Here is a 122,578-nt window from a genome sequence, read left to right on the forward strand (position 1 = left end):
ACTTGGAATACATAAAAATGCCCAAAGAACTGTATCTGTACGACCCATAGTTTTTGAGAAAATTGTGAAACAAAAGCATGCCATCATATCCAGGGTGAAAGGGGGGAAAAACTTTCCACAGTGAGCTCATGCATGTCTTCCTATGTAAACATATGCAAATACCGATGTTTATGTTTCCAATAAAGTTTTTTTTTCTTGCACCGAATATGACATACTTTTCTTTCGCATTTTTCTTGAAAACTATGGGTCGTACAGGTACAATTCTTTGCACGTTTTTTATGTATTCCAAGTGAGGAATCCGGCTGTGCAGAATTTGGATGGTCTTGATGGGACACCCTGTATACACAAACACAAATAATTTATTAATACTTTTAAAGGCATGTCTTCATGCGTACGTTACGCACTGTCCTTCAGTGGTTTGCTGGAATTTCCGACCAAGTATATGGCTGACCAGAAATATTTTGAGCCAAGAAACATGCACTAAACGTAGGTCAGTCTTCAGAAGATCGGCTGATGAGGAATTCAGCAAAGGAGCTTGTGTTGCATCTCTGATTTTGTATGGTCTAGGTTGTGCAGGGGAGGGGGGGGGGGATAAAAAAGAAGGAAAGCAAAGGCATACAGCAAACAGGGGTCAGGGTGAGTAAGCCTATGTAGACATGCCTTAATACTATTTGGGGGGTAAATTTCAATTTTTTTTTTATTTTGAAACCAATGAGTGAGAAGAAGAGATAGATCATTCATTTTATTTGGCTTAAAATGACAAGTTTAAATTTTAAAGTGAGTTTTTTTTTTTTGTAATTTAAGTGTGGCAAAACCTGCCTAAAAAATCCAAAATGGTAGACGTTCCTAACCACATTTAAAAAGTATAGGCTACATTTTTGGGGGTCCTGACGAAACATAACAAGCTATTACTTTTTTTTATTTAAGAGATTCTAGGAATTTGTATTTTTTCTAAAATTTGATGTTTTTAAAATTAGCTGCCAAATAAAAAAAAGAGTTCTGATCTCTTTTATAGTTTTAAACTGTTCTGAATTTTTTTTTCCATTTTAGAAATTAACAAAAAAAATTAATTTCCAAATACAACAAAAGCATTTCCATTAATAAATCCAAAGTTGTAGAGTAAACGATAAAAAAATGTATAAAAATTAAAACTACAAATTGCTTTTAAAAAAGTTTTAAGAGGGAAACCCATTTCAAATCCTAATAGAAAATAATTTTGGTGATATAGACAAATAAAACACAAGTTTGTTATTATAAAATAAATTAGGCGATATTAAAACAAGCAGGTCATAATAACGGGGGGGGGGGGGGGGGGAGACAAAGAATAAACAACAATATCCACTGTTTTACAGTGGTAATGACTGGTCCCGTAACGTCATTTGGCTCATCTGGATTAAGCTCAACTCCTTTCATTCATTATAATTGCCGAAGTCTAAAAGAAAATGTTTCATGCGAAGGATAACTTTTTTTCTCTAAGGTTCATGAGAATGGCTGCGTTTTTACCAGAAATTGTAAGAGTTGCAGTAAAACTAACTAAATTGTGCAAGCCAAACCTGAACAGCACAAATTTAACATTAAAATCTAGATTGTTAATGTCCTTCTATGATCTTCCAAACTTTGATGCTCAGCTGCTGCTGCAGCTTCTATACGCAATCGCCTGAGATTTTCCTGAACCTCTCGTTCTTCTTCCTCATCAGCATCCCTAAGCCATTTCTATTAGTAAAAAAAATATATTATTTTTTTATACAGACAAGTGATTAATTTTTTCATACTATTTGAATATTACAATAACTGTCTTGACTGAAACAAACAATATAGCATTTTTAGTCATATTTTCACCCACAAACCATGAGCATTGTTTCATGCCGTATACACTGGATAGCCAGAAGAAAAGCTGTGGTATATTGTCCCTAAACTGGTACAGTGGAGAACTATGCAAGCCTCAAAATTTAGAGATTCTACAAATGGTTGGAATGTTACTTATGGTACCATAACAATAGAACCATTACTAGTTTGAATAGCCAAAACCTTGCAGCTGGTATTGACAATTTTTACAAAGTTTCTTTAATTAAGAATATTCTATAACAAGGCAAGTTTATTGAAATAAATTATGTCTCAATTATCACTGGTGAATCATTTTCAGTGCACAGTGGGACCTCCCTTAACAGACATCATTGTTAGCGGACATTTTTCTGATGCCTAGTTCCAGTGGAATAGGGCTTTAACCACTTTAAGATCAAGGATGCAATATTGCGTCCAAATGCCAGTAGAATAAATTCAAGCAAGAGTTCTCTGTTTCTTTTCCCCTCTTGTCAACATGGAGTAGCTTTGTTGTAACCTTATGAAACAAAGTTGTTCTTTTTATCTCCGTTTATTTCCATATTCCTATCAGTGATTTTTCCCTCAACATATGATGTATATCCTACTATGTACACGAAATAGAACAAATATGGTGAGGGTGAAAAGAGAACTCTATACTTTTGTACTTACTCTCTTATCCACTTATTAATCATACTGTTTTCCTTTCATTTTTTTCCCTCCTTTTTTTCTTTCTCCTTGTTTTCCTTTTTCTAATGTATGATGAGGTTTGGATAAGGTTACCATATTCATTGCCACTTTGTCAAATAGAGATAATCTGAATTTCTTGCCAATAGCTCGTAAGCGAAGGGGTTAATGTATCACTTCCTGTAAGGGGGCACTCTCGATAGCGGACAGTAAAATTAGGCAAACTCTTAATAATTTTTTCCCAAACTTTAATTTATTGGTTTTTGGTCATAAACCGAGAATTTATCATATTCAATTAAGATTATGGTTAATCCCAAGCTTGTGTTTATAAATATGATAAATCGTCAAGTATTAACTTAATTAACTGAACATAAACTGTGGTCCCAGATGCTGAATTTGAATGGTAATGTGTGTGTAATAACGTGATCATCACATATTCCCAAGAGATATTACGATCTGTCCAGGGAATTGGTTAGTGTTAGTAGACATCCATGCCCGAACTGGGATTCGAACCAGACCTGCACAGTAAAAAGCTAGCTACATAACCACTGGACTGCCGCTTGGCAGGTCCATGTTGGCCTTGTTGATAAATGTGGAGAAAGCCAACATTATAAGACTGATAATGTTATGAATGGTTATTTCTCTTCTTCACGTTTTTTTAAATATTTTATTTTAATTTAATTTTCATTGCAAAATATGTTTAGTGCATGCATCATGTACGGGTAAAAATAATTAATTGGTTTAATGAAGCTATCGAAAGGTTAGGAATTTTTCCATATTTATCAGACTTTCCAACTTTATTTACGAATTAAGGCATAATGGTTAGTAAAAGAAATATAGTGAAATTTAATTAAACTTTCTTTATCGACACAATTGGTAATTATGCACAACCACTGGTGAATCACTTTCACATGGTAACAAACCAATTGCGACCAAAGTCAAATGTCATCATATAAATGTGAAAGTCGGATAAACAAAGCTCCACTTTATATCATACCTCCCCATCAGCAAACAAAATTTATGGTCTCATGGGTGTCCGTTATTGAGAGGTACTACTGTACCTGCATATGCATTTATGCAAAATAACTTTTTATAAATCATTTGACAACTAATGGTAACTCTCAAAGCAAAAGAAGCAGAGATTTTCAATTTAATCTGCATTTATCAGAAGTGAAGCATAGTTTTCTTCATATATTCAGCACAATAGCATTTGTGACATGACTTTTTCTCAGCCCAATATATCAAAGAAATATACCTTTTCTCGATATATATTAAAAGTAGAAACTATAATAAAAGTTGACAAGTCAAAACAAAACTAAAACATAACTTTAAAATGTGGAAACTACATAAAAGAGCTGTTATACTTTGACAGTAGTCATTGAGTGAAAAAAGGCTTTCACGGAAGATGAGAAATAAAAGCAGGCTGTGGATTGGCAAAAAAAGAGCAGAGAAACAAGAAGCGATCAATTCAATGATTAATTAAAAGAAATTAAAAATCCTTATAGATAAATGCGCTCATAACAAAAAAAAAAAACTACTTCTGGAGCTTCTTTTCTCAGCTACTATATTCTTTTGCAGATTTTTTTATCTATGAGAAAGTTCATATACAAAAGAGATACACACACACACAAATGCAGCTCAGATGGAACTTGAACCGCAAAACTCTCTTAATATTAGAGATGGAGGATGATTTTTTGCTAGGCTAAGATATATGAAATTAACAGGCTTTCTGGACATTATGCCAAGATGCACAGGAAAACACAGCAAAAATTACGCTGTGTGTGTTTTAAGGGAAATAGGATTGTCTCTGATAGAATGGTAAGTGCACTTGCCCAGTATGCAAGAGGTACTGAGTTTGATTCCCGGTAGAGAGAACCAACACTTTTTTTCTGTGCATAATATCCGGAAAGCCTATTGACGCTTTATATCACTGCACACATGTAATTACAAACTGTGTGCATTTGGCACTGCCATCTAATGTTCAATATGCACTCTAGTTTTATGAAACAGTGAAGTATAAAGATATCCTGTGTACTTTTAATTAAAGCCCCCAATTGCATATTCGTTTCAGACTCGTTATCTGATTCACTCTCGATTACGAAAAAAATGTAACAGAAGGATAGTCAAAAAACACAATAAGCACAATGTGCACAAAAAGCACAAGCAAACTTGATATAATTTCAAAGCACTTACTTTCACTTCCTCTGCGTACATTTTCAAAGAAAATGAAAACTTGGTCCTAGTGCGAGTCCCTCTGAACATAAAGACTTCTTCTTCCTGTGGATCTTCATTAACAATGTGGGAGATACTGACATTTGATACACCTTGGCAAAAGCTCATTTCATTATTGCTCAGACCAACATCAACTTTTACAAGCATGTCCTCTACAAAGATGCAGCAAGAAAACAATTATTAAAACACGTACATAATACAATAATTTTATCCAATGAATTTTCAAAATTGAAGAAATTAATTTACACTTTTATAAAGGAAGAACACTTACTGTCCATGTCACCCATGACTCGTTTATACTGAATTCTAAATAGAAACGCTTCCAAGACAAATGCAACCACAATGTTTATAACCACCTGGAAAGGGAAAATCAATACTGAACATAATAGTTTTACCATTGTTAACTACTTTATAACGTAAATTGTACATTCAAACCACATTATAATGAGCTTCACGAAACAAAAATTTTGTGGTTTGCTGTATCCAAACTAATAAAACAACATAATATGGACTGGGACCAAAAGTTTCATTCATTATATCCAGGGTTAAACTAATGGTAAAACCTTGATTATCTGATGTAATTAAATAAAATCAGATTTTTGGAAAATAAAATATGCATACATTCATAAGACTGGTACTACTGTACTACAAATATATGGAAGGATATCAAATATCTCTAGTCTACATTCAACTGAGTGTATATGTTACAGTAAAAGCCTGAAGACAGGCAAAATCTAGGTCTTACCAGTAAAACTCCAAGGCGAAATAGTAAGACCTAGGTTTTACCAAGGCGAATTGGTAAAACCCTGAAATACGCTTGTAAAAAAAGTTTTCATTTCAAACTTTTACCAAGTCAAAGCATGTTTTTAATGAATAAATCAATCATCACGAACTCACTAGTTCCTTATTAATTAGCTAGCTGTAATACCTGGCACTACCTGGGTTTTCTTCAATTTCCGGGAGGATTGAAAAAGTGAAAAACCATTATAAAAAGGAATAAACTATTATATATAACACTGGCAGCATTAAAGAAGTGACAACCATTGTAAAGGCATATGCATGTTTGAAATTCATTGCTACGGAACCATGGTAAGCAAAGTAAACATTCCAAAAGTGATTGTTGAGGCCCATAAACCATTTTTGCCCGTTTTGGGCATTTGCCCTGCTCTGACAAACTTTTAAAGTAGCCTACTGTTCAATCCAGGCCCTATTTGGTATATATGCAAAATTTGGCGATGATGGATTTTAAATTGTACATTTGTATAGAGAACATACACACAGAGAAAATCAATTTTATATATATAGATAATTATTTAATAACTGATTAATGATAAACTAAATAAGTTAATCAACTGCCATGAACTTATTCGTTTTTGACACTAATTAAACAATTATTAGTTATTACTAATTATATAATTAATCTACTCTGACCATCAATGGCCAATTAGTTCATTGAAAACGGGTTTTAACTGTTCAAATTAATTAATTTTTTCTGAACAGTATATGAATTTTAAATTAATCACTAAATTAATGATAATTGGTCATTATTTTGTTAGCGTCAGGAAATATTGAGTTCTAGGTAGTTGATTAATTCAATAGTTGATTAAGTTATTATTAAATTATTATAATTGTTACGTAATTATAATTATTAATTAATTTATGAGAGTCAGGAACCAATAAGTTCATAATAGTTAATTTATCCATTAAAACATACTTTGACTTGGTAAAAGTTCAAAATGAAAATGTTTACAAACATATTTTGGGCTTATAATTATTAATTAATTTATGAGAGTCAGGAACCAATAAGTTCATAATAGTTAATTTATCCATTAAAAACATACTTTGACTTGGTAAAAGTTCAAAATGAAAATGTTTACAAACATATTTTGGGCTTTTACCAACTCGCCAACGGTAAAACCTCTGGCTTTTGCCATAACACACAGGCTGATAGTTGATAAGGTTTTCGCAGCCATCATTTGATGAATATTGTTTGTTTGGGTTCGAAGACCATCTAGAGAACTAACTCAAACGGACAACGGTCTTCGAACCTGAACAAACAATTTTCATACACAGGCTGTTTCACCATAATTGACCAAAAAAGAATATAAATTCTATGGTTCATTTTAAATTTCAATAAAAATATGAAAAATGATCAGCAGAGAAAACTGAATTCATCTATAGTTGAACCCCCCAAAAATCATTATTGGAGGAAATACAAAAATTAAAATTTGTATGTGGCTCCCAATCTAAAAAATATCAATTAGTAAATTTTGCACATTTCTCTATGAAACTCAAAGAATTTTATCCTGAAAATTTGGACCAAAATTTGCCAAGATATTAGTTTTTCCCATCTAAGGGACTAAGAAGAAAAGGAAAAAGGGAAACACAAAAAGAAATAAAATAAAACATCACTGAAAGAAAAAACTGAATTTTTCTGAATGAAAAGGATAAATTATGAATAATTATTTTAATGATTATTTCTTTACTGTCGACAATCATAAGATAGATCTTTCTAAAGGATTTTTTATGTGAAATACTAGTCCAGCATTTTTGCAAACATCAATTTATTGTTGTTCCCCCATTTCGCTTCTCAAAGGCTAAATTGATTTAGAAAATTTTTTCTTGAAAAGCGCCAAAAATTACGAGTTTTGATATCAATATATCAGCAAATTTTTATCCAAATTTTATGGGGTTAATTTATTTGAGTTTCATAGAGAAAGGCACAAAATTCACCAAGGCAAGTTAGGGGCAATATACAAATTTTACTTTTTGTATTTCCCCCAATAATGATTTTTTTGGGGGAGGGGTTCAACTATCACAGATAAATTCCGTGCTCTTTGCTGATCATTTTTCATATGTTTGTTGAGTTTTAAAATAAGCCATAGAATTTGTGTTATTTTTGGTCAATTCTGGTGAAACAGCCTGTAGACAATTTGGCTACCCTTTGCTAGGCAGATGTACTATAAAGTTGTTTAGCAATATTTTTTATGAATCTCAATATTCTTGCTACTCCAACCAAATAATGAATTTTTAAGTCGCTGCAAACTTCACTAATTATTGTCTTCCTGATAGTGTTAAGCTGAAACCAACATCTTGCATCATTTCGATCCATTCCTCCCTCATTAGTGCTCTAAAGGGTTTGTTGATACACGTGCCCAGAGGTTGAAGTTGGCTTGTAAGGCCATCAGGAATAACTGCCAGTTGGGTTTTTTTTTCCCAACTTCTTTGTTACATTTGTTAAGTGTGCCCTGAACTGACTAGCACCAGCACAGTGCTGCAAGTTATGAAGATTTGTGTAGAGGCATTGAGCAATTTGTTAATACAGTGGAACTTCGGTTAACGAGCAAAAATTTTGGATCGGTTAACGAGCAATGATTCACACTATGAGCAAAGATTTTGTGCTTCGTTTATTTATTTTCATGTTATTACAACTAAGCTGATGGATTCTATCTTTCGTCCACACATGTAATATTCTCTGGTCAGCGTGCCTCACTCGAAAAATTAACATACGCGTGAATGTGACTGTTTACGATACGAAACTAGATGTAGTATTGCAACCATATGTGTGAGTAGCTCATGAACAGGAGCAGCATTTGTCAAAGAGATTGTGTTCTTGGTGAAGACCATGGGGCTGGAGGTCCATGAGGATGCCATTCAAGAGCTAGTGGTAGAACATAGCCAGGAGATGATCACAGATGGAACTTCTTTGGAAGCAAGAGTTTATGGAGGGTATGTCGTCTGAGAAAGAGAGAAGTAAGAAGAGGTCCCTCATTTTTCAAATGAGATTAGGGAGATGTGTATAATATGGGAATCTGAGCAAAATTTGGTAGAAAAGCACTAATCAAATAAAACTAGCAAAGCGAGCAATAAATCTCTCCAATGACAATCCAATTTCTCACTTCCAAGAAATCCTAAGGAGGCAAAAGCAATTGTCATTGGATAAGTTTTTTTTCAAAGACAGGAAAAGAATAAGTTTGTGAACAACAGAGAGTCCATAAATTGTTCTAAACGATAGTCCTCTCTTGACTCCTCTAGAGAGAGTTTATTTGTATTCATTATTGTACTGTATGTTTATTTATGGTGTTATTATATTACATATATTTTATTGTAATATTATGTTATTATTGTGTTGGATTATTGATTTAATGCCGTTTTTATTATTAATTTTTATGTGAATGAATAATTGTGGAACAACTTATCAGAGTTTCCATTATTTCCTATGGGGAAGTTTGATTCGATAAATACAAGTAATTCAGATAACGAGCACATTCGTGGAACAAATTAAGCTTGTTAACCAAAGTTCCACTGAACTTATACTATCCATGCTTAAGAGCTACCTCCCCCTATTTTTGGGGCCAGATTTTCATCAAAAGAGGTTCCTTGTGTATATTAAAATATGATATATATATAAAAGAACAATTACCATAGTTGCAACATAGAATGACATAAAGTAGATTCTACTCCATTCTGAAACTGTATGCGCATAGCCATCCATAATTATGAACCAGTTATTGACGACCATCAGTTCAAACAATGTTACTATAAAAATTAGTAAGAAATTAATTTGATATGCAAAAAATAAAATAATAAAAATCATGGCAATTTAATACTTATAAAGAATTATTTATGCATTCAATAAGTGAAAACATCAAAAAAACGTTTTCATGTGATGGAAGTCCTAATATCAGATTTACAATGTAGAATGTTATTCCTAAAACTTGTATCCAATTTAATCACATTTAACATAGAAAAATTCTATAGCAGCTCATAAAATAACAATAAACACATACTATGAAATTTAACACTGCACATTCTTATTCCGCTTGAAAAATTAACTCTGTAAATATGAGTTCAAATTTAATTATTTGGGTTCTAAGAACATTCACATTCAGCTTGATAAAACTTGATATAACTTGATCAACTTGATTAAAGTAGAAAAATACACAAACCTTGGCTTGTAATGAAGTTTTCAAAATTATTCAAATAGTAATAGCCTTGTTCAGAATGGTAAAAATCTTCTACCGTGGTATTTCTGTGAAAAGAAAAAAAAAATATACATAAAATCTAACTCATCAAAACTAGAAAAACTGTGTACCAACAATAATTCTTATTACGGTAAATACATTCAAACGTCCAATTTAACATGACCATATTTTTCATAGAACTCGATGAACAATGAGTTGCACATCATATCGAATCACTGATGAAACCATTGAAATCCCTACACATGGAAGATTTCCTCACGTAAAGTAAATAAGCTGGGTCGGTGATAACAGGTCTCAACAAAAATACTGACAACCTATTTCAGGAAAGTGATACTTATTTTTAAGCTCATCTAATAAATATTCATAAGTTTCACTTAAAAATGAGAGCAAAAAGAAATCTATTGAATTTTTTTTTTAATCTTTAAAGTTATTTAATTGTAATTTTCATGGATATCATTAATGACATTCATGATATATAAAATCATGTTATGACTTGTAGTGAAAGCACATGCATGAATGAACGCCAGGGGATCTGCCACCAGACTTATCACGTTGCAGAGATCTCTTCCAGCCCAGCTTCGTGGCAGAGGCTGGAACAAAGAGAGTGCACCTAACAGTCTGAGTGTGTAGCTAGTGTTGTGTTTGATATTTCAGTGCTGCCATCTATAAAAATCTTCAAATTGTGAGTGAAGTGTAATGATTGAATATTTGTAACATTGTAGGCCTGTTGTTCTCTGTGGCGAGACTTTTTAACGGGGAGATCGGCTCGCATTCGCGCCTTGAAGTTGGAAACCACAGAAAACAAACTTCAGCCGACCACCACTGTGGTGCCGGTGGGGTTCGAACCAAAGCCTCCTAGAAATACAAGCCATAATGTATCACTCCGCTGAGGCTGTGTCGTCACAGTCCGGGTCCTCAGTGTGGCTATTTTGGATGTTTTTAACGAAGCATGCCATGTGCAGTTATCGTCATATTTTATTTGAATTCTTCAAGTTTTTTAGGTTTATTTTACTGTTTACTTATTGTTATACTGCTTTTTTATTTGTTGAAAACATTGGCGGGAGAAATTTTGTTTTAATAGTTGTAAAAAGGAGCCGAGAACTTCGATAATCATTTGACGACGGGCAAAAAAAAAGGTATGTAGTTATTTGTACACAATTCAGTCAATACATTTGAAATATTTATTTTTTCTGACTTTATTTTGCGTAATTAATTTGAAAGTAGATATGTTCGCTGCTATTTCATGTCGAAATTTTATTTCCTCCTGCATTGAGAGCAGTTTTTATCCACTTGTTTAATCATTGGAGCACATTTTTCAGATCTAATATATATAACCTTTTTTTTTAAATATTGAGTAAATCACATTTCTCAGGTCTGTAATTAAAAATACAAATATTAATGTGCTGAGTGATGTGAAATTCAATGAAGGGATAGGCTACTTCTTAAATAAATAATAAAATAGTTTGCAAATTCAACTTGCATTTTAAACCATTAAATTAAATGCGAGTCATCTCCCTGTGTAAGCATTTTTGCACTATTCAGGATATTTTATAATTCAATAATTTTTTTGCCTATATGCTGTATATTATAAATACTACACCTATAACATTTTACATTTTCTTGTAGGTGTCTCGGTGCTCCTTTGTTTGCAGTGGTAGGTCAAACTGCAAGGGGAAGCGAAAGACCAAATGGAACCCTTGTCGTACTGAGGAAGGCAAGGCAAAGTTACCAATTAAACGAAAGTCGCCAGAGGAAAGAAATAGTGAAATCAGTCTTGTGTGTCACTGTCTCACTCAATAATCATCTTGTAACCGAGTCTTATGAATGGTTCCTAGGAAAAAACTCAGTGTACTTCATGGTAAAATAAGTGAATTTATCATTTGTGTGCATGAATAGTTGGAACTGAGTTTTATCAAAGCTGCTCACTAATCTCCGGAAATGATATTATGGACATCAGTATTTTATTTCACCTATCCAGCTTCATATCGCTTTGTGAGGAATTCAAATAAACTGATACTACCCCATGCATATTACTTCAAGTATTGCTGCAAAAAGTAGGTGTCCTAGCGTAGCATACAGAATTCAAACGTGAAACATCTAACAGGAAAAGTGTTGAAGTTGTGAACTTCTTGAAATTGAGAAGTTAGTTGGTTTGATAATGGCCAAAATTTATGTAATTATTATTTTAAGCTTGGAACATTTTATAAGAAAGCTTCAATTAAAAGTTTGACATTAATACATTCACAAAGGTAAAATATTCAAGGTAAGTCTCTGTCATGACTATCAAAATAATATCTAACGTATTCCTGAATAATTACATAGAAACTAAAAATGATAACTTTAACGCCAAATACTCAATTAAGGAATATCGTACCTTTCAACATGGTGAAAACTATGCTCTAATAGAAATATTATTTAAAATACTATTTAACCATCGATTTATTCCAAACGTTTTTACACATGTTCTTGATTGTATGTGCTATCCTATGCAAAAAAATAAAATTTTACATTTCTTAGATGATTTTTTGTAAATTTTCAAAAAAAAATTACATTAAAACAGCTTGCATGCATGATAAATTACCATGACATCAATGTAATTGAATAGAAATTGATTAAAAATTTCTTTAAAAATAAAGGAAACTGTTCAGTTCATGAAATGAAGCAAAAGGTTGAGATTTCATCAACTTAATCTTATTTAAAATTAAATTTTAAATTCCAAAAATTTTTACAGTTAAAATTTAATTTTAAATAAGATTGCATCAATGAAATCTCAACCTTTTGCTTCATTTCATGAATTGAACAGTTTCCTTTATTTATATTCAATTACATTGACGTCATGCTATTTTATCATGCACGCAGGCTGTTTTAATGCATTTTTTTTTCTGAAAATTCACAAAACATTAAGTATCTAAGATATATAAAACTTTATACCAGCATAGGATAGCACATACAATCAAGAACATGTGTAAAAAAATTAAAATAAATTGATGGTTAAATAGTATTTTTAATGATATTTCTATTAGAGTGTAGTTCTCTCTCGCCATGTTAAAAGAACTCTTCATTTAAAAGAAACTTGTTTTATAGAAGCAATCTTAATTGCATTGAATAGTTTATTTTTTAAATTCGGAGTATTTTCAAAAAAGTAATAAAAGTGTGTGTGTGTGTGTGCATTCTGATTAGACGCATGAAAAATGTTTGCATTTTTCAGGAGGTGTCTTTTTAATTTTGAAACTTGATATTTAAAAAAATAATTGATCCCATATTAACATTTTATTTTCAGAATTTTAATTGAAAATATTTATTTCTAAGTGTTCATAATTGACCATTTAAAATTCAAAACTAAAATTTATTTTATAAATGAAATGAGTGCAACAAGAGTAAGACTTTTCATAATGTGAAATCCAATCAGAATTTTGAAATGTTGCGTTTTCGAAGTCCCTCTCATAGATTAATAAATTTGAACATTTACAAAAATTTTATGTTTAGAGCAACTAATTTCCCCTTGAATAAGAATAGTAGTAGAATGTAGTTCAGTGAATAAAAAATATTTTGATGACATTGTTGTAATTTTTATTTTTGTACATTGCGTGTATCCTTTTATTTTTGATACAAATTCTAGTAAGTCATATATAAATAAAAAAATGAAAAGTTGCTGAATGTCGAATATATTGCCTGATTTTTCAAAAATATTTGCTTGGGAACAAAAAACATCTAGAAATACGTGTTGGCAGAGAATCTGTGAAACCTATTTTTTTTATAATTATTAAATTACCTCTTTTTTATTATTCATTAATTTAACATTGTGTTCTCCGTATACCATACTAGGTAATAATTGTAATAACAAAAATTTAAATTCGTCCATTTTTCCTTTCAGTTGTCAAAAAATACATGTTGGTTGCGAGTTTCAAATGTGAAGCGTGTACGCGGTAGGACCCGGGTTGTGACGCCACGAAAACATGTTTCAGGCTTGTAGTATCTAGGAGGCTTTGTTCGAACCTGGATCCTCGCGATGCAAGTCCGTCACTATGACCACTCAACCACCACAGCAGCTTGAAAGCACATGCAAAGGTTGAGCAAATAAACACTATAAACAGCAAAACAGAATATCCCTTTTTAATATATGAACAGTCATAATATTATTTTACCAGTTGAAACAATAGAAATCTTATCCTTTTTATTTTCAATAGGGAAAAATAATTTTTCTAGATTGATGACCAATAATGATTAGTAACTACCAGGTTCATCTATTAGATAAGCATTTTTTAAATAAAAGTACTCTCCTTTATTAGTTTACTATTAATGCAATGCAGTACTGGGTTTTTTACTGTATGAAACTTAAGAATGACAGTCAGACTTCAGTACAATTAGATTCATTATTCTCATAGTAGTCTCAATATTTTCCCACCATTATGTGTGCAGAAAGATCATTTATCAATCTCCCCACAGCTGAAGGAAGCTGTTTCTTTTTTTTTATAATGATCAAGCAGGTGGTAGAATAATAATATCTACATATATACACACACCCCAAACTTCATGACACATACTTTACTTAATTGCATGTACTAACTTGCAGCAGTCTTTCAAACTATATGCAGAAAACAACTCCATTCCGATGATACCAAAGAAATAGTACAGAATCAACAGTACAAGGGCAACACTAATGAACCTGGGAAGTATAATAAACAGAGTACCCAGAACATCTCGATATCGCTTCTTCATTTTGAACAGCCTAAATAGAAAAAATAAAACCATAAATTAGAAAAATTAAAATGCTCTTCCAATGAAATTCTCTAATAGAAGTGTTGAAAGTAACAAAAATATTTTTAATTATGGCCGAAGAAATTTGCCCAGCATACGTGTGTGTGTGTGTGTGTGTGTGTGGAACTCCTTCATAGAAGTTGGTCAAAGAGAATTAAAAAAGAAGAGGACAAATCCATTTATTCAAAGCAATGTCGTCTTGCTTTTCTCGTCTCGATATTTTAGTTTTCGTATATTACCTATCTGAAAATAAAATGTCAAGAATCACTCTCTTTTGAACTACAATAGAACCTCTCTTATCCAGCCTAATTGGAACCTAAGATTGAAGGGAAGTCAGTTCAACGAAAACCCAATTAAATGAAGAAGATTGAAACCAGTGTGAAATTAACTAAGCCTACATAGGTATTGTATATTGAACTATCAGCAGGCTTGTCATTTGGGGGGGGGGGGGACACGCTTGCCCTCGTCTTTAAAAAATACACTAGGAATGGTATATATATATATATCAAAGGTATATGCATACATTGAGTATATGTTCTTTGCCCCTCCCCCCAGAAAAAGTTGAAATGATGGCCCTGACTGTCAGGTACAAAATAGCGATTGTATTACGCAAATACTATATAAAAATCTGGCAACCAAATTGCAATAAAAATATGGGGAGATTGTGTTCTGTATCGGCAATAAGGACATGGGGAGGAGGGAGAACATGTCTAATATTGTACCCCTTGGTTTTCAAGCGAAGTAAATGCTGGAACTTTGGGGGCCATTGTTTCAACTTGTCTTCATGAATTTTAGAGTGCTTTTACTGTACTATTTTCTGATTTTCTACAATATATATATATTTTTTTATTTTTAAAAAGTAATTACTAAAAAAATTTGAAAAAAAGTTTAATTATTAATCTCATATCCATTTCTTATTAGCTAGCTATTCATAGTGTCAATATGAGATATTTTTCAAAATATTTAAGGAAAGAAGATAAATTAAAAATAGCATCGTCAACATTTTTTACCTTAATAGCCTCAAAGGTCTGAGCACAATTATATAAGAAAATGGGAAATGAAACTGCTCTGCAATAAGTCCAGCCACGGCAACCAAAGTGATAAGGAAGTCGAATCTGTAAAACATATTCTTTTAAATGAACCTCCAAATGGAAAAACAAATATAAACACAATAAATTATAAAAAATGTTATGCAAATATATTATTTTTTAATCAGATTTGCATTCGGGACCAGGAACTGCTTTGCTTGTGACCTGGAATACATATCTCATACAAGATCAACTGGAAATATTTTTAACTATCACAATTTTTATACTTTTGAATGTTATAACTTACGTGTTCCAGTTTGAAGAAAAGTACTCTTGATATCCAAGCCCAAGAACTTTTACAAGTATTTCAATTATATAGACTATAGGAAAAAGTCAAAAATGAAATTACTTTCATATAAAAAAACTATCCTATGAGCTTTATATTTTTCTGTACATTATTTTTGTTCATGCACTCAACGGAAATATAGAATGGGGAGTACTTTGAATGAGACAAAAGTGATAAAATGCTTATGAGGATAAAATACAAAAAATGAAAAGATAGCTTCGCGAAAATAGAATATGAACATGAAGATAAAATTTACATACACATAAGAAACCCAGCTGATACCCATTCATACACTTGTACTTCTGGATGACCCGTATGAGCTGTGAAAAAAAAGTCATGAATCACAAAAATAAATTTCTTAAAATGAAAGTTTCATAAAATTACATCAATTTTTCATGGCTCATACATGCGCATTGTGTTAGAAGTTTTTTGATAATTTAATTCCTTTTCTTACAATAAACATTCCTCTTAATATTTTATATGTTTAAAACCTGTTTCTTCCGTATGCGATATGTTGTACACACCAATGGTGTATTCAGTGATTTTGTGAGTATGGAAGTATTTCACCGTGTGTGGCCATGCATACATACACACAGTCATTTACAATTCATTTTTGGCTCAATTGATGTCACAATTCACCATGTATAACATTTTTACTATTACTAAACTGAAAATCAATCAATACATACATTCAAATAATAACTTGATTATATTGTTTATTAACTTATATTGTTTCTCCCAAGAAAGTCTTGTGGGTTTATTACAATATAATAGTCTGAAAATATCAGGATTTAATTAAATTTTTGTTTTCACAGCTGAGGAGCTTATTTTCAAAAGAGAACATTTTTTTATATATAGAATTTTTGAATTCATATTTTAGTGATTTTTGAATCTTTGGGATAGTGATAGTGATAGGAACCGAGAGACACCCAGGCTCTGTCACACTCAGTGATATAAGCACATTGTCCCTGGGGACTCGGGTGCCTCCGGGGAAACCTAACCATTTATTGATCTTGAGAAAGATATATTACATACATGGGCAGGTGCCATTACGCTACTCGCCAGTAAACAAGTATAAAATTTGTAATCGAAAAATGGTGATTCTGTAAATAAATCACAATTGTAAATCACAGGTTATAAATCTCATAATAATCGTCATAATCGGGAATAGTTCTTGATAAAATTTGATCTGCTTCTCTTCAGGGATTTTCATTGGATCAGTAACTATCACATCAATGAAAGCTGTCAATCTACTGCTGGGTTGATCTAATCGCTGCACCGTGTAGTTTGATTTAGTCCAAAGACATTCGTCAGTAATTGCTGCCTGTATCCAGCTTTTCGATAAGCCAGCGTGGATCAAACTATTCTCGACTACTCAGGCTCCTCTTCTTCTTCCTCTTCTCTAAACAGATGTACGAGATCGCTGTCTGGGTGTAGTTGACGTCGTAGTCTAGTGGATCTCCTAACTGGCATAGGTGGCTCTCTATCTGGTTCTGGCTCCGGTACTGTAGTTCTGATATCCTCAGGGTGCTGCTCTAGAAAGCGGACCAGTTTACGTATTTTACTTTTCGAATCTTCCCGCTTCAGGATGCACTCAAGCCAAGGTATTCGCAGATGTTCAGCTGGCTCTCTGAAGTGGAAAGCCGTTGTCTTGGGGCATAGAGTTGCGTAGTGAAGAGGCGTGCCTATGGCCAAACATGAGCATTTATCACTGGGGATTGATTTGAACCTATGAAGGTTAGCCGGAAATGGACCATGGCCCGTTACGAACATAATCATCTCACGTGACCATTTATGGTTCCGAGGCATTACATGTCGCAGGATCCTATGAGTTGATCGACCAGGCTCTGCGTTGTCATCCCACCTCTGTTGCCATTTATTCATTAGATCCTTCCATAGGATTGCTTTGGCGTGTGATGCGGGAAGCAGCAGATCACCTGTAATGATTTCGCATTCGGTAGCTTCCTTCGCCGTGGTATCCGCCAATTCATTACCCCATTGGCCTATATGTGCTTTTACCCAAGAGAGGCTTATTCTGGTGTGATTGCAGAGAAGCTGTCTTATTGTCCTAGCCATTTCATGACTAGACTGAGGATTAGAGACCGCCAGTATGCTAGAGCGACTGTCAGATCTAATTAGGGCAGCTTTTCGATGTAAAGAAGCATCTAAGACTGCGTTGTAGATGGCGAAAAGCTCAGCCTGAAACACTGAGTTATCATCCTTTAGCTTGACCGACCATCGGGCTATTACTTGTTTACCTTTAGTCTTAACGTATGCTGCTCCAGTCCCTTTTTCCGACTTTGATCCATCCGTGTAGTATATAAGTGTGGATGACTGAAGCAGCTCACCTTCGTTTTCTGGTTCGTCAAAACGTATTTGGCTGTTCCGCAGCCCGACTGACGGGTGGGATGACCAACCCTTTATTTTTCGTTCATATGCCTGAGGATCCAATGTATTTTCCGTCGTTGAGACTGTCTTGCGGAGCTGGAGTAGGCGAGCCGACTTAGCTAGAAACTCCATTTTCAGGCTCAACGGAGGGAGGCCCAAGATAGTCTGGAGAGCATTTGTCGGGGTTGTACTATAAGCTCCTGAGTGTGTACAACAGGTATCCTCTCTGAATTGAGTTCAGTCTGTTTGAAAGCTGTACCTGAGGCGATGCACACCAGATTGACGCACCGTAAGCCATAGTTCGCTCTGCCACCGTCAAATAGAGGATTCTGCGCATTTCTTGATTAATGCCCCACTTTGCTCCGGCCATAAGTCGCATCTTCTGCAGGGTAGCAGCAACTTTATCCTTCATTTTCTGGATATGGGACTCCCATTTGAGATCTTGGCTAATGGAAACTCCTAGATACTGCAATACCGTAGTTCTTTTTATTGTCTTTCCCATCATCCAAATCGATGGGGGGCGCTTCTTTGAGATCCAGAGAAATCTCGTTTTGCTCGCCGACAGGCAAAGGCTATGGGATAATAACCAATTTGTGATGGATTGGAGCGCCTTTTCCGCTAGCTCTGCAGTTCCTTTGATCGTCTGGTGAGACGCAATAACAAGTATATCATCGGCAAAGGCCTGGACACGGATATTGGCTGGCCACTCCATTTTCAACAGCTCGTCGAGAACTAGATTCCATAAAAGAGGACCCGAGCACGACCCTTGTGGTGCTCCCTTTTGCAGATATTTAGTAGTCGATCCCGCGTCAGTCACAATCGCAGCTTGTCGATCGTGAAGAATGTCACACAAAATTGCCTTCAGCTGTGGAGGGACAGGCATTTCCACGATTCGGCGAAGGATAGATTCGTACCTTATGTTATCAAAGGCACTTTCAATGTCTAAAGATATGACGGCTACATCGTTTCCTTTGTCTCGCTGAGACTTAATTTCTACCATCATATCTTCCAAAGCCATCTCAGCTGATTTGCCTTGTCGGAACCCATACTGATGAATGTGCCACCAGTCAACCCTTTCCGTGTAATACATGATGCGCTGAACTATAATTCGCTCCAATATTTTACCAACAGAGGAGAGTAAAGATATTGGCCTATATGACCTCAAGTCATTGGGGTTACGGCCTCTTTTAAGAAATAAGAGGAGCTTTCCGATTTTAAAATGACTTGGGAAACATTCGATCGAGTAGCACTTGTTGAATAAGGTGTGTAGTAGATCTGGAAAGGATCTGTTGATTGCCTTGGTCATTCGATTATTCACTCTATCCAATCCAGGCGCCTTGTTATTGTCTAAATTGTCTATAATCCTTCTTATCTCTGATTTGGAAATTGGTCTATCACGATATCTAGGAGAGTCAGGATGTGCTGCTACCTTATGAGAATCTTGTGTGGATTGGGTTGAAGAGACTGGGACATCTGGATATATTGTTTGAAGTTGTCGGGTGGCCGCTTCTAGGATTGTCTCGTTACCTGTCTTCCCCATCATGACTTGGGGAAAAGATTTACTTTTCATTGTTGCTCGATAGTTGGTGCCGTAAACCACCGTTGCATCTTCACATGACTTTCTCCAAGACGCAGTCTTAGTTTTACGTACCATTTTTGTATACATCGCCCGGTGTTTACAAAACATCGCCCGCAACCTGGGTTTGTCCTCTTCCGATGCCTTCTGGAAACGCCTCTTCAAGGCTCTTGAATGTTTCCTTTCGATTTCTAACTCTCTGTTCCACCACTTCGACTGATTCTTTTTGTCATTGACTCTGTCATTGGTCTCGGCTGCAAGAAGTGTCCGGTCACTCGCCGTCGTCAGTACTTGGAACAAGGATTTCGTCGCTTTCTCCAGGTCTTGTGAAGTATAACACCTCTTAATATTAGCTATTTGGTCTGGGATGCAATTTTTAAGATATCCTGTAAAGTTTTGGAGCCTTCTTTGTGTGGTGCGATAGCTTCTTCTTGTCGTAGTCATGGTAGTCGTTTTTATAGACATATGGATATAAGAATGACTACTCTGTGTCGTCTCCTCCCCTACGTACCACTCTATATTTTGTGCCAGCACTGGAGAGTTGGTCAGGGTTAAGTCGGGCCATCCATAGCTTCCTGTGTGGCCATATGTGGGTGTCTTATTATCGGCGTTCAACAAAATTAAATCTTTCGCCAGAATGAGATCTAGTATCATTTGACCTCTTTCATTATCATCATCATAACCCCATAGACTATTATGGCCGTTCCAATCAGAAGATATAATGATTCTATGTTTTGAGTTCTTCGTGATCATTTCCTCCATTTCTTGTATGACCTCGTATAAGTTCTTGTAAGGGGACGAGTAAGAACTTATTAGGACAAGTTCTTCTCCATCCACATGTAATTGAATTGCCACTGAATTTTCCTTGGTTTCCAAAGGTATTTACAGGTATTCCTAATGACAATTGCAGCCTTACCGTTTTGCGATAACCACCGCGGCCAGCTTGTCGGAAGACCCTTTAGCTCATAGCCATGCTCCGTGCGCCAAACCCATGGTTCTTGTATCATCATAATATCGATATTTTGACCATTTGCTGTTACTTCGAGTAAGTAGCTGGCCGCCTTGGCTCGATCAAGATTTATTTGAATGATATTGATGTCCATTAGAAGCATCAAAAGTGTTTCACTTGGTATTACAAGTCTTGTGAGAGACACTGTTTTTCACATTTAGCAACTCCGACTCCCGGCCACTAGGCCACGCCGGCCACACACTAACAGGTGTGAGGAGCATTTTAGGCCCATTACCTTATGATTGATGTCCATTGCCGTCTGATGTGCCATGTTCATCATCCAACAGTTGATACACCGCCGTGCCTTGCATCCCGTCTGCCCATATTCAGTGGAAATATATGGGTTGGAATGACGCCACTGGTTTTCTTGGCACCGCCAGTGCGCCTCTCTCTGAATGTGGCTGAATCCAGTCTGCACCGACCTACGATCCGGCATTACATTGGTAGACCCACAAAAATTATAATAACGGTATCGATGATTCTTTGATGGCTTTGTTTTTGCCATAGTCCTATTAGCATGGTGACTCTCACTTCGAAGTTTGGTGGATAATGACCTTCTACTACTGGTGAGAGTATCATTCAACCTAGTGAATGATTTGTCGTTGTACACTACTTTGTCGTTAAATGATACTTGTTTGCGGCGCCATTCTTCTACGATAGAATATTCATCACCATGACTAGGGAACCAAGTTTTACTTTGTTCACTGCAAGGACTTGGGTTCTGTTGTTCCTCCTCGCTATACATTACTTTGTCACTAGGTGTTGCTTGCTTGCGGCGCCATTCGTCCACGATAATGTATTGATCATGCAGTCCAGGGAACCAGAAGTTTGTTTGTTTATTGCTTGAACTTGAGTCCCACTGTTCCCGTTCGTGAGCCGTAGTTTCCAGAGGTTCGTGTGATTGGGGAAGAACAGTTTCTGCTCGCTGCTTTGGAGAGGTGCTCTGAGAATAATCATCGATGCCCATACCAGTGACCTCAGCAGTTGTACAAGCTGTTCTCACATTTCCGTCTCTCTGTAGGGAGCAATGAAAATATGTGTTATTTTTTGATGTCCCAGGTAGTACTGGCCATGGCTCAGCTGTTACATTGTCATTCCGCACTGGCGGATCCTCGTCGCATTTCTCAGTACTGCTGTCCCGTATTTTCTTTGCATGACTGTCGTCTTTCCTCAGGACGACAGGTGTTTCTTTTCGCGGCCTGGAGTCATCTGTTATATACGGTACATCATTCGTCTTTCGGGAGGAAGAGTGATCATCTTGACATATGGTATTCAAGTCTAATATCACTCTCTTACCCAAGAGCACTATTGGATTCAGTGCTATTTGCTTATTACGAGTCGTCGGTGTAAGATGCTTTGGTGTTTCTGTCTGTGCGGTTAATGACGAAGCTTTATTCTCACAATTAACCGTAGTGGTAGCTGAAAAGTCGCTGGCACCGTCACTCACTTGCACTATCTCTGCTGTGACGTCCTCATTGGTTTTCTGCGGAATGCTGGTATAGCTCCTTGTTTTGTAATCATCTTTGGCGATTTCGCTCACAAGAGCAGACAAAAGTTTCTGTAACTTCTTCTGCACACCCAATGGCACACGGTTACGAATCTTGCCATTACCATTCTCTACCGACTTAACGATCGTGGACCAGAGATCTCCAGTGGCATCTATGAAAGAAACTAATTGGTCTTGCAGGGTTTTTTGTTCATTCTGCGGTATTCGTGGTCGATCTTTTCCATTCCTGTCCGTACGGAGGTCAGTAAGTGTCGTCCATATTTCCTTGGCAGCATCAAAGGCATAATTACCGTGTTGCGGTTCTTCCACAGAATGTGTAGCGGAATCATTTTTTTCTTCGATAGTGACTATCGCCTTCTTTTCTTGAAGGTTTGCTGCCATTTTCCTGATGTTTTCGCCCGTTGTGCTATTAATAGCTTTTTTCAGCAAACGAAATTTCATCCTGTTCCCATTTATCTTCAGATGCGGAGAGTTCGAGTTCGTTAAGTGCGGAAAATTTAGGCTTAAGTAGTAGCCTTGAAAACAAGGCAATTCCGAGTATAAAAAGTATAATAATTCATTAAAATCTACGATTGAACATAAGTAAATAAATTTTTCCCATCATTTTTTTTCCGCAGCGACCAATTGCGAATCAGTCTAGGTATCAACCAGGCTTGACTTTCAATTTAGGCTCTCGCCTCTCCGCGAAACACGTTGAAAGAAACATGGCGGCGTAAGAACTCATCATCATCACACAACGCATCGTTCACCAGCTAGCACCATAATAGTTTTCTTTGTACCCACTGGGGTTAGCTGGCCAAAATTGATGTCGTTCGAATCAGGGATTGAAGATCTACATCGATATTACATAATCTTAAATAAACAACACGACAGATATTTAAAATTCCATTTCTTTCAGGAGCTTGAAGAATTCACATCCGATGTCCTTGGCATCAGCTTGTTATATTGAATCTTTGGGATGACCTCTATCGGATTATGCAATGGGGTTTATTCTAATGGAAATATTAAATTATATAATTAGTTGTTTCTACTAGAAAGAAAACATCCACCTCGTCCCAGCTCCAATTTTAATCAAAACATGACATTTCCACTATAATTTTCTTTCAAAACAGAACATTTCCAAAATTCCAATGTAGATAACTCTCTTGAACGTTGATGAAGAAACATAGTATTTAAATATTCTTCTACCATTCCTATATGCTACCTGTAAGGCTATTTTCTACTTTTGTAAAGTAGTTGCTACAGTGCAAATTTAGCAAACATAGAAATTTCTCCTTTTAAAAATAAACTCGGTTAATGTGAAGGAATTTAAAAATATTTATAAAGATAGAAATATAATGCACAATTGCCACTGAAAATGTTATTCAATTTTCTATTGAGTGCATATGCATGTAACACATCAATAAATTTTTCTAAATAAGTCTATAATTAACATAAAGAAAATAAGGTGGAATACTGAAAGCAGCAAAACTACTAGTTCACGAAAACTTACGTTCAAAGGCATTGGCCTGTCCATATACACCTGTAAAAAATTAAAAGTATTCAAAAACTTGAGATTTTGTTCAAAAAATATTTTTTAAAAATAACATTGATAGAAAATTCCAATTAGCAAAGAACAACATAATTTCATAATTGTTATTTGTTATTTTCATACAATAACCTCTATATCAATACCTATACTATACCTCAATATCACCTATGACGGGAGATAAAAAAAAAAAAATCATATAATCAACGAGTTTGTCTAGTGACTTATTTTGGTGCTATTGTAGGTTGAATTTACAGTAGACTCAATAGTATGGCTTGTCTAGTAATCCAGCGTTTTTTGTTTGAGTATAGAAAACATGTCACTGCATATTCATGCTTAGAAGTTTATATTATTTGAATGGGCTTTTTAACTACCTTTCAGTTAACTGGCGATTTCGGCAATCTGGTATAGCCTAGTCTGATATGTACCAGATTAGCGAGAGTCCACTGTACATAATTATTATACTATATTCCTATGTATAAAATAAAAATTTTAATTTCAATTTAATAACTTCAAATTGAATAAAAAAAGTGAAAAGGCAAAAACATTCACAAACATACAATATTTTATTACTCTGGACCATAACCAGAAACTTAGTTTGGAGAAGGATGACCAAAGTGATAGAACATTGATAGATTAACAATATTATTCCACAAAAATCAGTCATTTTCTAAAATTTTGAGGTTGGGGGAGGGAACCCAAAAATGTCTTCTCTTATTGCGGAATGAAATTTTAATTTTTCATAAACTGAACTTACCAAACACTTCAGCTGCTTCTAATAATTGCCACACACCATTTGCACTGACTATTATATCTATAAAACAAGAAAAATTGAATTTATACTTTGTCAAAAAAAGTAGTAAATTTATGATAAAAAAATCATACGCAGGGTTTTTTTTTTAATTTTTTAATAGCGAAGTTCCGGATAAGATAAATATTTTTGTGTTTATGACTAAAGAATTTATAACCCTCATTCAAGTACAGGTAGGTATGCAAGGTGCATAGGTAACAGTGTGTATGACATTTTACTGGTGATCCATTGATTCTCTAGGATAATACTTCATATACATATATACATCATACTTTTAATTAGAAATAATCCCATACTTTTAATTAGAAAGTTTTTAGTATCCAAATAACATGTAATACTCAGATATGCCATTCATGTTGCAAGTGGTTGTATAGTTACTGAAATACAAAAAAATAACTTTTTATACAGTCCCCCTGTGTGCCCAAAAACCCAATAAGAAAGTTGTTGCCATGTCTCTCCGATGGCAACTAAAAACATCGTTTCTATGTGCAATATTCACTCACATATTCGAATTCAAAAAATGAAGGAAAGTTGGAAAAAAGCAGCTGTAAATGTGGAAAAAATGTTTAACCAGCATTTAACACTGTTTTTTCCCAAATTTCCTCCGTTTTTTAAATTCGAATATCTCAGTGAATACTGCACTTAGAAACATGGATCTGTTTGGTTGGCATCAGGAGAGACAGGGCAACAACTTTCCAATTGGACTTTTGAGCACGTGGGGGACTACATAAAAAGTTAATTTTTTTATTTTGATAACTGTACAACCCCTTGCAACAAGAATGGCATACCTGAGTTCTACACGTTATTTGGATACTTTTTCTAATTGAAGAGGTATGCCTCTAGGATCAACTGATTGCCAGTAAAATGCCATATGCCCTGTTACCTATGCATCCTGTATATAAAAGTGAAACTTTTCTCCAAAAAAATTAGAGTAGCATATTTTCATATCTAGTGTGAAACATTTTGGACTAGGTTGAATTTGTTTGATGCAAGATCACAATATATGAGCATTTTTAAAACCACATCTGGTTTGATTATTTAATTACAATACAAATTTCACACTTTTTACCAGCACTGAAATAAGAGGTTTGGTTAATATAAGCGCAAATTTTAGATTGTGTGAGTTTTCTTTCTAAAATTTAAAATGTCAAAGGAAGTATCAAAAACCAGTGATTTTTTTAAAGCATTCTTTGCAAATACATTGTTGCACAAATTTCTTTTGTCATTCAAAGAGAACTAATTACTTACTTATAATAAGTTCAGTGGAATTCCATGTGGCAATAGAATGAAAAACTGTAACAGTAAAATTTATAAACAGGAAATGAGCAATCAAAATAAATTGACACAGAGTTAGACAGTTTTATACAAATTGAAAATATAATTCTAACTTATACCTCCAAATATCTTCCTCGGAATTCCAGTCATGTTGGAAAACCAGATATCATCTAATCTTTTGGGCTACAGTTTGTAAGATACTAAGTTACATTAATAACTATTATTGTAATCATAACTCATAATAACTAATCAGTGCAACAAATTCGAATTTTAAAAATTAACTGCGTACACAAAGAAAAGCTGTCCATATAAGAGAATGCAAAATGATTTTCAAAAGCTATTTTTGCGAGATAATTAAAGAAATGATAAGAATACAGGGTTTTTTTTTCATTTGTGATATCTACATAGTTTTGAAAATTTTACTTTGATTTCAAAGAAAGTTGGTGCATAATGCAATATGAATTGTTTATAATTGGTGGAAAATCACTCATTCTCTCATTCTAGATGGCCAGTGATTAGATTTTCAAACGTTCTTATTCTGATCTTTTTGAAAAAATAGATTTAATTCTTGTCAGAAAGCAAACTGACTTTGAAAATGTAATTTTTTCTCAACTTGGTGACTATTGCAGACAAAATAGAAAGCAAATATATAGTAATGATATGACTTAGAATGAACATTGAAATTGTAGATTTTATGTTGAATCTTTTGTGTGTGTGCATATTTAAGATATTCAACATTGGAAAAAAAAAATCAATAGCCAGCATTCTTTTAATACAACTACATGGGAAAATGCCATTTTGCGATGGAGATAACAGTGTGTTATTTAAAAGTAAATCAAGTTGAAGAATGAATATACCACAAAGTATTTGAATCAACTACCTTCCACTTCAAACTACTGACTTCATAAACATTCAAAAAATCAGCAATTTTCAAATGGTTTTTTTTGCAGTTATTCAAAGTTTTATACATGAGGTAATTATCCAGTCTTCCTGAAAATAAGTAAAAAACACAGAAATGATTACACAAAAAAAAATATCACCATTCAAAGTTTTAAAAAAATATTAACATGATAAAAACTTATGCAAGGAAAAAATAAAACTTTTTTTCTTTCTGAAGTTCCAAATTATAATATTTTCCTCCGTATAATCTGTGGATTATCTGTTAAAAAAGTGGTTAAACATTAAAAAATGTGGATTATCTACCACTCTCGACAATCTGCAGAAAATGATGTTATCAGCCTGATGAGTCTGAATTTGAAGGTTTTTGATTGAACTGAAAATTTTGTTTCATGTGTAAATAATGCTATTGTTTTGTAAATGAATTTCATTAATTAACGTACCAATGGATTGATTATTTAAACACAAGGTAAGTTTTATTTATTTTTTAAATCCTGCGGATAATATGCTGCTGCAGATTTAACATTTTTTTTCTTTCTTTGAATTTGCATGCAGATTATGCACCACCATGGATTATATGCAGGAAAATATGGTAGGTTCTCATATGAGCAAATTTTTTTTCAAATTCAGTCAAATGTAAAATAAAATAATGGAAATATATTTTATTTCCACTATCTATTAGAACTCCAACCATAAGTTTTTATATTCAAAATATATAAAAAGATTTTTGTACTCCATAAAGTTACATGATGAATAAAATGGTCAATGGTTGTTTTTTATGTCTAAGTTGCTATTAAAATTATGAAATATCATAACGTGCCCCCTCATGTTAAAAACAGGAATGTGGAAATTTTCATTTTTTTCTTTATCAGCTGGTTGGATACATTATTTTGCAAAGTTTTGCCTGAATTAGCCTATCCTTACTGAAACATCTGCTGCAAAACATTTTAGGAAAATAACTCCCATACATAACATGGGTAAAGAGAATGAGCATTCAAACGTCATTTTCCAGAATATTTTTTTTTCCACAAGGACATTGTACATTCATACTTCAAGCAAGAGAGGGATGATATATCATTGAAATTACCATTATTGGGCTTGAAATACTTCATTAATCCTTCAAAGTGCTTGAAACTAATTTCAAGTGGTGTAGTCCTTGTAACCAACAAGCGGAAAGCCATCTGACAAGCTTTTCGTCTATGCAATAACAGTTTTCTAAATTTGTCTTTTTCTATGTTCGTAAATGTTTCATACACAACAGCTAACATCTGTAAAGCAATTTGAAAGTAAATGAATAAAAATACAATATCCTTATAAAATTAATAAATAATGCCCTAGCTTGTATAAAATACACAAAATCAAAATCATATGAAACGAAGTTTATGTGTTTATATATGCATCAATAAATTCTAATTTAACATCAATTCAAACAAGTTATTATTCATCTATTGAAGATTATAGCAAAATCAAATGATTAATATCAAATATTATTTTACTCACCAACTGGTGATGTAAACTTATTTAACAAAGTAGTGTGTGTAAAATATTTTAGAATAAAAATTTTACATTTAAAGAAAATATTTTGACGATTTTTTTTTCCAACTAGCTTACCAAATTCATGAGAAAATACAAATGTATGATGAGGAAAGAAATGAAAAATATGGCCGCCCATTTAGATTTGGCATATGCTGGCATCATGACATCAGGAAAGCTTAAAGGGAAAGAAATGGTATACTAATGTAATTGCAACAAAAGTATGGTATTAACTATCTGTAAGATAACTATTTCTAGGAAAAAAATATATTGCATACCTTCAGCCCCCCCATAAGTAAAAACCAAAAATTTTACACAAAATAACCCAATGTATGGGCAGAAAACTTATTTTTAAATTAGGAAATATGCTATAGACTTCATTGGGAATAGGTGAATTCACTAAAAGCAAAGGGACTATAATAAGATTTTCTTGGTTAATTTTTGTGATTGCTAGAAATTTATTTTATATTATAGAGTTGGTGCATTTTAGAACTCATATCTAAAGTTTAAAATTTTTGCGATGTGACCAGCAACTGGTCAGTGATTTTGCAAAGTGGAGAGTGACTGAAGTTTCAGCAATGCATGAAGTGGCTGACTACTTCGCAAAGCTGCTAGAATTCAGATAATAACATATGTGTAAAATAACAATGAGACAGGTGATATGAAGCAAACTCACTTTGCAGTAGTAAGAAGAACAAACAAGCTAACAAAACTGCCTTCTAAAGTCGAAAAATACTAGAAACAAAAATTCATCAGGATCAGTTATAATGTTACAAGAACCAATATCATTAAGTTTTATCAAATACAAAAAACATTCATAAGTATCAATACATACGGGATCCTCCTCTAGACTGCTGAATAGGTAAAACCCTACAAATAAAGAAGTAATAAAACAAAACCTGAATAATTCCAAATTATTATTTTGCTAACAATGAAAAAACTAGCGCAGCTATAAAAGTTAAAAATTAACAAGATACTATTTGAATGAGTCTGAATTCTCCTCTTATAACCTAAATTTTGGCATAATCTTTTTTAAAATAAACTTACCATATTAAAGAAAATATTACTTTCTTTAATATGGTAAGTTTATTTCAAAAAAATATTATGCCAAAATTAGGTTATAGTAATGTTTAAGTCTCTTGAGGAAGTTTATGCTTATAAATAATTGTTTCAGATTACAAATACAGATACAAAAGCCACAACAGATAAAATGTCCAATCAGGTGGCTGAAAAAGATGCCCATAAAAAGTATGGCTGCCACATATATATCTCTAAACTATATCAAAAATACAGCAACTCAATAAGAGCAATAAAAAACTAATAATTATGATAAAATACTGCCCATAAAAAAATTATGGTTGTCCCATCTAAGTATGAATAGCTTCTTCTTGATTTATCCCAATATGTTTATCGTATTTCTTTTTAAACATGTCAATTGCCTTAGAATTCACAACCCCCAGATCGATTCTCAAATACTTGCCAGACAACTACAGAGATTTAAAAAAAAAGCTAGATCTCATTCTCAGTGACTTATTTTTTCATGTTTTGATTAGATCTGAGCCGACATTCAGGATGCAGTTCTGCATTCTGAAGGCTTCCCCTATAAAGAAAAATTTAACTAATGCACAGGGCCAGTTCTGGATATGTTTAAGTGCAAGCGAATAATATTTTGGTAATTAAAAAATCACCCCCTTCTGGCACTTTCTGAGGTCACATAGTTCGCAGGATTATAGATCCGGCTCTGCTAATGCAATAAAGAAAATGATTATATAATTTTTATGTGACGTGAGAGGGAAGACCTACTGAGAAAATATTAAAATTGCAATACTCTACTTCAGATGACAAGTTTTTCCAGAGAAAATCTTGATATTAAATAAGAGCAACATTCAAATAAACTAAGGCTGCAAATGAAATGAACCACATCTTCAATTCAGCTCATTGATATTTCAAGCTACACGGAATCAACAGGCTTGTTAAGAGATAAGTCTAGAGTGTGATATTATTGTAAATGTATTTTTTTGAATAAATTTAAAAACCTGTGAGTATGTTTTGACATTCAAACATAATTATATAAAATCCTTTCGATGTTGTAAAGACAAATTTCAATACTTCACTCATTTCTTAGGAAAAAAACTAATTCTTACATATTTTCCTAAGAGAATAAGCTGTACATGAATTGAATAAATCACATATATTTACGATAAAAATATATTATTTTGTACACACCTAACACTGAAAAGATCAACATGAAAAATAGTAAAAGACACAGCATGTCCAAAATTGGTGGAAGAGACTGTATGATCTGCCTTATCACTCTGAGCAACATACGGGATAAAAAAAAATATGTATTATAACAACGAAATAATAATCAATATGATGAAATCAAATAATTTATCATTTCTATTATTTTTTGAATTTTAATAAATACAGTCATGGAAACATGGTTCTTACCTTCTTATTACTTTACAATAATGATTGTCAATCAAGAAAACTGGTCGTAAAGCTCTGGTAACTCTGATGTGACTAGTCTGCCTTGAAAGTACCACTATTGATTCGATAACCATAACCCCAAGAACCACTAGCTGCAACAGGAAAATGGAAAGATTATTGTAAAAACACTTGAAATGAAAACTTCAACAACGTACACATCATAAAAGTAATATTCAAACATTATATAGAATTTAAAAATATAAAAATCAATGTTTAGAATCATATTAGCTAGTTTTCAGTAAATTCTCAGTAAAATCTCGTACAGATATTTTTGATTTGAAAAAAATCAAAATAAAGGTCTTTGTTAAGATTGATTCAACACTTAAAGAATGCGAGATCAAATCCATGACACGTCCATCACTTTTATTCAAACTTTTTATGAGCCTTAAATGTTGATTTTGATACTATCGTACAAATATTATGGGCTATGTTAAATTGTAATTTTGTAGTTTTGCTACTTCTGAGCAAGATGATTAACTTACATATTAATTACATGATAACTTAATACATTTTTCTCGTCTGATAATTGATTAGTTTTGCTGAGCTCAAACTTTCAGTAAGTTCTTGAAACAAATTCTGAAAAAGGATTATCACGTAGAATTTTATTAAACATGAATGACATATGAGTACTACACATTATTTGGATATTTTTTCTAACTGGAAGTATGCCTCTAGGATCAACGGTTCGCCAGTAAAATGCCATATGCTCTGTTACCTATGCCCCAGTAGAATTACATATATATATATCATAATAGCAACAATTCTTGGTACTGCCCGGGTTTTATTCAATTTGTGGGAGGATTGAAAAAGGGACACCATTATAAAGGCATATATAACCTATGAGACATATACTGACAGGATTAAAGTGACAAACGATTGTAAATGCATATACACGTCTGAAACGCATTGCTAGGGAAACCATGGTAACCAAAGTAAACATTCCGAAAACAATTGTTGGGGCTCAGAAACCATTGTTGCCAAACAGTTTTCTGCCCATTACAGGCATTTGCCCAGGTCTGACAAACTTTTAAAGTATCCCATCGTTCAAGTCGGGTCCGGTTTGGTATGTATGCAAAATTTGACGACAATTTATCTAAAATTGTAGATTTGTATAGAGAACATTCACACACACAGATAGAAACTCAATTTTATATATATAGATATTTTAGAATCCATGTCATGTACAGCATGCATGCATCCTTTTTTTTAAATATTATTTTACAGATAGAATTGATGGACCATGTCAAGTTCATTTTATTGCATAACAGCGATATCAGCTATAATCTCAATGCTGGTAGATAAATTAATAACTTGTGCATTAATTTTTTTATTTTACAATGAAAATGGTGCAAAATAAAACATACAGACAAGTGTTATAAATTTCAAAATTCACCTTCATCAAAGTACGTTTGTGGCAAAGAAATGGTTTGTATCCCATCCACTTGACTTTCATAGCTAATTCTCCTCCAACTACTGCTAAACACAACAGTTCCACAGATGCATGTCCCTAGGGGAGAATATAAAATAGGATTAATTATAAAAAAAATAGAAAAAGAGACGCATGTCAATTTTCTGAAAAACTTTTATATTGCAATTGCCTCTTCATCGTTATAATTTTTGGTAGCTAATGCATTCAAGTCACTATCTTTATTTTACAACAGCAGATAGTGCCACTTATACTGACCACAGAATAAAAGATCTTTTTATCTCATTTTTAATGTTTATTGGCTCACATTGATTGGCTCCTGAGCCCTCAATATGATAACCAATTATATACATAAGCCTGCAAAGTGTTCGTTTCATCAAGACTTTACACAGATTATTTTCTATACCATACATAATTTTTATTTTGTAAAATCACAAATCTGTAATACAATATTAGTTACATAAAAACATCATTAAATATTTTCTCTTAAATGAATTGCTAAACTGAATTCTTACCCATACAGACAAAGCAAAGCCAGGAACAGCTGGACTCTCTGATAATGCTAGACTAAGCAATAAAATAGCGGCACCAAGGTCAATTATATAAAACCATGTATTGTGTACCAGGTTGTAAACTGGAAGTGCTTCTTTGCTTCTCGGATGAAAATCAAACTTTTCGTTATTCTCCCCTTCCTGTAAGGAAACACAATCTCGTGTAAATAAACTAACATTTGTTATTATAAAACCCATCAAAAAACATTTTTCAACACATGTTATACAGAGGGTCCTTCAAGTCTCAATTCAGCTTCCATCGACTGTTCATCGTAGAGGTATGGTCCCAATTTAAAAATTGCTCAAAGTGCGTTTAGAAATCACCCTGTACCAGTAGTAAAAATAAAATGCTATAAATGCTGTAAAAATAAAAAAATAAAGAGCAAAACGTGCTTTCTAATTGGAAGTTAGAAGACAGGGGAGGGGGGACAGCATAAAAATTTAGATTTTTTTCATTTTGTGACATACTGTATTTTCAGTCTCAAAACTGGTAGGGGGGGATTTCTGAAATAATTTTCAGCATCTTTAATTTAGAGCTATACCTCTACAAGGAATGGTTGATGAGATAAAAGTCTAAATTAGGACTTACAGGACACCCTATATGTATAGTAGAAAATGGGGGGGGGGGTGAAGCCTTTATAATTATAAAAAAAAAATTATTTTCCCCCTCCCTCCCCCAGAAAAACCTGAATACATCTATAACAGTACAATCAAATTCACATCTTTACAACCTTATTTTAGATTGAAATATTATGAATGACATGCGATAAAAAAATGCTTACTTCAAGATAAATGGAAGCTTCGTGATAATTCAGTTCCCAGACATGTGACAAGTCTTCACTGGAACTCAAGTCTGTGGTTGATTGGAGCTCAGCATACCCGAATGGAGTTTCTTCCTCTAGGGAATTTGTAATGGTGAATGGAATATCCATCACGTCTGAAAATTTTCCAAAATGTTTCTTAAAATTTTTATTCAAATCCCAAATGATCACAATTTTACTTCAGTGAAACTATAACATTTTATGAGAATCTTGCCATTATGAGTGATTTTCAGTGCACTGTCAACAAGTTATTAAAGATCATTTTTGTTGTACCACTGTCATTTTATGTAGTTGTATTCAACAATTATACTGCTAAAGAAGAAATCTTTCTTGAGTCCATTTATAATATAGACACACAAAACTACCAAAAATGATTGTAACACTCCTCAGTGTGAAACAGAAAACTAAATTTATCATGGTAATTAACCAAAATAGAAAAAAAAATACAGTCAACTATTAAGTTAACTTATTTAGTATTGCTGAATTTTGAGGACACGATTCCAAGGAAGACAAATGCATTGTGTGTGTTACACACCATTAATAATCCTACACTCCGGAATGGTTTTAAGAGAGAAATTTTGAAGAGAAGTATCAAGACTCTATTATTTTAAATAATGTGATCTTCATGTATTCCCAAAAGATCAGTATGATCTTTCTAGGGAATTGGTTAGTGTTAGTAGCCATCCATGCCCAAGGTGGGAGTCAAACCTAGACCTGCACAGTCAGAGGCTAGCTCCCTACTTTAACTTATTAAAAGGAAAATACCTTACTTGACCATTAGCAGCAGTTGAGTAGGGTATTTTCCCTTTAATAAGTCCATGTTTAATGTCCCTTCTTATAAGTTTTGAGCTCAATTAAGCAGAATTTCTGGAGTATAATCAGCAGATTTATGCTGAATACATCTCAGTTTTTTAATGTGGATTATAGACTACTACTACACAATAAGTGCAAGTCATAAACATTCTTCTGTGGAATTTCTTAACTGATTGGGTAAACGCCTGAAAGTTTTGTGTGATGTGTATTATGTGTGGTTTAAACGTATGTGATGTCAAAGAGATTATAAGACTGCTGCATATAATTGTAGTAATGCATTTTTTCCCTAATATTTTGGAATAAAAATATAAACAGTGACAGTCCAGTTTAATGATAATCGCCTGAAAACAGGGTATACTGCATTTATATTCTCTTGTCCCAACACACTTCTCATAGTACAAGATATGCAAACTAGCTGTTATGTAGAGATGGTGATTTTTGGAAAGAAAATTCACATTTGCCTCTACTCTGGGATTCAAACCACAGCCCTCTTGTAGTCCGGACGAGTGTCCTACCACAAGGCTATAGAAGGAATGATAAATTTCTTTCTTGGAGCTCATATATGCGGAATGGTAGGCTACCGTGCAATGGGTGATGACAAGCAATCAGTTAATGGCTCATAAAAAATATCAAAGAGCCTGTACCTGCTTATGTTTGAGAGTGTAATAGGAGTAATCCAAGGAGTGACCAAGAGAGCGAGGGATTAAGTCAGTCAACGACCAAAAGATAGATGATTGAAAAGTAACCAAGAAGGTAAGTATGTGAGTGATGAAAAGAGTGACTTTGACATAGTGATATGACACAGACATATTTACAGTGGGGGAGCAGAGTATAGCCAGGGGCAGTAAACTCGAGGAATGAGTGGTCAGATAATTAGACTTGAATTAGAAGGGTAAAGAAATTTATATAGCCCACATGCATCAATGCCTCCTCTGATTAGCAATTAAAACCAAAGGAGTTATTATTTGCAAAAAACCTAATAAAAATCATATTGTTTTTGTTGATAATTAGCATTCTATTTGAATGTTCAGTAATGTACGAATTATATATCAAATTCTCACACATATATACATGGATATTTGAGAGAGATTTCAACCAATGAAATTTGCTTACAAATTGATATATCTCAATGAATTTATTTAATCACTGCCCAAAGGTGTACTTACAGGAAGGGTCGTGTTTATCCAGCTAAAAGCCCAGACCGACAAGTTTGGAGGGGCGGCAAATTTAAGGAATGAGTGGTCAAGAAAATTAGTAAAATGAGAGAAAGGTGGGAAATTTTGTACAGCCCACATGCAGTAAAACCATAAATATACCTCTACTTAAAAGTGAGTTAAACAACCAAAAGGGTGACCTACAGAGCAAGGGGCCGGGTTGGTGAGTGACCTAGAGAGTGAGAGACCAGGGCAGTGAATGAGCAAATGGGTGATCTAGAGAGCAAGGGACCAGGTCAGTGAGGAATAAAAAAGTGTGACCTAGCAAGTGTGTGAGCATGGGGCAGAGTCACAACTAGACACTTGGTCAGCCGGGGCAAGCACTTATTTTGGTGCCCTCTTGTAATGTTAAAGGAGAGGCTAAAGTGAAATTTGCGTCCAGGGCATTGGACCCACCTGCTCCCCTTCTAGTTGTGGCCCTGAGCATGGGAATTATCAAAAGAGTTACTTGGAGAGTGCTAGCATGGAGGTGCCCAGAAGAGTGATCAACCAAGAAAGTGTGCAAGGATGTAAGTGCCCAAAAGAGTGACAGACGTTTTTACAGGGGCTTGATGGAATTAGCAGCAAATGCGAGTGAGTGGTAGAAGAAAATTAGATTAGTATTTCAAAAGGCAGCGAAAATCCGTCTCTGTCAGTGCCTCCCCCTACCATATGAATTTATAAGGGAGAAAAAAATTATCAAACTCACATTGAGATAAAATGATTATTTATTTAATTTTCATCCTAAATATTCAAGGGATATTCACATTGATCATTTATTAAGCGTAGGGGGGGGGGGATATTATAAATGTGTCAAAAACTTTACCTTGGGTAGGTCCATTCATGATGCTGTATTTACGCTAAACGCCCACATACACAAATGCTCGGAGTTGTACGAAAATCCTCCCCCTCCACGCGGATTTGAAGGTATTGCCCGTAAATGTCACACTTACTCATCAAACCCGCACGTTAAATCCTAGGATTATCCGCTTGAATAAAAACAACTGCAGATAAAAAAAACTAAACATGGCTCTGCGTGTTATGTGGGGAGGATTAATCCTCAGCCTGTGGCACTGTTTTGTTTACCTAATTTCCAGATGGCCGCGTTCCGTGAGACGACTAGCGGAGGAGCGTCAAAACAAACTTTACGAGAAACGAATAATAATAAAAAAAACTCCACCCATTACTCTACTCTTAAACATTTCGACCAATCACGAGCGATTTATTATGACTTGTAATGATCTGATCTGTTTTATTGGTCGGTATTCGAAGATTCACTATACGTAAGAGATTTTTTTCCCCCCGACATCAAATTTAAACAAAAATGCGATATTTTTGACAGCGACGTTAATTAATCGATATGAGTAATCAGATAATTTGAGTTCCTTAATTAATATTTTGAAATGAAGTGCGCATTATTAATTTAATATCTGAATGTTCAGAACTTAGAAGTGGTCAGCACCGTCCCCTTTTTGCTTATTTAAAAAACGAAACTAATTCTCAGGGTGATATCTTCCTTTCTTTCAAACCTTTACACAATTTCGATCTATCGTCGTGGCCAATTTACTACGAAATACGTTGTGCCAGAGGTGCGCATGTTTTCCTACTGCAGCTTCAACCCACGCAAAAGCCAGTTTTGAGATGTGGCTAGCATAGCGCGGGCCATTTTGATGGTCGATATTGCGTAGCAGCTTCCCCGTCTCATTAAACCAATTTTCCGCAACTCGGAATCCGTAGCGTGGACAAACCAACACCTCCTAAGGAAGAGACCCTACCTTTTCTTAGGAAAAGAAAAGAATTCTTTTGAAGATGTTGGCTCAACAGTTTGAGTGTTTGAATTTTTAGTGCTGCCATCTACTTTTCAAATTATAAGTGAAGTGTAATGATCGAATATTTGCACCGTTGTAAGCATAAGCGTACGCAGAATTTTCTCAAGGGGAGTTTTCAATTTTTTTTCTTCTCAGTGGGGGGGGGGGGGGGGGGGGGGGGGGGTACGTTTTTTCCTGCAAAATAACACTATAATCTCGGCTTGAGGAGGGGGGGTTAGAACCCCCTCAAGAGATAGGTCTAACTAAGGTGACCATATTTCCTCGAGAGAAATACGGGAAATTGGGATTCCAAATACGGGAAAATACGGGACATCGCCAATTGTTGCCAAAAATGACGCCAAAACCGAACAAAGTTGCCAAATATTGTTGAAATAACGAAAAAAATCACAATGGCGGGAAATATAGCATTACTTCTAATTATTAAAATGAATTCCACGAATAAAAACGTTCACTAAGACAAATGTGGCAGATTAACATTCTCATTAATAGTTGTAATTATCATAATATAATTTATGAGTTGAAAAATAATTTTAATCTTTGACTTCAATAAGGAATAAAAATTCGAGTAAGCTTTTCTGCAAAATACGGGAAAAACCGGGACACTTTTGCCAAAAAGTCGGGACAGCCAAAAAAACAGAAAATACCGGGACTGTCCCGAGAAATACGGGACGTATGGTCACCCTAGGTCTAACACAAGTTGTTTTTTTTTCATAGTTTTAGTCATTTTGGAGCCCTACCACCTCCTTTTGAATGGTGAAGATTGTATTAGCACCTCCTGTACGCGCCACAATTATTTTACGAAAAATCACTGATTCAGGTGTAACTCTGGTTGCTGCGCATCGGTTGTGTGGTCATAATGACAGACTCTAATCACAAGGATCCAGATTCGAACCCCACCGATGGCACAGTGGTGGTAGGCTGAAGTTACAACTTCAAGGAGTGCATGCAAGCCGATCCTCTTGCGTAAGACTTTCACCAGACTTTAATCAGACTTTCAACCATTGCCGTACGCTTCCCCCACTTTGACATCGGTGGGGTTCGAACCGGGATGCTGGACAGCATCTGAAAAATGTGAATGAATATATGCTAGTGGAGAAAAGGACATTTTTTTGAAATGAGATGCGACAGATATCTCGCAACTGTTATTATATATTACTCTCGCATGACTGATATGTGCGAATACAACTTAAAAACAAAGTCCAGACAAAACGGTTTTAAATAGTTATATGATTGGTCCATGGCTTTTAGACAGGACTCGACAAATTGAGAGTAATATACTTGAACTAAATTTCTTAGGAGATATGCATACATTTTTTATCAAGAAAAGGTGGTTCAAGATAATTCCCTGTTCCCAGACTTGAAATGACCCCTTTCCCCATTGGAAGTCACGCTGCCATGAAATCAGAAAATTTCATGTCATGTTAGACTTGAATTTAACAGTCACATAGAGAAAGTTTAAGATCGGTTCTTAACCTATGTGTGGTGTAGTAGTAGTGGGTAGGGCCTCCAAAAAATGGCTCGGGATCCATGATGTTCTTAAGTCAGCCACCTCGTTGGGCAATTTGCCTGTTGTGGCGTTGTATTTGTATAATTTCCGAAAACCTTGTACTGTTTTCACACACACTCCAATTACATAAAATTATTTAAATGCTGATGCCACTTTTTCAGTTATCATTGTAACTTGGCACCTAAAAATAAATTATGTTAGAAAAGATGTTAATAACAAATCCATAATGTGCTATATGTTTTTTAATTCAGCTGAAATTGATTTTATACACTCTTATAAACAATCAGACTAGGTTATAGTTTTGAGTTCATTTCTCATAACTGGATATATATATATCAATGTCCTATGTATATGGACCCCCCTTTTGTGAATGGGGTACAGAGGCATAATCTGAAGTTGATGGGCTTATGTCCGTTCTTGACTTATAATGGGTATTTCTGTAGGACGGCTGGATGATTTCCATGTAGGGCATAGACGCTGAGACTTTCCAGATGCATCTACTTTCAGGAAGGTTTGAAATCACTCAAGTTATAGGAATCTGGGTTCGTCTGTCTCCAGATACAGTAAAACGTCTTATGAAGAGAATGCAGAACGTAACCTCTGCAACTAAACCACTTATGCACATTGTCCATTTTACTCTGTGGGACTTCTACATTGTACATGTTAGAATAAGCATGCGGTGAACTTAGCATGAAGTTTGTTGCTCATTTCTGTGTAATGCTTGTTATATTGCTGCTATCTATTTTTCAAACTATGAGTGAAGTGAGTCACTGTGACCACCACAGTGACAATGTCAACAAATGTGACAGTGAACAAATGCCACATTTTGAACTAGGATTTCTGAACAGCAGCCACTTTTAGAAATCCAAAAAGAAAAATCGTGCATATCCCAAAATATTTTTTTCTCTAGGAATTTAAATCCCCCCCCCCCCCACCCTGTTGCAAAAATGAGCATATAAGCATGGTTTCCTTCCATGAGGTCAGTGGTCGTATCAACTTGCTTTGTCTATTTATTCTTATGAGTTTAAGGCAAAAATTTAGATTTCGAAGATAAAATTATTGAAAACAGGAACATTTGCCGAAACCTACTGATGTGGATGTATATGTTATGGTATATGTGATAAATCTGATTATTATGCATAATCAATGAGCATTTTTTAAATTTTGATAAATTTCTCTAAATTAATCTCTTTTACCCACAATTATGCATAGTACCCAAGTGGCATTGGTAAATTTAATAAGTACTAAAAAATTATCACTTTTTTACTGGTGATTATACATAATACCCAAGCAATCATTGGTGTTCACCCATCACAATTGGTGTTGGTGAACATGATAAATTTTATTATACGATAGACTGTACAAGATAATTCATACATGTATTACATCATTATAGGGCATCATCAGGGTATGATCATAAAATTTATTATCATTATATCAGGGCTATATTTATATTCATCACATACTAGACTCATTTGGAATTTTTTTCATATTTATTAAATTCACCAATTACACTATAGAGTATTATGCATAATCACAGATAAAGGCAATGAATTTCAAGTATTTATCAAATTTACCAATGATGCTTGTGTAGTATTCATAATTTCTGGTAGAAGTAATAAGTATGCAACAAACACATGTACGGAACTTGACAGCTTGTTGTTAAAATAAAAACTAGGTCCACCCAGTCTTTTGAAAAAAAAGTTCACAATTGAAAAAAAAGATTCCTAATCACAAATCTCTTCGGCACAAAATAAATTACATAAACCCAGTTTGTTACAAAACAGCTACTTTTAATCATATTATAACTTTATAGGCAATCAATTTGTTTTCTTCAAGAACAAAACTGCTCAACAGCCGTAACCTCTCAATAACACCTTTATTTTCACAGTACAATGGCCATTATTCATAGGTTTCACTGTTATAGTGTATATGTTTGTACATCTATTCATAGGTTCTCACATTCAGGATGGTGCACACTGAAATGTGTCCGCAGCCTACTACTGTCACGGAAACCTTTGTCGCATATGAAACAAGTGTATGGATAATCACGCGTGTGGATGTACGAATGGGTTTTAAGTAGAGTTTTCTGTGAAAAACCTTTGCCGCATTCTTCGCACTTGAAAGGTCTTTCTCCAGTATGAACCCTATAATGTTGTTTCAACTTGAAAGGCTTAGAAAATATTTTGTCGCACACGTCACATTGTAGTGTTTTGTCATTTCTGTGTTGCTCATCATGCACAGACTCTTTACTTGGGTCAGAGTGGATTTCATAATGGATCAGCAGTTTCACCCGTTTCCGAAAACCAGCATTACATATGTCACACACATATGGGAAGCCACCGGTATGAACATAATAATGATTCCGAAAATTTGCTTTGGTGTTGAATCTCTTATCGCAAAGTTCACATTTGTACGGTAAATCGCCAGTGTGTAGACGAAGGTGTTGGTTGAGACTGAATTTCTTGACGAACGCTTTGTTACAATAACTGCATTTGTGAGGTTTATCGCCACTATGAATCCTATAATGCTGTCTCAGCGTCGATCTATGCGCAAATACCTGATTGCACAAGTTGCACACATTTACCTTCTCTTTTCGCTTCACCTCAGTACAATTACCTTTATTACCGGGATTTATGGGCAATTCACTACTGTCGACATTCGGTGTAACGTGGGCCAGTTCATCGATGAAAGCGGGTCTAGCACCATTTATAATGACATCGATCTCGTTGCTATTCAAGTCTTGGAAATCACAGCTTGACCCGAATTCGTGAAAAGATTTAAAGTTGCTACCGACGCATTCACTGATGTCTATGCGGCTACCAGTTAGCATCAGGGAATCCGAAAGAGAAAACTCCGAGAAAGGCTGCGGCTGTTTCTCTTGAAATGACACGACGTTGGCGATGCTCTGATCACATGTTACAGCATCGTAGGCATTTGTCGCTGGACGTGCGACGTCCAGTTTGATGAAAATCGGGCTTTTTCGACTCATAACTGATTAATGAAAAAAGTAAACAAAACAACTCAAATAAGGACGGCTGTGACTGAAATTTCGCTATTACTTGACTGGACGTGACTTCAAACGTTTCCAGATAAAAACCCACAGAGTTACTGCCATCTGTCATTGATGAAAATAAATAAAAAAATAAACTCTTAGTTACACTTATAAATGGATTAGAGAAATATTAATGTTGCTTTAATGACAGCTATTTTATTCAAGATTTGTTATCAATGCGGCATGATGCTTCTAAAAAAAGGCCCCATTCAAAATGTATCAGGTCTAGTTTGCGAGCACGATGATAGATGGCAGCATAGAGATTTCACATAATTTTCCCTACTGTGACTCGTTGCTAAAATAATTAAAATTTTCGAGAGGATTTGTGTTGAGATTGAAGCGAGTTTACTTATTCAACAAATTCTAATTACTTCCTGTGTACTGCGAGGCTTGCCACCCCCCCCTCCAATACACAATTGGAGCAGCAGCAACAAGGGGGTGGGGCAGGCGGGACTCATGCCCCGGGCGTCTAGACCCGAGGGGGCGCAAATTTCATTCTGAAACCTCTCCTTCAACATTACAAGAGGGGCGCAAAATGCGCGCTCGCCCCGGGTGACCTAACATTTAGTTGCGGCCCTGTGGAGCAGAGCCACCTTTAGGGGGTTGTGCGACTGATGCGGTCAGTGGCATATATTGACAGAGGAGCTTTAGCGAGCTATGGCCCAGGCTATGACCCCCACATCATGGAGCAGGGCCCTAGGCTGGGATCTTTGGCGGGCCCCATGCTGGTCTTTTCGCACCCCCCCCCCCCATAGTTGATTTATAGCGTGAAAAAACAAAAAATAATGACAACCGCTCCGGACCATATCAGCCCCACCCTTATGGGAGCCCAGGCGGCAAGTTCAAAGGGGCGGAAAATTTGAGGATTGAGTGGCTAAGAAAATTAATAGAATGGAAAAAGGGTGGAAAAATTTGTATAACTCTAAATAAATCCGCCTTCGCCCAGACATTAAGGGACTACGTCAGTGAATGACCAAAAGAGTGATCTAGAGAATTTGCAAGCACGCAAAAGAGGGACTTGGAGTACGAGCAAGCATTTGAATGATCAAAAGAGTAACCTAGAGAGTACGAAAGTATTTGAATGATCAAAAGTGTGATCTAGAAAAGTGACCTATAAATCAAGGAACCATGTGAGTGAGATACAAAAACGAATGACCTGTAGTGTGTGCAAGCATGTGAGTGACCAAAACATTGTGCAAGCATGTGAGTGACCAAAACATTGTGCAAGCATGTGAGTGACCAAAACATTGTGCAAGCATGTGAGTGACCAAAACATTGTGCAAGCATGTGAGTGACCAAAACATTGTGCAAGCATGTGAATGACTAAAAGAGTGGCTTAGAGACACAGGTGTACTTGCAGGAGTGGGGGAGGGGGTAAGCAGGTAAAAGCACAAGGTTTAGAATTCGGGGAAAGAGTAATCAAGACAAAATTAGACTAGAATGGGAGAAGGGCGATAAACCATAAATCCGCCTCTGGCCACATCGGCCCCGCACTAGCGGAATATGAATAGGAATGAAAAAAAATATTTTTTGGAAAACAAAACGAAGCGCTGGTGACTCTTCAACACATGACAATGATCACAAAAATTATTGCAGGCTTACATGAGGCTTCCACATTAAGAAGCCTCATGCAAGCCTGCTATATGAGACTGAAAATTTTCTCTGCAAAGAGCGTCCGTTAATAGTAGACTACAGCTTCACAAATCTCCGGTACCATGTCGTCATTGTGTGTGAATACAAAATCTTATACCTAAAACAAAATCTTAAAATATCTGAAATTATGAAATTACTTTCTGTGGTTCGCAACTTCGAGGCGTGATTGCGAGCCCATCTCCCGGTTAAAAAGTATTGCCACAGAAAGCAACAGATCTACAACGGTTCCAATGTTCAGCCATTATTCTTCGGTCACAGTTTAGAAAATAGACGGCAGCACTAAAAATTCACGCACAACACTAGAAATACACTCAGACTGTTGAGTACGTATGACACTTCCGGCACACCTCATTCGGTAGGAAATTTGCCTATGGAGATAGACTGGAGTAGTGCTCGGTTTGAAAGAAAGATTGAAAAAAGCAAATAATATAAGCCGAAAGCACAAAAAACAACGTTGTTCCCAGATAACCTCCGAGATGAACACCTCTAGGCCCCTGTATCAACAAAAACTATAGAACGGAACTACATAATTAGAACGTTCATATAAGAGCGGCTATTTGAAAAATATTAACAGGGCTGGACAAATCGCAAAAAAATCTAGGCGCCTGAAAAAACTTTTAGTCGCCAAATTTTTTTTTACTTCGTGGCGTCCGGGTAAGCTTGTGCGCTCACAAGCTTACCCGGACGCCACGAAGTAAAAAAATAAAGCAATATCACATCCGGGTAAGCTTGTGCAAGCTTACCCGGAGAAAAATATCTAAAACAATGCTTCTTTTGACTTTTTCAGGGCATAGTGACCCTCTTTTATGTTGGCGGATATGCTGCTACAAACAGTTTGCGCTGCTCTCAGCCTGCACAATTCAATAACTACACAAAGAAAATTTTAGACACCGATACCGACTTTTATTAGTCACCATGGTGACGTAGCACCTGGGAGATTTGTCTAATCCTGCTATCAGTGATACGCACCGCAAAACGCTTTGAAGAAACGACAGTGGTACCGAGAGCCCAAAACCTGGACACAACAGCAGTAGTAGCGAGAAACGCGCCAATCGGTCACGCGCACAAATCTTCCTTTTTGATATCTCTAAAAAAATCGCACGTGTTTAGTCGGAAGTACGTCAGCAGAATAATATAATGCGAATCGCCTGGGTAGTACCGTTGAATGCGATGGTGTAGGAGACTCGTATATCCTACGGACACTTCGGACCCAGCGCGTCTCAACGCCGGGCACCTCATGAAAATGAGATCTGGATAAAATTTTCTAGTGTGAGCATGCAAATTGGAAGGTGCAAATTATAGGCAGGTTAGGGTAAGGGATTCAGAAAAATCATTTTGCCGGGGACCCCCATGATGCTCTTAAGACGGCCCTGTTCGGACATCTTGTAGTCTTGGAGCAATATCACAGCATTCCAAGAGCTAGGCTTACACGTCCAACAATCTAAACTAGAAATAGCTCTGCTCTAGGAATCATGTGCGGAGATAGATTTGAAAGGCTCGGGGGGGGGGGGGAGGCACGTTGATGTCAATTCATATACATGTATATATATATACTAGGGGGGCTCTGCCCCCATGCCGCCTTTGGCGGCCAACCCCCCCCCCCCCCACTTCTCTCCCGGACATATCTTGTTTATTTCTTCCCACTTCATCAGCGTGCTATGGAAAAGGGGAAAGGGACGTGTGAAAGCACCAGCCTACTGAAGAAGCGAATTTTTAATGAAAATAATAATAAAGCAACAAAAAACAAATGAGATTCATCAAGTACCCCCAGAAAACTTCCCCATGGGGGTCCCCAGATTCAATTCGCTGAATTTCAGTGGGGCCCCACACTGGATATATCTTGGGCTACCGATGTGTTGCAAATTTTACAATGTTAAACCACAAAAATCAATGAGATACATTCAGGGGCACCGAATTACAACCTGCCAACATTTCTATGAAGCCCTGACCTGCAAGCTTGTCGGACACCCCCCCCTGTGAGAATTTTTCATTTTTATCAATTTTACAACGAATAAAATCCAGGGCCCCACATCCAGTAGCGGGGACACAATACGCAGATTTTTAGTGGGGCCCCAGACTGGCTATATCTCGGGTTTCGGCTGTGGCAAATTCTACAACAGAAAAGAATGAGATTCATCCAGGGCCCCCAAAATCAAACCTGTAAACATGGGGCCCCCCGACTTGGAAGCTTGTTGGTCATCCCCCGGTGCGAGTGCCATGAAAAATTTTCATTTGTATTCGTTTTACCAACGAATAAAATCCAGGGCCCCAAAATGAAACCTGTAAACATGGGGCCCCCGACTTGGAAGCTTGTCGGTCATCCCCCGGTGCGAGTGCCATGAAAAATTTTCATTTGTATTCGTTTTACGAACGAATAAAATCCAGGGCCCCCAAACAATTACCCGGGACACCAATTCGCATACTTTTGGTGGGGCCCCAGACTGGCTTTATCTCGGGTTTCCGCTGTTGCAAATTCTACAACAGAAAAGAATGAGATTCATCCAGGGCCCCCAAAATGAAACCTGTAAACATGGGCCCCGACTTGGAAGCTTGTCGGTCATCCCCCGGAGCGAGTGCCATGAAAAATTTTCATTTGTATTCGTTTTACCAACGAATAAAATCCAGGGCCCCCAACCAATTACCCGGGACACCAATTCGCATACTTTTGGTGGGGCCCCAGACTGGCTTTATCTCGGGCTTCGGCTGTTGCAAATTCTACAACAGAAAAGAATGAGATTCATCCAGGGCCCCCAAAATGAAACCTGTAAACATAGGGCCCCCGACTTGGAAGCTTGTCGGTCATCCCCCGGAGCGAGTGCATGAAAAATTTTCATTTGTATTCGTTTTACCAACGAATAAAATCCAGGGCCCCCAAAATGAAATCTGTAAACATGGGGCCCCCGACTTGGAAGCTTGTCGGTCATCCCCCGGAGCGAGTGCCATGAAAAATTTCCATTTGTATTCGTTTTACCAACGAATAAAATCCAGGGCCCCCAAAATGAAACCTGTAAACATGGGGCCCCCGACTTGGAAGCTTGTCGGTCATCCCCCGGAGCGAGTGCCATGAAAAATTTCCATTTGTATTCGTTTTACCAACGAATAAAATCCAGGGCCCCCAACCAATTACCCGGGACACCAATTCGCATACTTTTGGTGGGGCCCCAGACTGGCTTTATCTCGGGCTTCCGCTGTTGCGAATTCTACAACAGAAAAGAATGAGATTCGTCCAGGGCCCCAAAATGAAACCTGTAAACATGGGGCCCCCGACTTGGAAGCTTGTCGGTCATCCCCCGGTGCGAGTGCTATGAAAAATTTTCATTTGTATTCGTTTTACCAACGAATAAAATCCAGGACCCCCCAACCAATTACCCGGGACACCAATTCGCATACTTTTGGTGGGGCCCCAGACTGGATATATCTTTTGCTTCCGCTATCGAAATTTTTCAACGTTAAAGCAGCAAGAAAACAATGAGATCCATCAAGGGCCCCTGGAAATGAAAACTTTTTGCTTATACGTGAAATCTTCCCCGGGTACCCCGACCCTGTGTTGGGAGCACTGCTGTTGAGTGTGTATATTATACATATATATACCTCTCGGCATGGACCTCCCCCCCCCCCCCCCCACAAAGGAAGGGCTGACAGGGGCCACAACGATTCTTATCACTTTTTGATTTTTCACACTATAAATTAATCACAGAGGGGCCCCTGAAAAGCTGGTTTGGGGGCTCGAAATCTAAATTCCAGCCTAAGGGTTCTGCTGTAGGATGTAGGAGCCTCTTGGTACATGCACATAACATGGTCCCGATGGGTCAAATGGGTCCCGATATGTGCTATAGTTAAATGAACCGTCAAAATCGAAACCGACTTCCGTAACAGATTTCCGTCACTCAAAAATTTCACCCACTTCCGTCACTCGGTTGCTTAGCAACAGGCCCTTTTCGAGTTTGTTTGTGATTTTATATTATAGAATAGATATATATACATATAAATGTACATTCTGCAAAATTGATTTTTGTCGAAACTCACCAGCGCCACAGGCAGCTGTAATATGTAGTGTAGTGAAAAAACCTTGTTAAACATGATTATGTGAATTGGAAATTGAAAATTTCAGAACTTTAGAATGAGAAAAATCGAAGAATTCAAAAATGAAAAAAGTCGTAACCAATGTCTAGGGCTCTCATCGGGGAGGGGGGGGGGGCACCCTGAACATGGCTTACACAGACGTTTTTGAGAGCATTGGCCTGTAAAGCCTAAATGGGGGGGGGGAGAGGGAAATCAAGCATCTATTTAGGCTCTGTGTTAAGCCAATGTCAGGGTGTTCCCCCCGATAAGAGCCCTAGACATTGGCTACGAATTTTTTCATTTTTGAAGTCTTTTTTGAATTCTTCGATTTTTTTCACTCTAAAGATTTGAAATTTTCAATTCACACACATATCTTATATATAAATGTGAAAGTATGTATGTATGTATGTATGCTCTTTATACAAATCTACAGTTTTAGACCGATCGTCGCCAGATTTTGCATATATACCAAACAGGTCCGGGATTGAGCCGTAGGCTACTTTAAAAGTTCGTCAGAGCTGGGCAAATGCCCGAAATGGGCAAAAAACTGTCGGGCAACAATGGTTTTGGGGGCCTCAACAATCACTTTCGGAACGTTTACTTCGGTTACCGTGGTTCCCAACAATGCGTTTCAGACATGTATTTGCCTTTACAATAGTTTGTCACATCTTTAACGCTGCCATCATAACAGTTTATACCTTTATAATGGTTTGTCACTTTTCCAATCCTCCCAGTACTTAAAAAAAAACCCGGGAAGCGCCAGATATTTTTGCTTGCATGTATACAGGGTGTCCTGTAAGTGCTAATGTGGCCTTTATCTCATCAACCACCCATCGTTGAGGTATAGTTTCAATTTAAAAAGTGCTTAAAAGGAGTTTGAATAATATTCGCTGCAAAGAAGCTGGACATATGGCGTCACTAACAACAGAGAACAACAACTACGGCGATAAAACTGGGAATAAAAATGTTCAACGCCAGCTGATTAACTCAATGCTTGCCTCAAATCATCAGCACTCTACTTCACCAAACACCAACTCTGGCCATATCGCTACATTGCAATTTACTGCCATTAGTGAGATGGGTTGGAAGTGAAGGTGCTGTCTATCGGTGGTCGCCTCGAGTTTGTTAGGACATCAACACTCTGGCACGAAGCTAAAAAATTATCATTATCCACCAACATGCGAGTTCAACTGCAAAATGACTCAGCACTGCTATCATTTTCACATCAGTTGATCAAACTTCGCAATGGAAGAATTCCCGTAGACCCAAGCACTGGACTGATAACGTTCCCAAATGGATTTTGCCAGTTATTATATATATAAATTCAGTTCAAGAACTTGCAGACAAAGACTTCCCAAACATTCAACAAAATCACCGAAACCATGAGGGGCTTTGTGAGAGTGCGATTCTGGCACCGAAAAATGACAGTGTGAACAAGATCAACGTAAAAATCCTAAAAATTATTCCGGGAGACTCCACATCTTACAAATCGGTTGACACTGTCACAGACACAGCGCAGACAGTTCTGTATATCCTGCAGAATTTCTGAACTCTTTGGATATTCCGGGTGTGCCACCACACAATTTGACCCTCAAAGTCGGAGCACCTGTAATGCTTTTAAGAAATTTGGAGACACCGATACTCTGCTATGGCAACAGACTCTGCGTGAAGAAATTGCACAATTGCATCATTGAAGCAATGATTCTAACTGGATGTTACAAAGAAAAAGAAGTCTTCATTCCACGTATCCCAATCATCACCAAAGAAATGCCATTCACTTTCAAGCGATTACAGTTCCCGATTCGTTTAGCTTTTGCCATGACAATCAACAAAGCGCAAGGCCAGTTGTTAGCAGTGGCAGGTATCAACTTACTTGAGCCCTGCTTTTCACACGGACACCTTTTCGTCACCTGTTCGCGTGTGGTAATAGAAAAAATTTGTACATCTACACACCAGATGGAAAAAGAAAAAATATTGTGTATCCACAAGCGATTGCCTCAAGTATTTAATTAAAATATTTAAAAATGTGGAAGTAATTTTCTCTTACTTGATGAAATTTTTTTGATTAAGAAGTAATTAATAAGCTATACATATATAAATTTTTTACGGGGCGGGCAACGTCGCCGGGTATCAGCTAGTATATATATATATATTATATCAGTCGGCCCCACTATTGTCACTGGGGGGGGGGGGGGCATGGCCCCTAGGCTGGGATCTTTTACGGGCTCCCCGACCAGACTTTCACGGGGCCCCCTCTATGAAGAATTTATAGCGTGAAAAAAAAATGATTAAAATCATCCCTGGCCCCAGGGCTGGAGCCTTGTCAGCCCACCCCTTGTGGCGGCCATGGGGGGGGGGGCGGCATCGCCACCTATGCGAGGAATACGTACTTTCTTAAACACGTACAGACCCCGTATACGTCAATTCCACATCGGGTGCAAGCTGTAATTCAGACCAAAAAGGCAGGGCCGTCTTAACAACCCTACCATAAAGCCCCGAGTAATGTCCAGCCCCTCTACCTTTTTGACTGAAAGAACCTACCTACAAATTCACATATTTACCCTACAAAACGATGGTACCAGATCCCATTATTAAGAAGCCCGGTGGGCCCATGCGTTAAGTCGGCCCAGCAAATGGGTGATCCAACTAGCTAATAATAAAAATTTTGTGTCGTATCACACACACACACCGGTGTACATAACACTTTGTACATCTTCTGTACATTATAATATACTCGAAATATAATCATCGTATGACATATAATTGAACATTCGTAAGATACTTGAGAGGTATTTATGAATGGTCAATATCACCAAAATTTTATTTAGGTGAGACAATAATACACAAGACGTATCACTACGCAGGTTTGCAACTGGGGAGGGGTGTGGCGGATCTGGTGCCCCGGACGCTGGACCAGAAGAGTCTCCGAATTCACCCTTTAACTGATTATTCTACATGCAAGGGGCGTCGAAATTCTGGCTTGCCCAGGGAGTATCCAGTTGCGGCTCTGTCACTAAGTGTGCTGTAAGGATTCGCAATTAATTGGTCTGCTGAGGATCACAAATGCCGACATTTATTCTTTGTCTTGTGCATTTTAGGCCGGTAATATCGAGTGGGCATCATTTTAATTCCATTGAAATTTATAAACGAAAACACATCGACAGGAAAGACCAGGACTTCTTGAAAGAACGAGACGAGTAAGGAACCTTTCGGATATATTCGGTGTGGCTCTTTTTTTTCTCTTTACACAAGAATAAATTTGAGAAAATCTTCCGATAGGCAAGTTGATGCTCATGAAAACTGCATCCGAAATCTTGTATCCACCATGTGTCAGGCAGAATTTTAAAAAATGCACACAGACGTCGCTTGCTATTATTCCAAGTTGACCTGATGTCGAAGTTAGGTATTTTCGACCTGTTTTCATGAATGGCCGATGATTAGTCCCCTAAAGCTCAAGTGTTGCACAAGAATGCTACGAGAAATCGTAACGTTCATTCAGTAGGAGTAAAGTCTCATAACATGCAGCTGAATGAATGAGTCGAGTGAGCAAGAAGTCATATAAGCAGCAGACATGCTGTACTTCATCATCATCGAACTTAATCATCCCCTTGAACTTTTTCCTTAATCGTTTAACAAAACCATGTTATCAGGATTATGCTGAGCAGCTAAAAAAGATGTCCACGCTTGTATTTGGTGCATCGGGAAAAGCTTTCTTACAGGTTTGTCTGCCACCGCACTCAATCTCTGCCATCCAATTTACCCTCCAAAGTTACACAGAAGACATTCATGTCCAAGGATAGGTCATTTGTAAAACGAAGTGTGTTTGAGGCTGCGGTGGTTTGATTAGAACGCCGTTTGGTACTTCGCTCTTGACGTACCTTCCCGATATTGACCTTGACATCAGACTTCGTTGCCGACGAAGACTTTCTACATTTTGCATCTTCGGTGACGGCTGGCTCGTCCTGCGGTTTTGTGTGTACATCGTAATGTCGCAGCAACTTGATCTTTTTCCTGAAGCCCATGTCACACACGTCGCAAATGAAAGGGTAGAGCCCGGTATGCACGAATGAGTGGCTCTGCAGGTTGGCTTTCGTGTTGAATCGTCTTTTGCAAGTTTCGCACTCGAACGGGAAGTTACCAGTGTGAAGACGTCGGTGCAGCTTCAGGTTGTAACTCTTGACGAATCCCTTGCCACAGATTTCACACTTGAGGGGCTTCTCACCCGAATGCACGAAGTAGTGCTGCCGCAGTGTCGTACGGTGAGCGAATGTACCATTGCAAATGTCGCATACGAACAGCTTGTTCGTCAAGTGCTTGTTGAGGTGCTCCTTCAGGAACCATTTGCATCTAAACTTCTGACCGCATCTTTCGCACTGGAATGGTTTTTCGTTGGTGTGGATGCTGAGGTGTCTCTTGTAATTAGACGACCTCGTGAAAGTCTGCTTGCAGGTCTCGCATCGAACGGTCTTCCGATGGACGATGGTTCGCACACGTTTTGTGTCGGGCTTGTTTCGAGATGACATCGAATGGACTTCACAGGAAAGGTTTTCTATGTTCTACTTCCGACGATAATCGAAGGTTGTCACATCAATTGGAAGTGGTGAAAATTACACACACACGCGCCGAAAAGCCTTACTGGGGATCCACATGGACGTTGGAATGATTTTATAACGCTTATTCCGGATCATAAAATACCAATTGTAACTTTATAAAGTCCTAAAAACTCATCACAACATCAAAATCACCCAGGAAAGGTAACACAGAAACTCACGTGCACGTAATTAAAAGATCACCTTTATATCAGATTGATCAAAATAATTTTATACAGTATTTTCCCAATTATGAGTAACAGTTTCGATGAAAACCTGTAGACGGTCTTGACTAGAAAAAGGCAATGAAAGTCATTTTACTTCGTCGAAGAGCTGCGACGCACACTTTGAGAATCACTCCTTTTTTATACTGCGTTTGATGTACGGTAAGTAAAATAGACTGCAATTATGATTGAACTAAATCCCAAATAGCCAAGGACTACATCAGCCATCCTCAACCTGTTGCTCGGGAGCACCACTGTGCTCGATACTCGTCTCTGATTTCGTGCTCGCGAACACTTGATCAACATCCCGAATAAATACCTTGTACAAATTGCATTCATGGAATGAAATCATCCCGATTTCATGCATACGTATGTCTAACCTGCCGTAAGGGTGCTCTACTTTTCATGACGAGTACAAGCAGTGCTCGCGCGACTAGAAAAAGGTTGAAGACCTGTGGGCTACCTCAAGGGCGTAGCGAGGGGGGGGGACTTGGGGGTCTGGCCCCCCCCCGAAATGTGAGAAAATGACCGAAAAAAGGGAAAAAGATGGCCAAATCCATTGTTCTGTCACTTTGGTCCCCCCCCCCCCAAAATGAAAGTGTTCCCCTCCCGAACGAAATTTCTGGCTACGCCCTTGGGCTACCTTCATCAACTTATGATTCCAATCTGGAATTTCCAGTTTCTAAACAAAATTTGATGTCAACGTTCTTTATTTTTACTTATGCATCTAAAAACACACGAGTTTTCAGAAATCTCAAGAAGAAATGGCGTAAAAAATGCTACCGAATGCAAATAATGGGGAACGTTTAAAGGTCATTTTTATAGTATTTAGTGTTAACTTTGTTTAAGAGGTGGCGCAACAAACAAGTCCATTAAAGATTACAGAATCGACCAGATTCTACAGAAGATGTTTGCATAATACACTACGAGCAACTGCATTCTATGACACAGTTTACTTTTTATCTCTATCGCCCCCTTCCTCAAAAAAATTTCTTTCTCATCACCCCCAAACTATGAGTTCACCCATAGGATTCATCACTGCTACCACCCCCAGGGGGCGACATTGCTCACTTTGCGAAACAGTAGCCTATGTGCGGTGTATAACTAGGGCAGCAACTGTATACTTTGTCAGCCGGGGCAAGCACTCATTTTGCTTTTTTTTTCTGAATAAGTTCTGGACTTGCTCGGACCCGTACTACAAAATACCGTTAGCATGGCCCACAAGAGTGGGGCTGACAGAGCCCCAGCTCAAGGGCCCAGGACGATTATCATTTTTTGTTCTTTCACGCTATAAAATTACTATACAAGGGACCGTGAAGCAAGGGCGTAGCGAGGGGCGGGGGACTTGGGGGTCTGGTCCCCCCCCCCCCGAAATGTGAGAAAATGACCGAAAAAAGGGAAAAAGATGGCCAAATCGATTGTTCTGTCACTTTGAACCCGAAATGAAGTGTTGTCACCCCCCCCCCCCGAAATGAAGTGGTCCCCCCCCCCGAACGAAATTTCTGGCAACGCCCCTGCCGTGAAGTCTTTCCTGGGAGCCAGCCAAGGATCCAGCATAGACATAAGATTAACGTATTATATATACAGGCGGGCAAAAAGTCTGTAGAAACTTTAAAAATGAATAAAAACCGGAAAAAACCGAAATAAAAAACGGTTTGCATCGCTAGGTCACGGGAATTTTTTTGACAGGAAAAAAAAAACCAGCCGATAGGTAGTGCTGACGTACACAAGTCAAAGAAAAAATACGCAAATAACGAACAGAATGCCTCTAAATCGTTTATTACAGCACTATGTATTCCACATGACCACCACCACAGGGTATAACACATTGCAGGCGAGTCACAAATCCAGCAAGGGCAGAAGTGCAGCAGGTCGACATACACGGTTTACAACGGTGAACTGATTGTGGATTAGGAGCGCAAGTTCTTATAACCGTCTCATTTGCATAGGTACCAGTTGCACCTATCGGCTGTTTTTTGAGTTATTTTCCTGTCTTGTAAAAGTCTCCGTAACCTAGCGATGCTAACCCTGCAAACCGTTTTTTATTTCGGTTATTTTTCCGGGTTTTATTCATTTTAAAATTTTCTACGGACTTTTTGCCCACCCTGTATTATATCAAACTAAATTGCTATATTACGTATATCACACTAAAGTGTTATATCAAATCACGCCTGTTGCAGGATAAAGGGGGGCATATCGTGAGCGTTACCCACACTACCTCCTCAGAATAGGCTCTGACGCCACTGCTGCGTAGCCAAGATATTCCATTGTAAGAATTAATTTCTCGGCAATCACCAATATCAATGACAAGCTGAACGTAATGAATAATCGAGTTACAAACCGCAGGTGCAACCAAAGCCTCCTGGTCTACTAGTAGCCTAGGAGGCTTTGGTAAAACATAGAAAAAAAAGTGTCACAAACACTGCGACTGATTCAAAATATACAGTGCATGTCACCATTCTTAAAGGTATTGTATAGAAAAAAAAGTGCCATTTGCTCTCTCTCGTATCCTTATACACAAATGAGACACACATACAAACATAATTTAAAATTGTTTGTCATTCACGTATCTTTCGTATTCGTACACGACATGAGTCTTTTGTGGTGCGTGCACGAAAGGATCTGAAAGCACCCTACTACATTACATACACAGTGAGCGGCAATTGTGACGGTGTTGATGACGGCGGTGGTAGCGTTTGGAGATTGTTCAGCCTCTCCATGTCACGCTACGACAAACAATAAATACGCCCAAACAAGGGGAAATATAGGAATAAACAAATAAAAAAAAGATAAAGGAAAGAAAAACAGTAAAATAGGAACCATAAAGGACAAACGTTTGTTTCTTATTTGTTTTAAACGAAGGGGAAAAAAAAGTGTTTTCAGTACAACGAGCAACAAAACACTCCCAAATCAGCTGATGCCCACTCGTCTTATTATTCTTTAGGTCCTTGCTTGCGAATAGTAACTGACTCATCACTACCACAATCTCTTCTTTACATTTAGAAGTAAAGGTGAAGAAAAGAAGAAATACGAGAAAGAAAAAACTTTTCCCTTTTATAATTATCAAATTACGTTTGTATCAAAACAGAAAAAGGAGCTGAATTTCTAACACACGATATCGACTTATACCGAAATTCATCAGTTGCCATCATATAAGTAAGTTTGCTTATTATTCAATATATTTCAGTTTTTGTAATAATATCATGTATTTTATTACAATAATATTTAGTGCTAACTTGAGTCCATAAAATTCGCTTTCTTAAGAAAGATGAATGGATCATAAAAAAAAATTTATTTTTAATAAATTTTACTTGGAAGATTTTTTTCTCTGTACATTATTTGATACATATTTTTTAGATTTTTAAAGCACTGTCGGGAAAAATATTGTCTAACTTAAAAAAAAATTCTGATTATTTTATGGACATTAAAAAAAATTTTTTTTGGGAAACTTTTTATTTTTTCCCCTCGATTATGAAAAAACTTCTCACCAGAAAGAGTAATATAATTCGGATTATTCCGTTTATATTAAAACTTAAAGGAAAGCCGAATCTCTAACACAAGTCATCATAATTATTATTCCGAAATAAGTTGGCATCATATATACGTAAATTTTCTTTATTATTTAACATATTTCAGTTTTTGCAATAATATTGCATATTTTATTAGAAGAATATTTAGTGCATTATTATTGAAATTATTATTATTTCACTCGTTATTGTTGTGTTTATAAAATTTGTGAAATTCCACATTCTTTAAAATGACGGATGGATCTAAAATAAATAATTTTTAATAAATTTTAGAAATTTTGTTTTAAAACAAAGATTCCAATCGTAAAAAGTATTTTTTTGCATGCTAAATAAATTTTCTTATTTACTTTTGTTAAAATTTCACTTTTCTCAGTAAACTTTTTTTTTCAACAATTTTGTTTAATTTTTCTTCACCAAATCTTGTCATTTACTTGAAAGACATTTTTTTCTGTAAATTTATTTAATATATTTTTTAGATTTTCAAAGAACTGTCTGTAAAAATATAAAAAAATTCTTTAGTTATTTTTGGGAATTTAAAAAAAACAATATTTTTAGAAAATTTCCTATTTTGTTTTCTCCTCGATCATAAAATATTTCTCACCAGAAAGTTAAAATTCGCTTATTCCGTTTATAACAGAACTTGAAGAGAAGCCAAATCTCTAACAACACATCATAATTATTATTTTCAAATAAGTTGCCATCATAAATAAGTTTGTTTTATTATTTAATATTTCAGTTTTTGTGATATTATATATTTTATTGCAATAATATTTAGCGTTTTATTATAATATAATTTGTTATTGTTACGAGTTCATAAAATTTGTAAAATTTCACATTCTTCAAAATGATAAAGGGATCTTAAATAAATAATTACTTTTAATAAATTTTAAAAATGTAGCTTCAAAATACTATAAAGATTTTAATCGTAAAAGTATTTTTTATTCAATAAATTTATCTTAAATGAACTTTCTTGTTGTTATTAAAATTTTTCTATTTTTAAGGAAAACTTTCAAGAACTAATTTTGTTTTGCTTAATTTTTTTCACAAAATTTTTGTCATTTACTTGGAAGACTTTTTTTGTAAATTCATTTAAAATATTTTTCGTTCTGGATTTTTAAAGAATTTTTTGAAAAATATGAATTTTTCAAAAAAAAAATTATTTGATTATTTTTGAAAAAAATTTTGAAAATTTTCAATAATTTTTTTTTCCTCACTCATAAAAAAAAATTATTTTTCACCAGAAAGAGTAATAATTCGACTTATGGAAAATTAAATTATATGTGATTTCAAAAAAATATTTTTAATTTCCTTTACGTGCTTTCAGCAAATTTAGGGAATAGTTTGCCTTTATGCAATTTTATATGCATTTTATGTATAATTTTATGTTTTGGAAATTTATCTCAAGATAGATAAAATTATGTTCTGAGTAATTCACTTTAATTTTTATTAAAAATTTCCCATTTAAGTGATTTTACTCAAGTAAGTTTATTTTAAGTTTGTTTCATGTCGCATGAATTGATATATTAAAAAAAAAGTCTTACGTGTCTTATAAAAATATCTTCAAGAAAATGTGCGGCAAGTCTTAGTTTTTTGAAATATTGTTTAGAATAAATTGTGTCGGCACACAATAGCATTTCCTTACCAAATATAATCAGGGACTACTTTGTATCAGAAGCTTTTCTTTCATTTCAGTAATTGGACATTATGATAATAAACCGATCACGTGGAAATTTTAAATCGGATTATACTCTTGATTGTGTGTGTGTGTATATATACTTCGTTAATTTATCCTTTGTCAATTAAAAAACGAAGAAAAGATTAACAAATGATTATCCTTTGATCACCAAGTATTAAAACCACTTCCTTTCATTTATATTAACATTTATACGTATATGTGAACCATGATATTTCTTTCTACATCCCACTCAACTTCGGTCTGATAGCCCTACACATTAAACTGGAAATCATTAAGATTAATCCTTTGAAATCTTTGATCTTATCGAAAATGTGAAAAGAAAGGTACAAGGAAAATTATAAATTTGCTACATTTTGCGTACCAAACATCTTTTTGAAATGGATTTAAAACCTGTTATATAACATTTATCAAAACATTAATGATATTCAACGGTAGTTTAAATTGACGTATTTGGAAAAAGTAACCCGGAAATATAAAGATACGCTAGTAGATATACATATTGATATTATGCAGCTTCGGCATATTATGCGTCTATGCCTCTTGACTTTTTTTTTTTCACGCGTCCATGGCCCCCTCTCTTCAAATCATAATTTCTTCTCGTGGCCCCCTTTCCTATCTACCTCATTCAAGAGCGAGACCCTTTCTACTAATTGAGTTGACTTATTCAGTAAATTTATTGTGAACAAAAAAATTATAAATAATGCGGTCTCCGGACCCCTGGATCAGAGTTCCTCTTGTCCTGGCTATATACAACAATATATCATCATCATGAGCTCCCAGGAAAGAATTTCTGGGGCCCCGTACTTGGCCAAAAGTTTCATAGCTTACATATTTACATACTCATTCTTGAAAATCATATAGTACCAGATCTGATCATGTGGACCTCCCTATGTACATGAGCCCCCCCCCCCGCTTCCGCTATGCCATGAGAAGACCATGCGTTAAAATGGCCCTAGTTTTACGGCCGTCTTAGCACCATTATGGGCAGCCGGACAGACAGTGATTTTTCTGAGAATCCTTACCTGCCTGACAGTTTACATACTATCGAAAATTGTAACTAGGCATTGCTATTATAACTCCTTCCCCACGTGAGCCTATTCATTAAGACGGGTTCTATGGGTGTTGCTGCTGCTGGATTTTCTGAAAATCATACTTTTCCAACAAATTAAATTCCAATTGAAAGCTTTGTTTCTCCATATCTGAATGTTTTCTAAGGCTCTCTGTTGCCCACAAAAAATCCGTCATGGTTCCACCTCATCTTGATTATTCTAACTCCGCTCCCACCAGAATGTACCAGGACAACAAGAAGGCCATATGGATCCAGGTTGAGAACCTAACATACTCTTATATGCTGTGGATTATTAGCTAGATCAGTGAATACAGCTAAACCTCTGTTAGTTGATGCTGGAAAAGAGGATGAATCAGTTACGAGACAATTTTTTCAGTCCCGTTGGGTTTTCATTTCTTAATAAAGGAAAAATCAGGTAAATGGGAATCTTTTTTAGTGGGAAAAACTAGACCGAAATCTTCAAACACAGTGTAAATAACAATCTCCAAGTGAATTCTGAATTTTTCTATCCACTTTCCTGTCCACTTGTTTACACAAACGTAGAAAGCATATTTGTAGTAGAAATTCACGTACAAAAAAATCTACACAGTACACTCTCTCTCGACTATCTGGCCTGGTTAAAAAAAAAATAATTCTTTTAAGTTGAAATGATTTTTGTAGGAATCAATATTACGTTTTAAATTGATGTTTTCCTTATATATTTGTTTTGTTTATTAAAAAATAATAACAAGTAATTTAGGTTCAAATAATTTTCGTTTGAATTATGCCTACGTTTTACGTTAATGTTTTGTTTATTTCAAAACTGCATATATTCATACTGTATGCTTTGTAACGGTGTATATGGTTTTATGTTTCCCGCTTTTTTAGTTGGATGTAAAAAAAATGTATCTTGAAATACGTGCAATATTTCATTCTTGGACTTCATTTTTCAGTAATAAATTTTTGAAACGCGTACAGTACAGTATATAACAAACATTTATTATAGATCTCCGGTCTTTCCAGATATTTTTGTTATTTGGCCTTCCCTTCTACTACATCAGGCCAGATAGTTGAGAGTCTACTGTACTTGTATTTTCAATATAGAGTTCCTGATAAACAAATTTAATGAAGCAATTTCACTGCATTTTGTATGATTGGATACGCGGATGTCAAAAATATTTATTAGCTTCGACAGTATAAATTGTGGATATCGACGATGCTGATATATTGCTATATAATGAGTAGAATAACAATAAATTCAGCCGGATACAGGCTGGAACTGAACTCAAAAACAAGAAAGAGAAGAAAAAAAAAAAGTTAATAAAATGAAGAAACCTTTATTTACTCACCCTTTTCTTTGCTGTGCGCACATTTAGTTATAAAAGTTCCGAAACTCCGCACCTGTTGATAAGATAGACGCGACATAACCCGAGTTTTTTTTCTATTTCGCACGAGTAAAATAAAGTATTATTCACTTAGTGGAAGTATAATAAATAAATAAGCACCATAAAAACAAATAAATACGAGCGAAAGTGTAGAAACTCTATGACGTTTTTAAGATAAATAAATACTCTCTCTCTATTTTTCTCTTCGTCTGAAATCACGTTTAAGTCTTACTCCGTTTCTTCCATCATTTTTTTTTTGTGCGAAAATATTTTTAGGGACTTTATACTTGACTTATGATTAGCGCCATCTTTAGACAGAGCAGGATAAAAAAAAACAAAAACAAAAAGAGAAAAGAGAGCAAAGTTTCATCTTTTTTGGTCTTGTAAACAGGAAGATGTGAAGTATCGCGGTTAAGTACCCCTTAAACGTGATATAATATCAGGAGTAATTCACCAATATCTATTGATTTCCATAAATAAACTATCAATAGCGAAACTACGAAACGTGAGTACAGGGTGATTCTAAACACTTACAACAAGCTTTGAGAGGAATTTTAAAACATCTATAACAGTTTCCCGAAGAGGGCAATATCGCCTCCGGTGGGACTATAAGCTACGGACTTAACATAGGATCCTATGGGTTCACTTGAGTTGGGAGCGATGAGAGGAAAAAAATTGCCGATGAGCTGATGATGGGGCGATGGAACAAAAAATTTGGGAAATTATGATCTATAACATTTGTAGCATGAGTTTTTTGTACTAAAAAGTTTTTTAGAGAATGCGTAGAGAATACAAGTGAGAATACAATTAGGTTTAGGTTTTAGTGGAGAGTCAAGAAAATTTTTGAATTAGAACTCTATTAGGTTACAACAATGGTTCTCAAAGTGTGTGCCACGGCTCATATGAGCACCGCCAATCATTGCCAAGGGCGTGACGACGAGTTGGTAACATTGATCATTGCTTATTCTGTGCTTTCAAGTGGTTCGTTCTTAGACTCTCGTGGGGAGCCCAATAGCAGTTCAATAAAGACTAGAGTCTAAAAGCATCACTTAAGCTCACACATTCTCAGAAAAAATATGTGTTGTTATCTATTTCATCTTAGAGTTCGCACCAACAGTTCAGAATCATTTTGTATAAAAATATCATACATGCTAAAAAAACGGAAAAAAAAACAACAAATATTAAAAGTAAAAGCAACATGCCTCGACCCCCCCCCCCCCCCCCCGCAATCAGAGGCCTCATTCAGAATGAGTCCGAAAAGCTAAAATGTTAAGGAGACCTTGCTAATTATTCTCCCATCCCCGAAAATTGTCATTAGTAACCATATTTATCTAGCATACAAAGCGGTTGTTCTTAATCATTTTCACGACCCAAAATCAACAATAAGAGCAACTTTGAGACACATGGGACTGTTTGCTTTTCGAAATTAGTGAAACCAGTGAAGTGCATCTATAACAGCTGTGTAAAAAATGAATTTGTACCACTCATCTAGGAAACCCCTGTGAATCAAGTTTGGGGTCGTGACCTATAGATCAAGAATCACTGACTATAAGTGGATTAGGGCGACCCATCTCGGAAGTCCTTGCAATCCAAGTTTGGGTTAAGAACCCCCTGATATAAAGAAATTTAAAAAAAAATTCAAGAATTTTTTTCTCATTTTATTTTAAATATTGATAATCAATATTTCTTTAAAAAAATACATATTTTGTTAGAAATCAATTTAAAAACCCTAATATCCTTGAGTGTTTTTCTTCACTGACGAATTTTGAAATAACCATGAGTAAAATATGGGGAAAAAACTCATCAGAAAGAATCATATACATTCTCATTTCAAGCGTTTCAAATATCCATCAACATGCCTAAATATTAGCGAAATTAATGACTCGAAATGTATTACGAGGTGGAAAAGTTATTTATGGAGGAAAATGTAAGGTTGTACGTCTGTTAAGTCTATTAGCCTATAAGTCTATTACGAGATAACTTAAGTAACACACATACTTCGCTTTTCCATTTTAGTATATGATCGGCTGCAACCAACGCAACTAATGAGGCACACCATGCAGTTAAGCGTAGGCTTCTGAGGCGTGTGCCTGGAAAAAAAAAGAATGACAGATGCACTTTCCCTTTTTTCTGTGGGTTAACTCATAGTTAGTGAAACATTTTACACCCAGTAATTGCGAATACATTTAAGATAAAGAAATCTTGATTTTTTTTCAAGAGAAGATGATGCGCATGTGTCAAGACCAAAACTTAGTCACAGAATTATCATTTTATGTTCATAACCAGCAATTTTTCCCTTTCAGTCATTCAGTCAATGGTGAAGTTGGGGAATAGTCAACGTCAAAGCGGATCAGTGGTAGAACTCGGATCATAGTAGAATTGTAAGTAATAGCATCGCTTTCATGTCTAAATAAGTGTTTAACGAGTGATTTTGATGTGCATTATACTTTAATACATTTACTATATTCAATAATGTAATTTTGAAGTTCTAGTCAAATTGTAATACAATAAAACTCCTCTTAATGGACACCACCTCTCAGATGCTGTCACCCCCTCTTTTAGGGCAAAATTATAGGCCCCCTCCAGTATAAAAGTATGCATTTCAAACCCTTCATTAACAGCCACCCCTCTTTTACAGACGAATTTTTTTGTCCCGACGGTGTCAGCAAAAGCGAAGTTTTACTGTGAAAATTATCGCTAATAATTTACAATACGCTAATATTTCAAGATATAAAAATGGTTGTTTTTAGTGGCTAATGGCTGAAATGCAATACTGTATTATTAGCTGGAGAAAATGAAGTCTTCAAGGCATAATTTTTATCTCCGAAATTGGAGAAATATAATTAACAGTTTCAAATGACAAATTTAAATATGATGTACTAATTTTTTTATACCATTAATGTCACACAAAATATTCTCACACCCATACTGTTTTACAGAGGACAGAGGAGTAACACAAAAAATTTAGCATGGCTACTCTGAAGGTACAAAGTAAATTTTTATGGAATTGAGAATAAAATTTCATTAGTGTTTAAACGTGCCTCTAACGAAAACTTCACAACTTTGAAAGGCTTTGTAATTCATTAGCTACAATTTTGAAACAAAGCAGCCTACATCAGAAAACTGTGACTGTGTGGCTGTAGACAGAGAGGAAGCTAAATCATTTAAAAATATGTATTCATTCTCAAATTTAATAACTTTTTGATGTATGTTATTTCACACTATTAATTTCGTGAAACAAAGCGACAAACACTGAGTTACATTTAATACATTCAGTATTCTTTCAAATGTGGTAAATTAGAAAGCCCAGTAGTTCACTTCACAAAAATTTATACGGAATTTTATATCCCTTGATATTTTTATTGAATAATTTACAATTTTTATGTAAACGAGGGTGTTTTAGATAAACATGTACAAAATTATAAGAGGCGTAGAGTGCACAGAGACACCGGAATCACACTGGAACGCAGGGCACAAAAGGTTGTCTTCATATACTATCGTATAGAGAAGACGAGAAGTGAAAGGGCAGAGAACAAAATTCGGCGAAACAGCATCCAAGTCATGCAATGTGTGTTCAAAGACGTGGCCATGATGCTGTAACTCACGCTTGACAGCGTAAATGGAATTATAGAAATTTTTAGGAAATCCCTGGATGCCGCGGACGATTCCAGTAAGCGTATAAATTCATGCTAATAACATCATCATCACTTCCAAAGTGGTATGGCTGTCGACCTGTCGTACACTAGGCTTTTTGATATTGAACCCAGAAGTAGTCAATGCATGTTTAGTTGGTTTGGTATATCAGGTACAATAGCACAGAGGTTCGTCTGTTGCCTCGGGGCGTGAGTAGGGAAGGTACATAAATATATAATTAAAGTCCATGTATCAAAATATTCTCTCGCCCGAACCGTTTCACTCGAAGTGACCTCAAATTTATTATGAATACTCTGGAGGCACAGGCGTAAACTTGTATCCACCACCACCACCACCACCAAACCAGAACATGGCTCCCACTCTGTCCCAAGATAGGGATATAAGCGGTTAACGAAGCCACGCTGGAGAAAAAGAAAAAAAGGAGGGGGGGGGGATAATGATAAAAAAAAGAATAAAAAAACCATAACAAAAAATAAAATAAAAAAAACAAAACTGCAGCAATTCTTGTAGACAAACACGCAAAGACACCTGCCACACCCGCGAGGAACCTAGTCGAAAAAAAAAACAAACAAAAACACACACACAGCAACGGGAATACAGCATTATAAGGACCCACATGGATCAACACAGAATTAAACATACATAGCAGAAATCAGTGGAAATCACGATGAACATCACTGTCCAATAGAGAAAAGACAATGCAGTGGGTACACAACATCACAAGTATAGTCCTCCGACCACGAGATGAATTTCCGCTGCGCCATGTCACGTCACGTCGGATGATTTTATTCAATTTTTTTTTTGGTAAAACGATTGCACATCGAAAAAAGTTCATCAATGACTGAGCTTTCACGATTGGCATGTCCATTCTAGGATAAAATAGAATCGTTTGACGTGACATGACGTGCCGTAGCCAAATCTCATCTCGTGGTAGGAGGACTATACCCGCATAGATCGCAACAAAATTAAACATATATATATTACAGAAATCAGTGGAAATCAAGATGAACATCACTGTCCAATATAGAAAAGACACTGGAACGGATACACAATATTATAAGGATCCATATGGAGATCACCACAGAATTAAACATATATATAATAGAAATCAGTGGAAATCAAGATGAACATCACTGTTCAATAGAAAAGGCATTGCAACGGATATACATTATAAGGGTCCTTATGGTTCATAGTCAGAATCGGTGCACGAGTCACTGTCGTTATGCACTTCTTGTTGGGCTCTTGGCACTATTATTTTTTCCTGATTGTCATTGATGAATTTCATCAGGGTACATAGCTTGTCTCGGATTGCTTTGTTACTGAGGATAGATTTTTTCCAAGCTATGATATCTTCTGTTGGGCTATGCAGGTGAACTAGTTCAGTAACTGGGCACTCTATGGCGAGGTGTAACACACTGCCAACTTCCCCACATTGACATTTCTCAGACCTTCGGTGGAATCTATGTAGATATGTGGGGAAGGGGCCATGTTCAGAGAAGACCTGCACCTCCTCTTTGGTCCATTTAAGATTTTTAAATTTCACTATGGGGATCACTTCGAAGATCTTTCTTCCAGTCTTTGTGCGGTAGATCCATCTATACTGCCACTGATTCAGAAGTTCCTTCTCCAATTCTTTCATTGCCCATGATTTAGGAAGGAATAACAAGTCACTATCGATTCTTTTAGTGGCGTCTTTGGCTAGGCAATCAGCCAACTCATTGCCTACGTTCCCGGTATGTGTCTGAACCCAACGTAAGTGGACATGAGAATTATTGCACAAAATGTTCCTTATTTGTCTTGCCATTGCATGTTCAGATAAAGGGTTCTTTATTGCCATAATTGATGACATCGAATCAGAATAGATGAATGTGGTAGTAGTGTTGTATTCCAGAGCCTTATTGCTAGCCATCAGCAAGGCAAAGAGCTCCGCCTGGAACACCGAACGTAAACTTGCATCCGGTTCATGGGTCCCGAGCACCTCCAATACATTTGTCCCCATTTCCATAATACCTTAGAGCAGCGGTTCTCAACCTTTTTTGACCAACGGAGCCCTTTCCGGTATGTAATTTCCATGCCCCGGACGCCTATTTTTTATTTATTCATCAAAAAGTTTCTGACATATTATTCAAAATATTAATAATTATTTTTTTCAAATTTACTGGGTTTTTTATTTTTCTCGAGGGGCCGCGGAGCCCCTGGAAGTTCACACGGAGCACCGGTTGAGAACCGCTGCCTTAGAGTATACGCTCTTCATATTCCTCCTCTAAGCATAATACCCATAAAAATATTGGCGGTTTTGAGACCTCCCTCTTAATATTTCCAATAACTTCATGCTTGTGTTTGGCAATAGGAACGAAATTTTCGTGGAACTGAGGATGAAATTAAATTGGAATTCAAACGAGCCTCCAGAGAAAACTATAAGACTTCGAAAAGCTTCGCAATCATCAGATACAATTTTGAAACAACACAGCGTACATCAGAACATTGCGACTTCGTGTCTGTGGACAGTGACCTCTAAGCCATTAAAAAAAATTATTCATTCTCAGATTTTAATAAATTTATTTATTATTATATTTTATTCTATTTTGTTAATGGAAATTCGATTCAGTGTGTGTTGTCATTAAAGTAATTTCAATTTAAGAGCCTCAGTAAGTGGTCGGATTCAAATAATTTAACAAGCGAAGGCATTCAAGCTCCCACACAAATTAGCGAAGACTCCTGTTTTTTTCCAGGTGCCTTTCAATAACCGGTTCACCTGACTGAACAAAAAATTAGGAATCTACTACCACTTAACCATACATGCACCTCGTAAAATATTTCCCTTGGGAATTTCTAACGAATCAAATTTATGTTGTAAAGAGTTATGCTTGTTTCTTGTGATGTTGGTGATGCTATCTGCCTTCCATATTTTATCCAGCATTAAAATCCCACCGTTGAAATCTACGCGTTATTTGGATGCTTTTTCTAATTGGAAGTATGCCTCCAGGATCAAAGATTCGCTTTCACGTAATTTGCGAAAATGGGACTATCCTGTGCACCCTGAATGCTATATAACTGGTCTTTAAGTTACAGGTCTTGCATGGTATGTGGATTTTTTAAGACGGCCCCAGCACTGGGAAAAACTAAAAAGGATGTTTTCTAGTGGAAATACGTAGAAATCTCACTATGGACATGACAAATTCCGAACAAACCTCTCATGATTTGTCACCCTCTCAGTGTGATAAATATGGTAGTTTGGATAGTAATCATCACAAATGTTGAGAACATATAATTCTGATAATTTTTGTACCACTTTGAAGTTTGTGTGTGAATGAAACTGTACGCAGGGAATTTGAGGTGTGCCATGGCATAAAATTCGATTGATTCAAACACGGTTTCTCCGATAAAGAATCACGTTGTTTGCGGCGTCATTCATGTCAAAAAAAAACCGCAAATGCGATCGAGAATTTACCGTAGACCGTGTTTTGTTTAGGTTTCGATTCTCGCAACATGTGATGACCACTATCCTTAGAATACCGCTATTAATTACTATAACTCTTTTATATGTAATTTCTTTTTTTCTGTTCAAGGAAACGTGCGAAAAAGCGAGAAAACCACCGGAAATCAACAGGAAATCACCCTGTGGTGGTGATTGCTTTACATAATATGGAATCATGAGGCGAGAAATATCATTGTGTTTCTCCACGACGTAAACAAGAACTTTCGAGGCCAAATGTTTCTTTTCGGTGGACCGTAATAAAGAATAATGAAGTCCTATGTAGAAGAAAAAGCCGCACTCGCAAGGGCTGGATGCAGAAAAGTAAGCGTTTCTCTCATTTATTGTTTTTTTAAAGAAAAAAAAAATTCTTTTGTGTGAAAAACCCACGCCCGTTTATTGACCCATTTCTTCATTTTGTTAAAACGAATTATTCCATACTTTTATTTGGAATATATTCTTACCACGAACAATATGGCTTTTGTTCTGCTACCCCCATCATAGACCGAAGAGGATATTTCAAGTCCATTTAAATAAATAGAAAAACCTACCACGCATACGGTTGACATAGTTCTTCGCTCAAGTAAAATTCACTTGTAAACCCTCTTAAATTTGACTACTGAATTGCCTTTACAATCTTTGCCCCGATGTAAAAATCGTAAGAACTGACAGACTCTTTTGTATGACTCGGTGATATCTTGAGTCAGCTCTGACTGACATTTTTAAACTCCATTTCTGAGAAAACTGTTTCGACAGCATGATTTTCAGAACAAATACCGAATTTAAAGTTTTGACAAGTCAAGATGAGGAGTATGGACCGATATAATATTGGTGATTTTTGTTTTGTATATCCTACAGCAGTGATTTTTCACAGCTTGTGGTCCTCGGACCCCCCACCCAAGGGTCCATAAGTAATTTGTAAGGGGTTCCGCAGGATCATTTTCATTAACTACCATCCCACCAATTTGCGCTGTGAAATTGTAATTTATTGAATTTTTCATGATATGCAAATTCTAACAAACAATACATTTTGAATTTTATGGGAAGGAGGGAGTGCGTCGGAATTGACCTTCTGACGTAACGGGGGGGGGGGGAGGGGGGAAAAGCCGCGACAACAAAAGTTTGGGAAACACTTTTGTCCTACAGGATTTCTAACCGAAATAGCCACCACTATATACGTCTACAAAGCGTAGGGCTGACAAGGCTTTAGCATGGGGTCCGGGATGATTCTTATTATTTTTGTTTCTTCACATTCACTATAAAGGGTCTCATGAAAAATCTGGCCTTGGGGCCCCGTCAAAGATCACAGTATAGGGGCCCTGCTGCACGATGTGGGGGGGGGGAAGAGTCACGATGTTCATGACAGCATTCTCAAACAATAACCTCTGTGCCGAAGGGAATCTTCAAATAATATCCGCGCTCAAGGGTAGTGAGTTGCAACTGTTGTACCGATTCTTCTAGACAGGGGTATGCATTGAGTTTAAAATTATAATATCAGCAATATTAATGCTTTATATTGGCATAATTTGGGACTAAATATAGGTGTGTTATATGTGAAGGGAAAACATGATAAGATGTCCTGGGAAACCCTGGGTTTCCGTGTAACCCCATTAGAAAAACACTGGTCCATGTCAAAAACAGCAGAGCGCCTCGAGAAAAAATCTCTACCCGTGAGGGACAAATTTTTGGCGCCCCGGCCATGTTTTTTAGTCAAAAAATCTTTTTTTTTTTGCCATTTCAACTCCCAGAGTGGCGCCATATGCGGCCAACCCTGGAGAAAAGGCTGAGAAATCCAAATATTTCTGTAGTTTTCACAGAACAGCTTCATTCAGTCTCTTTAATACGTTTTTGTTCTGGAGAAATCAAGAGCGATGGATTTCTTATTTGGATTTTATTGATGGATTATTATGGACACCCCCACCCACGATCTCACAGGTTATTTTGGACGTGCAACTGGCAAACATAATCCATTTTTGTTCATTCAGTCAAGAGACGATCAGTTAAATCACTTTCCAACCCAATTTGCGACTCTCGATGACAAGCACTCATGAAATTGAAAACATTTTGTACGCTAATGGGGATTGTCTGTTAATAGGTAGGCCTTACTATTGAAATAAATTGAAGCAGTGTTCCACGGGATTTTTTTAAAAAGTGTACGTTAATAGGAGGTTCCCGCTGTAGGGGGGTAAATGCCCGTTATTGGAGATCCCACTGCGATTGCTGCACTTAACATTAATTAATTAAACATTAGTTAATTCATGGAGTAGAATTTACTTGTATGTGTTCAAAGTATTCAAGAGCCTTAAAGGGATGAGATTGTGCGTAGCAATTTTACAGTTTAAATCAATTCTTCACTATTTTTTTGAGTTGCGAGCACTGTTTATGCCATACATGCTCAACCCATGGCCTGCAGGCCAAATGTGGCCCCTCGGAGTCAGCCATCTGGTGTGGCCCGCGACAGATAAACAAACCACTTAAGTGGCTAACGAAAGATTATCAAATCAATAAGGTGGCTCGTGACACATTTCGGAATTACTTTAGTGACTCACGGTACATTTTAAGATCATTCAAGCTGCCAACAGCATATATCCAAATCACTTGAGTTTTAAGCGACCCCAAGCACATTTCCAAATCAATCGAGAGACACGCGGCACACCCCCCAGTTCACTAAGTGGACAGTGGTACATTAGCAGATTAGGTGCTTAAGTGGCCTGAACCTGAAAAACCAGACACATTCCCACGTTACTATTACTATGGAACCTCTAACGTATAGGAAGTGTGCTGGAAATGCTTAAGTGGCCGGCGGCGCATTTCCAAATCATTCGAGGCCACAACTGGGGGAGAGCTGAGTGGATCTGGTGTCCCAGGCGCTAGACCAGGAAGGGCGCTGAGTTCACTCTTTTCTGTTCAAGAATAACGTGAGGCGTCAAAATGGAAATGGACACTGGTTGACCAACGAAGTAAATTTTCATTTCTAGTTCCGGCCCTGCTCGAGTGGTCCGCGTCACGCTTCCAGATCAGTTGAGTGGATCTCAGCATCAGATTACATAAGCGACCCGAGACATATTTATAGATTAGTTTAGTGACTACTGGCACATTTCCAGGAAGCGCATTTTCAAATCAATCAAGTGGCCCGAACTCTCCAAAATGATGAGCACACTTGGTTTATGCCCTACACAAGAAACGCACCTCAACCAAAACCAGACCAAACTCAGCATAATGCGAGTTCATTAATGTAACTTGATTCATTTATGGTGGAGTAATCATATATCCTGGGATCTTTGGTAGGATCCCCCACTCCCTCAATTGTAAACATTTGGTGCAAAAAATGATGGGACTCATCCCGGCCCCACAGACTGGAGCCCTATCTCAGCAACCCCCCCCCCCCCCCAAGGTGTATGCAATTAGTGAGTGGGGAGGATATCAATCAAATCTCAGGGGCCCGAAATTAGTCACAAGCGTTGAACGCTTTTAGATGCACCTGCGATCACCAAATTAAAGATGCCTAATGCTCTTGTTTGCACATTCCGATAATCTCTCATTACTCACATACATGTGTCATTGAAAACTTATAGAAAGATAGCAAAAGATCGGGGAATTTGGCGATTCCTATAATAAACGTTTTCTGCACTATAACTTCAGGGGAATTCCACGTTCTATGTCTCGAGTACACCTGAAGATAAAAATGACGACGAAAGCCATAAAAGGCCAGCATCTGCTGCAGAAAGGCACTCATTTCTACAATACGCCCTGCTCAATTTTCGGGACACCGATGACAGGTGAGGTGTTTCTCATATTGTCACTTTAATCATAGCATGAAGACACCTTCTGAAATATATCTTGGTATTTATTCCATCTTTATGGACTTGTCATTCGTAGGTATCAGAAATTTTCAAAAAACGTAGGAGGTTCCTTAGCAGGAACCATAAGGATTTTGGATTATCTGAAAGTGAAGCGGGCGAAGAAAGACAACGAAACCGGATGGACGTGGAAAGAAGTAACAGATCTGGTGAAATACACACATGTGAGCATGTTAACCACTTTGTTAAAACTCATGTTTTTAAAGGAGGGAATTTTTTTTTTTTTTGCAGTGTTAAAACTACTTATACCTTTATTTTTTTCAGTTCCCTATAGTGAATTCCCTATTGAAGTTGGATAATGATCTCCATAATAGACTCGCCGTTAATACGTTCAGAGGTAAAAACATATTTCCATTCAGTTACTTGGAAAAAAACGTACTAATTTTAGCACATTATACGCCCACACCCACATATGCCAATTATGTTGCGATAAAATGCAACTTTATTAAAAGTCTATGTGTTAATCTTGTGAATCTCCCATTTTTTTCATAATTTCTTCTGCTTAACATGGAGCCTCAGAGGTTTTCAACCTGGTGCTTCCTGAAGCACCCAGGTGTGCTCAATCAGTGCCCTCATCACGCATGGGCCCCACCAACAACTTCTATAACAGAATGCCTCCGCACGAAGCTTTGACGTCACTGAAGTCATACATTTCACTTGCAGCCATTGGATATAGCAGTCCGAAGTATGCGAAATCTTTACCCTTTTTTTGCAATATATCCAATCACTATAGGTGAAATAGACGATTTCAGTGACGTCACGAGCTTCGCGCGAAGGCTTTTCTGCTATAGAAGGTGTTGGCCCAAGTGCGAAAGGGGAACTCACAATTATGAGATGTGATTATAACTGTCGGCAGTAAATGTGTATGTAAATTGATAGGCAGATATTTCTAATCAGATGGGGGGGGGGGGGAAGCTCAGAAAAATCATTTACTTGGGTGTCTATGAAGCTCTTAAGACGGCTATGTACTCAATGTTTATGTTTGATTTCGTATTCGCTATGTATTGATCGACTCCTTAATTAAACACCTCATTCAAGGGGCATTAGATTTTCATTATAGTAATATTTCTAACAGTATTCACGCTTAAACGGATCCATATGTGGAACCAATGTGCAACTAACTCGTTAAAATTGTCAGACATGTGCTACAAGATAATCACTTTCATTCACATATTAACTTAATTTACAGCTGTAATGACGTACATGGGGGACTTGCCCTCATCTGGAGACCAGAAGAACATTGAATGCATCTACACTATATTAGTGGTAAGTATTATTGACAAATAGTAAGGGAAGTGATTCTCAAAATTTTAACATCGGTGGTTTCTTTGCCCCATCTGTGACCATATGCCAGAAACACGAATGCGTAAATTTTCACTTTTTTTTTTAATCAGCTGGTTAGGAGCTGGTTATGGACCTTATTATGAAGTTTTGCCAGAAACGTGAATATGTGTCCCTATTGAAACAACGTGAAACACAAAACATTTTAAGAAAATAACCTCCATAGAACAGGGATAGAGTAATCATTTCAATTCAAACGTCATTTGTGTTCTTTTCCCTCCCAAGAATTTGCACATACATGTTTCTGGCATAAGGGGGACGATAAGTCCGGAGTATCCTACCCTTTTGGTTTTCTGGGTCGTATTAGAAAGGGGGGGGGAACTTTTTGCCGCACTTGAACAACAAATGGTAGTCGAATCCAAATTTACCATCTGGGAAAAAAATGATAGCTATATTTTCCTAAAAAGAAATTTTCTTTAGGGTTTCATGTGGCCCGTACGTTGAACACTCCTGCCATTTTGTTTACGTACGGTATCCTCATGTAAATAATTATTTTAAAAATTTGATAAATTCCAGTTAACACTAAGCACTGAGTGGATCAATATTCTTAGTTCGAGGCGATGCCCTTTGGATCCGCGAAGCACACTTTCAGAACCCCTGTAAGCCATTAAAAAAGTGCATTCAGACCCCCGATATAATGAATTTTTTAGAAGTTTCTGTACGTACATGTGTATTATATCAATCCCAATTTAACGATTAAAAATGTCGAGCTCATCTGATTCGTTAAATCGGAATTTGACGGTATTGTATTCAATATAACCGTTAAATTACTCAAATTTTCTACGCGTATTCTGTCCACGTCCATTCCATTATTTGTTGTTAAAAAATTGATTTTCTTTTACAGATCGACATTATTTTCCTCGATATACTGTAATGGAGTAATTCTTTAGGAAATCATAGCGCGATGGTTCTCAAAGTGTGCGCCGCCAACCACTGTTAGAGGCACCGCGGTGAGTTATCCTTATTAATGCGTGCCTATTTAATTCCAGTTGACTTTCTGTGGTTCCCAACTTCGAGACGCGAATTCGAGCCTCTATCTCCCTGCTAAAAAGTCTCGCCACAGAGAACAACAGGCCTGCAACGCTAGTTATTCAATCGTTGCACTTCACTCGTAGTTCGAAATATAGATGGCAGCACTATAATAAGCATTACATAGAAACAAACCACGTTAGGCTCACAACATGGACACCCACATTCCAACATGTACTGATTCTTCAGAAGTTCCGCAGAGGAATATGGACGAGGTGCATGTGTGGTTTAGTAGTAGTAGTATTCAATTCCATGAAGTGGCTCTTTGTTAGACTATTCTGAGGAGCCGCGGAAGACAAAAGTTTGAGAATCACTGATATAACGTATTGAATACACTCAATGCTCATTCAATATCTTTCATTATATGTGTTTAAATAAGTATCATCAATATCTAATCTATAGATAACACATCATCATCCAGAGCTGCGAGATGAAATTTTTTGCCAGATCATGAAACAAACGACGAACAACAAGAGCATGAACAAGTAAGGATTATATGCTTCGTACTTTTATATCATGGGCGTATTAACTCCGGCTCATGGACCAATTTCCCTATTTCAAAATATTACCCAGTCCAAAAACAGTTGAAAAACATTTTTTATTTTAAAATGAGCAATGAAACTGCTACAGTATTGGGTACGCGAAAGGGAGTTGGATAAACTACGATTGACGTTCATTTGTCAGCACTGAATGAAACTATAGGTGTGCTTAAATTGGTTGGTTCTATCAGTTTGGTCCTGGAATCAATAGTTCAGCTCACATATTTTCCACGGAAGTAATCCTGAGAGAAATGTAGCTCACCAGCCGAAAGATTTGTGCAAAGCTTTATGGAGTATTGAGGAAAAACTCTCTATAGGATGAATAATATTTATTTTTCCTTGGATGTCCGAAATCCGTCCGGCTCGTGAAGTAATTTTTTTCGCTGTTTATTAAAATTTTCGAAATGCCTAAATTTTGGTTCACTATAACCAATTTAATAAAAACGCATTTTAAAGGACAGGACAAAAAATTTCGTGCGTTATGCGGGTTAGTTAATGATAATCACAACAGTACTGACTTGAAATTACCCACCTCTGACTTGGATGGCTTCTCGATTGACAACAAACCACCGGGCAAATTAAAATGTGTGTTAATAAATGCCAGGAGCTTGGGTACTCCTGGCATGAAACTATGATAGTTGTGGAGGGCTTGGATCTTATAGCCATTACAGAATCTTGGGCAAGCGATGGGGCTGAATCTTTCTTACACATCTCAGGATACGATACTTTTTTGAGAAATAGATCTGATAGGAAAGGGGGTGGAGTGTTGATATACGTGAAATCCTGTTTGAAGGCTAGAGAGTGTAACGTGCAGAGAAGTGATATTGAAACCATATGGGTTGAACTTGAGAGCAAAAGACGTCATAAACTTATTGTTGGGGTTTGTTACAATCCACCGAATAGGGATCAAAGCTACATTGCCAAAATGCATGATGAAATTTCCTACATGTGTAAGCGACAGAGGGTTCTCATACTAGGGGATTTCAATTACCCGGGTATTGATTGGGAGAACCTTTCATCTGGAAATCAGTATGAAAGAGACTTTCTTAAGTTGGTGCTCGATAATTTTTTGTATCAGCATGTATCAGAAGCCACAAGGGGTACTGCTATTTTGGATTTAGTTCTTACTAGTTCTGAGGATCTAGTTGAACATGTTTCGGTGGGGGAAGAGTTTTCTTCCAGTGATCATCGTATCGTCAGATTTCAATGCAACTTTTCCTCGGGTAAGGTTGATAACAAAAGACTGGTTCCTTGTTTTCGGAGAACTAACTTTGATGTTTTGAGAGGAAGGTTAGCGGAAGTTTTCAAAGACCGGTTGGAATCAGTAGGGGTGGTAAGTCAATGGGAAGAATTTAGTACGAAGCTGTCCTCTGTTTTGCACGACGTCATACCCTTTGTTCGAAAAAAGCGTGTTTGTACATCACACCCTCTATGGTTCACGGATAGCGTGCGGAACCTTTATCTTGAAAAGAAAAGAGCATTCAGAGAGTATAAAAGTGGACGTGGTGACCTATCATTGTTTACTGATAAAAGAAGACTGTTGAAGAAAGCGATAAGGGATAGTAAAAAGGAAGTTGAATCTAGGTTGGCAGATAACATTGGCTCTGACCCAAAATCATTTTTTCGATACGTCAATAATGGATGTAAGGGGACAGTTGGTCCCCTCTCGATAGGAGGCTCTAAGGTAGAGAGCAATGTAGGCATGTGTAGTGCTTTCAATGACTTTTTCGCGTCGGTTTTTAATGGAGATAATGATATTCGATATACGGGTGTTGCATGGGGTAATGGAACCCTCAACGATATTCAAGTAGAAGACGTGGAGGTCCTAAATCTTCTAAGAAATGTATGTGCAAGCAAAGCACCAGGACCAGATGATATCTATCCCAGGGTTCTCAGGGAAGGTGCTAATGAATTGTTGGGGCCAGTCGCACAGATATACAGGAGTAGTGTTGCTGAGGGTATCGTCCCGAGAGATTGGAAACTGGCTAACGTTGTTCCGATATTTAAGAAGGGTAGTAGAGAAGTGGTGTCTAATTATCGTCCAGTGAGTTTGACGAGCTCCCTCTCGAAAATTTTGGAAATTATCATCAAAAGGCAGTTTGTGAAGTGGATAGACGAGAATAATGTATTGTCGGATAATCAGCATGGGTTCAGGAAGGGGAAGTCATGTGTAACTAACCTCCTTTGCTTCTATGATTACGTGACTAAGGCTTTGGGTAAGAGCAAAAATGTCGACGTTGTTTACCTTGATTTCCAGAAGGCATTCGATCGGGTACAACATGGCAAACTCTTGAAGCGTTTACACGAGATTGGAATAGGGGGCAAGTTGCTGAATTGGATAGAATCGTGGTTAAGAGATAGGTCGCAACGAGTTATGGTGAACGGGGAATTCTCTGGTTGGACAGACGTCACAAGTGGAGTTCCTCAGGGAAGTGTCCTTGGCCCCATACTTTTTTCACTTTTTATCGACAAACTCGATCAGGGTATCGATGGAATTACTAGCAAATTCGCAGATGATGTGAAGCTAATGGGGGTAATCGGGAATGAAAGCGATAGGGAGTTGCTCCAGACCAACTTAGACAAGATTGCAGCATGGGCAAATGAATGGAGCATGACGTTTAGCGTAGATAAGTGCATGGTCGCTCATTTTGGTTCGAACAACCCACGGTTCTCTTACGAGTTGAATGGTGTCACTATCCCGGATGCAACTAGAGTCACCGATTTGGGAATTCTCATTGACGAGCGACTTAAGTTTTCTGAACATTGTTCAGCGGTTGTCAAAAAAGCGAATAGAATGCTTGGTCTCATTTTCAAAAAGGTCTCTTCGCGTTCTCCTAAAGTCATTCTTCCGCTTTTTCGAGGCTTAGTTCGTCCTGGACTGGAGTATGCGGTAAGGTTTTGGAGACCATACCTACAGAGGGACATAGACTTGATTGAAGGGGTGCAGAGAAGAGCTACGCGTGTCCTTATTGGCACACAGGGCTTGAGTTATGAAGAGAGACTTCATTTTTTGAATATGTTTACATTGGATGAACGCAGGTGTCGAGGAGATATGATCGAAGTGTTCAAAATTTTCAATGGGATGGATAGGATGGACCATGAACTTTTAGTACACCGCCAATCAACTGCTTTTACAAGGGGACACCAGTATCGATTGGTGAGGGACAATGCAAGGTTATGGTGTCGCAGGGAATTTTTCTCTAATAGGGTTGTTAATAAATGGAATAGCTTATCCCCGGAGGTAGTAAATTGTAACACAATTGACACGTTTAAAAAGAAATGCGATAAACATGTTGGGGTAAATCGAGAAGCTATCCATTCTTAGAATAAGACAACCATAAGTATTCTTTATGGGCATTGTATAATATTTTATCATGTGTATATATTGTTTATAATTTGTGTTAATTGCATTTTTAATGGGGTTGCTGTATTTTCGAAACATATGACATCCATATTTTTATGGGCATCTTTTTATCAGCCACCTCGTTGGGCATTTTGCCTGTTGTGGCGTTGTATTTGTATTTGTATTTGTATAATAAGAAAGATTTTTTAGAAACTATGATAGTTGTGGAGGGCTTGAATCTTATAGCCATTACAGAATCTTGGGCAAACGATGGGGATGAATCTTTCTTACACATCTCAGGATACGATACTTTTTTGAGAAATAGATCTGATAGGAAAGGGGGTGGAGTGTTGATATACGTGAAATCCTGTTTGAAGGCTAGAGAGTGTAACGTGCAGAGAAGTGATATTGAAACCATATGGGTTGAACTTGAGAGCAAAAGACGTCATAAACTTATTGTTGGGGTTTGTTACAATCCACCGAATAGGGATCAAAGCTACATTGTCAAAATGCATGATGAAATTTCCTACATGTGTAAGCGACAGAGGGTTCTCATACTAGGGGATTTCAATTACCCGGGTATTGATTGGGAGAACCTTTCATCTGGAAATCAGTATGAAAGAGACTTTCTTAAGTTGGTGCTCGATAATTTTTTGTATCAGCATGTATCAGAAGCCACAAGGGGTACTGCTATTTTGGATTTAGTTCTTACTAGTTCTGAGGATCTAGTTGAACATGTTTCGGTGGGGGAAGAGTTTTCTTCCAGTGATCATCGTATCGTCAGATTTCACTGTAACTTTTCCTCGGGTAAGGTTGATAACAAAAGACTGGTTCCTTGTTTTCGGAGAACTAACTTTGATGTTTTGAGAGGAAGGTTAGCGGAAGTTTTCAAAGACCGGTTGGAATCAGTAGGGGTGGTAAGTCAATGGGAAGAATTTAGTACGAAGCTGTCCTCTGTTTTGCACGACGTCATACCCTTTGTTCGAAAAAAGCGTGTTTGTACATCACACCCTCTATGGTTCACGGATAGCGTGCGGAACCTTTATCTTGAAAAGAAAAGAGCATTCAGAGAGTATAAAAGTGGACGTGGTGACCTATCATTGTTTACTGATAAAAGAAGACTGTTGAAGAAAGCGATAAGGGATAGTAAAAAGGAGGTTGAATCTAGGTTGGCAGATAACATTGGCTCTGACCCAAAATCATTTTTTCGATACGTCAATAATGGATGTAAGGGGACAGTTGGTCCCCTCTCGATAGGAGGCTCTAAGGTAGAGAGCAATGTAGGCATGTGTAGTGCTTTCAATGACTTTTTCGCGTCGGTTTTTAATGGAGATAATGATATTCGATATACGGGTGTTGCATGGGGTAATAGAACCCTCAACGATATTCAAGTAGAAGACGTGGAGGTCCTAAATCTTCTAAGAAATGTATGTGCAAGCAAAGCACCAGGACCAGATGATATCTATCCCAGGGTTCTCAGGGAAGGTGCTAATGAATTGTTGGGGCCAGTCGCACAGATATACAGGAGTAGTGTTGCTGAGGGTATCGTCCCGAGAGATTGGAAACTGGCTAACGTTGTTCCGATATTTAAGAAGGGTAGTAGAGAAGTGGTGTCTAATTATCGTCCAGTGAGTTTGACGAGCTCCCTCTCGAAAATTTTGGAAATTATCATCAAAAGGCAGTTTGTGAAGTGGATAGACGAGAATAATGTATTGTCGGATAATCAGCATGGGTTCAGGAAGGGGAAGTCATGTGTAACTAACCTCCTTTGCTTCTATGATTACGTGACTAAGGCTTTGGGTAAGAGCAAAAATGTCGACGTTGTTTACCTTGATTTCCAGAAGGCATTCGATCGGGTACAACATGGCAAACTCTTGAAGCGTTTACACGAGATTGGAATAGGGGGCAAGTTGCTGAATTGGATAGAATCGTGGTTAAGAGATAGGTCGCAACGAGTTATGGTGAACGGGGAATTCTCTGGTTGGACAGACGTCACAAGTGGAGTTCCTCAGGGAAGTGTCCTTGGCCCCATACTTTTTTCACTTTTTATCGACAAACTCGATCAGGGTATCGATGGAATTACTAGCAAATTCGCAGATGATGTGAAGCTAATGGGGGTAATCGGGAATGAAAGCGATAGGGAGTTGCTCCAGACCAACTTAGACAAGATTGCAGCATGGGCAAATGAATGGAGCATGACGTTTAGCGTAGATAAGTGCATGGTCGCTCATTTTGGTTCGAACAACCCACGGTTCTCTTACGAGTTGAATGGTGTCACTATCCCGGATGCAACTAGAGTCACCGATTTGGGAATTCTCATTGACGAGCGACTTAAGTTTTCTGAACATTGTTCAGCGGTTGTCAAAAAAGCGAATAGAATGCTTGGTCTCATTTTCAAAAAGGTCTCTTCGCGTTCTCCTAAAGTCATTCTTCCGCTTTTTCGAGGCTTAGTTCGTCCTGGACTGGAGTATGCGGTAAGGTTTTGGAGACCATACCTACAGAGGGACATAGACTTGATTGAAGGGGTGCAGAGAAGAGCTACGCGTGTCCTTATTGGCACACAGGGCTTGAGTTATGAAGAGAGACTTCATTTTTTGAATATGTTTACATTGGATGAACGCAGGTGTCGAGGAGATATGATCGAAGTGTTCAAAATTTTCAATGGGATGGATAGGATGGACCATGAACTTTTAGTACACCGCCAATCAACTGCTTCTACAAGGGGACACCAGTATCGATTGGTGAGGGACAATGCAAGGTTATGGTGTCGCAGGGAATTTTTCTCTAATAGGGTTGTTAATAAATGGAATAGCTTATCCCCGGAGGTAGTAAATTGTAACACAATTGACACGTTTAAAAAGAAATACGATAAACATGTTGGGGTAAATCGAGAAGCTATCCATTCTTAGAATAAGACAACCATAAGTATTCTTTATGGGCATTGTATAATATTTTATCATGTGTATATATTGTTTATAATTTGTGTTAATTGCATTTTTAATGGGGTTGCTGTATTTTCGAAACATATGACATCCATATTTTTATGGGCATCTTTTTATCAGCCACCTCGTTGGGCATTTTGCCTGTTGTGGCGTTGTATTTGTATTTGTATTTGTATAATAAGAAAGATTTTTTAGAAACTATGATAGTTGTGGAGGGCTTGAATCTTATAGCCATTACAGAATCTTGGGCAAACGATGGGGATGAATCTTTCTTACACATCTCAGGATACGATACTTTTTTGAGAAATAGATCTGATAGGAAAGGGGGTGGAGTGTTGATATACGTGAAATCCTGTTTGAAGGCTAGAGAGTGTAACGTGCAGAGAAGTGATATTGAAACCATATGGGTTGAACTTGAGAGCAAAAGACGTCATAAACTTATTGTTGGGGTTTGTTACAATCCACCGAATAGGGATCAAAGCTACATTGCCAAAATGCATGATGAAATTTCCTACATGTGTAAGCGACAGAGGGTTCTCATACTAGGGGATTTCAATTACCCGGGTATTGATTGGGAGAACCTTTCATCTGGAAATCAGTATGAAAGAGACTTTCTTAAGTTGGTGCTCGATAATTTTTTGTATCAGCATGTATCAGAAGCCACAAGGGGTACTGCTATTTTGGATTTAGTTCTTACTAGTTCTGAGGATCTAGTTGAACATGTTTCGGTGGGGGAAGAGTTTTCTTCCAGTGATCATCGTATCGTCAGATTTCACTGTAACTTTTCCTCGGGTAAGGTTGATAACAAAAGACTGGTTCCTTGTTTTCGGAGAACTAACTTTGATGTTTTGAGAGGAAGGTTAGCGGAAGTTTTCAAAGACCGGTTGGAATCAGTAGGGGTGGTAAGTCAATGGGAAGAATTTAGTACGAAGCTGTCCTCTGTTTTGCACGACGTCATACCCTTTGTTCGAAAAAAGCGTGTTTGTACATCACACCCTCTATGGTTCACGGATAGCGTGCGGAACCTTTATCTTGAAAAGAAAAGAGCATTCAGAGAGTATAAAAGTGGACGTGGTGACCTATCATTGTTTACTGATAAAAGAAGACTGTTGGAGAAAGCGATAAGGGATAGTAAAAAGGAGGTTGAATCTAGGTTGGCAGATAACATTGGCTCTGACCCAAAATCATTTTTTCGATACGTCAATAATGGATGTAAGGGGACAGTTGGTCCCCTCTCGATAGGAGGCTCTAAGGTAGAGAGCAATGTAGGCATGTGTAGTGCTTTCAATGACTTTTTCGCGTCGGTTTTTAATGGAGATAATGATATTCGATATACGGGTGTTGCATGGGGTAATAGAACCCTCAACGATATTCAAGTAGAAGACGTGGAGGTCCTAAATCTTCTAAGAAATGTATGTGCAAGCAAAGCACCAGGACCAGATGATATCTATCCCAGGGTTCTCAGGGAAGGTGCTAATGAATTGTTGGGGCCAGTCGCACAGATATACAGGAGTAGTGTTGCTGAGGGTATCGTCCCGAGAGATTGGAAACTGGCTAACGTTGTTCCGATATTTAAGAAGGGTAGTAGAGAAGTGGTGTCTAATTATCGTCCAGTGAGTTTGACGAGCTCCCTCTCGAAAATTTTGGAAATTATCATCAAAAGGCAGTTTGTGAAGTGGATAGACGAGAATAATGTATTGTCGGATAATCAGCATGGGTTCAGGAAGGGGAAGTCATGTGTAACTAACCTCCTTTGCTTCTATGATTACGTGACTAAGGCTTTGGGTAAGAGCAAAAATGTCGACGTTGTTTACCTTGATTTCCAGAAGGCATTCGATCGGGTACAACATGGCAAACTCTTGAAGCGTTTACACGAGATTGGAATAGGGGGCAAGTTGCTGAATTGGATAGAATCGTGGTTAAGAGATAGGTCGCAACGAGTTATGGTGAACGGGGAATTCTCTGGTTGGACAGACGTCACAAGTGGAGTTCCTCAGGGAAGTGTCCTTGGCCCCATACTTTTTTCACTTTTTATCGACAAACTCGATCAGGGTATCGATGGAATTACTAGCAAATTCGCAGATGATGTGAAGCTAATGGGGGTAATCGGGAATGAAAGCGATAGGGAGTTGCTCCAGACCAACTTAGACAAGATTGCAGCATGGGCAAATGAATGGAGCATGACGTTTAGCGTAGATAAGTGCATGGTCGCTCATTTTGGTTCGAACAACCCACGGTTCTCTTACGAGTTGAATGGTGTCACTATCCCGGATGCAACTAGAGTCACCGATTTGGGAATTCTCATTGACGAGCGACTTAAGTTTTCTGAACATTGTTCAGCGGTTGTCAAAAAAGCGAATAGAATGCTTGGTCTCATTTTCAAAAAGGTCTCTTCGCGTTCTCCTAAAGTCATTCTTCCGCTTTTTCGAGGCTTAGTTCGTCCTGGACTGGAGTATGCGGTAAGGTTTTGGAGACCATACCTACAGAGGGACATAGACTTGATTGAAGGGGTGCAGAGAAGAGCTACGCGTGTCCTTATTGGCACACAGGGCTTGAGTTATGAAGAGAGACTTCATTTTTTGAATATGTTTACATTGGATGAACGCAGGTGTCGAGGAGATATGATCGAAGTGTTCAAAATTTTCAATGGGATGGATAGGATGGACCATGAACTTTTAGTACACCGCCAATCAACTGCTTCTACAAGGGGACACCAGTATCGATTGGTGAGGGACAATGCAAGGTTATGGTGTCGCAGGGAATTTTTCTCTAATAGGGTTGTTAATAAATGGAATAGCTTATCCCCGGAGGTAGTAAATTGTAACACAATTGACACGTTTAAAAAGAAATACGATAAACATGTTGGGGTAAATCGAGAAGCTATCCATTCTTAGAATAAGACAACCATAAGTATTCTTTATGGGCATTGTATAATATTTTATCATGTGTATATATTGTTTATAATTTGTGTTAATTGCATTTTTAATGGGGTTGCTGTATTTTCGAAACATATGACATCCATATTTTTATGGGCATCTTTTTATCAGCCACCTCGTTGGGCATTTTGCCTGTTGTGGCGTTGTATTTGTATTTGTATTTGTATAATAAGAAAGATTTTTTAGAAACTATGATAGTTGTGGAGGGCTTGAATCTTATAGCCATTACAGAATCTTGGGCAAACGATGGGGATGAATCTTTCTTACACATCTCAGGATACGATACTTTTTTGAGAAATAGATCTGATAGGAAAGGGGGTGGAGTGTTGATATACGTGAAATCCTGTTTGAAGGCTAGAGAGTGTAACGTGCAGAGAAGTGATATTGAAACCATATGGGTTGAACTTGAGAGCAAAAGACGTCATAAACTTATTGTTGGGGTTTGTTACAATCCACCGAATAGGGATCAAAGCTACATTGCCAAAATGCATGATGAAATTTCCTACATGTGTAAGCGACAGAGGGTTCTCATACTAGGGGATTTCAATTACCCGGGTATTGATTGGGAGAACCTTTCATCTGGAAATCAGTATGAAAGAGACTTTCTTAAGTTGGTGCTCGATAATTTTTTGTATCAGCATGTATCAGAAGCCACAAGGGGTACTGCTATTTTGGATTTAGTTCTTACTAGTTCTGAGGATCTAGTTGAACATGTTTCGGTGGGGGAAGAGTTTTCTTCCAGTGATCATCGTATCGTCAGATTTCACTGTAACTTTTCCTCGGGTAAGGTTGATAACAAAAGACTGGTTCCTTGTTTTCGGAGAACTAACTTTGATGTTTTGAGAGGAAGGTTAGCGGAAGTTTTCAAAGACCGGTTGGAATCAGTAGGGGTGGTAAGTCAATGGGAAGAATTTAGTACGAAGCTGTCCTCTGTTTTGCACGACGTCATACCCTTTGTTCGAAAAAAGCGTGTTTGTACATCACACCCTCTATGGTTCACGGATAGCGTGCGGAACCTTTATCTTGAAAAGAAAAGAGCATTCAGAGAGTATAAAAGTGGACGTGGTGACCTATCATTGTTTACTGATAAAAGAAGACTGTTGGAGAAAGCGATAAGGGATAGTAAAAAGGAGGTTGAATCTAGGTTGGCAGATAACATTGGCTCTGACCCAAAATCATTTTTTCGATACGTCAATAATGGATGTAAGGGGACAGTTGGTCCCCTCTCGATAGGAGGCTCTAAGGTAGAGAGCAATGTAGGCATGTGTAGTGCTTTCAATGACTTTTTCGCGTCGGTTTTTAATGGAGATAATGATATTCGATATACGGGTGTTGCATGGGGTAATAGAACCCTCAACGATATTCAAGTAGAAGACGTGGAGGTCCTAAATCTTCTAAGAAATGTATGTGCAAGCAAAGCACCAGGACCAGATGATATCTATCCCAGGGTTCTCAGGGAAGGTGCTAATGAATTGTTGGGGCCAGTCGCACAGATATACAGGAGTAGTGTTGCTGAGGGTATCGTCCCGAGAGATTGGAAACTGGCTAACGTTGTTCCGATATTTAAGAAGGGTAGTAGAGAAGTGGTGTCTAATTATCGTCCAGTGAGTTTGACGAGCTCCCTCTCGAAAATTTTGGAAATTATCATCAAAAGGCAGTTTGTGAAGTGGATAGACGAGAATAATGTATTGTCGGATAATCAGCATGGGTTCAGGAAGGGGAAGTCATGTGTAACTAACCTCCTTTGCTTCTATGATTACGTGACTAAGGCTTTGGGTAAGAGCAAAAATGTCGACGTTGTTTACCTTGATTTCCAGAAGGCATTCGATCGGGTACAACATGGCAAACTCTTGAAGCGTTTACACGAGATTGGAATAGGGGGCAAGTTGCTGAATTGGATAGAATCGTGGTTAAGAGATAGGTCGCAACGAGTTATGGTGAACGGGGAATTCTCTGGTTGGACAGACGTCACAAGTGGAGTTCCTCAGGGAAGTGTCCTTGGCCCCATACTTTTTTCACTTTTTATCGACAAACTCGATCAGGGTATCGATGGAATTACTAGCAAATTCGCAGATGATGTGAAGCTAATGGGGGTAATCGGGAATGAAAGCGATAGGGAGTTGCTCCAGACCAACTTAGACAAGATTGCAGCATGGGCAAATGAATGGAGCATGACGTTTAGCGTAGATAAGTGCATGGTCGCTCATTTTGGTTCGAACAACCCACGGTTCTCTTACGAGTTGAATGGTGTCACTATCCCGGATGCAACTAGAGTCACCGATTTGGGAATTCTCATTGACGAGCGACTTAAGTTTTCTGAACATTGTTCAGCGGTTGTCAAAAAAGCGAATAGAATGCTTGGTCTCATTTTCAAAAAGGTCTCTTCGCGTTCTCCTAAAGTCATTCTTCCGCTTTTTCGAGGCTTAGTTCGTCCTGGACTGGAGTATGCGGTAAGGTTTTGGAGACCATACCTACAGAGGGACATAGACTTGATTGAAGGGGTGCAGAGAAGAGCTACGCGTGTCCTTATTGGCACACAGGGCTTGAGTTATGAAGAGAGACTTCATTTTTTGAATATGTTTACATTGGATGAACGCAGGTGTCGAGGAGATATGATCGAAGTGTTCAAAATTTTCAATGGGATGGATAGGATGGACCATGAACTTTTAGTACACCGCCAATCAACTGCTTTTACAAGGGGACACCAGTATCGATTGGTGAGGGACAATGCAAGGTTATGGTGTCGCAGGGAATTTTTCTCTAATAGGGTTGTTAATAAATGGAATAGCTTATCCCCGGAGGTAGTAAATTGTAACACAATTGACACGTTTAAAAAGAAATGCGATAAACATGTTGGGGTAAATCGAGAAGCTATCCATTCTTAGAATAAGACAACCATAAGTATTCTTTATGGGCATTGTATAATATTTTATCATGTGTATATATTGTTTATAATTTGTGTTAATTGCATTTTTAATGGGGTTGCTGTATTTTCGAAACATATGACATCCATATTTTTATGGGCATCTTTTTATCAGCCACCTCGTTGGGCATTTTGCCTGTTGTGGCGTTGTATTTGTATTTGTATAATAAGAAAGATTTTTTAGAAACTATGATAGTTGTGGAGGGCTTGAATCTTATAGCCATTACAGAATCTTGGGCAAACGATGGGGATGAATCTTTCTTACACATCTCAGGATACGATACTTTTTTGAGAAATAGATCTGATAGGAAAGGGGGTGGAGTGTTGATATACGTGAAATCCTGTTTGAAGGCTAGAGAGTGTAACGTGCAGAGAAGTGATATTGAAACCATATGGGTTGAACTTGAGAGCAAAAGACGTCATAAACTTATTGTTGGGGTTTGTTACAATCCACCGAATAGGGATCAAAGCTACATTGTCAAAATGCATGATGAAATTTCCTACATGTGTAAGCGACAGAGGGTTCTCATACTAGGGGATTTCAATTACCCGGGTATTGATTGGGAGAACCTTTCATCTGGAAATCAGTATGAAAGAGACTTTCTTAAGTTGGTGCTCGATAATTTTTTGTATCAGCATGTATCAGAAGCCACAAGGGGTACTGCTATTTTGGATTTAGTTCTTACTAGTTCTGAGGATCTAGTTGAACATGTTTCGGTGGGGGAAGAGTTTTCTTCCAGTGATCATCGTATCGTCAGATTTCACTGTAACTTTTCCTCGGGTAAGGTTGATAACAAAAGACTGGTTCCTTGTTTTCGGAGAACTAACTTTGATGTTTTGAGAGGAAGGTTAGCGGAAGTTTTCAAAGACCGGTTGGAATCAGTAGGGGTGGTAAGTCAATGGGAAGAATTTAGTACGAAGCTGTCCTCTGTTTTGCACGACGTCATACCCTTTGTTCGAAAAAAGCGTGTTTGTACATCACACCCTCTATGGTTCACGGATAGCGTGCGGAACCTTTATCTTGAAAAGAAAAGAGCATTCAGAGAGTATAAAAGTGGACGTGGTGACCTATCATTGTTTACTGATAAAAGAAGACTGTTGAAGAAAGCGATAAGGGATAGTAAAAAGGAGGTTGAATCTAGGTTGGCAGATAACATTGGCTCTGACCCAAAATCATTTTTTCGATACGTCAATAATGGATGTAAGGGGACAGTTGGTCCCCTCTCGATAGGAGGCTCTAAGGTAGAGAGCAATGTAGGCATGTGTAGTGCTTTCAATGACTTTTTCGCGTCGGTTTTTAATGGAGATAATGATATTCGATATACGGGTGTTGCATGGGGTAATAGAACCCTCAACGATATTCAAGTAGAAGACGTGGAGGTCCTAAATCTTCTAAGAAATGTATGTGCAAGCAAAGCACCAGGACCAGATGATATCTATCCCAGGGTTCTCAGGGAAGGTGCTAATGAATTGTTGGGGCCAGTCGCACAGATATACAGGAGTAGTGTTGCTGAGGGTATCGTCCCGAGAGATTGGAAACTGGCTAACGTTGTTCCGATATTTAAGAAGGGTAGTAGAGAAGTGGTGTCTAATTATCGTCCAGTGAGTTTGACGAGCTCCCTCTCGAAAATTTTGGAAATTATCATCAAAAGGCAGTTTGTGAAGTGGATAGACGAGAATAATGTATTGTCGGATAATCAGCATGGGTTCAGGAAGGGGAAGTCATGTGTAACTAACCTCCTTTGCTTCTATGATTACGTGACTAAGGCTTTGGGTAAGAGCAAAAATGTCGACGTTGTTTACCTTGATTTCCAGAAGGCATTCGATCGGGTACAACATGGCAAACTCTTGAAGCGTTTACACGAGATTGGAATAGGGGGCAAGTTGCTGAATTGGATAGAATCGTGGTTAAGAGATAGGTCGCAACGAGTTATGGTGAACGGGGAATTCTCTGGTTGGACAGACGTCACAAGTGGAGTTCCTCAGGGAAGTGTCCTTGGCCCCATACTTTTTTCACTTTTTATCGACAAACTCGATCAGGGTATCGATGGAATTACTAGCAAATTCGCAGATGATGTGAAGCTAATGGGGGTAATCGGGAATGAAAGCGATAGGGAGTTGCTCCAGACCAACTTAGACAAGATTGCAGCATGGGCAAATGAATGGAGCATGACGTTTAGCGTAGATAAGTGCATGGTCGCTCATTTTGGTTCGAACAACCCACGGTTCTCTTACGAGTTGAATGGTGTCACTATCCCGGATGCAACTAGAGTCACCGATTTGGGAATTCTCATTGACGAGCGACTTAAGTTTTCTGAACATTGTTCAGCGGTTGTCAAAAAAGCGAATAGAATGCTTGGTCTCATTTTCAAAAAGGTCTCTTCGCGTTCTCCTAAAGTCATTCTTCCGCTTTTTCGAGGCTTAGTTCGTCCTGGACTGGAGTATGCGGTAAGGTTTTGGAGACCATACCTACAGAGGGACATAGACTTGATTGAAGGGGTGCAGAGAAGAGCTACGCGTGTCCTTATTGGCACACAGGGCTTGAGTTATGAAGAGAGACTTCATTTTTTGAATATGTTTACATTGGATGAACGCAGGTGTCGAGGAGATATGATCGAAGTGTTCAAAATTTTCAATGGGATGGATAGGATGGACCATGAACTTTTAGTACACCGCCAATCAACCGCTTTTACAAGGGGACACCAGTATCGATTGGTGAGGGACAATGCAAGGTTATGGTGTCGCAGGGAATTTTTCTCTAATAGGGTTGTTAATAAATGGAATAGCTTACCCTCGGAGGTAGTAAATTGTAACACAATTGACACGTTTAAAAGGAAATGCGATAAACATGTTGGGGTAAATCGAGAAGCTATCCATTCTTAGAATAAGACAACCATAAGTATTCTTTATGGGCATTGTATAATATTTTATCATGTGTATATATTGTTTATAATTTGTGTTAATTGCATTTTTAATGGGGTTGCTGTATTTTTGAAAGATATGACATCCATATTTTTATGGGCATCTTTTTATCAGCCACCTCGTTGGGCATTTTGCCTGTTGTGGCGTTGTATTTGTATTTGTTATATCCAAAGGTATAAGCCAGTTAAGGTATAAGCCATTTACTTCATCAAGTCTCTCGAAGGAGTTTTTCAGCTTTTATATGATAAGAGCAGGGCAGTCTTAAGAGCATCGTGGGCCCCGGGCCAAATGATTTTTCTGAAGCTCTACGTGGTGAATTCTCGGAAATTTGAACCACATTTCATTTTTCTGAGGTCCGGGTGAGCCTATGCGTGTGTGATCCAGTGACGTCGTTAAGACGTCACTGGATCACAGGCGGTTTTATGGTTTTGCTGCCTATTAGGGTACACAAATTTAGTCGCCCTTCTCTCATTCTAGTCTAATTTTCTACTCTTCAGATTTGCCGCTCAAATGTCATGCATGACATATCCTTGCACACTTCCATGTTTACACTCTCTAGGTTAGTCCTACACTTTTACACTAATGCTCAAAAGTTAAGCAACAACATCAAAAATACTTATAAAAGCAAATGTTTTAATTCGTTTTTTTTTTGGAGTTTACACAGACAATAGGGTGAAGCAAAGGACATTGGTGAAATTACAAAAGAAAATCAAATAACTGACTTAGAAAAGGACAATCGTCTATTGAGCCACAAAAAGTTCAGTGGAGAAGGTCGACTAATATGGGATATGACCACCTATGTTGGATGCACAGGCTCCACAATGTCGATCCATACCAATAATAAGATTATCAATAGCATTTTGCGGTATCAGGATCTATTTAAGCGTAAGACTTGTTCACAGCTTACCGAGGCTTTGGGAAGAGTAATGGAGAGTAGCTGAATCTTTTCCACGTCTAATATATTCTCTATTGGGTTCAAGTAAAAAGAAATGGGTGGCTATTTCATACAGCGTTTCAGCCTGAACGTAATGCTTGACAACATTAACTGTGCATTATCGTTCATAAACATGCATTAGGTCCGGTGGAAAGAACTGTGCCCGCGTATGACGCAAGGATGTCATCTCGATAGTGCACTAACGTCTCTGAACCAGTGTTCGTTAATACGTATTTAGATGCGTAATTCAGGCATCGAAATTCGATTTTAGTCCTCCAAATTTCATGGAGTGAAAATATTCCTTCAAATTTTAAGGTTTTCTTTTGATAGTTATTTCTCTGTTTTCTTTAAAAAAATGCCCCTCTTTTAAGGGTGGCATTTTTTAAAAGAAACAAAAAGGCACAAAACTACCTCTTAAAAATTTAGAAAGAAGTGAAATTACTTTTCAAAGTTATTTTATCGGATAACAATGCAATACAGTATTATGTAACATGCGAGAAACATTATTGAACTGGAGTTTCTGCTGCCACCTTTATTTTCTAAAAAACACAACTGTTATAATTTTTCGATAAAAATTGGTGATCCGTTTTTGATTGCGCCGCACAAAAAAAATATTTGTGATATTACTAAATATTTTATAAACAATAATATATTAGTTTAATTATCAAGTTTGCTTAGAAATTTTAACAGTTGTTGTTTGCATGTTGTAAAATAACGTTAGTGAAGCAAAATGTAGCCCTCCTTGGCTTTTAGTGGCTCCTTGGCTTTTAAAAAAACCTCTTTACAGAAATACTGCTTAAAATTTCGGACAGGAGTGAAATTACCATTCAAGATTACACATTATTTTCGGATAACACTGCTCTGAATCTCTAGTGAAGACATGAAGGTCGATGCGGGCATCAATGTAGCAATTTCTGTCCAGATCATCATATCGTTGCAATGGATAATTATGAGTTTGCTGCTTAACTTTGGAGCATGAGTGTGGCCACTCACAGACATGGTCTCCCACGCCTTTGATCACTCACGACATGGGTCTGCTTTTTAGGTCAATCCTTCGATCACTCCCATGCTTACAGACTCACTAGGTAACTTTTTTGGTCACTTCCATGCTCACTCACCAACCTAGTCTTACTTTCTATACGTCACTCTTTCGGTACCTCACTGGCTTGGATCCCTTGTTTTCTAGGCCATCTTTCAGTCACTCGAAATGCTTGCAAACTCTGGGTTATTCTTTTGGACGCTCACACGCTTGCAAACTCATTCGTTTAGTCACTCACTGACCTAGTCCCTCGCTCTCTAGGCAGATTCAGATTATGGTTTTACTATCTACAGGCTATACAAATTTTGCCGCCCTTAACTCTTTATAATAATTTGCCGCCCTGAGCTATAGCCAGCTAAGCCACCCCCCCCCCCGTAAAAATGCATCCGTATACGACTCGCATATAAAAATATGGTAAAATAAGGCAAGTCAAAAAGGAGCACCCATGGTTCATTTATCTTCTATAATATGATCTCATGAAGCGGAAATGTCATAATTCAGCGTTATTATATAAGTTATTTTTATGGCCCGTTTCTGGGATTAAAAACTCAATGAATGATTCCACTTTTCGAATTCTCTTTTGTTTGGATTCACAGAGACAGTTGTGCTCTTGGTTGGCGGCTAATGGCTTTTCTCTGCGCTTTCTTCAAGTGTTCCGACGCCTTGATGCCTTATTTCAGAAAATACTTGGAAACTGCAGCACATGATCATAGGAGAGAAGAGCAAAGTAAAAATAAAATCTTATAAAAGGATAATTTTGGATTGATAATTTACACCTTGAAACGATGATTGAATGAAACGTCTTGATCTGTTTGAAGGTATGGCGGAGATCTGTTTGAATAACTTGCAACATACGATCCTTTACGGAGGACGTCGGAATGTACCATCTGAAGACGAGCTAGAGGCTATTTCGGTAAGTTGGTAGAGAAGATGTATCTCAACTCTCGTCGCTGTGGTACATACGTGCAAACAGGATGCATGGCTAACTCCCCTTGCTGCAAATTACTGGCGAACCGTTGATCCTAGAAACATAATTCCAACCAGAAAAAAAGCATCCAAATAACGTGCCGATTTCAGATACGTCATTTATATTGTAAATGGTTGTATAGCTATCGAGATAAATACATTAACTTTCCATACAAGCACCCTGTTCTAAAAAAAAATGCAATTAATTGCATTTGTCCTGTCTCTCTTGAGGCCAATAAAAAATATTCCAAATTTTCAAGTGCAATATTGGCTGAGATATTTGAATTCGAAAATCGGAGAAAATGTGGAAAATAACTTACGGGAAACACTTCTTCACTTCATTTATACGGTTTTTTTTCCTAACTTTTCTCTAATTTTTAAACTGAAGTATCTCAGCGAATATTGCACTTGGAAATGTGGAGTTTTTATTTTTTGTTGGGCTCAGGAGAGACAGGGCAGAAACTCAACTTTCTAATTGGGTTTTTTGAAACAGGATGTCCATATAAAAAGGTTTTTTTATTTCAATAACTATACAACCCATTGCAATACAAATGAGGTATCCAAAGTTCACACGTTATTTGCATGCTTTTCTTAATTGGAAGTATGCCCCTAAGATCAATGGTTCGCCAGTAATTTGCAGCAAGCGGAGTTAGCTATGCACCCTGTATACTCAATCTATTACTTAAATTTCATTTTGTCACTCGTTATAGCAAGGGCAGGTGAGCATCCCACAAGCGTATTTTCTACCTGGTGGAATACACCAATTGATACCAACGACAGCAACCACTGTCGTCAAGGATATCACGCAAAGGATTTGTCACCGGATGGGGATACACGAAGAGCCAGAATTCAATGAGTTTTCACTGTACTGTATTGTTGAAGGAGGTAAGGTATAAATATCAGCATTTAGATTTAGCTACTATCTATAATGTTCATGGTATAAGACTAACACATTCTAGAGCAGTGTTTCTTCAACATAGGACCATAAGCGTGAACCTCCCTGCATTCTTCGGATATTCTAATAGAGGCTCAGATAAAAATGAAATGTAAGAGAAGTCATAACAAGTAGCGAAGTGAAGGGTGGGTGGGGGGGGGGGCACAGATAGCCTTGAACAAAATTTGGATATGAAGAAATAAATCTTTTAAAAGAAATATGCTGCGAAAATTATACTTTCTTTCACATTACAGTTAACTCCTATAAAAGTAGAGACATCTCAAATAACCTGAGGCCTCATAGGGGGCCTACACGACCATACTTTTTGAGAGTTTATACGTTGATGAGTAAGCTGTTATTTCCAGCTTATTATGGAGACAGAGAACATCAAATCACCCAGGGACCCATGATGTTGAGACAAACCTTGCATAGAACAAGAGATGAAATTTATTGAATCCTAGCCTAGAGGTCCCAAGAAGCAAATATAGTCTGGGGGGGGGGGGGGGCATGGATGAAAAAAGGTTAAGAAACCCTGTTCCAGAGGCAGTGCATCTTCGATAGCTTATAAACTATCTAGATGTAGTATCTAGGAGGTGTTGGCATTTCCTAGGGCCTCAAGAGAAGGAGGGGTCTCACAAAAATGAAAACTGGAAATTTTCGAGAATTAATAAATAATTAAATAAATAAAATTAGAAAAATTAAATAATAAAAAAATTCCGAGAAGAAAGGTACGGACTCAGAAAAATCACTTGGCCTGGGGGCCATCTTAAAAAAAATGGCCCGGTCCAGAGGATCATCAAAATCGGAGACAGACGCTTCCATTCTATTACACATTCCATTTTTGTATGAAGATAAGCTTACGAATTTTGTGCATTTGAATAATTATTTTGTACAATTAATAATTTTCGTTGTCTTCACAGATTTGTACACGATGCCTTTGGAATGCGATGAATATATCCTCGATTTGGTTGCTGAACTGAAGAGGAATAAAAACACGTATTACTTGATCTTTTGTCGATCCGTATGGCACTTCCCTCTAAGATTAGACTCTGAACTGTACATAGATATAATCTTCCATCAAGTGACACCTGATTATCTGGAGGGTTATCTTTTGGTCATGCCTACTGGAGGAAATAGGCTTCAGCAAATGTCTATTGTACGTTCAAGTGAAATTTCACCATATCGGCGATTTCAATTTATTACCAATGCAATCCAATAAATTAAATATTTGGATTCATTTTTTTATTCCAATCTTCAACTATTACGAAATAAAATATTTGTCACGCCGGCATTACACTATAAAAGTTTAATAAAAGTTCTTTTGCAAAACTTTAAAAAAAAACACGCAATAAACCTATTGACTACATGTAACGTAACCCATACACTTACTGGTTATATTTTCGTTTTATAAAAGAACTTTAATAAATTTTTAGAGCATAATCCTGACCAGAGAGAGAGAGAGTAAAATTTTCTCTGATTTTAATTTTAAAATTAAACCAATCGGAATATGAACACATATCTATCTACGATATTGAAACTGTGTATTAAATATTTTGTTAGGAGATAACAGTGAAAGCTCCGTTATTCACAATTATGTGCATTAACTTGATGAAATCAAGGAAAAGTTTAAACAAATTTTATTAAAAAAATTTTGAATAAAATTTTATATGTGTAAACAAATATTTTCTGCACATATTTCATTTCAAACATAATTCAGCAAATATCATCTGTAAATCTTATTGTGATTTTTTTACTATTCATGAATATTTAAGATTTACCTGTGTCAATAGCATTTGATTTTTTTGTGTGTGTGTGTGTAACGTAATTTTTATTTAATCAATAGTAGATTTTTTTCCTTTCTTTTCTTCTTCTTCCCTATTTCCTAAATGATATTTAGAAAATTCTTTCCAGAACATTTCACTGAGAATTGTCTTATAATCTTTCATAGCAATACAAATAGTTCTTCAAAAAGCATAATTAGTGTTTTTTTAAATTTCACAGACAGAAATTGCACGAGTCGCAGCTTTAATTCACAGGAGTTCAGGTTCACAGACGCTACCAACAGAGTAAGTTATTTGAGTGATTTTCTTTATAATTCCATTAAAAATGTAAATTTACACATCATTTATATGAAAACTGATTGATAATAAACAGAATAAAAGTTGAAAATAAATTGAAACTGATTCACTGCTGATCACTTGATTTCTCACCAAGTTTCACTCAAATAACTCTAATCAGAGATCAAAATACTTATTATTCTGTCACTAATATGCAATTTAAAAATAATGTAGTACTCATCATTTAATGTGTGTTTATCATACTTAAAAGTTCATAATATAAACCAAACATTCTCAGAACATTAACAGACATTGCTCGCACATTTCTTTGAATTTATTTCTCTTAATTTATAAAATACGTTATTTAATGTACAGTACGCTTAACTTTTAACTGGACGATAGTTGATATCTTGAGTACTAAAAGTTGTAAAATGAAGCGGTTTTCACCAAAAATTATGGTTTGTGATTTTCTACCCAACTATGTGTGATTTTTCTTGATGAGGGGTCATCGACATATTTATTATTGTTCAAACTTCAAAATCTTGAACGTAAACCCTTATTGTTTTCCATCTTAACTGATTCATCATCGCATTTCATTTACCCTAAAAATAAAATTTCATCGATGTAAGTATAAAAATCAGAGAGATATGAGTGGAAAATGGGGACATTGAGAAACTGAATTTGAAGGTTGATTGCAGGGGGAAGAACACACACCCCAAACAAGTTTCAAACGATAAATACTCCATATGCTATGTGAGTATTTGGATTTAGTGCTGTTAAAAAATAAATCGTTTTTATTTTATGATGAAAAACAAACTTTTTTATTACATTTTAGTGACTTTATAACCATGATTTAACGAATATTTATACCATAATTATTTCAAACGATGTGTCACAAAGCAATTGTTTGTGATCACAATTTCATCAATTCAGAAAAAAATATATAAGAATTTTCTGTCGAACATTGCAGTATTTTATATTATAATTTTGTATTATTTTGCAATTCCCCAATTTTTAATAATGCTAAAAAAATATGGATAAAACAAAATGCAGCGGTTTTAGCAGAGACGACTCCACCCATAGCCACCACCCTAAACTTGACACACACTGAAATGATTTACACTATTGGGAGAACCGTTATTTATTGATTATTATCTCCATAAATATTTACATCAATCTAATTGTATGGTATTAATTTGTGAACTCTTTGAACATTATTATATTCACCATTTCAACTCATGAATTTTGTCTAAGGAATGAAACAAATTTCTGAAATAGTGAAAAGTTGCAAAATTTGGTTGTTTATTTGTTTACTCGAATACTTAAAAAAAAATGCTTGAGAAACTGCATGGATGACTTATTTATCGTACAACCATATACTTAAAACAATAATTGTCCATTTCAGTAAAATTATGAGCTTCATATTTAAACATTTTCGCATTATTTGTCATGAGAAATTTTTCAACGAGTTTCAAATTTATATCTAGTATATGGTCCCTAAAAGTGACCATTTTCATATATTCGCTCATAAACAGAGGTCAGATTGGAATGAAAATTGATTCTGTTGGGTTTTCGACTATGCTGATTCGAATGAAGTAAAAATTAATGTATGCTTCTATTCATAAATTTTTAAAACATGTTTTAATAATTCATCTCATACTCAAAAAAAGCCAAATTCAAAATGAGTAATAAAATAATGTTTGGCCCATTAGAATTTGTCATTTAAAATAAAAAGTAATGAGATACCTATATTATTTCAGCAATTATGCTCAAAAACAAGATGTTTCTGTTTAACATTACGACACTCGTTTTTCAATAATTCATATTTCACTAACTGTTCATTCGAAATTGATGAAATTTGGTATTTCAACATTTCTTGAGATACTGAATCCAAATATGGAAGAAAAAAAATGGGGTTACCATTGAACTTTCAAAAGTTGGATCTAGTTTTAACATCTAGATGACCCTTTAAGGAAAAAATGAACTTAATACACTTATGGAAGATCTTAAACAAAAAAAAGAATGCTACCTTTTTTTTTTACAATAAATAGAACCCAAGATATTGCCATCGTTCGGTTAAAAGGTGTGCGTACTGTACATAACATCAAATTAATTCATTCTCAAAAAAAAAAATAATTCAGTGATCAATGAATGCAATGCCTGCATTGACAATTATTTTAAAATTATTGTTGCTAAAAAAGAACAAAAATACTTTTTTTTCTTCTCTAATTATTGAAATATTCTAACATTCATCATTGATGCACTTAGATCCGAAATACCATATCTTCTTCCTAAACCAATAATGAGTCTAAAACAGTTAACACAGAATGAGTGGGTCGACGAAGTGTCTAATCATTGGAAGGATATGATGGCATTGGAAGAAACTGAAGCTAAAGCACAATGCCTTGGTAAGATCCTATTCAAAGAAACTATTCTAAAGCAAAATTACTAATATCAATGTGATTATACTACTACATTCAAAAAGTTCTGAGACTTATTTCATTACAGAAGAATGAATACAGATAAAACCTGTTTTTTTTTTTGGTGTTTCCTTTGAAGTAACTACCCTGTGCAATTATGCATTTTTGTACAAAGATGTGAATGAGAATTTACTCTCTAGTTACTTTGAAGAAAATGTCAAATAAACAGGTTCTATCTGAATTCATTCTTCCACAATAAAATAAGTCCCAGAACTTTTTGAATATAGTAGTATTTTTGTTTATTATTATTTATTATTATTTCTGAATATTTTCAGAACTTTTACAAAAATGGCCACTTTTTGGATCATGCTTCTTTGGAATAAAGGTAGGTACTCAAAGTGTGACTTTCCAAGTAAAAAATTTAATTACTGTAAATCTGGTACTTGATCATTGTATATTTTTAAACAATATATTGAAAAAATTTACATACTTGAAAATATAGATAGTATAAAGAGAATTTACTTTGTGAAGGCCCATAAAAATTCATTCACTTTCATTAATTTATTACTGTTTAAGCAGATGATTAATGAAGATAAAAAACATGAGGACTATATTCTTGCTGTCAATAAAAATGGTATCAATGTATTGGATGTACAGACGCATGTAAGTATCCATTGTTCTGAGATGATTTTGTGTAAATATTTTCCCTGAAAACAAGTTTACCCATAGACATAAAAGTAATTATTATACGAAGCGAAAACTAGGAAATGCCACTAAAAATTTTTCTGTAGCAAGGTGCAGTAGTATTCATAGTACGGTTCATAAACTGAAGCGCCAAAAAAAGTGGTACAGGCATGTGATGTGTATGCAAATAAAGAGATATGGAACCAATCAGAGTACCACGCTGCGGTCGGCAAGGCCTATATAACACAACAGGGGTCTGGCATAGTTGTTAGATCGGTTACTGCTGCTACAATGGCAGGTTATCGAGATTTAAGTGAGTTTGATATAGTCGGCGCGCGAGAGATGGGACATAGAATCTCCGAGGCAGCGATGAAATTTGGATTTTCACGTACGACCATTTCACGAGTGTACCGTGAATATCGGGAATCCGGTAAAACATTAAATCTACGACATCGCTGCGGCCGGGAAAAGATCATGCAAGAACGGGACCAACGGCGACTGACGAGAATCATTAAACGTGACAGACGTGCAACCCTCCCGCAAATTGCTGCAGATTTCAATGCTGGGCCATCAACAAGTGTCAATGACTGCACGACGCAAAGCTTTACGCCTCGCCTGGGCCCGACAACACCGACATTGGACTGTTGAGGACTGGAAACACGTTGCCTGGTCTGACGAGTCTCGGTTCCAATTGCTTCGAGCTGATGGACGTGTACGGGTATGGAGACAACCTCATGAATCCATGGACCCTACATGTCAACAGGGGACTGTTCAAGCTGGTAGAGGCTCTGTGATGGTATGGGGCGTATGCAATTGGCGTGATATGGGACCCCTGATACGTCTAGATACGACTCTGATAGGTGACAGGTACGTAAGCATCCTGTCTGATCACCTGCACCCATTCATGTCCATTGTGCATTCCGACGTAAGCAGACGTAGGTGACAGGTACGTAAGCATCCTGTCTGATCACCCGCACCCATTCATGTCCATTGTGCATTCCGACGGACTTGGACAATTTCAGCAGGACAATGCGACACCCCACACGTCCAGAATTGCTACAAAGTGGCTCCAGGAACACTCTTCTGACTTTAGACACTTCCGCTGACCACCTAAATCCCCAGACATGAACATTATGGAACATATCTAGGATCCCTTGCAACGTGCTGTTCAGAAGAGATCTCCACCCCCTCTTACTCCTACGGATTTATGGACAGCCCTGCAGGATTCATGGTGTCAATTACCTCCAGCACTACTTCAGACATTAGTCGAGTCCATGCCGCGTCGTGTTGCGGCACTTCTGCGGGCTCGCGGGGGCCCTACACGATATTAGGCAGGTGTGCCAGTTTTTTTTGGCTCTTCAGTGTAGTACTACAACACAATTAAGAACCACAGTTATGTACACAGTTCAATGTGTACATGCAAATTCAAAAATTTGTGTTGAGAAACTTTAGGATCATACTGCCATGCAATGTCTCCTCTAACTTCTATTTTATATGCGCAGAATAGCAATATGCTAGTGTACATACAGAGCTTAAAAGAAACAATGCTGCCATGCTAAAGATTCAGTAATATTTTTTAAGAATGTAATTTTTTAAATTCTAAAAAAAAAAATAATTGGAATGTGTACAAAGAAAAAAAATCAACAGTCTGCATTAATAGGAAATATGAAAAGATGAATTTTTCTTAAACAATTATACAAATAGCATTAAAAACAATCATGATACTGCTAATCAAATTATTAGTTTTATTAGTTTTCTTCAATTACTTATTTTCAATAAACTAAAGGAGATTTTTTTTGCAAGGACTTTTTAGAGAATAAGACAGTTGAGCAGAATTTCAATGGAAAATAAACTAAGGAAAAAAGTTGTTTTTTTTCTAAATTGAAACTACAATCAAAGTAGCAAAAATAAACTCAAAATATTTTTCAGTTTTTAAAAAGAACCCCAGAAAATCTGAGATCCTGATTATACTCTTAGGTTTCATGAAAATTTTTTGCATGACAATGTTTTGATTTTTTTTCTCTGCTATTCATTTTCATCAGGAGACACTTTGGAGGTTCAGTTTTACATCTGTCAATGCTTTGAGCAAGACAGTAGAAGACAATGACACTACATTTTCAGATATTGAGTTGGGCAATGAATTTGTGAAAAAACGCATTAGGCTGCAGGTAGATCATGTAAGTTATTTTATCTTGCCGCTTCATACAAAAGTCACCTGGTCATGTATTTCTTTCACTGCTGTAGTGTAGTGAGTGAGTTCCAGTAATAAAGGCAACAGAGTTATGGTGTCAAAGAGAAAAGAAACAGCAATTAAGAAAGTTGAAAATTATGAATCTAACAAAAGAATTGCTGTAAAATACAGTGTTCAATAACACCAAGAAAAAATTGAAGAAATCTGTGCTTTTTGAATAGACTAAGAAAAAAAAAACTTGAAAAATAGAGTGCAGGTTAAAAAAAAAAAAGATTTTATGAAAGTGCTTTGTGTGTGTGAAAAAGTTTTTGTTTGATTCCAAACAGAGCAAAGTGCCAGAGAAGTTTCTATTCCTGGTGCCATTTTGCAGTCAATGAAATACTAGGTGGTGGGAAGTTGTTCATAGTGAGCTAAGGCTGCCTCAACAAATTTAAAAAGCATAGGATTAATTCTACATATTAAAAAAAATTTTCTGGGACCATTTGTGCAGATGAGGGTGATTCCAGACCCACTTCCCCCAAGTTAATCAAAATTCTATTGCATGTATCTACATACTGTAATGCAGTATTGAGAATTAGAAATTCGAAGTAAAAACTTTGAGTAGATGTACAGAACATCAAAATAAATCATAGTCACATACCAAAAGTAGTATTGGAAATGCCACCTAAAGATCATAGGGGATTTATTTCCTTAAACTATAAAATTAATGTATGATCAAACTACCGTTATTCAATTTTCTTCAGAGAAACCGTTATTTGATATTTTTACATATTATGTGAGGCCTTGAAATATCACCTTTGGATGATATGCTTCTCTGACCATGCTTTCTTGTTAAGGACATGGCTTATTCTGATATTTTTCCCCTCAAAAGTTTTTACATAGAATTTTGAATCACTCCATACATTAAGCAGTTATTACAGAAGTTAATCGCATTGAAAATTATATAATGTGATATTGAACTTTTTCATTTAATTATTCAACAGGCTCATGAAGTTTGATTATTTGAGGTTTATAATTTTTGTATTTGAACAAAACTGTATCAAAGATTGTGCTATAATGGTGAAATTTGATTTCATCAAAATAAAATATTTATAAAAAATATTTATATATATATTTTTAAATTGTATTCTGTATAGGTATCTTTCACAAATTGTGTTATATCTGCTTTAAATGTGTAAATGTAAAAATATGTAACTGAATTCTTCAGAAGATTGCTCATGGAAAAAAAGACTTTAATTTCATATAATGAAGCTAGGCTTATATAACTGTTTATGATTTTTGGCTCTTGCAGATAATTCAAAGGTGTGGCCTATCCAATATAATGTGATATTGAACTTTTGCATTTAATTATTCAACAGGCTCATGAAGTTTCAAGACTGATCAGACAATATAACTCAATTCAACACCACCCTACAGGAGGATATCCATCCAAAGAGACTAGCTATCCTCAAGTGATGATAAAAGTTTAACCTCTAACACAAAATACTCAATGTATGAAGAGGTTTATAATTTTTGTATTTGAACAAAACTGAACCAAAGATTGTGCTATAATGGTGAAATTTGATTTTTACATCAAAATAAAATATTTATAAAAATTATTTATAATTTTTTTAAATTGCATTCTGTATAAGTATCTTTCACAAATTACGTTATATCTGCTTTAAATTTGTAAATGTAAAAATATGTAACTGAATCCTTTAGAAGATTGCTCATGAAAAAAAAAAAAGACTTCGATTTCATATAATGAAGCTAGGCTTATATAACAGTTTATGATTTGTGGCTCTTGCAGATAATTCAAAGGTGTGGCCTATCCAATAATGTTTTCCCTTGATATTTTGAGTTCAAGGGGGTTATACTTAACTCTTATTAGAATTGCTTTTATGTATTTAATTTTAAAGCAGTTAATAAAAAAATTTTATTTAAGAATAATGTTCTATCACATAATAGTATAAAATTCTCAAAGAAAATTTGAATGGTAAGCATAAAACGTAAGAACAAATCATTTAATTTTATTTCACAATGTTAGAACCTTTTTTTTTTAAATTCTTGAATGAAATTTATGTGAGGCTTATACGAAGCTGCTATATGTAGAAAGTCACACCATTTTTACATTTTTGTCTGTTTCTGTTGTTTTTCTTAATGTGGCTTTTAAAGAAAAATGACAAACTTTTTTGTATAATTTTTAAGTTACAATTCAATGTTTAAATGGCAAATTTAGAAATTATGTACAAAAAATTGAATGCTGATTATATATAAAAAAGTAAATATCATCATTATTATGCAAAAGAAATTAGGAAAACAAAGGATAAATATTTATAAGGATTAAAATTGAAACATCAATTTACCACGAAAGGGGGTGCATTCCACAAAGAGAAAATGAAATTCTCATATGATTTTACATAAATAACTTTTATATTGAGCTATTCAGACAATGTGTTACAGAGTAGAAGTAAAAAAATGTTCCCATTTCGATAATATATCAACAAATATTGTTTGGTATTAGACATCAAATATTATTAATTTTTCGAAAATATACAAAACTCTCACTATCAGAAAAAGTTTCATTACCTTTCTTCAAAATTTTATTAAGATGTCAGTTCTTTTAGCAAAGGTAAAATGTATTTATCCCAGTTGTCATTCCATCTTGGTAACATTGATTTTAACAGATTATTTCTATATCTTTGAAGTGTTCCAGGTTTTTTTGGAAATCCTTCCAAGATTGTCTGAAAAAAAAGTAGAAATTCAAAGCAATGACTGATGTGAGAAACATCTGCGATAACTTTCAGTAAATGTAGCAATCTTAATTCCTTGTGTCTAAGTCTGTGGAAGAGAACATACTCAATGAAATTAATAAATTAACTTTTTTACCATTTGTTTCTGCAACACTTTTGAAGGGAGATGAAGGCATATGGATAATATTAGCAGGACCATTTGATCTAAACCTGTTCTTAAGGTAAGGTTGCGAAGGGTGAATAAAAATTAAATAATATTTTTGGATTTGAATTTTTCTGCCCTGATTCAGACTTAGAAAATGTTAAAAAAAAACTTGCATAATTATATTGCCCATAAAGCACAAACAAAAAAAAAAAAAAACTTTTCCTTCAATATTATTATTTTTGAGAATCAAACATATCAATTAAATTTGCAAAAATTTGTAACACACTTGAAAACTTCTATCCGTATTCATTAAACATACAGACTTTTGAAGCCCAAATTTCAAAACTATATAACTGCAAGCTTCATTTATGTCATTGCATGATTCGTTCATATGTAGTGTCCACCAATTTTTTTATGCACCACCTGCTTAAGTTTTATTTACCAAAATTAGGATATTTCAAAGTGCTAAAATATAATTAATATGTGTAGTCTACAGCTTTTACGTATTAGATTTCAAATATAATGAGTAGGGCTCAGATACTTATGCCAATAAAGATTAAACATGATAATCGGTAAATTCAGGTTTTTTAACCTATCAGCAACGACATTTCATCTTTAGAGCATAAAAATCTGAGTCCTAATAATGAGACTATAGGAACTTAGAAACTTTACACATTGAGGTGTACTTTTTCCAATAAATGCACCCCATACCCAGTAGGAGATAGAGATAAATTTGCAGATTTTCTTTATTCTTTCCAATCCATTTTTTATTAATAACTTAATTAAAAAATTAATTTTTCTCTCTGGGAAACATTTCTTTTAAAAATACAATGTGAAATACCTTCAAGCTTTGTTAAAAAAGTTTCTAATCTAGGAAAAAAAATTGTTTTTAGAACGAGACTATGTAAATGCAGGATGATATGTCAATTTTCATTTTAAAAGTTTCAGTAGGTACCCAGTTTCACGATCACCCCTCTTTTATAGACATTTTTTCCTGCCACTGTCTGCAGAAGAGGAATATTACTGTATTTAAAAAAAAAGGTCATATGATGACAAATTAGCCAATATTCAATTATTAGAAGAAATTTTGGTTCTTACTTGGAGATGATTAGACAGCTCGGTACTGGAAGTGAACAAGACTCCATTTTCTTTATTTTTAACAAGCTCTTGAATGCTAGGAAAACACAGGGAGAAAACAACCTTTTGAATTTGAATAACAATAATAGAGTAAATGAGATATAAATCAAGTAAATAAATCCTTCATTTCACTATATATATACATACATGGCCCCCACAAGGGGTCGGCTGACAAGGCTCCAGCCCTGGGGCCCGGAACGACTTTCACCATTTTTTTTGCTTTTACACGCTATAAATTCATCATAAAGGGGCCGTACATAGCATATATGCCATATGCCTTCATAATGGTTTGTCACTTTTCAATCTTCCCAGTAATTGAAGTAAATCTGGGCAGCACGTGGTATTATATAGCTAGTGTATATATATAATTCAATGCTTTTGTTTTTTTTTAGATGAACAACAAAGCTCAATTACTGAGAAATTCTCAAGCATCAAACACAGAAATTTAATAATTATGAAATATTTTAATAAATATTCATAACAAAATGAAAGTCATTTGATGTAAATGCCTATTAATTCAAAGGATTCAAGAACCGCTTCTTTAATTTTAAAGATGCCGAGTACCCAAATTAAATTACGATTTTTCCATTGCAAATTTTATTCTATTCATCTTACTTTAAATTCTGACTCCATATCGTCTGAGGTAAAAGTAATGAAATTCTGACTGAAAAAAAAAAACCTACTTCATAATAATCATTTGATAAAGTATATAAATTTTAAAAGATGCAAGTAAATAAATGAACTCATCCTGGTTTAAAATCAAAAATGAATTTTTTGCTGATAGATGTGAACATGAACTACATTAATTATCTGACGTACCATGAATATGCAAAAGCACAGACTGGAATTCCACTGCCAAACATATCTACAACTTTCATTGGTAAATCCAAGCCACTTGAAGACTTGTGGAGACAAACACCTAGATCTGCTGAAGCTTAATTTAAAACAAAAACATAAGAGGGATTAAAGGCCTGAAATTCTATGCACAAAATATCAAATTTCTTTTCAAATTTGAAAATTTAAGTTATGCCTACCAAGAAACGTTGGGTAGTCTTCAGCTGCTAGCCACATTGTAATAATTTGAACATGCTCAAGGGACTTTTCTCGCATTAGACACTCATACATTTCTTTCTGTGGACCCTTGCCTAGTTGGAGTGATTAGTAAGCTTGTAAGCAATCAGGCATTCATATTAGCATCATTAAATCATGCAACACAGCGGATTAGATACACTGGTATGATAAGATTTCCCATTTCCACATCATTGAAATTTACACAAAACACAGAAAATTGAATGTCAACTATTTATAAACTTACCTGTGATTGCTACTACAACATCGGGAAGATTCTTTTGCTTAGCAGCTGTATCATATTCTGTCAAAAAATAAAAAAAATACATTTGATTTCAAAGAAAACACCATAATACAAAGGTGGTATTACTATGCCAGGCACTGCAATATATGAAGAAATTACAGTAGGAACCTTGATTATACAAGATAACGTGAACCTGATCTATCTTGGATAGCCAAAACCTTTGATAATATAGACCATATTGGATTTCAAAGTTAAAATAAATACAAGTGGTGAAAATATTATTTTTGCTCAAAAACTATTTTAAATTAAATTGCAAAATGCAATAAAAATATCAAATAAATACATTCTATGAAGTTACATTAACCCACTTGCTGTGTTTTTCTAAATTTGCTACAGAGCCTGTATCACTATCACTACAAATGGAAAAAAAAATGGTTTTCATGTACTATACAAACAGATTACTCTGCTTCCTGATGCAAATGGGCATAAAAAAGTGCTGTTCTGTTTTTACCATTAATAGGATTTTGATGTACTTTAAAAAAGTCTTTGAATGTCTTCTCAACCATCCTTTACCTTCACATAACCCATCAAGCTCTTGCTGCATGTTGCAATTGTAATTGAACTAATTTATAATGTCACAAAGCATATTGTTTGGGTTATAGAAACTAGTTTTTAAAATCAATTTATGAAAAGTATACCCTAGATAACCTGAAACTCTGTTAATTGTAGCTTTGATGATAATCATGTCCTTTTGTACATTGAGGGGTTAGCATGCAGAATCATCTTATAGTGATCATCTGTCATAGAAATAAGACAAATCATATGGTTCGGAAGCATGTCTCATCCAGCGTATTAATTCTTCCAGTGTAGCTCTACAAAATCAAATTGTTGCATTAGGAATTGACTCTAGAATGATGGCATTCCACCATGACAGTGAGTGCGTCCAATACAAAACAATGGAGCATCTGCTTAATTTTTACCAGACTCAAAAAACTACAGTGGAACCACACATACTTTTTTGAATCCCTTCCACTAGGACTTTAATATACAGTCAGACTCAATTACAACAAAGTGGGGGAAAAACAATATAAATAATTTGTTATATGCATAGTTTGTTATATCAGCAACCTGGCTTGATAAGCCTACATAAGCAATATGAAATTCACAGCAAATAGAAAAACTTAGTCATATAGAAAGTATATGGAAATTTGTAATACCTGTATTCATTATAAATGAGCACAACTATTTTCTATTAACAGAATTTTTCCGGGGCAACAACAAAGAAAATTTTTGGTACTATGGGGTGGCTCATTATTGAAAGGTTTTATTGTACCAGAAATGCTCTGAATTAATTCATTGAAAATATTTTGTGTTACTAAGATTTACATAATCAAACAATGACCGGTAAAGAGAAAAAGAATTACATACCTACTAGAGCATCTAAAAGTATTGAGAAATCTTCATCCTCTGCAATTAAAAAAAATAATTAACGTATAACTCGTTTTGTTGATAAAAAAAAAGAGGAATCATTAAATATATTTGATGCACATGTAAATATAAAAGATGTTAGATATTCAATATAAATACAGTCAATTATATGTATGTTTTAACCTGTCCAACTGGTACTACTAGCAATGAGAGCAGGTCTATCATCCAATAAAATGACATCAGCTCCAACTTCTTTGGAAAATCTGGTGCATGTATCGACTTCTCCGACGCTGAATAAACAATGGAGATTGTGAATGGTGGTTAACATATTGTTATATCAGCAATATGTACTAAAAAGAAATCAGAAACATTATGTCCAATGTTTTGATTGGCAATTAAGGTAATATTGATTGAAAGATGAGATTTTAAAATAATAATCGAGAAGTACAATAGAATAAATTTAATTCAATTAATAAAAGTTGCTTTCTTAGACAGTTTTAAATGCTACTTATACAAGTAAAGTGATATTTATTAATATCAAAGTTTGGAGATATCTAAAAATGTAGAATATGTAAAATAAACTAATGAATACAATAAATAAAAGAAAAGATCAACCCTTTATAGTCCAGCATATATTTGAATATACATGCAAATACATGATAAAAAAACTATACCAATTTTTCCCAATTTTTTGATGCTTTGGAAAGTACATATTTTAGTGTCATTTCAGTACAAAATACAGCTATATACAAGTATAATACTTTTTTTATCTACAAAGAGTGATTCCTTGTGTGTGTCATTTTTTTATATGGCGTGTCATATTATTGAGCTGATGAATTTTCATGTGTTCAGGGATTTATATAAACCCACCAAAAATTGGGGGAATTAGAAATAAAATTCAAGGTAACAACTATTCACATTTGCTAACAAGATGTTTTCTGTTTATAGATAACAGTAAAATAAAGGAAAACTGTATATTTCACTGGTGACTAGCCATTGTAATTAATTAACTGTGCCCATCTAATTAATAAAATTTCTGTTATTTTTTTCTAATTAAAAATATTAAAAACACCAATTTATTATTTTTTTTAATTCAATACATTTCTAAGGGGATAAACAATAGAGGGCCGAAATATACTGAATGATATGATACGTGAAGCTCAGTTATCAAATAACTGGTACATCAGAAACAAACATAATAATGGAATTAAAATTGAATCAATAAAAGAGGTTATCACCTTCCTTTGAATTCATTGTGTTTCTCACAAAGCTTCATGAAAAGAGAATGCTTTTCCTGAATGTCAACAGGATGAAAAATTTCAGGTGGACAATCATAAAATGTAGTAGATCTAGAAAATTATAGAGAAAAAAAAACTTATTAAAAAAACTGCTAAAATTTTTGTTTCGATATCTCATACAACTTCATTCACATGATCCAGAATAGATTATGAAGTTCCAACAATTTGTGCTAATTGCTACCAGAGACTTTCTCAAAAAATTCTTCAAAAACAAAGTCCATTAAGAATGTAGTAACAGTAATGTTAGATACCTAACATTCCAGTTCTCAGACATATCTTCTTTCATCGCTTTTGTCACACACAGATTCAAGTCAGATTTTCTTCCAAAATATTTTTCACACCTAGAATTAAATAATAAAAGGGATTTTTTTTTGCACACATAAAAAAAAAGAAAAGTACTGAAAAACCAGGAGTAATCTGAACCAAAAGCTTTCCAAAAAATTTTTCATGCAAACAAGAACCTTTTCATTTTATTCAAGAGACACTAGATATATGTACAATATGGGCAAGTATAAAATATATATAATCTCAAAATTTGTTTGAGAGAAAATCAACACAGCCTAGTTATAAGGAGTATCACATACATTTGTAGTAATTCATAATACAAATAGAAATTTAACACAAATTAAACAACATTTAGATGTTGGTTATTATAAATTTGTAAAGAATATTTTAGCAATGTTATCAAATAACGGAGAGGTTAAAAGAATTTAGTAATCATTATTTTTTTTGCTTCGGACACATCTGTAATTCAAGTGCTTATCAATTTCTTGCTCATTGCATTGTCATATTTCATACCATATTATTGCACCATAGAAAAAAAATAGAAGATAGTTTGCAGAGACATTACTGAAATAGCTTATGCGACACTAAATACATTAAAAATTTTCATATTTGTTTTACACACAGGACTCATAATCATGGGTGAATATGGAAAACATGACCTAGAGTGTTTTTTGGGTAGAGAGGGATATATTTGAAAGAAAAAAATTCAATTTGAAACTTACCACGCACAAATCTTGACCAGTAAGTTTGTTCTTCCAACAGACAACGAAAGCAATGTAAAACCATAATTGTGGAAATCTATGATGAATTTACATCCTCTTATTTTTGAAACAAACCAACAAATGGGAAGAGTAGGAATAGATGGGGGATTCTTGAAAAAAAAAAAGGAAAGTAAATTAATAAAAAAAAACAATGTTACATTGTCTTTTGATTTAATGTTCTATCAACACATTTACATCAAGAAACTGAAAATATCCACAAATTATGAGCACTATTTATCAATAAGGTCAGAATAATCTGCTTGTATAGTACATAAAAACCTGCTTCTTTATCAATCTGTGGGAATACATAGAAAATAAAATAAAAATGAAAAATACATAGAAAAGAAAGCTGATGCAAACGGATTAAACAAGATAATTATTTTTATTTTTCTAGTATAGATATAAATGCATATGCATTACATTACATACACCATAACAAATTTTTCTCAGTTATTTTCATACAACTTGATTCAATTATATTTACTAAAAAAAAAATCCACCTAAAAGTAATTTTTCTTTTGAAACGTAAAACACTAGTTTTGAATTTATCTGCTGTATATTTCTTTCTTTCCTTCTTTATTTTTTTCATTAGTGTTTAATCAATACAAAATAGTTTTTTCGGCATCAAAAAAGTTTATTTTTTTACTACTTCTTATGTGTTCTCATATCATACAATTTTGGGAATCATTATGGTGTTTCTTTTATTTGCAACTGGCAACCCTAGCACAGTGGTTGTCAAACCTTAGAAATAATTTACGCCACCCATTTTCTGAAAAAAAAAAGTTCAGGTATACATACGAAATGCCTCCCTCTTTTTTTCAACAGATAACCTATTTGTCTATGGAAAATAAAAAAAAAGGGAAAAGCACTATCACTTGAAAGTTCATCAACTTCTAGCAAGATACTGGCAAAAACATCAGGCACAGCTGTAAAGGAGCCAGTTCCAAAAAAAAACGCAAATCGGAAAAACGAAAGGAAGAAGGATCTCTTCAGAAGATGAAGAACCTCCATATGTTTCAACTGATGACAACGACAGCAGTTATGGAGAAGATAACGATGCCCAACGCTCAATTTGTGGAGGACTTTTACTCAAACAATTATCATAGAGAAATATGATTAAAATGTTTGATATGTAACAAATGGTCCCACAAATAAAATGTGATAAGAGGAAAATAAAGAAAACAAAACGTTATGTTTGTGTAGAATGCTCCTAAGTTTTTTTGATGTTGTATTTAGAAAAAAGTGTTAAAAGAGTATGTTAATTATATTTCTAAAAGTACAAAAAACTGTCTTGCATTACTTTTGATTTTATTGTGTCTTAATTTTCACGTTTACTAAAGAAAGATAATTATAACAAATTAAACTTTATTATAACCCATTTTAGACGCAGGTGATATTAGGAACATATAGTGGGCGATATCGGAAAATTTTTTTTTAATAGGAAAAATTCAGAGGTCAGGTCACAAACATTTTTTTTGGGTGTGTTAAAATTATCTGTTAGAGTTGTAATTCACTTTTTGTTACATTGCCCCCTTCTTCAGAGATTTTTTTCCTCATCATCCCCTAACTCAAACAAGCCCATAGAATCCTATGTTATAACCATAGCTTCTATTGCCCCCCCCCCCAGACCATTCTATCTCCCACCAGGGGGAGATATTGCTCACTTTGGGAAACACTGGTCTAGACAATAGAATAGAACAATTTTTACACAAATTGCACATGAATTAGCCTTGTAACTAAAATAGTGGCTTAAGTGGGCGATATTTTGGACCCCTAGCCTATATCTAAAAATGTGTAAAACAAACAAATAAACATGCCTGCAACATCAGAACATCAGGTTTTGGAATTTTGATCAGCGTGTAAATCAAGAAAATACTCTGCCATAGTGTCTTCAACATATACACAATTATTCTCGGTAAATCTATTGGAAATAAATGTGAAAAAAAACATATTATTCAATTTAAAATTTGACAAGTTAAAACTGAAAATTTTTTTGTCTTAAAAATTTTTCTAAAAAAAAATTCCTCTCAAATTTTTCTGAGCATGAACATGATTACTTACATTTATCAAAAGGTGGAACATTTCTCATATTATGACAGTTTATAGAAGGGTTTTCAGCAATCGCATTATGCACCTTCGATCCTGCAATATAAAGGGTAAAGAAAAAGTCAATCAAAGCAATTGATTAATTAAAATTATCAAGATGCATATGGATGAAAATTAGATCTATACAAATCTGAAAAAGTTCATAAAAAAAGAAAAAGAAACATTTGATGTGCTAGAAATAAGGCCAAAGTACCATACACATTATCCATTATCATTCTTTTGTTTTTACGAAAAGGTATTGAAGAAACATACTCATGTCTGACTACATTTCCTCCATAAAAATACAGGATATCACTAATTATCGCGAAAAAAAAAAGTCAAAGACTAGTAAAGTTGCCAATTATAGCCAAAAAATTTAAGGAAGGTAAGTAAAGTTGTCAACTATCACTAGAACAGCTGAAAAATCACTAATGACAGGAAATGGAGTGCTACTGCAAGTCGCAATGGATAAAAGTAATTCATGAAAAAATGTGTGTGTGACAAAATGTCAGATGATTGTATTCAAATGAGATAATTTATTATCATAATTAGAATGACAATTATCATACCATAATTTATAATGGTCACAGTTGTGAAAATAATCCCAATCCTTAAATTCATTTAAAAAAATAAAAGTTCAAGTGAATTTGTCAAAAATATATTATCCTGTGGGTTACTTTATGGGACAAAATAATTTTTCTCTATATTACTCTGCTCTTGAGTGAGAGATTTACAGAAACTACCCTCGCTTGGTAATTTCGCTCCCCAAAATTTCACCCTTGACATTTTTCCTGCGCTGACCATATGAATGACCAAATGAGTGATGATGGTCACTCACTCATACAGTCACTAACTCGATCATTCATATGGTCATTCACTGAGCCATACAGTCATTCATGCATACAGTCAATTGTGCACTTACTTGGTTGCTCATAGTCACTCACTCATACAGCCACTCCCCCACTTATACGGTCTATCACCTGGTCACTTAATCAGTCGGTCATCATACGGTCAGGGCAAGTGAACTGTCTGGAGCGAAATATCTGGGCAAAATTTCCAGATCCCTACTTATCACTCCTCACCAGACCCAAGGATTCCATCCTGCATCAGAGATGTGCAATTTGTGACAAATACGCCAAAAGCGGACCATGAAAGGTGTCATTAAAAATATATCAATGCACACACAATACATAATTCCCCAGTTTGTGTCCTCCAAGCAGAATCCTTCTCGCATTCTGTCCCTTCAGGATGAAAAGGCTGTGCAACACTTTATCAATCGAACTTCATGCAAATAAGTCTAATAATTGATTAAACATACCACCATAGCCAACAACATCAACAGCAAAACCATTTCTAGCAAATGACAGAGCATGATACTGCATTCTTGGGCTCCTACCAATATCGCCTAACACAACGACACAGGCCGTTTTCCTCATACTGGTATCGCTTGACATCCTGCAGATGAAAGCAACATTTTAAGAAAAACACATTGAAATGAAAGAAAAATGAGTTTGAATGACATTCATTAGTACTTGTATAACCCATGCCCCCCCCCCCCCACACACACATGGAAGAGGCTAAACTAGGCTCTAGCACTGAGAATTTCATTACAGTCGATGCTCATTATAACAGGTCCCAATTTTATTCATATTTCTCACCTCGTTATTTTTTATTCAATATAATGACAAAACTCGGCTCAGCCCCTGGTTTTTGTTTTTTACGAAGAACTAGACAAAATCTGTCATTGAGTGCGTTTGACCTTTGATGCTTGGAGAAGAAAAGAATAAGCGTTGTCACTTCTACGGAAAACCCTGTGGTTAAGTAACACTATCACTGGAAACATAGCAAACCAGTAGTGAGATGCACTATACTTGGGCAAGTCTGCTTGATGATTCTGATGTTTCCTTCCCCCACATTTGCTTACCATTCTGTTTTATTTTCTCACAAGGTGGCTTACTCCTACTTCCCATGCGAGGCTGATTTTTCATAATTTTACTTAGTTTCTTATCACTAGATCTGGAGTAGCCAGGCTTTTTAGGATCTGGTAGGTGCTTGGCCTGATGACACATGCAATCCTTTCTTCTCTTCGGGCTTGTCGTGAATGGCAAAATAACATTCTGATCTCGCTCCTCATAGCCATTTCAGTCTTAAACAGATTCATCTAATTGTTCAAAATAAAACTGGAATGGTACGGTGCCCACTGGTTGAGTTTTCATAACCATCACAAAACATGTTTCTGTATTTTTTAAAAATCCTGGGTCGCCAGTATAATATATTTATAAATGATACAGCTGACTGGAAATACTTTAATGACATAAACATATGCAATTATACATGATATGACAGATGCATGGAAAACCTGTACTATCACAATGATGACATGGTGCTAACTGACTAAGCGGCCAGCCATAGCAGTCGTCAATACAATTGCATAGAAGCACTTTCTATCTAGCGTTAATGTAACTACACACATCACAAGCCCACGGTGGTAGAACCATAAATCTGCCTTTGTCTAGAGAGGGAGGGACTAGGTCAGTGAGTGAGATTATGCAAGTATGTGAGTGAACTAAGGAGTTTGCAAGCATGCAAAGATCTAGGGAGTGATGGACTAAATAGGTGAGAGACCAAATGATTGACCTAGAGCATGTGAGTTGCTACGAAAGTGTGTAAGCATGTGAGCAGCTATGAAAGTGTGCAAGCATGTGAGCGGCTATGAAAGTGTGCAAGCATGTGAGGGCTACGAAAGTGTGCAGCATATGAATGACCAAAAATTGGACTTGGGAGAATTAATGGTAAAAAAAATTAGACTAGAATAGGAAAAGGGCGACAAAATTTGTGTGCAGCAATGTCATAAATCCCTCTGTTGGAAATTGTGAATGTTTTTCCATAAAGAACATTTTAAAACACATTAGAAATAAAAAGGGGGATGATATCCTCACATATTTATATAAACCTCAATATAGGAGAATTTTATAAATGCTAAAAACTGAGCATTTATAAAATCTCTACTTAAGCTTAAGAACCACGAGACAATGGATTCAACTTTTGTTTACACCGACAACCATGACTCACACTCTTAAAGCATAAACATAATCTAAGTAGTGGTTGTTTTTTAATTAATTTTTCTTTTAAATTTTGCTACATTGTATCAATAAAACTTTTTTGAAACTTTTCTGCTCTTTTAAAGCTATTCAAATTGTCTTGAATCCATAATTAATGCATTAAAAATGATTTCTTTGGCATTTATAAATTCAAAAACTAAACATCTATAAACGCCAAACACGGAGCATTTATAAAATCCCTTTTTACTTGAGAAATCGAGATGATGAATTCACATTTGTTTACACCGGCAACCATGACGTACACAATCAGAGCATAAACATAATCTTCGTAGTTGTTGTTTCTTAGTTTTTTTTAAATTTTGATATATTCTACTAGTAAAGCTTTTTTGAAGCTTTTGAGCTATATAAACAAATATTTAAATAGTTTTAAATTCATAATTTATGTATTAAAATTATTTTTCGTCCAATTAATAATTTTTTTTGAATCTATCTCACAGAGAAGTTAAGAAGTCTACCTACCTGTCTGTAACATTTTCAGCGTGCCACCAAACAAACATGGCGTCGTACCGATTGTTTACAACTTTCGTAAACAGAGCTCTCAGCCGTAACGTCATGAGCATGGTGAAGCCGATGGAGTTTTCATTGACACCTGCACGCGGTATGAGACAGGCTTGGTCCTTGAAGGAGAGGATGATGAAGCACAGACGTAAAATGGCTGGTCCGGACCGGCTTCGTAGAAGGAGCGAATGGTTGGATTGGGATTACAAAGCCGAGCTGCACGCTTTTCCAATAAGGCTCAACGAAACCATATCCGAAGAGACTCTGAGGACAGCCTTCACCAATCAATCGTACATCGATGCCGAACAGCAAAAGCGCGACGAACTCGCCGTTCAAGATGTCTCTCTAAACCTCATCCCGAACACCGAACTCGCCCTTGAAGGTAACAAAATCTTGCATTCGTACGTCAAGGGGTTCATTAGACATTGTTACAGGGAGCTACCGGAGGAAGGTGTCCAAGCCGTTTTTGAATACTTGACTGCCGAAGAATTACTGGCTCACGTGTCTTCGAACATCGGGACGACTGAACTTATTTTGAGCGAAGATTTCCCCGTCAATAATTCAACTTTGTCGACAACTTTGAAAGCTCTCATCGGAGCTGTGGCTAAAGATCAAACTCAAGAACGTGCGGAACTGTTTGTGTTGGATTTTGTGTGTACACAATTGATTGGCAAAGACGTGATGGAGATATGGGACGTACAGAACCCGCTGCACGTTGTGGATAGTCTTTTAAAGAAACACGGCCGTGCTCCTACTGAATCCAGATTGATCTTCGAATCGGGTCGCAACACCTTGGAAGCTATCTATGTTGTTGGCCTGTACTCGGACAGAGTGTTTCTTGGACAGGGTCCTGGTGAGACGATTGCGGTTGCAGAGGATTTAGCGGCGATAGATGTTTTGAGGCGATTGTTCAAAACTACTCTAGCTGAGAAAGCTTTGCCATTCGGGAAAGAAGGGCGTTCCTTGAAATTTAGTCTGGAAACCACAAATGTATATCTCTCAGATTGGTATAATCCAAAGTTCGCTGGAAAAACATTGGCGTTAACTGGATGAACTAATAAATACTGAAATGTTGCCATCAGTTTTTTTTTTGCATTAAATGACATTGGGTTGTAATATTGTAAAAATGACCCACTCAACAGAATTTTGCGTAACTTTAACTTGAGAAAAAGTGTTGCTTAACTTATATATAAATATATACAATATTCATCCATATTGTGTACATTTCATCCGAGGTAAAAGATCATGCTGTAGAGGGCAAAACTATTCAAACTGTAAAAATATAATACATAAAAAAAAGGATTGGGCATCATCACATTTATAATCGCCATGACAATGTTCCACCTGGGATTTCTCAACCCTGCTATATATTTCTATCAGCCACTTGAGGTGTTTCAAATACAGGGTGTCTACCATCATGGAATGAGAAATTTTGTTTTTGCTGCTGGGGTGGAGGGGGGGGGGAGAGAATGGGTAAACAAATCAGCAGAAAGATGTTATCTGTCAATGTGTATATTGGGACAGACATTATGGGTAGGGGGGGGGGGATCTATTTAGCTGGATGAACAAAAAGTTTTTCTTTCTTTGCTTATTGGGACCTTTGAACATCTGTAATGTTCCCCTTTAAGCAGCGTTTTGGAAATCATGGACTACAGACCTCTTAAGCAGTCCCGTCTTAACGCATGTGCCCACCCGGGCCTCAGCAGAAGAGGGGCCTCACAAAAATGATTATTAGTTGAAATTTTGGAATATATGCCTGGTAGGGGCTCAGAAAAATCACTTGGCCCGGGGGCCCATGATGCTCTTAAGAACAATATTGTTTTCTTATAAGAAAGGACATGGCGCCCACATCGTGGAGCAGGACCCTTAGGCTGGGATCTTTGGTGGGTCCATAGATCCAGAGTTTTCACGAGGGAGTCCTATAGCAAATTTATAGCAGGAAAAAACAAAAAAAATAATATTAATGTCTCTGGCCCCAGGGCTGGAGCCCTGTCAGCCCCACTCTTGTGGGAGTCATGAGAAAGGACACCAAATTTTTTTTTCCTGTGAGGAAAGAAGGTTGTGTTTTTTGCAATTATATCATCCTTTTTTTATCGCGCAGATCTTTACCGACTAGCTATAGTGAATTTATAGCATGGACAACAAAAAATAATAGTAGTCTCGGGCTCCAGGCCATGGTATACAGCAGTGTTTCCCAAAGTTGGCAATATCACCCCCTGGTGGGTGATGGGACTCTTCGGGGCGATACCAACTTCAGACACAATTGGGGGGCTTCTAGTGGACATAAGGGGGCGATGGGAGGACGATAGGAAAAAAATAAGTTTTTGAAAACTTGCCTTTTTCTAAGGGAGCCTTCATAAATATCTGTGCCTGTGGGCAAAAAAAAAAACCACTAAGAATAGTGCACACAGTAGTTGTATTTGTTCCATCTGTTAAGGAAACAGAGTTAAAGTTTTTCCCCCTTTGAATATGCGCTATATGTTCCAGATGTATTGTAACTAATTGATCAATAAAGCCTACTGTCTCAGATTTCAACCAGGGCTGCCTTAAGAGCATCATGGGCCCAGGCCAAGTGGTTTTTCTGAGGCTCTGGTAAATTCTAGAAAATTTCATTAAACTATGGAAATTGGGGCAAATATTGAGGGGGACCTGGGCCCATGGGCAAGATTTTAGTTCACACCTATGGGAAAATATAGCTGTGGCATATGATGTGGTAAGGGAAGAGCACATTGTCAGATTAGAGAGAAGAAATTTTTGGGCTATCCTTGAAAAAGCAGCATTTTAAATTTGGATAAAAATTGATTCGGTTGAATCGTGTGTTATTGCAAAAAACTCTCAGAGTGAAAACAAGCTCTCTAAATTAGACAAATTAATGAACTGGAGAAACCGCGAGACACCCAGGCTCTGTCGCAAGAAGCAACGCAAGCACTTTGCCCCCCCCCCCCCCCCCGAGGGGGGGGAACAGGGCATCTCCGGTAAAACCAAAATTTATTGATTCGTCAAAGATTACATATAGTGAAAGGAAATCAAAAATTATGTAAATCGAAGAATCAAATTAATCAAGTTAAAGTGCAACGGGCACGGATAATAAATAGTCATGGAAAGTTGTATAAAAATCGTATCGCAAAAGGCGCAATCAGAAATTTGAGTGATCAAGGATTGAATCAAATGACAAGAAGGGCAGAGCATCTCATTGCACTCCGGCAGTTCAATACAGTCAGTCTAATTTCTCCGAGACGTCATTAATTAGGTTTGGGATTCATCCTGAACAAATGCTGATTGATTTGTTTATTAATAAGGAATTTTAATAATTCTATTTAATTTTTTTAACTTGAAAAATGAATTCACAAATTTAACCGTCATGACCCTAGTTTTTTTATTGCAGTCACTGGGTATGTCATTGATGACTGATTCACCCTTCCTATTGGGGAAAAGGGATTCAACCAACCAAGGCCGCAACTGGGGGGGGGGGGGGGGGGGAGCAGGCAGGTCTCATTCCCCGGGCGCTGGACCAGAGGGTGGTGCAAACTTCATTCTTAAACCTTACCTTCAACATTACAAGGGGCGCCAAAATGCGCACTTGCCCCGGGTGACCACACGCATCTAGTGCCGGCCCTGTAACCAACACCTCCTATAGATACGATCTTATCTGTAGGGGGTGTTGACTCAACCTTTGCGATTCACCCTGCCAACATAACTTCATGTATCTTTCGATGTGACCCTCGGATGAAAAACGATAAAGATCCCTACCTTTTTTAGGAGATTTCCAGCTTCCCCTTCCCCATCTTTATCCCATGTCAACTTTTCGGAGTGGGCTTTGATTAAAGCTATATGTTTAGAGCATACAGGTTTGAGTGGGCCATAAGCTGGTAAGTTCTAAAACAATAAGGGGGGGGGGGGTGCTCATATTTTTAGGGAGTGCAACCCTAACAATGAATGCAGGCTACTTCATTGGTTTTGAAACGTGTCGTTGGCCACTTCAGTTATCCGTAAATATGCCTGGAGCCACTCAAGTGATCAGAAAGTGTGACCCGGTCCGCTCGAGCGATTTGACCAGGTTTTTTTCGTTAACAAGTTTTTTTTTGGATCTTTCAACTTGGATTTGCCCCTGTTCGAATAGCGCCTCGTGTAGATGTACGGGTCTCACGGCCCAAAAGCCGCCCCTGCTTGTCGACAAAAACTGTTGTGTGTGTTTTGCGTTCCCCTAACTCAGAGGTTCTCAACCCTTTTTGACTCATGAAGCCCTTTTTGGTTTATAATTTCTGTGGCGGAGCCTTTTAGCCCCATTTTTTTATTTATTCATCAAATTACTGATTTATTGTTATTATTTAAAAATATTTATAAAAATATTTTTTATCAAATTTATTTGCTTTTTTAATCTCTCTCTTGCGGCCGCGGAACCCCTGGGGAGTGCACACAGACCCCCCCCCCCGTTTGAGAACCGCTTTAACCTAACGTATTTATGATTGTCTGAGGTGTGCGTATCGCGTATTCGAAGTGGCCGAACAAGGCCCAGGCTCTATCGTTGGTTGGTAATGATCATTGAAAAAAAAAATTACGAAGCACTTTCATACCTCTGACATTTTGTGTCCGAGGTATGAAAAAGTATTTCGTAATTTTTTTAATTTTTAATTTACGGGTCTGTCTGCTGTTTGTGGAGATAGTATTTGAAGGTAAGGGCCCGCATTTCGGTCTCGAAGTTTGAAAACTACAGAAAACTAACTACAGCCAAATGTCTTACCAAAGTGGGATACTGCGACACGGAGCATAATATAATATTGTTGGAGTTTATACCGTGTCAAGTTCTGTGTACATATCTCAATTTAAAAATGTATTCCATTACCTTTTCGTCATAGATAATATTTTTAAAGCCCTAAATCAGACGTTCACAAACTTTTTGTTCTATTGTCTCCCTTTTTCTTTTCTCATCGCCCCCCCCCCCCACACACACTAACTCAAACCGACCCATAGGATCCTATTTTAAACCCACAGCTTCTACCGCTCCCCGGACCTTTCCATGGCCCCCGGGGTTGATATTGCCCGCTTCGGGAAATGTTGCATTAAATTTCCTTTTTTGTAAAGATCAAAATGTTTTATCTATTGATGCTGCTTCATCAATCAGTTAAACTAATTGATAATTTTTCCAATGCTTTCATATAACGTTAAAGGTATATAAAGATTTAACTTACTTTGGCAACCATATATCCATTTTAGCAACTTTGTAATTCAGGGAGTTCTTAGCCATTTCTGTTTTTTCCAGACCCCCTGTACTGATGAGGTGAAGGCCAAAGACAGGAATGGAAGGGCCGCAACTAGATGGTCAGTCAGCAGGGGCAACCACACATTTTGGCGCCTCCTTGTAATGTCGGAGGATAGGTTGAAGGGTGAAATTTGCTTCTTCCCTGCGCCGGCACCAGCTCCGTCAGCTCCCCCTTCAGTTGCGACCTTGGGAAAGGTCTAATTTTCTATTAAAACAAAAGCCACGGTCGCTATATTGTTTTAATTATCTCTACAGAATACTGTTTAGTATGATATAATGCAAAAACAATAAGTTAATTGTTTTATTATACGAGTTCACGGACCCTCCTTGGTACCTTCAAAGGGTCCGTAAACCCCTGGTTGAGAACCCCGGCTGTGTAACTGCTCGACTTAAACATAGGGTTAGGAAAAAAGGTTTGATTGGTCACAAGGTATCCGTTACGTCACGAGCAAGATTCCTGTATTAAGAGGGAGATGAAAATTTCATGAATGAACTGACGTTACGAGTTACGTAATCAATGAAAAGTTTTTATAAACGAACTCAAAAATTTATGAATGAATAGCATCTTAGTTTCCATATATGGATTGTTTGGGGGGGGGGATGATTTCTCTATCGTACGTTATGAGTACTATTGATGGTAAGTGTAGTAAATTATATTTTATGAATGAAATCTCTCTCTCTCTCTCTCTCTCTCGCGCTTTTCGTTGCCAATTGCAACACGAGTAGTATCAGATTTTTCAAAATGACAACAATGCAAATTCATTCGAGGGGGTTGGCAAAAATAGATTTCTCGGCAGTAGGTTTTTTTAGTATTTACAACATATTTTGTAAAACAATGATCTCAGCAACAATGCTACTGAAATCCCTTGTATTTTTGAAAAATTCATAAAGATGATCTAACGGGCGGATCGGGCGATGTGGTTTTTACTATAATGTTTCTCATGAATAGAGGTTTCATTTTTTTCTAATGAGCTTTCTGAATTAAAAATAAAATTATCTAAAATATAGTTCGATACAGCTAGTGCTAGAGAAAATTTAATCAACGGGCTGGAGCCCTGTCCTCCCAACTCTTGAGGAGTGTGCCATGATAATGACAGAATACCTTATCGATTTTTTTTTTGGGAGATATATACCTCTTTCTATTTTAATTTGTTATCAACAGTTTTTATTTCAACAAAATTTGGAGAACAGTAAATTTTCCAGGAAAATTCTTCATAACGAATTTACAATCTCACGTTTGAGGAAAAAACGCACATGTTCGGAACACGTAATGAAGGGACGGGTAAAATTACAACCAATAGAGATAAATGATGCGGAGTGATATCAAAAATTGGTACAGCGGTTTATTTATATCAGGTCCCAGGTTAGACAGAGTATAGTTAGTTTGTTTCTGAATTGAAAAAAGAAGCTATTGCCTAATTTTTTAATAAGAGGCTGTTCAAGTATTACGTCATCATCGATGGGGGGGGGGGGGGGTAAGGAGGTTTCCGATTTGCTGACTTTTGATGACAAGGGGGGAGGGGGGTTTGGATAATGCTTGCGTCATCAACCACCCTTTATGAAAATATGAGTTAGGATTCAGAGGGGCAGAGCTGATGACGAAATTTTGCTGACAAGTGGGGGGGAGGGGTCAAAAATGGCTAAAAATTTGCTTACGTAATACTTGAACGGCCCCTAAACTGTCGCGTGGCTGTCTCAACGCGTGGGCTCACCGGCACCGCTGGAGGACCTTCTTAGGTGCATACGAGCACTTCACGACAAGGCACCATTAAATAGCAGGTACCGCTTGGGCAAATGCCCTAATTTTCCTAGGCGAAAATTCGAGCAAGTGGTAAAGGCCATATAATTTTAGGGGTCCTCCATTGGGGATTTTAACCCCCTCCCCCCCCAAGCAAAGCGAATCTAAACTTTTGTTGTTGCCTATGGGCTGAACAAATTTTTTCCATCCTTCACAAGCCTTGTTTTCTTGACTAGATTATAGCCCTGTTTGCCCCCCCCCCCCCCCAAACCGTAAATATGCCTCTGTGTGTAAGTCACGATTATGGTCGTTCACATGCTTTCACACTTGTCTAGCTCACC

The 122,578-nt window shown here is 36.5% G+C and overlaps 4 protein-coding genes across 6 annotated transcripts; 1 reads left to right on the plus strand and 3 right to left on the minus strand.

Moving 5' to 3' along the window:
* Positions 1 to 704: 704 nt before the first annotated feature.
* Positions 705 to 36,792, minus strand: LOC149077185 (two pore calcium channel protein 1-like). The gene is made up of 24 exons (XM_089244926.1): positions 36,499 to 36,792; positions 33,628 to 33,782; positions 32,810 to 32,986; positions 32,262 to 32,375; positions 30,830 to 30,960; positions 30,605 to 30,693; positions 29,214 to 29,248; positions 29,055 to 29,113; positions 28,457 to 28,556; positions 27,933 to 28,113; positions 26,829 to 26,938; positions 26,068 to 26,131; positions 25,922 to 25,966; positions 24,620 to 24,676; positions 23,827 to 23,856; positions 16,115 to 16,174; positions 15,816 to 15,888; positions 15,491 to 15,595; positions 14,290 to 14,451; positions 9,687 to 9,769; positions 9,161 to 9,276; positions 5,009 to 5,093; positions 4,699 to 4,889; positions 705 to 1,713 (listed from the first exon to the last, which is right to left on the minus strand). The coding sequence occupies exons 1-24, from the start codon at positions 36,515 to 36,517 to the stop codon at positions 1,582 to 1,584; spliced, it is 2,373 nt and encodes a 790-aa protein (XP_089101052.1). The 5' UTR covers positions 36,518 to 36,792; the 3' UTR covers positions 705 to 1,581.
* Positions 36,793 to 40,517: 3,725 nt separating this feature from the next.
* LOC149077186 (uncharacterized) lies at positions 40,518 to 60,462 on the minus strand. Its single transcript, XM_089244932.1, has 2 exons — positions 60,212 to 60,462; positions 40,518 to 42,126 (listed from the first exon to the last, which is right to left on the minus strand). Exon 2 carries the CDS (start codon positions 41,998 to 42,000, stop codon positions 40,957 to 40,959), a length of 1,044 nt encoding a protein of 347 aa, XP_089101058.1. The 5' UTR covers positions 42,001 to 42,126; positions 60,212 to 60,462; the 3' UTR covers positions 40,518 to 40,956.
* On the plus strand, positions 55,524 to 102,034 carry LOC149077187 (unconventional myosin-XV-like). Of its 2 annotated transcripts, XM_089244928.1 has the most exons (18): positions 55,524 to 55,747; positions 62,551 to 62,628; positions 67,471 to 67,700; positions 71,019 to 71,155; positions 71,256 to 71,400; positions 71,501 to 71,573; positions 72,426 to 72,502; positions 74,009 to 74,091; positions 91,781 to 91,911; positions 92,003 to 92,097; positions 92,861 to 93,035; positions 94,005 to 94,240; positions 95,086 to 95,150; positions 97,410 to 97,549; positions 97,897 to 97,946; positions 98,141 to 98,224; positions 100,288 to 100,422; positions 101,795 to 102,034. In XM_089244928.1, exons 3-18 carry the CDS (start codon positions 67,647 to 67,649, stop codon positions 101,903 to 101,905), a joined length of 1,791 nt encoding a protein of 596 aa, XP_089101054.1. In that variant the 5' UTR covers positions 55,524 to 55,747; positions 62,551 to 62,628; positions 67,471 to 67,646; the 3' UTR covers positions 101,906 to 102,034. The 2 variants fall into 2 exon arrangements, with proteins under 2 accessions (XP_089101054.1, XP_089101053.1); XM_089244927.1 differs by lacking the exons at positions 55,524 to 55,747; positions 62,551 to 62,628 and having other exon boundaries at positions 67,508 to 67,700; positions 98,138 to 98,224.
* A 575-nt stretch (positions 102,035 to 102,609) lies between these two features.
* Positions 102,610 to 116,522, minus strand: Alg1 (ALG1, chitobiosyldiphosphodolichol beta-mannosyltransferase). 2 transcript variants are annotated; one of them, XM_089244931.1, is made up of 14 exons: positions 114,929 to 115,000; positions 112,938 to 113,074; positions 111,596 to 111,676; positions 111,352 to 111,455; positions 109,496 to 109,644; positions 108,740 to 108,829; positions 108,429 to 108,539; positions 107,374 to 107,480; positions 107,191 to 107,229; positions 105,766 to 105,822; positions 105,485 to 105,595; positions 105,270 to 105,384; positions 104,412 to 104,487; positions 102,610 to 103,159 (listed from the first exon to the last, which is right to left on the minus strand). In XM_089244931.1, exons 2-14 carry the CDS (start codon positions 113,071 to 113,073, stop codon positions 103,022 to 103,024), a joined length of 1,314 nt encoding a protein of 437 aa, XP_089101057.1. In that variant the 5' UTR covers position 113,074; positions 114,929 to 115,000; the 3' UTR covers positions 102,610 to 103,021. The 2 variants fall into 2 exon arrangements, with proteins under 2 accessions (XP_089101057.1, XP_089101056.1); XM_089244930.1 differs by lacking the exon at positions 114,929 to 115,000 and adding an exon at positions 115,201 to 116,522 and having other exon boundaries at positions 102,834 to 103,159.
* Positions 116,523 to 122,578: the final 6,056 nt, after the last annotated feature.

This window comes from Pholcus phalangioides, unplaced genomic scaffold, assembly GCF_987345545.1.
Source record: "Pholcus phalangioides strain wild (caught in Gottingen) unplaced genomic scaffold, Ppha-v1.0 ptg000015l_1, whole genome shotgun sequence".
In the NCBI taxonomy this organism is placed as follows: domain Eukaryota; kingdom Metazoa; phylum Arthropoda; class Arachnida; order Araneae; family Pholcidae; genus Pholcus; species Pholcus phalangioides.

What these genes read in the sequence shown, in the direction of transcription:
- LOC149077185 (XM_089244926.1), bottom strand. An exon ending in TATTGTAAAGTAATAAGAAG is followed by an intron (nt 30,694 to 30,829) that starts GTAAGAACCATG and finishes TATGTTGCTCAG; the next exon opens with AGTGATAAGGCAGATCATAC. An exon ending in TCAGTAGTTTGAAGTGGAAG is followed by an intron (nt 26,132 to 26,828) that starts GTAGTTGATTCA and finishes TACAAACTGTAG; the next exon opens with CCCAAAAGATTAGATGATAT.
- LOC149077186 (XM_089244932.1), bottom strand. Translation starts at nt 42,000, where the DNA reads ATGAGTCGAAAAAGCCCGATTTTCATCAAACTGGACGTCGCACGTCCA.
- LOC149077187 (XM_089244927.1), top strand. Translation starts at nt 67,647, where the DNA reads ATGAAGTCCTATGTAGAAGAAAAAGCCGCACTCGCAAGGGCTGGATGC. An exon ending in ACGAGCTAGAGGCTATTTCG is followed by an intron (nt 92,098 to 92,860) that starts GTAAGTTGGTAG and finishes CACTCGTTATAG; the next exon opens with CAAGGGCAGGTGAGCATCCC. An exon ending in AGCTAAAGCACAATGCCTTG is followed by an intron (nt 97,550 to 97,896) that starts GTAAGATCCTAT and finishes GAATATTTTCAG; the next exon opens with AACTTTTACAAAAATGGCCA.
- Alg1 (XM_089244930.1), bottom strand. Translation starts at nt 115,301, where the DNA reads ATGCTCATGACGTTACGGCTGAGAGCTCTGTTTACGAAAGTTGTAAAC. An exon ending in TAGTAGTACCAGTTGGACAG is followed by an intron (nt 107,230 to 107,373) that starts GTTAAAACATAC and finishes TTTTAATTGCAG; the next exon opens with AGGATGAAGATTTCTCAATA. An exon ending in TGTTGTAGTAGCAATCACAG is followed by an intron (nt 105,596 to 105,765) that starts GTAAGTTTATAA and finishes CACTCCAACTAG; the next exon opens with GCAAGGGTCCACAGAAAGAA.